Source organism: Rhipicephalus microplus, chromosome X (assembly GCF_043290135.1).
Source record: "Rhipicephalus microplus isolate Deutch F79 chromosome X, USDA_Rmic, whole genome shotgun sequence".
NCBI lineage: Eukaryota > Metazoa > Arthropoda > Arachnida > Ixodida > Ixodidae > Rhipicephalus > Rhipicephalus microplus.
In genome coordinates this window covers 334,935,153-335,057,048 of record NC_134710.1, presented here as the reverse complement: position 1 = coordinate 335,057,048, position 121,896 = coordinate 334,935,153, and the positions used below count along the sequence as shown (strand labels likewise).

General features: G+C 46.5%; 1 protein-coding gene and 1 long non-coding RNA gene across 2 annotated transcripts; one reads left to right on the top strand and one right to left on the bottom strand.

Moving 5' to 3' along the window:
• Nucleotides 1-1,084: 1,084 nt before the first annotated feature.
• On the bottom strand, nucleotides 1,085-6,326 carry LOC142776291 (uncharacterized). The gene is made up of 2 exons (XR_012887424.1): nucleotides 5,710-6,326; nucleotides 1,085-2,367 (listed from the first exon to the last, which is right to left on the bottom strand). It is a non-coding gene; the product is annotated as an uncharacterized LOC142776291 (long non-coding RNA).
• Nucleotides 6,327-34,148: 27,822 nt separating this feature from the next.
• LOC119161223 (uncharacterized) lies at nucleotides 34,149-75,786 on the top strand. The gene is made up of 7 exons (XM_075879683.1): nucleotides 34,149-34,293; nucleotides 35,071-36,876; nucleotides 47,242-47,878; nucleotides 58,241-58,404; nucleotides 63,548-63,664; nucleotides 66,565-66,750; nucleotides 72,212-75,786. Exons 1-7 carry the CDS (start codon nucleotides 34,267-34,269, stop codon nucleotides 72,287-72,289), a joined length of 3,015 nt encoding a protein of 1,004 aa, XP_075735798.1. The 5' UTR covers nucleotides 34,149-34,266; the 3' UTR covers nucleotides 72,290-75,786.
• The last annotated feature ends 46,110 nt before the right edge of the window (nucleotides 75,787-121,896 follow it).

Here is a 121,896-nt window from a genome sequence, read left to right as displayed (position 1 = left end):
AATGTTCCAAATTTTTTTAGGTTTGTCACGGATGATTTTTAGGAGATCTTCATGGCAGTACTTCTTTTTGGCTTTTTTCAGCGCGCTAGTATATTCCCGAAGGCAAGTGAAATATTTGTCCCATTTCGATGGAGAAATGCTACGTTTTGCCTCTTTTTGTAAGAGTTTTTTCATAGAAGTTGTATACCAAGGACTGTCATCGTCACAGCGAACAGACACTAGTGCAACGTATTCTTCGATTAGCGTCAAGACCTTTTGTTTATACAGTAGCCAGTTCTGTTCTACGCTTCTGGAGATGGCCGTTTGAGAGAAGAAACTATAAAAGCTTTCCAATTCGGTAATGATTGCGTGGATGTTGGCTTTGTTGTAGTTGCATATGAGCTTCTTCCGTGAATTATGCCTAGGTACTGGAATAGAGAGGTTGAATAGTATGGTACAGTGATCACTCAGGCCTTCTATACACGTAGGTGAGTGAATAAGGTCGGGGTGGGAAGCGAAGACAAGATCGAGTATGTTGTCACCACGAGTCGGAGTAATAATTGTCTGCGTGAGGTTGAATAAGAGGGACAGTTGAATGAAGTCATTTGATAGCCAGGAAGGGGCCTTAAGGTTGGCCCAGTCTATATCGGGAAGATTAAAGTCCCCTCACAGAAAGAATTTTGCACGAGGAAATCGGGAGTTCAAATCAACTAAATCCGAGTGAAGGTCCTTAATAAAAGCATAGTCACAGTCTGGAGGTCGATAGCAGGTGACCAGTATGTGATTACCCGAGGCAACAGGCAGATTAATGCAGAGGATTTCATAGCTGCTGTTTATATCTACCATATAGGAGTGCAAGTGGGATTTGACTAGAACCAGAATTCCCCCTCCCCTTCTCTCAACCCCATCTCGTCTGTAAATTGTGAAGGACCCAAAATCACGCAGAATCTCGTTGCTCTGTATGTTTTCATTTAGCCACGATTCAGTAAAAATTGCTACTTCGGTGTTGCTGTCAAGAAGGAGTGCCTCCATAGCTTCTTTTTTTGGCAGGTAACTGCGCACATTCGCAAGTAGGACCGACAAAGTATGACGTGAACGGGGCGGAGAAGGCACAGGTGCAGCTTTATTAGATACTGAATTCGTAAGCATGTAGCAATTGCTACTTTACTTCTACAACAGATGCTGTATCAGCAGTGTACGTGAACTGTTTATTTTCCATGAGAAGCTTATCAAACCTAATTTTAAATGGGTGTTTATTTTCTTGAGCAAACAAGTAAAGATTCTTACGGGCTAGACGAACACGAGAAGAATAGTCTTCACGAATTTGGAAATTAGAGCCCTTAAGTTTGGATCCAGCTGCAAGTATTCTAGTTTTATCTTTAAAATGTCCAAGTTTTACGATTATCGAACGGTTCTTAGTGCCTTGAAAATGGCCCAGCCGGTAGGCCCTTTCGATTGCATCTCTGTCAAGCGTTACACTGAGACTTTCCGAGCAAAAAGCCATTACTCACGATTTGGACTCAGCCCATGTTTCACCTTCCGCGTCTGGCATTCCAAAGAAAATTAGATTACAGCGACGCTGGCGATTTTCCGAGTCGTCACACTTTGCAGCTAGTTCCCTTACTTCATAAGCAAGTTTAGTGATTGTGGAGCTAGTGTTAGAGTCCGATACAGCCTCACTGGTCTGAGCCACTCTTTCCAGTGCATCAACTCGAGCAGCGAGGTCGCTAACCATACTTTTTATGTTTGAGTTATCAGCCCGAATAAGGGCTAGCTTCGCCAGTACAGCATTTTGACCTTGTTCAAGGCGGGAAATAGCTCTGGCTGTAGTTTCAAGGGACGTGGAGGAGTTTTTGCTAGTAGGACCAGGGTTGAGTTTGACGTCTCCTGACATCAGAAGCAAAAGACTAGCAAGGTGAAAATCGATACATAACAAGTACAACGACTGGCATAACGATCCACATAGGTAACCACACAGGCCGATTGAAGGGCACGGCACCGCAAGAACATAACGGTCATCAAAATGAACGCTCATGGCGTACGGTAAATAACGAACCTGCGCAGACAGGGGAAGTCTCATGACCGTGATCGTTGCGGTGGCGTGCCCCAGATGATTCCAGAGTGACAAAGGCTTTTGTAGGAGGGGCGTATCACCCGCACGCCTGGTAGCACGATGTCACAGTGCCCGCCGAAATCGCAATCAGTCACCAAACGTGGAGGGTAGCTTTTGGTTCCAGTATTCAGCTGTGATCCGAGGGTCACTGCGTCGAAGGTTTCAGGCATTGGAGTCATCGCAGGAAACCCAAGATCGGGCCAGGATAGATTCCGTGCAGAAGTAGGAACCGTGGTGACGACGAGTGGGCCAGCCATGATCGCAAGGGCGAAAACCTGCGCAAACAGGGGAAGTCTCATGACCGTGATCGTTGCGGTGGCGTGCCCCCTGGTCACATTTACTGGTCCTATTTTCTTAGGCACCGAGGATGATGCAAGGAATGCATCAGAAAAACGACCATCCATTCCGCAGACCCGATTGCGACTCCTCCGATAGCTGCAGTTCAAATGAAGTGGACAATGAGTCGTTTGAAAAGTAAGTTGCAATTGGTCACACTGCAGCTGATATGCTACTTGCAGTGTAAATATTACCGACAGCCAAGTTTGGCTGAGATATGCATATTCAAAGTAGTGGCTATAAGCATACCCTACTTGGTATCACGTGAAGTTAATAGGCAACGAATGTAAATCACACATCCGAACATAATAATGATAACACGGAATTCTCGCATGGCATAATTTACGTCCGCCTCGTAACATTGTTCTGGTTTTAAAGTGACATATCAACCTTTCTCATTCGTGCTTCGCATATCATCGATTCCCACTGTACATGGAATCTGCCAATTTTCTTTTCCTTCTCTTAAATTCTTCATTTCTATTATATGTCTCACTTTCTCCCCACCTTCTTCTCCTCTTCATCAATATCACATCTCTCCTCCTCACCCTCAGCGCTTTTTTTCTCTGCTAGCGTGCCCGGATAATGAAGTTGTTACAATGCTCGCCTTTGGAGTGTGGCTAGGTTGGTTTGAGTCCCACCTCATCAAGACACTTTTATTTGTGTAAAAATAATCTCTCTTTCTTGAATTTTCTACATCTTTTTCTCTGTCACCCATCAGATTTATTTCATCGCACGACGGACATACTAGAGCACGTGCTTTAAGAATGAAACAGAGGACGAGGAAGAGAACGGAGATAACACATGCCGGTTTACGATAACGATAGCTTTCTGTTCACGGATGACGACCGATGGCTACCATAAACATCTCCGCTCTTAAAAGACAACAGCTAATTACGCCGTGCCAAAAAACGGACTTTCATTCTATCGGCGAAGGTAAAATACATCTACGTAAATGGCATAGCGGAAAGCTGATGGGTGAAACAGTCAATAAGGTTTTTGTGCCAATGCCAATAATCCAGCCCAGAAGTGCGTTTAGCTGAGCAAACACACCTGCGGCAGCTGGTATGTATACACGTGCGATCAAGCACGGATACACTACACGACACTGATTGGACGACAAAATGAATGCTTTAGATCGTCTTATTGACAATCCTCAATCCAGCGCGTTGGCGTGTTTTCACTTGGCCACCCTTTATCATTAGTGTAACGGAAAACGCGTTGGTGTCAGGCGCACAGGAAAATGCACTGAATTCCACATTCGTCACGTTTCGCTTCTGCCATTCGCCGCCAGCTTGCCTTTTGTCTACATTTTACTTTTCTTGCTCCATTTTCTCCAGACACGCCGTTAGAGTGCGTGAGAAAGGTATAGCAGTGCCTGCTTACGAGCTAGTCGGCCTAACATGCTGGTTGCTTATAGAGAGAAAACCACGTGAACAATTCGACCCTCGTGCGTCTCATTTGCCGCAGCGAAGGACCCGTGCGCAAATCACTTGCATCTCTGCACCGCAGCAGCGGTGTAACAATTCGTGAGAAAATGTTGGGAATGAGCCTTCAGCAAAACTTTCGCTTAGAGGCAGCGACAGAGATCTGTTCAAAACGCCAACTACGTGACAGTGTCAAGTATTCCGTTCACATGAGTCTTGATTAGTTACACTTCTGACGGGGCCGCGCCATCCGAATCGACCAGCCCGTCAAAGTTTGTTTACACGTTGCTGGCGCCTCGAAAAGTCGCTACTTGGGCCGCAGAAGGCGCGCCCCTATCTCCGCTAGCCCACAGACAAGCCGATGCTAAAAAGCCGACGCGACGCTCGACTCCGCGCCGTTGCCCTCTAGCGGCTGGCCCGCCAGTTCCGCCGCGAAGCGCGGTTCGCTTCTTCGCCGCAGCTCGCTCGGTGCGCCTGCAGTCTTCTTTCGTTTCATTCCGCTCTCATTCTCCTTGACGCTGAGTTAGTCGGCTGTCGGCTGCCGGCTGTGAATACAAGCAAACCGAGGCGGTAGGACCTTCGCTCTTACTGCCAATTGCAGGTAGGTGATTCGGCGCTGTTTTTGCTGCTCTGAACGTCAGCGGTTCTCGTAGACGTGAAGTTCTAGGGCGCGCACAAATGCGCGGGAAGGTGTACGCGTGTGCCAGTTGTATCGACTCTTTCGGGGCACTTTTGCCCTTGGCGCGCTTTTCCTCAGTCTCCTCTTCAGCTCTATCGAGGAGCCGAGAGCGGGCACGCCCCCTTCCTTGTGCCGGTCTCTGCTAAACTGGCGTGCGCGTTGCCCGGAGAGAGTGCTTTTGCGATTGCGCGCGCGTAAATGACTGGCGATTTGAATTCCGATATCAGAAGAATAATACAAAAAGAACAACTCATGGTGAACTAGAAGAGAAAGTTGGGCTAGTCCTTGTCTCTTTTTTGTGCTGTGTTCACAACCCACGAATGGTGGGGTGAATGGGAAAGACGCGCGTTGTGCCAACAGGAAAAGCATGTTTAGCTTCCTTAGCTATTTGCAGTTTACGTTGTCCGGGTCGTCTGGATTCCGCAGAGGTCAGCCGAGAAGTTAACTAGCGCCGGTTATTGCCTAACGTGTAAGGATAAAGAAATACTGTGTGCGCACGCTCTAAGTCGACCGGTGGATACGAGTAGCAGTGCGAATAACCCGCTAGACGACTGTCTTGTGCCGTTGTTCGCGCTGCTACTCATTTTATGTGGACACTAGCCAACCTGCCCATGTAAGCCCTCAGCTGACCTCGCGCTTAAGTACTCTTTGTATTGGTGACTGATCGCAATGTTGTCGTGCATACAATATTAAAACAAACCGTTTGGTTAGTCTTTGCAGTATTTTTCGCAATGATTTCGAAATATTTGCCATGCTTGAGAAAGGTGTGTGTGTGTGTGTGTGTGTGTGTGTGTGTGTGTGTGTGTGTGTGTGTGTGTGTGTGTGTGTGTGTGTGTGTGTGTGTGTGTGTGTGTGTGTGTGTGTGTGTGTGTGTGTGTGTGTGTGTGTGTGTGTGTGTGTGTGTGTGTGTGTGTGTGTGTGTGTGTGTGTGTGAACGAAGCATTGTGGTGAGCAAGGGGGTTTACTCAATGGGCCCAGGTCATCGGACGTACTCGTGACAACCTGATAACACGAAGACGTTCTTTATATCGGACGAGGACAAGAACACACACGAAAAAATCTCGCAATGACAAACAGAAAGCCTACAATAAGGTTTCTTTTGCGCGAGGAGAAAGTCTACGTTGTTACGGTCAGCATGCTTCGCTCCCACGACACCAAGTCTAGAAAACCACACTCACGCGCGCCGTTGTTGCGGTGACCGCAGCACCGGACAGCGTCGCAGTAGCGTCCACGGTGAGACACGCCTTCTCGTGTAGCTCGCTGGCTCGAGCTTAAGTCGTTGTCCCACACCATGACGTCTTGTTGACGTCCAGGTCACGCTCGACTGAAGCGAGCGCCCAGGACACGGGGTCGAAAGCCCCGACAACCATCGAAGCTGGCTGCGTACGTTCGCTCCGAGACCAGAACAGCGGCTGGCCGTGAAGAACGTTGCTTCGGACCAACCCGGGGTTGAGGTGGGGCGATGCCCAGTCCAGAACAGGCCCGGACACCGAGGGTCAGAACGAACAGTCGGGGCGTGGCCCGAACTTGTTCTTGCGCTCTGCTCTCCGAGGTTAGCCGAGCTGTCCCCGTGGCTCGGGAGCTTTTCACGAGGTACGCGCACGAACACGCGCATAGGCTAGCTTCATCATTTCACCGCTATCACCATCATGGTAATTCCCGCGCACCTGAAATGCTAAATCGGCCCCGCACACCGATCACAAATAAATCGGCCCCCTACGGCTCACTCGTCGATGTCATCACAAACATGCATTTTACAATAAGTGGGCGTGCACGTCCGACATCAGAACTTTGCAATATGCGTCTTGCAGCAGTGGCACATTCGAGCACATATTTTCTAATGTTACTTCGTTCTAACCGCGAATGCAATCTATTGCCTAAAACAACGTAACTGCGAATAGTTCACGGCACGTGCGGCATACCAAGTTTACCAGAATCTAAACACCCTTTCAATAGAAATAATACTCACGCAACCAGCATGTAAACTGAGTGATTTGATTGATATGTGGAGTTTAACGTCCCAAAGCCACCATATGATTATGAGAGACGCCGTAGTGGAGGGCTCCGGAAATTTCGACCACCTAAGAACCAACTTGAAAAGTAGTAAAAAAAATACACTCCCAGAGAAAGAGTCGTTCTGATAAAAATCTGAAGTGGATTATGCTTTTATTTCAAAAGTAAAGTATAATTGCGGCCAACAAGATAAATGCCTGCTGGCCACGACCACGGGCGTTCATGTTTGTCATGATATACAGTGGTGCCATGAACAGATACTGACAGCGCATAACGAACTGCTGCACGAAAACATTGACTTAGGCTATTGACTTTATTTACATGCATTATGGGAAAATCGAAAAAAAATGGAGAGAATTTATTACTTTGTGCCCAACAAACAATGCGAATTGAGCACACACGATGGTGTCTGTAACTGTTCTTGCTGCGGCCCGAATATCCGACTCCTACACACGAGGGAGATCGACCGCATTGTAGTTAATAATGCGCATAAAGAAGAGACCAAATGGAAATATCTAAAGTATAAAATTTGGCACTTTATGCTAATGAATCGCAGCCAATTTTGATACGACTTGTTCAAGGAGAATAAATGGAACTTCACCCTGTTTTTTTCACATACACTTAAGAAAATAGCATGCTGTGCTTTGAGGCGCTTGCTAAGTGCGCGATTTTTTTAAAGACACATGTTAATTCTGTTTTGGGCTTAACGACTCTCCGTAGAGAGTATCATAACATTTAAAGTTCACGCGCCTTCTTGATATGAGTAATATAATTGGCAAGCCAGGATTCTATAAAACAGACAGAGGGGGCTCTTTTTTTCTATAGAATGTAGACGTTCCTTCTGGGAATTCGTATTTGTGCTATGTGCCAACCAAGTCAGTGAAGTAAAAATACGTCCCGTTCAGTCTATGGCTCTCTTGTGATGCTAGAACTTCAAAAGAAAGAAAATGAACTTCACGTCGAAGTATATTCAAACGCTGACAGCTATTGTCGAGAACCGTAAAAATAAGTGTTGACATTCGGAAACTTATGTTGCTTTTTTTTCCCTTACTATACTCGTTCTTGACAACGGTAGAGCGAGATGGCGTCAAAATGAGCGACGCAAGCACAAACGCCAGACTGCGACCGAGTGCGCTTGTGTTGGCTTTACTTTAGTGTGTCCGTGATTATGTCCAGTGTGTGCTGCTTCATAAATATCATGGCTCACCAACCAGCCCATCAGTAGCATGCTAAGGTATTTGAGAAGCTCTAATTACAGCGCACAACTTTCGAGAGTTTAGCTAGTTCATTATGCTCAACTGCAATTGACCGGTACAGTGGAGACGCCAGCAAGACGTATGACGGAGCCATTTTTTAAATTTAATATCGTCAAGGTGAATTTAAAGACAAGCTTTTACAACATACAATACCAATACCTTCATGCCCAGTTTTGTACTTGGTGGGGGTAGTAAGTTAGCAACAAGCCATGTATGTTGTCCTTCCTCCCTTCGGCTGTGGCTGGTATCGCTTAATATACCGGGAAAAATGACTTTGAACAAATATGCATACAAAATTGTTTTAATTATTTACAAGAGGTGCTGTAATGAAGGGGTCCACACACATAAAAAAACTGCTCACCTTTCTGCCCCCGAGCCGAAGTACCCAAGCTTATGTCACTTCGCACCACATGAAGAGCTCTTATATGAAGCATTATATGGCTACACACGCCCCCCCCCCCCCCCCCCCCTTTTTTTTTGTTTCCGCCTTACGCGAACTGCGCCACGATGTCCGAGAGCATTGCAGATTATTTTAGGATCATCTGTTAGACTTCATTGCGCACGCAAGCACGAACAGCGAGTTCATTCTCGAACGAACACGACTACCAGTGATAATGTTCGCGTGTTCGCTGCCGCATGTGTAAATGCCGCCGCTTTTTGCCGCATTGATCGAAGGCCCGACACTCTCTTCGCCGTTTTAAGAGCCAGTATGTATTGCTTTGATCAGACTTTCTATTTACCGGTCTCAAGCTCGGCCAAATTAAGTTTATTCTTGGACATACAGACTGCTACTTTCGTCAACGTCACGACCACGTGGCAATATGGAACTCTAGAGCGTTGCAAATGGGCAATTTTCACTAATTAACTCGGGAGAGTTATGGCCTATGTGCGGTATCCGCTTCTTCTTTTCTCTAACATATCTTAGTTTTTCTGACAACGTTTATGAAACGCAACTAATAAAAAAGACGACTTTGCACTGTAAACACGGCGTGACACGGTGTAACATGGTGTAAACACGGTGTAAACACGTTGCTGATATATAACAGCAAGATTGCAACCCCTCCCCCTTCAAGGCGATTAACGGATTTCGCGTAATCGCCTTGAAGGGGAGAGGGTCGCAGTCTTGACGCTCGTTCCATATAAGCAACGAATGGTTCTTTTGCTGGCCGCGAGATGACGCGAAAAGAGACTGTGGTTGCTCTAGCTTCCGCTTGAACGTGCTGCCTGCAGCCGCCGGAGCGCGCAGGCCACGCGCTCCCGTGTTCCCTTTCATAAAAATTGGCACTGTGCATGGCGAGCTCTCCTCGAATGAGCCGGGTAGCTCATAATAAAGGGTACCTTCTCCCCAGATCCGTAGATCGGGGAACGCATACAGATGGCACTGTCCAATCACGTGTCACAGTCACAAACAACCTGCGAGGGTGACACGCATACACTGCCAAGTAAACGTTCACTATTGAGGCGTGGTCACTGCACTGCAATGTGGCACCAACGTGGCTCTTTCTTGTCATGTGCGCGCCACTGGGCGAGGGTTGCCGCAAAAGGGTTGCCGCAACAAATCTCAAAAGTGTCTGCGGAACTGCTCGCTCAATTAGCAGGGTGATTGACATCCGGGCTGACACCACTGTCTCTTCCAAGGAAGATGTTGCTACCGCGTGAACACTTGTGGTCGTCTCGTGAAACGGTTTACGGCAACTCACGGCATGACTCCGCGCTTCCCGGCTGGGAAGCCCAATACATGGCAGATATAGGCCGGGAGCCGATCGACGACTTGTTTGAAAATCAAAAGAACGCCGCTCTCTCATCAGCTCAGGTGCCGACCGCAACAGCATACGTCACACTTGATGACGAGCAGATAGTGGCGGTAAGTACGCGATATGGACCGGCCGGAAGCTGTCGTGTTCATGCATTGTACCGAACGTTTTTATGTACTAAACACGTTGGTTGTACCTGACCTGCAGCTTCTGCTCAAAGGAAGATACTACCAATGACGAAAACAGTGGCCCGCTTTCCAAACGATGCTTTTGATTATAGCTCTATAGAAGCACGCTTTCACTCGGCTGTTGCGAGCAAGTGCGCAGCACAGCACCAGTTCAGCTCGTCCATTGCTGTCAGCGTAGATTAGCAGTGTGTAACATATGTAGTTGAGGGAGTTGGCATAAACAGCCAATCTGATCTGCCAACTCTAGAAGTATGAGTGTAAGTCACCAGGGGGTTTACGTTGCGAGGCCTTTGTGGCGGGGTTACGCTTATCCCATCTGTGACCACACTCTGCAAGGGCGCCGCGGCCTATGTGATGTATCGTGCTGATTTTGTGATGCCCCAATGCGCAATGGGATTGTGACACACTCGCTCTGAACTTGTACAGGCCTGCATGCCGTCTTTGCTAGCTCCTTGCAAGAAGGTATGGAACTTGATCGCTAGAGTGACGGGCCGTTTCACCACTCACTGTTAGACCTTCTATATGATGCTAGTTTGTACATGCACTTACGACACCGTGTAGACTGCATAATGGCAGGCTCTCTAAATAAAAAAAATGTTACACGTGACCCGCGAGACATCTAAAAGGAAGCCGTGGCTGCTAAACAAGTTCATTTTGCTCGTTGGGTTCGCTCCGGTTATGCGTTATTACGTACTCGAGGAACCTGCCTTGGCCCTCTGCGGCTTCCTCCCAGCGCGCCTCTTCGGTCTCGCGACCTGGGGAGGCGGTGAGACGGAGATGTGTGGTTTCTCGAGGGAAGGGGGTGAGACACGTCTCCCTATTGATTCCGCCAGATGCGGACGCTTTCGACAACGGGACTGGCGAAGCAAGAGGTCGTGAACTCGGGATGAATCAGTTTACGCATAGAGAAATATACGAGATGAACAGTGGCCACTCAAGGCATTTTACGACCCAGCAAGTCAAGGTCGGACTAACTACTACATGGCGTACCCGTGCTCGCTTTTATTCCTTTATCAAGACATGTAATAGCCGCCTCAGAAGAACAATGAAAACACAAGTTTGGCATCAAATTCTTGAAAGAAGAAATTTTATTGATTTGTGCAATTTTCGTTATCCGCTCTTCGTCTTGTCTTGCTGATGACGTTTAATGCTTAACCGCAAAAATCAGTAAAGCGTGACTAGAATGTGTTGTCTTTCGGCATTTGTTTTTCACAAAGGGTGCCCATTCATGTGGTTTAGATGTACCGTACATGTATTCCCTTTATGGAAGTATGGGTGTGTAGCCTAGTGATAAAAACTCGCTTTCGGAGCATGAAGGTACGGGTTCAAATGCGAGCGTTGTAAAGAAAATTTTTATTTTATATAAGCTGAAGACATTATCGATTCTGACCAGCCACTTATGGCGCTGAAGGCAGCGCAGGTGCTCGGCCGCAGCGCCATACGGGAGTGTCCGCTCTTTGTTTCCCTATAGCTTACGTAGGGAGCCGACCTGTTATTTCCGTATATCATACTCGGATGGACATCGGATTGAATGACACAATACGCGCAATGGAAGAGGCGTTTTGTGATGGTATATTTTAATTTATCGCACTGCATGCATGGTTTGAGGCAAGCCAGCCACGCCGTTGTTATCACTGTGATTTGCCACTCGTTGCAATTAAGGGCGATAATCAAACCCTGCGTATTTTCTGCGCAAATCACAGCCTTATTGCACGTAACTGTAAGAAAAAGAAACATTCACGGTAGCGTCCCGAGCATCCCTTGATGTATAAATTAGGTGCATTGCGGTGCCTTGATACGTGTTCCATACTCCAGCTTGCAAGCGTCTGTACCATTGCAGAGAATGCTCTTGCACTTTTGATATAGACCGAGTACAATAAGGCAACACAATGTACCGAACAATATACCTCGAGGGACCGGCATCACGAGAAATGAGCAGCAGTCTTGACAAGCGCTTCGGTTTATGGTCTAAAATGCCTCAGCGTGTATATGTACAGAGATACGCATAGTTCGAAATGTGTTATAAAAACGACACGAAAAGAAAGGGTCATTGGTAAATGAACACGAAAATGGAATGTTTCGCAAATTTATAATCCCTAAAGGAGCACTGGCATGAAACTTACTCATGTCAAGATTTTTGCGTCAACGAGTATAGCTATCGCCCCCCTAGTAGCGATTCGCGACCTAAAACGTATCTCAGTGACGAATGAGTATCTGTAATATTCAATAATGTATTCGCTATCGAACGTGGTTCAAAATGGGCGGAAAGCACGCCAAAGTTTAATGCTGGCAGCGCTTCCTCGCGGCCACGTCGAGGCCGCTGCACAGCTGTTGCCGCTTCCAGAAAAATTGGTGACGTCTCACTGGCGTTTCGTCTGCTAGGAGCGCACGTACAGTCAGTTCAGCTGTGTCTCTGAAGGCGTATATATATAGACCTTCCTACAGGTCGCCAACATCACCGTCCTCGCCGTCGCCGCAGTCAACATCGGCAAGTGACGATGACAGCGACATGGAATTGGGTATCGCCGCGATTCGCGACCATCCTTGCTTGACAAGCTCCGCGTTAAGTGCAATGTACTTATCCGTCCCGGCCCTACTGTCGGAGCTCAGGAGCACCAAATACGCACCTCATGTCGCGGACGTTTGGCGAGTGAATCGCTTCTTTCAGCTGCAGCAGGGCACACGGTAGAAATAGCCCCGGCCTCGAGAAGAGGCCTGTGATACCCAACTGGTTCACCAACACATGATTTACCCTGTAAGAGCTCGCCGCAAAGGGAAGGAAGCAAATGTGGCTGTTCTTTATAGGCGTCCAGGCCATCTGTCCAATGGCTCGTCCGAAGTCAACGCACTGGCTGCGTTGAGGTTCGTGGCTTGGAAAGGCATGAAACGTCACGCACTTTCCGCTTTTACGCGCACTACGCGGCGGTTCTCCGATATTCTGGCACGTATTGTCACTCTGAATCACTGTACTCACACGCAGTGGAGCACAACGCAAATCAGTCGATGCGACACGATAAATCGCGCGCACGCTTCAACACAGCAAGGAGAGCCACTAGTGAGAGCATGGCTGGGAGTCGGCTTCAAACACACTCAGAGATCGTCGACGTCATCGTTACTTGCGTATCGTCACTCATTGATTTAATTGATATGTAGAATTTAACGTCCCAAAACCACCATATGATTGAGAGACGACGTAGTGGAGGGCCCCGGAAATTTCGGCCACCTGGGGTTGTTAAACGTGCGCCCAAATCTGAGCACACGGGCCTACAGCTTATCCGCCTCCGTCGGAAATGCAGCCGTCGCATCCGGGGTTTGATCCCGCGACTTGCGGGTCAATAGCCGAGTACCTTAGCCGCTAGACCACCGCGGTGGGGCTATTTGTGGAATGTATCACAGCGAACACGTAGCACTATGTCGATGTTGCAGGGCAGTCTATTTTTTTCGTTTTTTCTCCTTATATTTTCTGCCCTGTTCGACATTGAAATAAAATAACTTCGACGCGACGGACGCCATCGAAATTTGGCCAAGAAGACCTACGCATACCAAGTGATCGAATGATGGCAACATCTCGATCATGAAATTTGATGTCAGTGCTCTTTTTATTGTCCTCCACATAATACGCGCATGTTACACAAAATTACGCAATTAGAATAAGTCGAATACCTTATCAGGGCTTTAAGTGCTTGTCTCAAAGCAAACAAGTGTGGTGGTATTCAAGGGTAATGTATAGCTATGTAGTTTCGAAGCGAGCACAACGCCAAACAGCGAGGTTGCATCGAGCGCGTATCTCTCCACAGAACGTTGACATACAGATAAGAGCTGTTGTCACGGAATAAATGGGGCAGTCCTCTGAGGCTTCTGTCGCGTACTCAGGGTTATCTTGGTGCCACTATCACGACACACCCTTGAAATCTACTTGCACTCTGTTGCCGTAAAACATTGTACCAGGTACAGCTGGTTGTTTGCAGCAATCGAAGTCGCAATTACATCAAATGAAGGAGAGGGCGTACTGCGACTTTTGGGCCTGTAACCGAGCACCGTAAACACTACCACTTTGGCTGCTGTCATGTTGTCGAACCCACTTAGAACATACAGACTTAGTGGCCATTGGAATTAGCCAATTGACACTTTCTAGTGACAGCAGCTACGCGATTCGACAATGTTGTTTGCTGTGGCCGCTGTAGACGTTGTATGCATAGAACGGTCCCAATCAAGTATCTCAAACACGTGGACCTTTCGCTAGCTGTCGATAACGGTTGTGCTCTAGCATTGCCCCGCCGCTGTGGTCTAGTGGCATAGGTACTCGGCTGCTGACCCGCAGGTCGCGGGATCGAATCCCGGCTGCGGCAGCTGTATTTCCGAAGGAGGCGGAAATTCTGTAGGCCCGTGTGCTCAGATTTAGGTGCACGTTAAAGAACACCTGGTGGTCGAAATTCCCGGAGCCCTCCACTATGGCGTCTCATAATCATTGGTGGTTTTGAGGCGTTAAATCCCACATATCAATGAATCAATCATTCCTCTAAGCATCCCTTCCAGTGGCGTTGACACCCCCATTGCGCAAGCGCGTCTTCTGTCCATTTGTTTCCTATGCTCCCCTCCTCTCTCGTCTCGTAAGCCGATGCAGGCAGCGTCTGCTAGCAAGTTTGTTGATTAAAAAAAAAAAAACGGCTGCTTGCGCTGCACAACCGTTCGTAGGCATTGTATTATGACGTTTAAGTTAGTGCCGGTGAGAGATTTCTCCCGTGTGTTGTTAAAGAATAAAAATTCGCAGTGTGCGCGTTAACTAAAAGCGGAATGCTGGTCTCTGTGCTCAATCAGAGTCTTCTGTCTTCTCATTGCCCATTATCCTGCGATTGGCATCTTCCACTTCGTGCTTTGCGCTTCCCCAGGTTCCTCTCCTGTGCAACTTACCACAGAGGTACCATAATGGTACGAGCGTCTGCTTTTGTTGTGGGAGGTACCGAGTTCGATTCCGTCCCGGTGCTGGCGCGCAGGCCACCGGAGTGGCAAATTAAAGGTACGAGCGCGCTTCGCGGTTGTGATACCGCACGGCGATGCTTACGTCGCTCGAAGGGGGGTGGGGGGGGGCGCTTGAGAGACATGGCGGCTTATGGGTACCGCGGGCCTCCTGCGCAACGCGGCGATGAGCGCCATTCTCAACGCCGCCACCAATGTAAGCGTTAGCGCCCGCTGCTTCACATTTACACATGGTCCCCACTAGCGGGGGATGATGTACTTTTTTCATGCTACGTACAAAAAAAAAAAAAACACTTGTGCCACGCCTGACGTCGTGCGTTCCGCTGTTTATACATCGACCTCGAAAGTATGCGCTTCTAAAGACGACGTAGGAAGGACGAACAGTGCGAGACGCGTAGGGTGGTCGACACGGTCACCAGATGCGTATTGTAAAACACGAAAAGCGCTGCACAAATTTGTTTTTGCATGGTGCCTGCATAGTGTATACAGAAAAAAAATTCTGGACGCTTACTTAACGTTGATGTGATACTAAGCCGCGCCTGGCGGCACGCCAACAGGCTATATAGCAGCATGTGCACGGTAATTTTGTTCCAGACAGACTGCAAGCTGCATGGTACCCTGAAAGAAGAGCGGAACGTCAGCGCTCGATGCTTGACAGCAGCTTTATACACCACGACGTCTTGAACGTCGTTATATGCAGTCCACCTTTTTCTTTGATTCTTTTACAATGTTAGCATAATATAAAAAGTGGCATCGGGATCGAGGCGCAGGAACCACGCTGGTTGAATTAACTCTGTAATGTACGGCGTCTCTTGAAAAAAAAAAAACTGCTTAGTTTCCGGACACCACTTATGCATTCAGTTTCTTGCTTTCTCTCTTAGCCGGCAATGTTTGACAGTGGTTGCGATACTCAATTGCTGACCCGAAGGTCACGGTTTGACCCAAGCATGAGGGTGGCACTTCCGATGGAGGTGAAAATGCTAGAGGCTATAGTGCTTTTAGATTCAGGGGCACATTCAAAAACACCTTCATATGAAGTGTTCATAGTTTACGAGAAGACATTTGATTCAGTAGAGATATCAGCAGTCATGCAGACACTTCGGAATCAAGGCGTCCACGAAACATATGTAAGTATCCTGAAAGGAATCTACAGAAGATCAACTGCCACCATAGTGCTCCATAAAGAAAGCGATAGAATACCAATAAAGAAAGGTATGTGACAAGGAGATACGATCTTCCCAATGCTGTTTACCGCGTGCTTACAGGAGGTTTTCAGAGGACTAAAACGGGAAGAGTTAGGGATACGAGTTAATGAAGAGTACCTTAGTAACCTGCGCTTGGCTAATGAAATTGCATTGCTGAGTAGCTCAGGGGGCGAATTGCACTTAATGATTGCTGAATCAGACAAGGAGGGCAGAAAGGTAGGTTTTGAAGTTAATCTGCAAAAAACGAATGTAATCTGAAACAACCCCGGAAGAAAACAGCGCTTCGAGATAGGTAGCAGTGCACTTGAATTTGTAGAAGAGTACGTCCACTATAAGACAGGTAATAACCGTGGAGCCAAACCAGGAGATTGAAGTAACTAGAACAATGAGGATGAGGTGGAGCACGTTCGGAAAGCATTCTCAGATTATGAATGCTTGCCGAATGTGCTTCGAATAACACGTGAACCTTCGAATAACGCGATCAAAGGTCGCAGGTTCGGTTCCTGCCCATGGCAAGTTATCTTTTTATCCACTTTTTTTTCTTCACATTTACTTTGCAATTACCTCATTTAACATTCCCTATACTTTCCTTGGCATGATTTTTTGTTGGACCTCATTAATATCTATGTATAGAGCTTTCATATATCTGTGTGTGTGCGCGTGTTCAGAAATTGGAAGAGTCGCACTTCTTAGTTTCTCTTTTCACCCAGCGTGTGACACTTCCGGTGTCCCCGAATGCGTAATGTTTGTGGATGTGCACTGCGTGGACGTTAATTTCGCTAATGAGTTCCCGCCCGCATTCAAGGCAGTCCGAGTGGCCGACGCCGCTGGCTGCATGCATGCTTAACGCGCTGGGGTGATACGTTTCGCTCAGTACGACGCGCGTTGCCTATGGCGAGTGTATACAGAGAGCATGGTGCACTCCAGCAAATGTGTTTCCAAGAGCAGCGAGCAACCGACATAAATCGCTGTAAGGTCTTTGTTCGCAGACCCCATGCACGTATTCTGGTTAGTTATTCCATTTATTTTTATGCGCCAGATAGCGAGAGGCACGTCATGAGGGGAAGTAGGGGTTTCCTAACTTGCACCTCTCTCTATGCGGCGCATTAGGAAGCTCACCGTGTCTTTAAATGCAAGTGATTCTGACTGCTAATCAACTGAATGTCTTACACTATGGTATACATAACCGAACATTTCAGCATTGTTTGACTTACTATGGTTAATGCGCATGCCGGATACGTGTAATCGCAACTAACACTGGTCCATGTCCCCCAATACTCCCATGGCAATGTTTCTCGCAAAAAAAAAGAGACAGAAATTGCACAAGAAGCTAGTGCGTGCAGATGGAGGCCCAAGGGGAACACACCACATAATCGATGTTTGTGCTGCGTGACGAAAGACCATCTCCCACGAAGAATTTCCACCGAACTCAATTTTTCGGGTTCACGTCGTTCTCAACTTCCCGCCTCGCTCGATGAATTCGGCAAATGTGAGTGTGTTCCAGTGCAGTGCTGGAACTGCGTTCCAAATACTTGAACGCATTTCCTCACTTCTTTTAACAAATGAAAAACTTCCGCGACATTCTTCATCGTTTTCGTCAGTGATTTCATACTCCTCGTTTTCTGACCCTCCGTTTGTTGATATGCACCTTTAAAATGGTTGAAAAAAAAAAACAGTCGCCCAAAAAATGTGTCCTCAAAATTTTACTCGTATTCCGGCTTTGTACAGGAATTAGTACAGGCCTTTCGAGTGCAGAGAACTAAAGCGGCGCCGCTCTACCTTCTCCGTATTTTCCTTATAGACCGTAGCAACTTTAAGGGTGGACTTCATATATATGCGATTTAACCTGTCTGGTTCAATTGAAAGTCAGGATATGCTATAATGCGTGTGGCTGAATGACATAATGCGTGCCGTAACAAAAGTTCACTCTGTGTTGGAGTCCTGCCGCGGCATTGTCGCGAAGGCATATGTCACGCAGAAGGCTTTTCTTTTCCTTTTCTTCAAGTACTGTTGGAGACTCTTTCTTTGTCAACTGCTATTAGATAATTTTTTTTTTTTGCGACTGCTCTTGAAGAGGGACCCTCGAAGGAGAATCGGAGCCGATGGGGGGAAGCTGCATCCGGTCGGTTCTCAAGCGCCCCCTGCCTCCAACGAGCAGGCTCCCGCAGGGGGTCCACGGTATGGGCAGAAATCGAAATTTATGCGCGTGTGCGTGCGTCGTCGCCGTTTTTTGGCATATACTGTTCTCAGAAAATGCACTACTTTTGTTTCGAAGGAGGCTTCATGCGACGATGTAAGCTCGTGTCGGGATTCGTTACTTTCGGCTTACGGATTGGTCCGCGAAAGCAGATTTCCAATTGGCAGAAAACAGCGGCTCTCCCTGCTGTCCGCATACACATGAATGCAGTGCAATTGCATTTGAGTAGCAACTCGGGCCCCTTTTTGGGCTAAGCAGACTCAAGATCCAAAGCGCAACACATCACAAGAAACCAGTCATGTAACCCGTGAAGTATATGCCCTTATTTTTTGTTGGGTATTCGGTGTACAGTGTATTTAGTAAATTCAATAGGTTGTGCCAGATAAACGTCTTAATGAGTGTTCTACGAAATCATTGTGCTGACTACTCATGGCTTGCATGTGCAGAGTTGCTTCCACACTCCTTCGCCTCCCTGGTCTTCCGATGCGCCTATAGCTTAAACAACTCCAATATTTCGCTACGGTATTCCGAAATATTTCTCGCTTTACGCAGTGATCTGTCCTTAGGTTTCTTTTGCGAGTTATGTCTGCAATATTTGGTAGCGCTCTGATTTTTTCTTATAAGATTACGGATATACGGTTGTTGTAAAAAAATTAAAACTCTTGCATACTCAGCAGGTACCACACAACTTTCATAGTTTCTTTCTTTCTTTCTTACTTTCTTTTTTTCTTTCCTTTTCCTTTCGTTCTTTCTTTCCTTTTTCTTTCGTTCTTTTTATCTTTCTTTCCTTTTTCTTTTGTTCTTTCTTCTTTCTTTCTTTCTTTCTTTCTTTTTCTTTCGTTCTTTCTGACTTTCTTTCTTCGTGCAGCCAGTTTCTTTTTTACAAAGTCGTCTGATGCGCTGTTGTTTTCGTTTAGAGTCTGTCAAATAGCGAGTGCGTTGTTCTTTCGTCCGCACACAGATGCTGCGTGAATGCTTCTAAAACAAAAAAAAAATTCTGCCGCATATTGACGGCGCCACGTATGCATATTATAGCCTTATTTATTCTGTGTAGTGACGTGCATTTTTTCAGCACTTGCTCGATAGATAGCTATGCGTCAATAAAAATCTTTAAAATGTAGGGGCGCAGCATGGTTTCTTATAAAAGTGTCTTCAGGTTGAAGATGTTGGCAAATAGCAAGTCGGTGAATCTTTTCTGGCATAATGCTCAGGAAGAGACATCCCGGTGCGGTTTTATCCGATGTCGCTCATGGGTTTCACTTCTACAGCTCCACTTCTGCAGGTTAGCGTAATATTTCCTTCGTCACAGTCGAAAAAAAAAGTGCGCACACAGTAACCTATTGTGCCGATTGTTCAGGAGTGTATCACGTGTATATTCGTGTTTCTTTTTCTTGGCGAGGGACGGGGGGGGGGGCAATCAACTTGCCAGAAAGCGGTTTCCATCGTTGAGGAGGCTGTTGTACGGTCACTGTAATATGAACCGATAGTACAGTAAGAGGCAGTGATAGAATCCATCACGTAATCGATAAGCTAATACTTATACCCAAGAAACAGTAAAAGGGCGAGCTAAGCAGGTCGTATGGTGACAAAAAATATGCAGAGACCGATGCAAGCAGCGACCGTAGAAACGCCACATCAAAAGCTGTTCATCCGTTTTACTGATCATCGTGTTACCTTCATCCTCTTTTGCAGTAAAGTTTGTCTTAGTATATCTCAAACCTTTGACCTTCGCTTACGGAGCTCACTTTACGCGACCAACAGTGGGTTACGCGGACGTGATCAGCGAGGCGTTTGTTCCATTTCACTGCGGTAAACTTGAGGCTACGACGTTCTCCAGTCTGCTGCAGGGAAAATGTACAGGAAACGTGCACAAAAGACGCAGCTGGCGAGAAAAGCGAGCGGCGCGCGTTGTTAGTTCCCGCATGTGAGCCGCGCTGCAGGGCCGCGAAAGCGTCCGCCGCGCCGCGGAGCTTGAAGGCCTCGTCGCCGTCTATTTTCAGAGCGGACGCGTGAACCAAGCACTGCCTGCTGTGCGACTATAATAGGTCGAGGGTTTCATGTGCACAGAGCCTGTTTAAGCTCGCGCGCGCGGGCCGACAGCTTCGAATCACCCCTGGCAATTCTCGTTTGTAACCGGGGTCGCGTTCATGACCACGGGTGGAGTTCTCTGCTGCGGCTTCCTCGCCTGGCTGTGACGGCCGCCCAGGGCCCGTATCGGAGGTGGTTACGAGGGGCTCGTTAAGCACCTGCAGTGTGCGTTCCTGTCGTGTTAGAGCTCCTGCGGTGACCTGCTTAATGACGGATGTTACCTGCTGCGCTGAAAGGCCTGCGCGATGGCGTGACGGTGTTTGGACGACGTCCTGGGTGCGAAGTATACGGCTGTTGCAGCGCAGCGCGTTGAGAATAGACGCCGTGCCCATCTAATGTTCATGGTCCCGAAAAACAAAACAGTACTGTAGCACTAATGACATGAAATCACATCGTCTATTCTTGGTTACAGAGCAAATAACACATGACGCAGGCGAGTGAACGGAACAAGGCACTCCTCAGCGCCATGTGTTCTTTACGCTTGTAACCAAGTATGACTGACCAACACCTCCTCTGCAACACTTTCGGGCCCTACTTGAGACTGGCAGAGTGGCACGTGTTCTCTGGACTAAAATGAAGTTAATTCATCATCATCATCATCATGGTCTGAAAATCTGCCGATTGGTAGTCTAGGCACCCGAGAACAAGTGAGCAATACATTATAGCGTAGCTGAAGGTCGAGAATTTACAAATACTTCTGAAAGTCGGCTAGAGACTGCTCCCTCTATCTCTACAAATGATGCCATATACAAACGGCTTTGTGTTTAGGGATAAATCTGAAAGAAAATGCGTTAAACACTCGCTGGTAAAATTCATGGCTATTCGAATTTATGCATAAGCTCCGGTTCTAAATGAACATTTTCAACGCTCGAAGTGCGTTTTCAACGCTTACAATCATCACACAGTAGTAGCGCACCTCTATTAGTGACCGAAACTTCGTAAAATGATTGGGTCTATTGAAAAAGCTTTAAGGTTGGCACCCGAACAACCAGGTATCAGTGCGTCTATGTGTTTGTGAGTTGAAACCTTCCAGACCGACTGTGTTCGCATGCGTTCTTGTTAAATATATTTTCATCTAAGCTTTTGTAATAATAATAATAATAATAATAATAATAATAATAATAATAATAATAATAATAATAATAATAATAATAATAATAATAATAATAATATGTGTCATTTATTTTTTATTGACTTTTTATTGGGATGAGGAGGATGGCGGGGGGAAAAAGCAGAGAAGCAGCTTGACCATAGGTTCTGCTCCAACTAAAAGTACACTTCGGTGAGGTCACAGCAGGGCACATCAACATCCTTATTAAACGTGGTGAATGAACACGTGATCATCACTACAACGCATCGCCTTTTCGTTAGAAATAAAATTATTAAAAAATTCCGACAACTTATAACCCAAAATTAAACACCCGATTTTCAATAATTCAAGATTAGCGAGAAATAAACTCCGAAAAACACCCTTCGAATTACAAGACAAAATAAACTCCGAAAACACGAACCTCTACACCATTAACCCTTGTCCCCTACATGTACAGAAATTTCTGCACCATTAGCCCACGTCCGATTCATCTTGATGGAACAGTGGTGACGGTGCTCGGCTGCTGACCCAAAGGTCACGGGTTCAATCCTGGACGTGGCGGTCACGTGTTAATGGAGGCGAATTGGAAGAGGCCCGTGTGCTGTGCGATGTCAGCGCACGTTAAAGACCATGCACTCAAGTATGAAATTTGCGGAGCCCTCCAACAGGGCGTCTCTCATAAAAATATATGGTGGTTTTGGGACGGTAAACCACAGATATTAGCCTACGTCTACGGCAGTTCGCTGATTTGAGTGTCGTGAACTTTGTAGTTACCGTGGTCGCCGCGAGATACCACCACGCGCCCGTGCTCAGGATCACGCCTAGTCTATCCAGCATACTTAGAGGACCACTGACACCAAATAGTTGGACAGCAAAATGGTGCGTCGTCTGCTACCTACGGTAGACTCTAAACGAAAATAGCCTGAAATAACCTAATAAACTGGGTAAACCACTTGTCGTCTAGCGCACTACATTTTATGGGGTTTTTTTTTACTACCTACCAGTCGAAGTAAAAATTTACTCTCGTGCTAACCGAGTTTTTGAACGTCGTAATGGTAGTGATTATTTATCCCTGTGAGGTTTTGAGCGAGTATAGAGAGAATAAACTTTTCTTGTTTTCACAAGGTTTTTGAGGGGATTTCTGAGAGTTATTTTAGGTGGTAAAAAAATCAAAGTTGACGGGTGAATTCATCCAGAGTCGACATATTTATTCTCAAATGACGGAAGAATTGATGACACATAGATTAAGATACAGACAAGCACGTACACAACAAACGCAGAATAAAACACTACCTGAACAGACTGAACGTTTTACTCGGCTGTGCTTCGAGAATCGAGAATCCGGCATATATAGGCACGACTTTTTGACCTGTCCTGTAGTGGCAGTAGGTGAGCTGTTTTTTGCATCGATTAACAATAATGGTTAAAATGGCAAGCGTAAACTTAAGGTAGACTGCAGGTCGCCAGGAGTCACACCGACCTTTTATAAAAAACCCACCCGACCTCACCTTTTTGATTAACCAATAATTAGCTGTTACACCGGCCTGTTGGCTCCAATCGTGTTAGCACTGCTGATGCACAAGCCCATAAAATATACCTGTGTACACACAAACCCCGGCAGCTCAATGATTGTCATTGAGCGGTGGTGCACAAACACAGTAGCAGTACGTATTCATGACAAGGGGCGTAGAAGAGCGGTGGCTTGTTCCCAACGGCGCACTAGGCCTTTTCGAGGAGCACGGCTTTGCGACAGCTGGCGATCACACAATGCACCTCCTGTGCGAATTTCGTTGTCATTTCAGACACGAATTAAAAATACGTGTCCACTATCTGCGGCGTCTTAAGGGATGATGTACGCGTATCTACTTCCAACGAAAGAGACGGACCACCATTCCGGTTTTCACCTGTGCTCACCGGAGGGCGCTCGTTATTTCCGTCTGCCTCGTATCGGCTCTCGTCTTTGCGCTACATGTTTGACAACAGTGGACGCATGGGGTGGGCAATTCGAGCTGCGCTTTACTCCAGGAGACAACGTCTTCTGTGGAACAAAATATATGCGATGTTTCTTTCACATGCTCCTGCGATGCACTCACACTGGCCACTGCCCGACTTGGTGCCGACGACATAGCGAAGCGTTTTGCTTACCGCTTCTCCAGGAAGCAACCACGGACAATGACCTCAGCTAGATTTTTTTACCACTGGCAGCTCTTCGCAATTCAGCACGGAAGTGAGGTATCCGCGACGTACACGTTCGGAGGCTCGCACTCGAACGCGCATGGTTACTTGATGCTGTAATAAACGCGGGAGATCCATCAGCTCAACCAGGCACACAGATCCCGAGCTTCTTGCACCGTCTGCCTCCACGGCCGCCGCACAGCAACAGCCAACGATTTGCGAAAATATGCAAGACAACTTTCCAGCAGGTTTTTTGTTTCGTTCACACAATGCTTTCCTCGCACTCGTTGTGCTTGTGCTGCTCCCAATTCCAGCGAAAGTGCGTTGACTCGAGGTCAGTCATGAGACTTTGAAAAAAAAAAGAATAGCATCTGTGGGCCTCGTGTACCTTCACGATTCACTGTGAGCGTCACTCGGGGGGTATGGGGCAAAAGCCACCGAAGCAGCTGCAGCTTGCAGTCACGTGGTAATAAACTCTGAAACGCAGGTTAACAATCACGTAGTAGAAAACTCCTCAAGAGGTAAAACTGGATCTTGACATCGTTTTATTACGTGCCTCTGAGGTGGTGGTAAAACTATGTCATGTACCACCTTTTACTCCAACACGAGGTGCTAATTTAAACGCGAGAGAGTTTTCAGAGGTCATGAGCCGCAAAAATCCCAAACTCGGATAGTCTTTGCATACAGTTTACTTCCGGTTTGAGGCATATCCCTTTGCCGCTTCAACTTGCCTGTTGCTCAGTGCAACAAACGGTAGGAGACATGTGCTATTCTGCGACGCCTTTTAGCCAGTTCTTTAGTGATTGTGTTCTGAAATTCTTTTGCGAATACATGATATTTCGCACATTCAGTGAGCGAAGCGAGAAGTGGGAATGGGTGAACACGAGGAACGATGAGAGGCAGGTTTCTGGCACGTTTATGCTTTGAAACACGCAGTAATCTTTTGCGGAATGGCATCTCGATTTGGTAATTTTTGACCACAAATGGCGGTCACCTCACAATAGCTCACACATATGAACACATGCTGCCGATTGTCAAGGTAGGTTGACAACATAAGCACGCGTACTCTGCCTGATAAAGTACGCCGATACAATATATTTGCATAACATATTCTGCATCCCCTACTGTCTGTGAAATTTGTGGAAACAGCTGAGCGTGTGAAAAGCCATGGCACAAAACAACCGGTCAGTTAAAGCTATCGCAGGACATAAAACGATCTAACTCTCTTTAGAAGCAAAGAGAACAAGATTTTCGAGTGTGTGGAGGAAAGATATCTCACGTAAAGTGAGACTGACAGAAAAAGCCACAAAACTGCGAGAAAATTGTTGACCTTCACTATATAGAACCTAAAATGGTACTTAAGCAAATAATTCTACGAGGGAGCAACATGAAAACAAATGGACGGATGTTTCATGATGATGGGCAAAATATATTTGTATGCGAGCAAACACGTGCGAGAACACCCTTTGCTGTGAAACAACATGCACGTATCCGGAGGTGCATACTAGTTGAATAAGATTATGACCGCTCCTACCGTTATAACTACCTCCTAAAGACTGCATTTGTTATTCATCTAAGCTGCATAACACTCCAACGTATAAAGCAGCAATTTGTGAGGAAAGGCCTCCGCGAGCGCTAAGTAGAACACTCAGAAAGCGACCGCACTGGCAAGAATGCCTGTCGGGCGGCACCGCATCTTGAACCATAAGTCGATGCAGACGAGCGCCGTAGCCCACAATTATTTGCGTGGCCCACGATTTCGCTATCCACCTATGTGGAAACCCAAGATGCTTGTGTTGCGTAATGGTCCTGGATGATGGGCCACCTCTGACCGATTATTAGTGGTGAACGTTGCCTAGAAGATATTTTAATTTGGTTTTAAAGTAAGGTTACGTGATCCTCGAAGTATTCAGGTACAATAGACATTTTCTGTGGATTCGCGTAGACTTGTGATCCCTGTGTGACGTTACAGAGGTCAAGAACATATGCGGGGCGCGCACAAGACGCCAAATAGCACCAGGCAAGAACCGTTGTTTGTCACCCCTCTGGCTCTTTTGTCGGGCTGCTCTGGAGGTGATTTGGGCTTCTTTCGCCAAGATTTTTTTTCAAGACGATAGTCTTCCTCGCAGACCTTAGATGCAAAAATTTTGACCTGTCTGTCAGTCGGTCTGTAAGTCTTTACATTTGTCTGTTTGTACACCCTTAACGATACTTGAAAAGGCACCAAACTGACCAGACGATACCCCAAACGTCCGACCCCATCCGCAGCACCCACCAATATTGCTCAAAATTCAGTGTTCATACTTGTGCGATTGTCAATTAAAAAGCAGTTATTGCGCTTATCTGAGGCACCTTAACAACACGTATATATTCTGTACGTATCGTCTTTTACTAGAAAAGGTATACATAAGTAATTCTAAGGACCGTAGCGTTTATCACGCTGCGCTGACCACGCAACGCTTGCACGAAAAGGCGAGTGTTTCCAACGCTTTGCTAAAACGAGACGGTGGTGGAACCTACCCGTCGCCTTGCGTTCTACACCTTATCACCTCTGAGATGGCTGCGCATGCCAGTCTCGGAGCCACGCGCTTCGTTTTCCGAGAAAACTGCCAGATAGCGCTCATGGCTCACGTGTGACGTGACTTGATGCGCTCGTTCGCCTCCGCTGCACGCTCGAGGCGCTTTAACGCAGCGCCTCCAGAACACAATTTACTGATTTCTTGCGGCAGAACATCAAATAAATGTTTTGTTCACTCTCTCCACAAGCAAGGCTATCGCCTTTCGAAGACAGTTGCAGATTAATAAGCAGATACGGGGCCATTTCTTTTTTTTTTCTGATGGGGACATGCTCAGAGCCTCCACATTGTTTCGTTCGTCACCGCCCGTGGGTCCCCTTATTTGACAAACATAGTGTTTCAGGGTCACCGAAGCTTCAGCACACGTAGTTTTAGGCGCTCATTCATTCTGGGACACCAGTTTCGTATGGTATTGAGGCGGGCGTTTCGAAGTGATGCAAAATTGTTCCTAATTAACGCCACTAGCAATAATTATATGATGCGCTAAAGCAAGAATTTATGATGTAATTTCGGCATTAACTGACGCAAGGCTACAAATTACTGTGAAAAACTCGCTAACAAAACTTTCGCCGTCAGGGGTCCTTTGAAGTGAGTCGCGCGTTCGAAAAAAAAAAAAAAGTTCCTGAGGTCATGACGCGTGCTGACGGAAAGACGTCATCCCCTTTGATTAGCTTTCGACGCGCTCGCTGTCACGAAATGAGAAAAGGCTGATGGTCTGCGACAAATACCTGTAACTCCGCTCGTACCAGACGGATTCTAGAAATCTTCGCGGCGCATGATTCGTGAAGCGTCATGTGCTAATAGTGATGCTACTCCATTATATGTTGGAAAAATGTTACATGGCTGACTCAATATTACCCTATAAAAAGAATAAGCTGTGTGAAGTCATGCTTAGAAATTGGGGCCGATATTCACAAAAGTGCACTTTGGTCAGGATTGTCTATACGGGACGATGTCAGCCATTGGTGTTGTTTGGCCAACCATTTGCGGAGAGTATACTTATGAATACGATGCCTTGGGTGAATTTCGCACCTGACACTTTTGGTCTCATCAATAACCGCTGCATGAAAATGACTTTGTAGTTTAGCTCTGGAAGTTGCGAACGAGTAGGCCTGATCGTACGCCACGCCTCAATAGACCATTTTCAAGCACACCGCCACCAACGCGGTTATGCAAGCGCTCACGGGAAAAGCGTACGGCGCCGTGACGAGCGCGTGAACCTGCCGGTTTACCGTTACACTTGCACCATTCCAGTATTTTTCACACACTGCGGATTCGGTAAGGCGCAACTGCGTAATTAAATCCAGCGTTTAGCTGCGAGGGCCTCTCGACGATTTCCATCGGACGCACAGTAGGATCAGCTGAGCGGCTCAGAAGCGCCATTCTTTTTCAGCAGCTTGCTTGTGATGCTTCTAATATATTCTAGGGGCATGTCCCTTTGCGTGTACGCTAGAGGCACAGCTCGGCAATATACCCACTGCACTCCCACCGTAACTTTCATGAAGTAAGCAAGCCCCGCTACTCCACTATGCCATTCATCATTCTGTTGATAAGCGAAGTATCCACTACATATCTGAAAGGCGCATGGGAACTTTGTGCTGCGAAGAAGGCTCGTCGACAGGCGGACCCCAAAGTGAGAGCCCGCGAAGCTGAAGCGGCACGCAAGCGGCGACAAGAGAACCTCGACTCGGGACCTGCATCGACATTGCCCATCAAATTGAGCGCGTCACTGATCAAAGAAAGAAAGCGACGCCTAGTGCGAAACGCTCCACGTAATCATTTCATCTGATGCAAGCGAGTAAAATTATATGACTGTGATAATGAAAGAAAGCGCATGCGTAATCGCCACGTCAGAGGGCGCGGCAACGCAGCTTTATCAGATAGTGGTCGTCGCTCGCAAGTCCCGACTTATTTTGCAGACGGGTGTACAGTCTGTTTCACACTTAAGGGAAATTTCGTACCGCGTAGCATCGCCATGCGCCCATCTACGAAACAAATGTGACTATTCTTGTTTGTGGCGGCAAGCACAACCCTCACCCTATACGTTGCTTTCCAATATTTTTAGGTCGTGCGACTTACATGTGAAATAACAGCAAGAGTTTTATATTATGGATTATTCACGGGTGAAGGGCGTCTTTAGTTATATTTCCATGCAAACCTATATGCTACCATAAGCAAGATACCCTGCCTCTTTGAGGCGATCAATTAGCAGCTGCATTTCCGATGTAGGCGGAAATGTTGTAGGCCCGTGTGCTCAGATTTGGGTGCACGTTAAAGAACCCCAGGTGGTCGAAATTTCCGGAGCCCTCCACTACGGCGTCTCTCATAATCATATGGTGGTTTTGGGACGTTAAAACCCACATATCAATCAATCAATTAGCAGCTGCAGAAATTACTGCTCATCTTATGTGCTCCAGTGTTCTTCCGATGTCGTGCGTTACAGTTATCCGTTTGACTGCACTCGAGGGCGCCGACACGAAACTAAACATGGTTTAGTTGAACCCGCAGAGAAACTTGAAAGGTTGTACTAAGTCGCTGTAAATTATCATATCAGGAAACCTTGCAAACGAAATCTAGTCCCATCATTATTTTTGCTAAAACACGTTTAGAATGGGCTCATTCTTTTCTACAGCACGCGGCTTGTCAATTAAAATCAAAATCATCAGCGAAACATCCATCTGCAGTTTGGTGAAACCCGATCACGACTGTCGAGGTTGTAAACAAGTAATCTTTGAATAATTAGAATTCTGTGTTCGGTGTTCAGAATTCGGTGAACAGAATTTGGTGTTCCGGATCACATTGCTCACGATAGCAAGTTTTGACTGCATGTATCAGCACGTGATAACCCGCAATCAGCCCAACTGCTACATCCCGTCTACATCCGCTCGGCAGTACTTACACTGTTTGCATCATTTCTTTCGCACTTCATGCGTACAGATACACGCAGGTGCGTTCAGACATGTATATAATATTTTGGATTTATTAAGTCAACAACAGGTGACGCTTTATTTTTATTTTTTATTTTTTGTTTGGTGCTCCCACAGCGCCAGCGAGTAGCTGGAAACGGGAACCAGCTGCAGCCAGTGCGTTCGATTGGTTCAACGTACCCACATTTTCCACAGGGCTTCGAGCGCCCACGTGGGGTTCCAGGATTGCTCGAAAATAGTCTATTCGACGTCATTTTTAGTCCAACAGCATGATGCAAAAGTGGGCTATAGTGCATCGTTGGAAGTTTCGTGCTCTGTGCACTTATTGACGAAATCGTGCAATAGATGGTCTGGAACGAAGAGGTAACTCATGATACTTTCAGATGCGTTAGGGAATCCAGCGTAACTACGAAGCTTTTTTTAAAAATTATTCCCATATTTAAAAATGGTGGCATTGTTTTAATCACAAATAAGTTTGTTACAATGCACACAAATGTAGAGGCTGGTTTTAAGGTGAATCATTTCTTCTCAATTACTTTTCTTTTTTTTTTTGTACAGCGAAAGCTGTTATGAGATCACAACTCGGGTCTCGCACAGCGCCGTAGTTGTCCGCTGCCACCGGTGTCCCACATCACGTGAAATTAGCAAAAAAAAAAAAAAACTTTTGCGCCAATGACACCGTGGGATTCGAACCCCGGTCTGGTAGGTGCCAGCCTAGTACTCTAGCACTGAGTCACGCTCATGCTTGGAAATAGTTTCTAAACTGGCCTTACGCAGGTTTAATGTCGGGAAAGAAATCACGTTAATATAAATAATAAAGCATTTTAAAACATCGAAGGAGCAACCAGGTGCCACACAATGCGAATTGCGTAATGAGTGTGTCTTCTAAAGCTCTAACCCATTTGAAAAATTGTTCTTGATCACCTATTAACTGCGGCGCATGCCCACTTCAGGCGTAATTCCAGCCACGGCATCAAAAAAATTTCACAAAATTCTTAGCAAGTGTGTACCTAATACCACGCTTCTCCGAAGAATGACAAAGGATGTCATATAGTGAACGCTGGCCTAAGACACAAAAGTGACTACTTCTGGCGTACTGAGTACCCAGCAAGTGGGCTTGTATCAGTCTACATACGAGTGTTTAGAAAAAGGCTCTGAAAGGCCGCTCTTCCAGCTTTCACAGTGACTGTGCTACGCTGTCTGCGCGGGCCTGGAAGTTTTCACAAAATATGTGTGCCACGTTGAGCTGTCCTATTTTATGTGTAGTCGTGCGCAGATTAGTGCAGTAGTTGCCAGTGTATTATCACGGTGATTTTTCATATCAAAACTCAGTCGGACATCACGATGGCGCTCAATACCGTGACGGGGCCCGTCACTTTAGAAGCACCTCTATTATGAGAGGCACTTTCGAGCTGCTTCTCATACAGAGTCCACAATAGGTAAGGCACATTCATTGGTAATGGAATAGTAACCCTTTTGTTTTTGTCCTGCAGAACGCGCTTAGCGCGTAGCGGGCGTGTCAGTGGGGGTAATCTAAGGTGACAGTGCACCTTCGACGCTCATTATTTTTCCGACGTCATGGCTGCCATAGCCAAGATTAGTGGCAGTGTTTGAATGTAATGTAAAGAAAAGCACAAAAACAAAAATTCAACAAAATGCGCAAATCGAACCCAAGGCCGCTTGGTCATTACGACAAACCTTTGGCGCAATGCAAGGAAATGCGAACGGTGAGAGTGCTCATTGAGGTACATTTCTATGTCCTTTATGGGCACCTCAATCCCAGCAGTATAGTGCTGCAGTTAAAGTGATTGAACATTTCGCTGTAGTTACTTCCTGCTGGTTCGGGCAGCATATCAGTCTTTCTGAACAGGCTAACAACCCCATTTCAGCTCTCTTCTGTTCCTGTCATCTATTTAGTTAAATATTCGAAATTACCTTAATATTCAGAAGAAGGAGGTGATGATGACGTCTCTTTAAATATGGCTCATACCCACTCGGGGTGATCGGCCAAGTACTGAATGCATGAATTTGATATTTTCAATATTGAATATTCATGAAAAAATTAATGTACTATAAACGAAAAGAGTGCAAGAAGAGCTGTTTTTTCATTCAGACCAGACAGAATAGTCATTATCTTGACTACTACTGAACGTGCTTAAAAATTGTGCATACTAATAACAAACATAGTTTTACTACTTACTGAAGCATTTGTGGATATTATTAGCCGTTTATACGCATGCAAGATGATCTTCCAGTTGGCTGTTTAGGAGCTTGTATGATTGTATTTTGGGCTTGGAGGAAAAATATAGTCGTATTCTTGTTTAATATTATGATTGGAAACCTTTGCAGCAGGAACATCTGGAGTTTTCACATTTATTTCATTCAGTTGTTTCTCCACAGAGATAATCTGACGTGTTCAAAACCGTGGCCAGTGGGCAAGAATAAAGAGTCTGGATCACTTATAAAAGCATATTCAGATCGTCTTAGCGCATAGCTATGAAATTTTAAGAATGTCTGAACGGTCGGAATACGGAAACGAAAAGGCAATGTAGAAAATCGCGCTTCCTTGTACATAACGTTGTTACTTACGAACCTAGGGAGTCGTAGACGCAATCTCAAGGCTTGTCTTTCCAGGATAACTATAGGCTTGAGTTTTTGAGCAGGCCAACCCGAGAACTATGCGCATCGAAATTCAAATACTGGTCACATACACATTTTGTATATCATCGTCAGTGTGGTCCTGCGTAATCTATATCGACAGCTGCTCAGTCTGCGAAGAATGCCTAAGGCCTGTGGCGCTTTAGATGCAATTCTCTCTGAGTGGGGAGTTCATTTCAGTTTGTCATTATAAATTACTCCCAAATGTTTAACCAACTCAACCCGTATGGGCTCTTGTTTATAGCATATTGAAATAGAGACGGGATCAGGTAATAAAAATATCAACAATGCACTTTTATTTACAATTATTGTCATTCAGATTGTCTCTAGCCATATCTCCAGTGTATTTATGTATGCCTGTAGTTCTGGTACAGAGAGTGTATGTCACAATCTGCCGCGAAAAATACACTTGTTATCTGCATATACAAACACCTTCACGTCCTGGCAATTCGAGATGGAACTCATCATTATGTTAAAAAGTGTTGGCGACAAGACAGCGCCCTGAGAGACACCGAGAGTTTGCTTAAACTTCGACGATACGCAACCATCCTTAAAACAATAAAATTATCTTTTCCTCAGAAATTCCTTCGTCCACGCAATTATATATTTTGGAAACTTGTGGGTCTGTAATGTTTCCAACAAAACTGAGTGTTCTACGCTATCATATACTTTGGCTATCTCTAATCTCACAAGAGCAGCATGTTGCCTTCTTTTCCAAGCAAGTTCAATGCGGCTTTTGCAAGTCTGCGTGTGCACACGATATTGGACAATCCACTCTGAAGTCGATTTCGTTTGGACTTAATCGAGAATATCTTGCTGTGTTTTCTTTCATGGTCGTGCATAATCCGTAAGCGCAGCTAGGACGACTGGGTCACCTACGTATCTTAAGTAGAATGTCACCATTATTAGCACCAGAGACAGCTCATGTGGGCGTGGCGTATGAGACCCGTGTTACTGAGCTCACGAGACATTCATTATTCAAATAAATCTGAATTATCGTCATTGTCTTCTACTTCTACATCAGTGTTGTTTTGTACCGTTAATGTTTTCCGTCTGGTTCGCATCTTTTTTGTGCGTTTGAAAGAGAAAAATGTACCTATGTGCCCAATATTTTTTTACTGGATCCAAAGAAGAAGACGATGGTTAAGTCAGACACTCTCATATGAAGATACGGCTGGTATGAAGATACGGCTGGTCCTCTGTTAAATTTTTATCTCAACAAATCAGGATTTTCATTAAATAACCTATGTGTAGTTTGCAATGAACCGGAAACAATAGATCACTTTCTTCTCACATGCCGCCGCTTCGCCTCACTGCGCCGAATAATTCTTGAAAGACCGATTGGTATGCTCGGATTGCCAGTCAATACATCCACCCTATTATCGTTTGGAGCCAGTCAGTTGGGTGTGGGCCGCAGTGCTATTCTGTCAGCGCTACATAAATTCATTCAGGCGACCGGAAGAATACGCTGCTAGTGGTACTGCCAGATATATCCAATTCTTTCTCCCCCTTCCTCATTCTTGTTAATTTGTTTTATATAATCTGGTTTATCGCATTCTTCTGCAATTTTTCACGTTTTTTCAAAGGAACATTATTATTGTTCCCATCTAATTTCTGTATTTTTTTAGCAAGCGTTGTAAAAAATGATCCATTATGAGGTACAGCTTGGCCAATCCCTCATGTGGGTATGAGCCAAGATCTCCTAGGAGACAAGACAAGACAATACGGCTGGTGGATGAAGACGAAGAAACGTAAGTTTCTTCCACTATAACGGCGACAAGATACAGAAAGCTTGCGCTCAGTGCAGACGCTATGGAAGCAATATTGTCAACACCAGAATTTACTCACTTAAGATTTCCATGGAAAAGTCATTGGTGTCCTACAAAACAGTTGGAAACCATAATAACCAGATTTCGATGTCGTGTCCCCCCGTTAAATTTCTATTCACATAGGGCTGGTCTGGCGATATCACCACTATGCAACTTTTGTTCAGAATTGAAAACAATAGAACACTATTTTTTATCATGTCGCCGATACAAATTGCTTAGGAAAACATTCTTAGCCCTCCCATTTGCTAGCCTGGGGTTGAATTTCACTATAGAAAACATACTTTCCTTCGGTGCTTACGATCTGGGCTTCAGCCACGAGAACGTTTTCTACGCAGTTTGCAAGTACCTGAATGAAAGTAAAAGAATTAAGCTTTTAATTGCGTGATTATTAATCATGAAAAAAAAATAGTTCCAACGAACACAAGAGCATTGTTTAACTATCCTGATTCTTATTCAAGGTAATGAATAGTTGTCTTATCTGCACGAGTGACAAGCAACTATTGCACTCCATTCATTCTGACTAGGGTGTCTTTATTTTTTTTATTCTTTTTTTTGGTGGGTGGTTTCGATATTTAAAAAAAAAAACTTACTTAATTAAGTCATCGACTCTTAGCCAATCCCCCTGAGTGGGTACGAGCCATGTCTGTGGATTCATCATCATCATCATCTTCTTGCAGTGGCGCCGAGACGCCGGTAACAAAATTGAGCATTTTAGGCTAGAGACCCTATTTCTTCCCTCACGACCACGGTCGTCTAGTACCAGTGAGCGTACTGCGCCATCGCTGCCGAGGCTACCGCCAGTATGGCGTCGGAGCAGTCGCAGAGACCGGTAATTATCAGTTTTTTTTCTGTTTTGAAAAAGAAAGGCATAGAGCAACTCCTGCCATGGTCACTCCTCTGTGTATTCTGAAAATTTTGCCCTCAAGGTCACAATATATGCATGCGCTGATACAGTACTGTAGCAAAATCAAGTGATATGTAGCACTTACGGCAGATGTCACGTATGCTTCGTGAAGTCAGGGCTAACCATGACCATACTCTCCAGGCTACGTAACCACCCACTTAATGTCCAATCACATCCATTGATTCCTTTGCGTAGGAGCAGTCGCTGAGATAGCTAATTATTAATTTCTTTTTGTGCTGAAAAAAGGCCATAGTGCAATTCTTTGCATGGTCACCCTTCTATCTATTTTCAAATTTTGGCCTGCAAAGTCGCAATATATGCGTTGATGCAGTACTGTTTAGCACTGATGTGAGATGCCATGTTTTATACTCTGTGAAGTCAGGGCTAACCATGGCCATGCTCTGGGCTATGCATTCACCGACTTATTTTTCAATTACAACCGTCAATTCCCTTGCGGAACTGCACGAATTATGTAATACCTTTTGGAAGCACAGATTGCAATTTGTCTATAGAATGAATGGTTTCTGAGCGGTGACTCGTATTGTTATTACAGATAAAATTGTTTGGAAAAAGCACGCACCTAAGTTCGCTTGTTTAGCCTGAGTAACGACTCATCAAACAATTGTGCGAACGTATAGTTGTGAGGGACATTCACATACTCCGTTCACACGTTCACACGTTCACGTTCACATACTCCTGCAGCAAACGCTGCGCTACCAAAGCAACACCACCTTCCTCATCGGTCCAAATGCATCGTCGGTGCCAGGCGGGCCAATGCTGCCGGGGCAACTGCAACGGAGTTCCCAGTCGGCAGTCACGGCGACTCCGAGCGGCCACGCTTGGCCGTCACAGTCACCGCAAGGGTTGGGTGCCGAAACACCCGCCTTAGCGACCATAGAAGCATCTGAGCTACTTGAAGTTGGTTCCAATACCACAATGGCCCCGCCTGCGCAGCCAACTCGGTATGCGCCCACTACGCTTCGGCGCTCTCAGATGACCACTTCGATGACCGAGGTGTCACCAGTAGGAGGAACAGACGTGGTCGCACCAGGTAGTTTCGTCGCTCCTGTCGGAAGCTTGGACTCTGTGCCTCCAGCGCCTTCCACGTATCCAGGGTCTTATGCTCCTATTGTCTCCGGATGGGCGGTACGAGGCCCGCGTGGTTCAATGCTGAGGCGGCCAAATATGCCAGCGTTGGTCATGGATTCGCACGGTTACGGCAGTTCGGCGAGAAGTACCGGCAACATGACGGCAGTGAGCAGGCAGCCCTACTTCGCTACGTCGATGACAGAGGCGCCGGGATCTGTGGCCATCAGCAGCGTGGGAGTGATCGAATGTCCCAGTCCAAGAAATAGCCTCGCTGGCTCACTTCCAGTGTCTCAGCGACCTGCACCGCTCCCGTGCAGGTCGCTTTCTCCCGGTACACTGCCGACGCGTCCGCCGCCGATGGGGCGCCGATTTCCACTATCGTATGACGAAGAAATCCAACGACGGCCTCCTTCCGGCGTCGATTTTCGTGACCAAGATCGCTTCGATGAAGGATATGACTCGGTGGAGACGGTTGGCGGCCAAAGAGATTCAAACCCGCCCCTCTCGCGCCTGCCTGCTTCTAACGCTGATTTTCCTGACCGAGAGCGAACTGACGAAGGCTTCGACTCGACAGAGACTATTGGTAGACAGCCTCCGCCTCGCCATTCGGGATCCACCAGATCCCAATCCAGGCGTAGACAAATAAACGTGCCTTGTGCGCTGCCGGCGGCTGGTTCCAAAAGCGGCAGCGGACTACATGTGACGCGCATCCGAATGTTTCAGGTCGAACGTGATTCTGGGGCAGCGGCTGCAGATGCGGAAACCCGCAAGCTGACCTATGAGACCCATGATGGCATCCACGACGTCACGGCGAAGCCAGCTCAGCCACCGCAGCCACCGCCGCAGCTGTTATATATACCCGATGAGTCCACGTTCGACGACAACGGTCCAAGTCGACCTAGAGTGTGTAACTGTCCCGGTACCGTTATGATCCGTCGCGGACCACCGCGGCGGTCGACTAGCGGCCGCCTTCGCGGAGTCTATCTCAGGAATGACGACGACGACGACACCGACGCAGACGACCTGTACATGATCAAGATGTCCAAAAAGAAAAAGAAGAGGAAGCAGCCTCCTCCTCCCTCTCCACCGGCAGCACCCGCGACTTCGAGGGGAATCTTGGGCTTTCTTTGTGACCTCTTAGGAGGGCGTCAACAACCGCCGCCACCACCGCCACGGCAGGCAGATTCTGACAGTGATGACGAGAGCGATTTCGAGTTGCGCCGGTTCGACCGCCATCAGCTGGAGAACTTAGTGCGCAAGATGGAGATGAAGCAAGCCGCCTCGGACGACGAGTCGAAGGAAGGCCGGAAGGCGAAAAAAAGGGAGAAAATGCCGGAGGAGAAAGAAGCAGAACAAAAGAAGCCAGATGGTAAAGCTTCGGAGCCGGAGAAGACGGAAGAAAAGCCGCCCGAAGTTAAGGTAGGATATGAGTGCCTCTTAAAGCTAGGGTCATTCGGCTGCGGCGGTACAGGTATGCGCCGAAAGCGTCTGGGTCGTGCGGCATTTTCATTGCCGCTTTAACGAAACGTCAAGCTCGATGCGAGCAGAGTTAAGGAGTGTTCGTGCGTGTGCACTCATTTTTGATTTCATTTAGTCGCTTGGTGCTTAAACGAATTGTACCAGCTCTTGCCAGGTATGTCGATCAATCCTCTTAAAGTTGTTGTAAGACGCGCCGATTCTCGCTGCTGACGCACACGCTTCGGCGTTTTATTATAGCAGTACAGAAAGTATCAAAACTAAAGTGATAGAGCTGCATGTTGAACAGTTGGCCGGCTCTGTGTAGAAACATGTCCAACGCCGTTGACTAATGCCCAGCAAATTTTATGCGGCACAGATCAGTCGCACGCTCTCAAATTCATTATTGCGGGGGAAAATCCAGTTATTCATTTCTAGAAGCACGGCGGCTTTTACACTGCGAATGATATTCGTCGTACTTGTTTTGATATATTTTCGCAGCATGCCATATTTGACGTATCCCTTCTTTTTACTGAATTATTTTCACTCATGACCCTCCAATACACCTCGTCGTATCAAATAAAACTCCCTACTTCACGATTAGAAAAAAGCACACAAATATGTGTACACTGAGGTTCCTTTTTACTCACACTCATCATAAGAAAAGCCTTATTCTGTACTTTTACGGAATAGTATAAATTCATTTAACTTTCAAATTTTGTCATTTCTCAGTCATGGGAAGTTTCAGTCGGACATGAGTGAAAAATCGCATTTCTTGAACTTCTGGCGTGCTCAGTTTCAATAGCGTCATTAAATGTCAGTGGTGAATATCTTGAGTTGCGTGCAATTTTTCTTATTTCTAAGAAAGTTAAGTATGTATGCTATGTCCGGCGTGGTCGTCGGCCTGAAGACGTAGGCGCGGGGCGCGGTGTTCTAAAAAGCATAGACAGTCTGGAACGGGTAAAAACGTATTTATTCTTACTCGGAGCCGGCTGCCAAACTGCGGTGGATTGCTTGATCGATTGAGTGATTCTTGAAAGGAGGAAAAGTAAAATTTTTGTCTACCTCTTGGGCGACACGACGCAGTGCTTCGAACTGCCGTGGAAACGAGTGGTGACTTGCTTGTAATGAGCGTGGGAGATGGGAGCAGTCGACAACTGGACGTCTGCAGGTACGGTGAATCGTTCGGGAGCTCGCTCGGGAACAAACCAGCGCTTGGGAGTAGGAAACAAAACAGTATGCCAATATTGAGGACTGCCTAAAACTTTCCGATATAAACACTGCCTTGAAAACCGTATTTAAAGGGTTCACGAGCTCTTTCGCATAGAGGTCTAGTTTTTGTGCAGAAACATGCACCTGACTTTCACCGCATTTTCATAAAAAATATGCATTGCAGAAAAACACTGCGTGCGCTTAGCACCACAGCTTTCCATGAACGTTGCAGTTAGCATGATCTACAATCGTTATTTTTTGTGCATTTGAGCCTAATTATATGTGTAGTTGGTTCCCAGAACTGTATGCTTCCCAGTCAGATCTTTTACAAGGTACGAATGCACAGGGGTATTCAGCCCTCTGACGGTTTGTAACCGAAAAATCTGGATCACTTAATTAGCTGCACCCTACGAATTCACAGCTGGGCTGGATATTGCAGGTGTTTCCTTGCTGGTCGCAATACGTTTCTTTGCGCACCCACACGATTGTATTTGCAGGGCAGGAAATAGCTTTCAAAGGAAACACGAAGACCCAGGATAGGCATTCAGAGACAAATATGGCATTTGGAGTACTTCTGACTTTGCTTTAGGTAAAAGATGTCCGCCGTTTCTGCATCTCGTCTTGGACCGTTTCCACCTGATAGCTAAATTGGTTCTCATCCTTAGTCTGTCTGTTCTTGAGTAGGACATAAGTATCAGATTCTGGGAGTTATACGTCCCAAACCGCTGTAATGAGACGCCATAGTGAAGGGCTCCGTCAATATTAACAGCCTCTGTGTGTGTGCGCGTGTGCGCTTGTGCGTGTGTGTGTGTGTGCGTGTGTGTGTGTGTGCGTGTGTGTGTGTGTGTGTGTGTGCGTGTGCGTGTGCGTGTGTGTGTGTGTGTGTGTGTGTGTGTGTGTGTGTGTGTGTGTGTGCGTGCGTGCGTGCGTGCGTGCGCGCGCGCGCCTAAATATACGCACAAGTGCATCTAGAATGCGGCCGTACTTCAATTCTGATACTTTCGGGTGAGCAGTCGAACACCATAAGCGCTAGGCCACCGTGGCTGGTAGAGAAAGAAAATATGGCATATCCTACTTTTTTACTAATGACACTTTATGGAAGTTAAGGCGGGTCGAGTTGCCCCGCCGCGGTGGTCTAGTGGCTAAGGTACTCGGCTGCTGACCCGCAGGGCGCGGGTTCGCATCCCGGCTGCGGCGGCTGCATTTCCGATGGAGGCGGAAATGTTGTAGGCCCGTGTGCTCAGATTTGGGTGCACGTTAAAGAACCCCAGGTGGTCTAAATTTCCGGAGCCCTCCACTACGGCGTCTCTCATAATCATATAGTGGTTTTGGGACGTTAAACCCCACATATCAATCAAGGCGGGTCGAGTTAAAGGATGGTTGCATCGTTTTGTAAAATTATGCCGGCATATTTAGTGTACACAGTTGGCGGCCTAAGCCCAAGTTGCGCGGTGGTGCACACATGGCCCTTTGCAACAATGGGGAATTAACAGAGATAGGTCTCTCGTGGGCCATTCGGTCTTTATCGCGGCCTTCACATAGCTTGAAAGCACCGGCATTTGAGGTCGAAAGTAGCCTTTGTATTGGAAAGCCTCTGCGTGTCCTAGAAACTTCTCAGAGAAGAACCAATTAACGTATGCTGTCGGGCTAGTTGGTGTATAGTGGTATAAAACATAATTGGCGCAAACTTGAAAGAAGACAAAAGATGAGGCACGAAAAAGAGTGCCCCGTGCCTCTTTTTTGCCTTCTTTCAAGTTTGCTCCAACGATGTTTTACAAAGTACCAAATAAACGCTGCAAAGATGATTGATTGATATGTGGGCTTTAATGTCTCAAATCTACCATATGATTATGAGAGATGCTGTAGTAGAGGGCTCCGGAAATTTCGACCACTTGCGGTTCTTTAACGTGCACCTAAATCTAAGCACACGAACCAACAACACTTTCGCCTCCATCAAAAATGTAGCCTCCGATGCCGGGATTCAATCCCGCGATCTGCGGGTCAGCGCTACAAAGGTACTTTCCACGTATCAATACTCCTGTCGAGATTCTATGCGCATTGATAGCACTTTGAGCGAAGGCTTTAAATTTCAGATGGGAAGTTGCGAGCAAGTTAAACGATTGTGCTATTGCAACCTTCCAAGAACGTTCTAAAATGAAGGCAGCTGCAACGAATCGTCCTGGCACCAAACAGACGAGGTGAAATTATGTGACAGGTGGTGGCTCTTGGTCCTTGCGAGAGGTTATCTTGCTGCACTATTCAAGTGTTGCGTAATGCCTTCGAAATGAGTCCGTGTTAAGTTTTAAGTGGACTAATAATGGTTTAAACACTAGATTGTACCTACTCATTAATGTAAATAGCTTAAAAGACTTCCTTTTGTTTTGCCGCAGCAGTGCGAATATTATACTTCCCGGCTATCGGGACATATCTATGCAGCTCTGTCCCGTTCGCGTTCATGTCCAGCCTTCTGAGTTACCCCTCTTGTTTGGAATGGGTGAGACGCCGTTGCATGCATAATCTCTATTCGAGTTTCCCTTTTAAACAAGCGGGAGAAAAGATAACTTGTCGCCTCGCGTTTCGGCGACTGGCCCCGTCATAGTGATAGCGGGAATCGGAAGTCGGCTGGGTGACTTGGAAACTGTGCTAAAAAGAGGTGCAGGACGAACACATCGGCTACAGTTCAAGATGGTTCATCTTAGCAGGACAAGCAATCTATTCACAGAACGCGGAAGAAAACAAACCACTGCGCACAATTTTTTTTTATGCTCCTTTAAGCGCGAGACAGACGGTGCGATTTTCTCTGCGATTCGGCGCGCGGTGCGACGATGCGACTGCCGGAGTGGTGACGTTTCGTGACGTTTCGTGACGTATCATCGCGTCGCACCGCTGCATAGCCGGTGCGGTGAGCATCAAACTGGCCAGATATTCAGCGTCGCACCACCGCATGTCAGCAGCCAATCACAGTGCGAGCATACGATTGGCGTCACGATGCTAGTGGCGCCATCTCCCAACAACCGTGTTCCAAGGCTCCAGGCGAGTCGATGGAGCGGTGCGAGCGTGGATTTGCTGACATCGCTGATTGCCGCGGCGTCACAAACATCGAGTACACTTCCCTAGTGACGTGATATTATTCCGGATTAAGTAAAGTTATGCTTGAAGTGTGCTTTTTCTGCACGACAACGCCCGTATTGAAACCGCTAGCGAGATCTGAGATCGTGAGCAGCGATGCAAGGTAATTTCGCAGGTAAACACGCCTACCGGCGTCTCTGTGCTGGCTCGCTTCGCTTCCACCTTTGCTCTTCACATCTATGGCATCGATAGTGTAATAATGAATGCTAAAGCATTACATACGAGCGCAATGCTTGATAGTGTTGTCAAAAACAAGCGCTCTATGTCGAGCTCGCGTGTGATCGGCGTAGGCGACGGCCGGCGCCCGCGATGATAAGCCTACCTGTCGGAGTCGTCAATAATCAGCTGTTGCCGCGGTTACGACGTGATTGTCGTTCACGAATGAGATTTATGAATTATTTTTATAGACCGAAGCGTGGCTGTGCAATGTTGTTTGTTTTGAGCATCATTACGGGGATACCAAGTCATATGCGACCCAGCATGCCGAGGCGCCGCATGGGGGCGGAGCCTGCCGCTGATAGCTCCTTTGCCCTCGGCACGCCGCACCATGCGACGCCGCGCGCCAAATCGCGTGGAAAATCGCACGTCTGTCTCGCGCTCTGAAAACAGAATAGGTCGCCAGTGTAGAAGAGAGACCGACAACTGGACGCTTTAGAGGGACCGACAACGGGCCAGAACATGTGATTAAATGATTAATTGATATGTGGAGTTTAACGTCCCAAAACCACCATATGATTATGAGAGACAACGTAGTGGAGGGCTCCGGAAATTTTGACCACCTGGGGTTCTTTAACGTGTACCCAAATTTGAGCACACGGGCCTACAACATTTCCGCCTCCATCGGAAATGCAGCCGCCGCAGCCGGGAACATGTGATAAATCTTGGAAGAAATTGGTGGATGGGGAAATATAGTGAGTGATTCCAGGAAGGATGGTGAAATACAGCGACTTATTTGAGCGTGCTTGTCGCCGTGTGAGTAGGATTTATATTTTTAAATTGCGTGTAAATCCAATAAAAACTGGTGTTCCGCGCAAGCAAGCGGAAGCTGGATTATGGATTCGATCACTTTGTCGCACGTAGTCACAGAGTCTTATGCGGTCATGCGTGCCATAAATAGTCCTGAAATATAGTGCAGGGTGCTATGCAGAATGGCCCGAGCTTCTCGGGCGGCTGAGTTTGCTCTGAGGTCACTTGCGGTGGCCGTGGCATGAAGACATTAGGGAGTTTTAGAATAGCGCACCGCGAGCCCTTGCGGTGCGGTCGCTGCCACTGCGCATGCATCGTCACGCGAGTTGGCGTTCGCGTTCGCGGACCGCACGCAAAAAATCCGAAATTGCGTGAGGTGATGGCGGCCCGCATGTGGCCCGCAAGCGCTGGCTTCGAGGCTACGGTGTCGCTGCGATTGTGCGTTGCGGATCGCAGCAGGGCAAGCGCTATTCTAAAGCTCATATGGCGGCCGCAACGCCCGCAGCGCTTGCAAACGGTATTCTAAAACTCCCTAGTGTGGAGTGCGTGATAGCAGCGTTGATAGAAATGGCTGAATGAACGCGCGTGGCGTTGGAAATGCATGTGGGACATTTTCGGTGGTTATCAAAGAAACACCGCGTGCGAGCACGTCAGCACTACCACTCGCTCAACATTTCAGCAGTGCTGCGACGTAAGCGTGATTCTCGTGCTGTCTTTTTGCCAACTGAACACGCGCCTCCCACAGGCGTGTTCGTGGGCGTCTCTCCTTTTTCACACAGGTTATCTCATTCCATCTGCAGCATGGAAATTTCTACTATCGAATGCAGCAAACGTGCACACGCAGCACTCTCGTGCTGCTCATTTTGTTTCCATCAAGTATTGCAGAAAAATACCCCGCTACCGCTCGCCGCGCGAGCCACGAGAGAACGTAATCTAGCAGCGCTTGTCCAACACCAATGACTCGTTACCTTGCTTGGTCATAGATGACGCCAAAGCGGTGAACGTGCTTTCTTCACTTGCCGGTTTATGGTGCTGTAGGTAGCCGCCACAGAGCGCAGGTTTTTCGTTCGCGTGTTTCCTTTCATAAAGAACGACAGTGTATATGCTGGCCGTGATTATTAACACGTAGCATCAGGTTTAGTTGCAGTTGCGTTGTTGTAAGGCGCTCGGCCGGTACTCATCTCGGAGGCAATCGTGCTGATTAACAGACTTATTGCAGGCATTAAAAGCTTCAAAAATAAATTAAACACCCAGTGCCTCTAAAAGATACTATCACGAAATGTTTCTGACGCTTTTATTTTATGGGTTCACTTTTGCACCCAGAACGACAAACAAAGGAAATACGATGCATCTGATTTAAAAACACGTCGATTTAAAAACTTTTAAAAAAACTTAGTCTACCGTCCTTAACGCGATGAATTCTTCTATCGTAGCCAATGAAACGAAGCGTGCTGAGGGGTGAATTCGATTTTTTCGTACTGTTGGCTCGTTCATAAGGGGGTGTCGCCAGAGCTCGTGAAGATCCCGAGTTTCGCTAACTCGGGCGATACTCGGCCGATCCTGCATAGTGCCCCAGGCATGTTATTATCCACCCAAGCTCTATTCAGTGCTGCTTACGAGTTTAAAGATGTTACACAATAAGAAGACTGCCTTCGCAGCAGTCAGTGAACCATGTCGAGTCGCAGTGTCGAGTGTATAAATGGGCGGTAAACCACTGTGCTCGAACAAAGACTGCTGTCGCGCTCACTGTTTGGAGCAGGTGTTGTGGTCACATGTGTATACGACTTCATATTTGCCACAGATAAAAAAGTTTATTGCAAATGTTTCATTGCGTTTTCCATGCTACTATTCCGTCATTAGACGCTCTGAGCGATAAGCTTTCCGTTCAGCAAACGAGAGCAGGTACCCTATAAAATTGTTGTCGATTGCTTTAACAATTTGTATACTGTCGGGCTGATTCATAGTAATTGTCGGGGTTTAACGTCCGAAAACAACAATAAGATGAGACGTTGCAGTAGAAAGCCTCAAAAATTTGTACCTCCTGGGCGGCTCTGGAATGTGGGCCTAAATTTCAAGCATTTTTGCATCCATCATAAATGCGGCCGCCACGGCCTGGATATCGGGCACAATTTCCCGTACACCACCGCGACGGGTGTAGGGCGAGTTGATGCAAAGCTTAACGAAAAAGTTGCAACGCAAACTGAAAGCGAGGAAACGAGGAGAGAAACGATGATAAGGTGCCAGTGTATATAGGAAGTGTATGAGCCAGACTCGCACGTGTACTGTAGATGGAAATGATAGTAAGACGCACCCACCAGCTTTTGCTCACGCGTGGACGTGGAACACAATTTCTCTAGAAGCTTCAAATACCCGCCACGATGGTCTGGTGGCTAATGCCCCTGCAACACGGCAAATCTATTGTCATTTACAACGAATGATATTAGGTGGACCAAATGCCAATTTACCTGCGTGCTGTCACCACAAGAGGGAAACAAATGTAATTTTCGAAATGATGACCATTACCCTAGCCCTCCTGAACTGTGGCTTTGGGAGAAATAAAAATCTAATAAAACTTGCACATGACATACACTAAAGTATTTTTTGTGGGAACAAGGTGCTCATAAAATGTAAACGTGGTCGTTTTACACAGCGGCACGACACACTCGAGAACCAAAATGGCCGACGATATGAACTGAAGTTGGGTGCATGACGGAGTTCCCGGCTGCAGAAATGAGACGGCGAAGTGATTTCGTGTGGTCCCGTCCAGAAGTGCAATCGGGCAATCGAAATCTACCGTACAGGCAACAAAAACAGCGCACAAATGAATCATGGCCAGCGTTTAGCCACTGTAGTGGATAGTAGCTTCGTTTTTGGAAACTTTCACGTGCGCTATTATACGATCAAACCAATAATAAGTTGATTTATTAAAAATTATATTTACAACCTATAAAAGTTAGGTATACATAAATTAGCAGCCATATTCCAAAAAGTCTCTGGCGTCGAGGCTACTCATTAGGTCCAAAACTGAATCATAATGATCGGGAACTCATTCGACCGAAAATGCCATTTTCGTCAAATGACATTAGTTTCCCGTGTGATAGCAAACAAGGGACATTACAAACGAATGACATTCGCTGTAACTTGCATTGGGTTTGCCGTGTGACAAGAGTATAAGGCGCTGAAGTGCTGACCCGCATGTCTCGAGATCTAATTCCGGCCGTGACAGCCGCATTTTTTTTTTTTGATGGAGACGAAAAAGCTTGAGGCTTGTGTGCTTAGATTGAAGTGCACGTTAGAGATGGTCAAAATATTCGGAGTCCTTAAAGAGCGCGTTTCTCATCATATGGTGGTTTTGGGACGTTATACCAATACAATTTATTTATTGTTAAAAGCCTCAAGTTGAATGACTTCGTGCAAGAAAGAAAAAAAGTTTTAATGAATTGGTACGGGTGTTTACACTGTCTCTAGATCATCAGGCTAGCCCGCTGGTTCGGCTCTCCGTATAAAGGATGATGCCTGACGTCACGTCTGTTCTTCGATTACCTCTGACAGTATACGGCAAGCGCGGTGCGCACGCTTAGGCATTCTGCTGACATTGCTCGTGCAGTTTTCAATTACCATCTAGAGGCGCCTCTAGCCTTTCGCTGGGAATTTTCCCTCAGCGTAAGGCATAGTGCATGTTTGACGAAGAGCAACGTATGTATGTCGGCGTTTTTTGTCTGAACGAGCACTACACTTCCGTTCGAGAGACATGGTGAGCCGGAATTTCGTTGTTACTCCACATTTTTGCAGTAACGGGTTACATGTAATGCCGTTACCGGAACGCCTTGATTGTTTTGGTACTTTAGTGATGTACTCGTTACTAATTCGTGAATGTAACGGCTAATATAGGTTAACACATTACGGTGACGTCAGGATTCACGTTATTCAATACTTTTTTTTCATTATGCCAAGAGCCAACGTCTCGTAGGCGCTGCATTCTCTAGGCTATCCATATGTCGCAGCAGCGAATCGCTATCAGCTTGCCAGATGCCAATAGGAGCACCCTTAAATACGTCCACCAAGCGCATATTTACCGTAAAGCTGCGAACGAATTTACTACAAAGCGAGGAATTAATTTTTGCTGAAATTGTTGGAGTTGTAATGGTCAGAAAACTGTCCCTGCAATACTATAGCGCAGTTTGTCAGTTCTGTGGTGAAAATGAGATTTGCTTCTACCTGATTCAAATGGTGTGTATATGTTTATAGTTGTTGAATTCCTGAACGAGTGAGGCTGACCTTGAGCGCCTTCTCATACGCACTCGCAATTTTCGCGGAAATAATATAGGTTTCAGTGCCAAACATTATTTACGCTGCAAACGCTTTTTCGAAAATATGCATTTTAAGGATTTTTTTATTCCTAGAATACCCGCGAACATTTTTTTAACACTAGTAGACGCACACACATAATTACTCCATATTTGTTGAGTTGTCAGCAGTTTTTTTTCTTTCCGAGTAGCTTTTACGAAACGTCATTTTCTGTTTACTATTATGTCGACAATGTCTTAAATGTGTGACCTGACTTTATAAGCCATCGTACGCAATGCTGCTGTAAACATTAGGCTACTTTATTATTACTAGAGTCCCACACATCTGCGCAAAAGTCTTTAATTATATTTGTAATTCAGTTGAAATTAGTGTTTTCGCCAGACTATTTTTGTGAAATATAAATATTAAATTTATTCACATGTTCTTATTTCTAGAACGACGGCGCAAAGTAGATGGAAAGATGTGACCGTGGAGTAATGGCAAAAGTAACATCTGTTAATTTTTTCGGTAGCGCTAACGCATTACTTCTTTTGCCGGCTATGTAGGGCGGTAATGCGTTCTTTTTGTTAGTGTAATGAGTAACGTATTCAGCTATTCTTTTGGGGTAGTGCATGTGACACTGGTTACTTCCAACCAGTTCGTCATTTTCATGCCCACTGCATCTGGCACCCAGTAAGAAGTTTGTTTCGTGATCTCTTGCATTTCGCCTCCCAGGCCCAACCTGTTGCTGTCGCAGCACCAGGAGCCGCCGAATCTGCAAAACCTGCAGTATTAGGAGCACCTGCAACAGGCGAAAAACCTGCCACACCAGGTGCACCTGCAGGGCCAGGAGCACCAGTCACACCAACAAGACCAACAGCTCCTGGTGCAACGCCAATAAGACCAGCAGCACCCGGTGCAACACCAACAAGACCAATAGCACGTGTTGCAACACCAACAAGACTAGTAGCACCTGGTGCAACACCAACAAGACCAGTAGCACCTGGTGCAACACCAACAAGACCAGTAGTGCGTGGTGCAACACCAACAAGACCAGTAGTGCGTGGTGCAACACCAACAAGACCAGTAGCGCGTGGTGCAACACCAACAAGACCAGTAGCACGTGTTGCAACACCAACACGACCAGTAGCACCTGGTGCAAGACCAACAAGACCAACAGCACCTGGTGCGACACCAACAAGACCAGCAGCACCAGGGACTACCCCAACAAGACCAGCAGCACTGGGGACAACACCAACAAGACCGCCAGCTCCGGGTACAACACCAACAAGGCTGCCAGCAACAACAGCAGCAGCAGCTGCTCCAATGGAAGGGCCACTGGACGTCAAAGTGCCAGTCGTGTTCGTCTTTGGTAAGATGCGAAAATTGGTAGTTTGCTTCAGTGACACGTTGTTGCAGTTTAGTGTCCATTACATACAGCTAATGCGCAAGAAAGCAGTGTTTTAACGCCTTTGTATTGGAGAGTCCATGTCACAGAATTTTCTGTAATGGCGTTGTTGGTTGTGAGCAAAAAATCAAGATATACGAAAATAAAGAGTTACAATCTTTAGTACAAGTAAAAATAGAACCCATGCAATCTGTGTGGTAGAGTCAAGTGTTGTCACATATCAACATCAGTGCTTGAAATCGCTTCTAAAAACGCTAGGCATAAGTCATATAGAGGAATCGGTCTTGTTAAAAAGAGTAGCATTCCGTGGCAGATAGTGTTGCGACACGGGTCCAGTGGGTTTCGTCGTTGGTAGCTGGCCACACCATCGAACTTGTCCCTTACAACGAGGACCAATGTTTGTATGGGAAAACAGAGAACAGACGTTTATTTACATTAGAGAGAGGTCAATAAGAAAGTTTAGTTACATAATGGCGTTCTTCGTACATGGCGAGCTCTCCATTCGAAAAAGCACCCCGAATGAGCCGGGGGGGGGGGGGGGGCTCATTATAAAGGATATGTTCTCCTCAGATCCCTAGATCAGGGAATGCGTACAGATGGCACTGTCCAATCACGGGTCACACATAACCAGCGAGGGTGACGGGCATGTACGGCCCACGTGAACGTCAAATATTGAAGCGTGGTCTCTGCATGGCAATGTGGCACACACGTGGCTCTTCCTCGTCTATGTGTGCCGCTGAGCGAGGGGCCTGAAGCTCATGACAGCATCCATCAAAAGGGCTGCCGTAAACAAGCTTAAAATGGTCTGCCGAACCGCCCGCTTAATTAGCGGGGCGATTTGCGGCCGCTGCCACCGTCATATTCTAAGCAAGATGCTGTACTTGTGATCGTCTCCCGAACTGCTTATGGCGCCGTAGCGGCAAGACGCCTCGCCCTAAGGCAAGGAGGAACTATGAATACATGGTGGACACAAGCCGCTGACTGCTCGGCGACTTGTTTGAACATCAAAAGGAACGCCGATCCCTTGTCAGCTCCGGCGCCAGTCATAGCAGCTTTTCCGCTGGGGAAAGAAGGTCCCGAGGGGCAGTGGCCAGCAAGTGCAGTGCAGCGGGATCTGTATTGCAGCTTGCCGGCTCTTCCTCTATTACTCTTGTCCCGAACACTGGATCCGATGATCATGGACTGATAGAGCGTTGCTCGCTGGGATGAGGTGACCCACTCCATCATAGTTTCTGCACACCCCATATGAGGCTGTTGAAACTGCGCCGAAAGCCACCGACAAACAAGAGAACACACGGCAATTCCCTACCAAGAATCACGAGACTTAGCTCCACCTGTAAAAGTCATTTCCCTCTACCTTAACTTTAATCCTGTGGCCCCCGCCATGTAGCAACACCAAATCACACTCTTGAAGCTTTAACAAAACACTTGAAAGAATATTAGATAAATATAAAAAAGTTAGTAGGCCTTAAATCGAAAAGAAAAAGCAGAAAATCGTTTTGAAGCCTTCGGGGCACTAGGGGCAACGACTCGGACCATCTGCGTTGCCGTTGAGCTTACCCTTCTTGTAATGAATATCAGAAGTGTAGTGTTGAAGAGCTTAGCCCTATAGCGCAGGAGACAGCTATTTTCATGACATGAACTGTAGCCATGTGAGGGGACAGTGGTCAGTCTCTATTGTGAACCTGGGACTGGCGATGAAGCAGGCTAGCTTCTGCACAGCCCAAATAACGCAGACACATTCCTTTTCGGACGCACTGTAGGCTTCAAGAACCGAAAGCTTTCTACTGGCATACAGTACAAGGTGTTCCTAGTCGTTCTCTCCCCTTTGACAAAGCACGACACCCATACCCCGGTCAATTGTGTTACACTGAATGAATGGCGTAGAGTAGTCAGGTGTCCTCAACACTGGCTTACTCGTCAGTGCCTTCTTAGCGTAAAAAATGCATGTTCCTTGGCCCCATCCCATTGTACGATCTGGGGTTCAGTCTTTCTAAGAGCGTCAGTCAAGGAACTTGCAATGTCAGAGTAACGCGGGATATACCTTTGGTAATAGCCGGCCAAACCAAGAAACGACCGAATGTCCTTCTTGGTTCGTGATTGGGGTAAGTTATCTACTGCAGCCAGCTTCACTTCTGACAGCCGGCGGTAGACTTGAACTATTAGATGTACTAGATAAGCTACCTCAGTGCGCCCCAATTGGCATTTCGCAACCTTTACAGTTAGGCCGGCCTCACGCAGATGACATAGCACAGCTCACAAGTCTTTCATGTGGGCTACCCAAGATGAAGAAAAACAGCAATATCACCTAGGTACGGGAGGACAATGTCCTCTATACCCTGTAGCACTTTGTCCATTAGGCCAGAAAAACAATAGGGGCCATTCTTTAATCCAAAACTGAAGACCTTCGGCCGGAAGGTTCTCATCGGGGAATAGACACCGCAAGCCTCCCAGCCCTCCCAGTTAGAAGCACCTGCCTGTACCCCTGTATAAATCCGAGGTCGAGACAAAATTGGTACTGCTGACTTGCTCAGGGCTTTGCTCGATATGAGGTGTTGGATAGGTTTGGTCCTTTGTAATTGAGTTGAGCCTCCGGTAGTCAATACACGGCCGGGGCTCCTTCCCTGAAACCTCAACCAAGATCAGAGGCGAGGTATGATCACTCTCCCTGGCTCAATCACTTCTAGCTCGAACATTCGGGTTATCTCCGCGGCCATTATTTCCCGTTGCCTAAGTGCAACACGGTCAGCTTTCAGACGTATTGGATCTAACGATGTCAGCTCAATATCATGAACTAGGGCTGTGGTTCTGCCGGGTGTGTCAGAAAATGTTTCTTTAAAGTCAAACAATAGTTTTTTCAGTTCCGCTTTCTGATTCGGCTTCAACTCCGCCTGCTACACCAGGTTGCTAATAGTACTGCCAAAGTCTTTGTTCTCTGTCGTTAACTCCGGGAAATCAATAGGCATTTCTTCCGGTTGATTGAGCCACATGTTTACAGCAGCTTGCCTCTGCTGGTACGGTTTGAGCAAATTAGTGTGGTACACCTGTTGCGTTTTATGCTTTCCCGGCCCAGTAACTAAGTAATTGGTGTTTGACAATTTCTGAACAATTTCAACAGGGATCTCCCACTTGGCATGTAGTTAGTTTTCAGTGAGGACTTCAGTATCATTATTTTTTACCGTACCCGAAATCTTCGCGTCCGGGCTGTTTTGTCATAATGGCGCTCAGCGTTGCTTTGAGCTCTGCGCATTTCCTGCTCCGCTAGTTCTTTAGGTGCGTGAAGTCGGTCCAACAGCTCAAGCACGTATGCTACAACCGAAGGGTCGTCCGCCCGGCCCTCCCAAGATTCTTCTATAATGCGAAGTGGGGACCGAAAAGTACGTCCGTAAACAAGCTCCGCAGGTGAAGGCCCTGTTGATTCGTAAGGAGCAATCCGAACCGCGATTGTAGCTGCGGGCAAGCAAGCCTCCCAATCCTCTTTGTACTCATGACAAAGGGCTCACTGCAGCCGTTTCATGACTGAATGTACCTTCTCTACGGCATTTCACTGAGGGTGGTACACTGAAGTTTGGATGATTTTAACGCCACATTTTTTAGAAATGTCGAGGTCAGTGAACTTGTAAAGAGATATCCCTGGTTTGACTGAATTTCTGCGGGGAAGCCTACACGCGCAAAGATAGATAAAAGCGCTTTACCTCTCTCCTCCGAGCTGAGCTCCTTTAATGGTACCGCTTCCGGCAATTTCGTGGCTGGGCAGAGCTTTGTGAGTATATGCCGATACCCGAACTGCGTTGGAGGAAGCGGACTCACTGTATCTATATCTAGCCTGCGAAACGGTTCTGTTATAATGGGGACCAGCTTCATAGGAGCTTTTGCCTTATCCCCTGGCTTGCCAACGCGTTGGCACGTGCCGCAGCTTCTTACGAATGCCTCCCCCCACCAGCCAAAAGCATCCGGGCCAGTAAAACAACTCTCGTAACAAACATTATTTTTTTTTGGTGCCGAGGTGCCCTGACGACAAACCTCCGTGGACCAGGTGCAACAGCTCCTAGCGGAAAGGATACGGTATGACTAGTTCATTAAACCGTACTCCTTTTCGACTCGTGTACTTTCTGTACAGGGCGCCTCCCTTCTTGGTGAACTGAATATTCTGCTTAGCCACCCCTTCCTTCGCGTCTGGCGTTAGGTTACGGAGAGTGGAGTCATTTTCCTGTTCCGCTATCAGTTCTGTATGACTTACGTTTAACAACTTTATGATGGATTCTGCTTCTCGAGATGCTTCAGGTTCATCCGGTTTCCTACATCTTTCTTTAGATAGTGCATTTTCAGATTCCCTTATTGAGCTGTCGGGTTTGGTGCCAGGTAAAGAAGGCTCCGCTAAAGCTGTTTTCTCTGACACCAGATTTTTACAAACTGCCTCAGCTGCAAAGCTCCCTTGCTTTGGAGCGAGTTAGGGCCTGTACGATGCTCTCACTGAAGCCAATTATTATTTTTCGCCGCAATTACTCTGACTTATTAGAAACCAAATACGGGTACTGCACTGGAAGATGTGCCGCAACGGCAGCTTCAGTGTCTAGAACTCCGAAAGGGCATTCGATGCGGACTCTTGCTACTGGGAGACATGAACTGTTAGTCTCTACTGCTTGTCTTATCCACGCACATTCTTCTGTAAACTGACTTTCCTCAACATAAGATGGGTGTACTGCATCCACGCGGCATAGTTGGCCATTCACGACTAGGTCTTGGATGTATGGTTCTAGAAATTTTTTGCTTTCGTCGTCACTACAGAGCGACATTAACACAACTTTCGGGTTCTTACAACCTAGATAAATGTCTGTTGGCAGTTGTAGCAAACTATCGGTTTCTTGGCCTCGAACGCCTTTTTTTGCTGCCCCTCCACCCTTTTCTCTGGTGCTTCTTCGTTTCGCTTGTTGTTCTCGGCACCACTTCCTTTGGAGTCTAACCCCTCCTTCGGCATATACCGACTCGACTTTGCCCATCGCGGAGGCTTGTCGGCACGATATTTACTCATCTCCCTCCTAGGGACATCCTTGCCTTCGAGAGCACGGCGATTTATGTACTCCTCTGCGAGCTCTGCCACTCTCGTGATAGTATCTACTCCTTGCCTATCCTGAACCCAGTATTTAATGTTTTCGGGTAGACGCCGAAAACATTAAATTTGACTCTGTCGTAGTCGTCTACGTCTTCTTTCCCCATGCGGGCTATAATGTCATCTACTTCACACGGCAGCAGCGTAAGCAAGCGCTGTGGCCATGTGTCTTTAGCAAAATTTTCCCTCTCGCACGCGTGCTCAAAGTGCACCAGAAAAAGACCAATGTCCCCTCCTACCGCGTAGGATGTCATCAAATCTGTCATTCGGCGCTCTCTTTCTCGTGCCACTGGGCTAGCTCCGTTCGTTGATTGAGCCTTTGCTAGTTCAACCTCTAGGCATTTCATTTCCATACCATCGATACGTTCTTTCTTTTTCCTCTTTTTGCTCACGAAGTCTCTGCTCCTCTTTCCTTTGCTTAATATCCTCTGAGCATTTGCTGAGCTCCTCGTCATCTGCCCTGGTCCACTCGATAGCGTCTATAATCTCGGGCTTTCTTTTTGTCTCGGCAATTTGCAGTCCCAGCTCTCGGGCCAACTCGAACAACTCTGGCTTTTTAGTACCTTCAAATTCATGGCTGTCCTTGGTGCTGCTAACTCTTAACTAAAGAACTTTGACGTACTATTAATACTATCAAAGCACCAAATCAGTGCTTTGTTTACAAATCCTACGCAAAGCCTGGTGATATCTCAGCAAAGAAAAGCAGTGCCCTCACCCTATGCAGTCGTGAATTCGGGCGCGTTCTTTCCAGTATTGTCAGTAATGCCACAAAGAACTTTCGTGTGACGCTAGGTTCTCCAGGCCGCAAGTCTCAGCATTGTCTTCTGTTCGATGAGCTCGATCCCATGCTGTCAACCAGTTCTTGCGACTCGGGTCCAGTGGGTCTCGTCATTAGTAGCTGGCCACCCCATCGGACTCGTCCATTACGACAAGGAGCAATGCTTGTATGGGAAAATAGAGAACAGACGTTTGTTTGCATTAGAGAGATGTCAATAAGAAAGTTTAGTTACATAGTTGCATTCTTCGTACATGGCGAGCTCTCCACTCGAAAAAGCACTCCAAATGAGCCTGGGGGGGGGGGGGCTCATTATAAGGGGTACACTCTTAGAAAAAAGTTAGTAGTAATTGCTAACTTTGGGGTAGTAATGGTTTGTCACATATGTTACAACCCTGGTAGTAAGAGCAGTTAGTAACGACGAGGATGTTAACAGTTTCCACCTTTGCTGTTGCTACCAGCATTTAGAAATTGTCACTACCCTAGCCGTTACCACCCATGGGTAGTAACTTTTAAAGGTTTGAAAAAAAGTAGCGACCGATACTACCCTGTTCATTTATTTTGGCATAGTTTTTCTTCATTGCTAATGTTGGTCATATAATGTCTAATTACTACACTACTTTGGGTAATCTTGCGCGGTGTGCAATGAACGCGATGAATACATAAACCAAAGAAGTTTGCTATCTTTTTACGCTACAGTATGAAGTACCTGTGGGGTATATATAGCCCCTACTTTGCACATGCATATCTGGCAAGGGGAAGCACTTGTCTTTCTGGATGAATTATGGCAAATGTGAATCTGGAGCACTATATCATACTACCTGACTACGTGTGCTTGGGGACGTAGCACAAGACTTTCAATCAGCTTTACTCCTAAAGGAAAAAAATTATATGTCATATCTATTTATTATAGAAGAGCCACAAAAAAGGCATTATTCACAGTGGCCGAAGCAAGGTACCGTTCTTATTAACATAGTATTAGTGCATATGAATGCTTCACACACCTAATATATCAGCGGTTAAAAGGTAATAATCGTTTTGGGGGTTTGACGTACCAAAACCACGATAATATTTGGAGACACGCCGCAGGGAAATAATTGTGACTATCCTCCGGAACAATTGTGACCGTCTTGTTATTTTGATCCGCCGGTCTTGTTAATTTTCTGTAATTTACTGTTTGCTGTAATTGTCTATTACAACGCGTGTAGCACTTGGTTATGGTTTGTTAACTTGTACTTCTTCGTTTCGACTATATCAGAATGACGTTTACATATCTCGGTTGCGTAATATAAAACGAATTTTTTTCTTTATCTATGGGTCTCTCCCGCGTCATCTTTTCGTTTAATGATCATACGTCGAGACGATTCCTCTCATAAATTATAAGAATCAGAATCACACAATGTTTTAAACTAAATAGTCAGCAGCCAGATAGCAAAAAAGTAGTAAAGGAGCAAAACAGGTAGTAACGGATGCAGTTACATCTTTCATTGCAGTTACTAACTATTTACTAACAGAGATAGTAACCAGGTCGTAAAAAGTTAGTAATGGCTTCATCTAGTAACTGTTTACTAACGTAGGTAGTAAACAGGTTGAAAAAAGGTAGTAAGCGCTGCAGTTACTCCCTGTTTGCTTGCAGTTGCTACCTTTTTACTATCTTTTTTAAGAGTGTGTGTTCTCCCCAGATCCCTAGATCGGGGAATGCGTACAGATGGAACTGTGCAATCACGGGTCACACATAACCGGCGAGTGTGATGGGCATGCACGGCCCTCGTGAACGTCTAATATTGAAGCGTGGTCTCTGCATGGCCATGTGGCACAAACGTGGCTCTTCCTCGTCGATGTGGGCCACTGAACGAGGGCTCTGAAGCTCATGACAGCATCTATCAAAAGGGCTCCCGTAAACAAGCTTAAAATGGTCTGCCAAACTGCCCACTTAATTAGCTGGGCGACTTGCGGTCGCTGCCGCCGTCATCTTCTAAGGAAGATGCTGCACTTGTAGTCGTCTCCCGAACTGCTTAAGGCGTCGTGCTGGCAAGACGCCTCATCCTCCGGCCAGGGGGGGGGGGGGGGACAATACATGGCGAACATAGGCCGCCGGCTGGTGGGCGACTTCTTTGAACATCAAAAAGAACGCCGACCCCTTGTCAGCCCCAGCGTTAGTCATAAAAATGGGTAAAATTGCACGAGGTGCTATGCCATGTGAAATCCGCTAAAATAAAAAGTCCCCCCCATTGCAATGTGTTCACGTGTAATTATTCGGGAACGTCATCAGCAAGGTGTGCGCCTGCGTTTATATTGTCTCGTTGACGCGTAGTGGTTACTACTTCGCTGATTCACAATATGATGACTCGTGGTGTAGTGCGCACTCGAATGCTCCGGTAGTATGCATCCATTGAAAGAGAGTCCACAATAGGCAGTGTTACGCGGACAGGCATTCGTTTACTTGCGGTATGATTGAAATGTTCACTGAGAAATGAAGCCTGGCCTGTAAACGAGAAGACGACGTGAACAGGGTTAGATTACGCTATAGCGTTCTACTCTTGAAGACGACGCTCAGGCATCCTCATGTTTCAGATCAACCTTTGTGTAGCGATGTCTTCGTTCTGGTGAACGAGGAACGCGGAAGTGTATGTGTAGTTTGAAACCATAACAATTAGTCCAAAGTTTCTAATGGAGATCGTTTATGCGTGTATTATAAATCTGCACGTAAGTCGCGAAGAGTAGGCGAAGAATAGGCGGCGTTTGTGGACGTTACTGTACCATAAGTTTATCAAATTTTTAGGTAATGTGCATCAAAATCAGAATATCGTTGAGGCATAGCAGGGTTGGGTTTCTGGATACGTTTTTACTGCAGGGAATCTCTTAGCATTCCACTGCATCCAATTTCGTTTAATAATACCCTGAGCCCCAAAAGGTTGTCACAGTGATGAAGCCTATATACACAAAGCAATATATTTGGGGAAAAAATTCGCTGTGATTCATCAGAGCCACAAAGACATTTGAAGGGGAAATAGCTAGAATAAAAATATAACAAACCTTGCCGAATTTGATAACAATGCTAATGTAGAGAAAAAATTATCACAAGGCAATTCAGTAATTTTAGAAATGCGCTGGCCGAATCTCACTTGACTACTGAGTTGACGCATTTCATTGCCTGAAGACTCTGCAGGAAAGAGACTGTATACCTAAAGGTTTGACTTCGCTAGTGGAGTTGAACATCCCAAAGCAACTCAGGCTATGAAAGACGGTGAAATGAAGGGTTACACATACTTAAACCATCTGGTGTATATTAATGTGCACTTTCATCTCACGGTACACGGACCTTTAACCTTTCATTTCCATCAAAATGTGACCGCCGTTGCTGGTTACGGAGCCGCTCCTTGCGGGTCTGCTGCCACGCAAACGCTACAAGTGTACCTGTAGCTTTCATTACGCGTTATGAGAGGTGATATGCATGAACCCTTTCGGTGTCCTGACTCTCGGGTGAGTAGTAATTTTAAACTTGCACCGAAATCAATGTAAGGGAGCATTTTCGCATTGTTGCCTTAATCAAAAACGATAGGAAGACAGCAGAGGAGATGTTACTTCCGCGGTGGCTGACTGCCCGGTTACAATATTCGACTTTTATACCGAAAGCCGCGTGCTTGGCCTCGGCCACTGGGATGGCATTTGGATGATGTCAAAGTGATAGACTGTTGCGCGGTGTCATTTCTGTGAAAGAGCCTGAGGGAGTCAAGATTATCCGGAGTCTTCCACTAAGACGTGTCGCGCAAAGCCTTAACCACTTTAGGACTAAACTGTCCAATACCAGAGCGAATCAAAGAACTAACATGGACAGCCGATACCATAGTTGACGTGACGTTAGGAAAAAGAAAATTGGAGTACGCTTGAGGTTCACTTTCAAGTGCAGATGTCGATCGCATAAACAAGCCCCGTACGCATCACCTTCTCAATTGCTAGTGTACCTTCAATCTTTGATACACAGCACTACCGTGTCATAAAGAAACGAGTAAATGACCATTTAGAACTATCACAGAGTGTCTACTGCAAGTGTATTTGAGAAATTTGTAAACAGAGAATGGTTGCAGAAGCGGACATTTTGAGATGTGGACTAGTCTTTTTCAAGACTGATTTCCTTTGAATTTGTGTATATATGCTTCGTACCCTCTCCACCAATCCCAACAAAGGAGAAGGAGAGCATACAAAACCTTGTTTTGTGTCTTCATTGAATCAACCGACAGTGGCACACTTTGTGCTATGGTAGACGCATACGTATAAAATGATTGCGTTGGCACACTCGATGTGTCATGATCATTTTAACTTGTGCCGCAATATTCAAAAATAACAAAACATTTGCTTAACCGGCCATGGGAGCGGCAACCGTGCGTTTTACGTAAAATTGTCTACACTAGTGTCGCTAAATGCGTACCGGGGTGCGCAGGGGGACCCGGATCCGGCAAGGGCACACAGTGCGACAAGATAGTGGCGAAGTACGGCTTCACACACATCTCGTCGGGTGACCTCCTGCGGGCTGAAGTGGCGTCTGGCAGTGACCGGGGCAAGCAAATCAACGACATTATGAAGCAGGGACAGCTTGCACCGCTGGTAAGTGACTCATCCTTTAAGCGACTGTCTACCGTCCTTCACTGCTTTTCTGTTTTGTGTCGCAATAAAAAGCCTATCATCTGAACTGTCTAACCATGCAGCAGTTTGTCTAGAAAGTGTGTAGAAACTTTCAAAGTAAATTTTTTCTCTCTGCGTTTGGTCTCCTTCAATCGGTCGGGTAAATGATCACAAGTCTGGTCGGTGACGGCGACGGCAATTGTACTGCCGGTGAAAGTGGAAAACTGAAACCGCGTGCAGTTTTTGCAGGCGTCATAATAAAACTAATACTTTGGTGGTCGTTTAAACCGTTCACACACATTTTTGTTGTTCTTATGAGCGGCGGTGCGCGCCGTGCTCACGTTTCTTCGCCGTTTGCAGGCAGGCATGCAGGCAGGCATGCAGACAAGTGAACAAACCGCTTCGCTGGCAGCGCCACCTGGCGCCATTTGAATGCGTGAGAAAAAAAACACAAAAGTTAGTATTTAGCGTAACCTAAAGCTACCTCAAGTGCATAAAATACAATTTCAAGCTATGCATGTTTTTTAAGCAAAATGAGTCTACTTGCGAGGATTTGTTCTCCTACCAGTAGATTGATCGTATTGCTGTTGGGTATCGCAAGCGGTCATTTCAACATCAACATTGTCAACTTTGAACATCAAGTTAAAATTATAATTCTTTTTTATGAGTCATATGCATGTTCGTTACCGCCAATGTGATGAAGATTTTATCATTCACGCCACAATCACAAAAAGTTTTCTGAGCGGCAGACAGTTTCTTTAAATAGGCCCTGCATTACATTTCCGAGTAACCGGTGTACTGTCACGCACGTAGCGGCCTCCAGCAGCGTTAGGAGTAATTGTGCAGCTCACGATACTAAATTCAGCCAATGCCCGTGAATGCAGGTATACGGTGCGGCCATTTGTGTACATGTCAATATTTCAATATAGAAAAGGGAATGATTTCCAGAGGACTCCGAGAAAAAAATTGAGGGATCCTTAAGCTTCGCCTTTAAGAGTTGGAACGCAAGAGGGATATCTTTTTCCTAGTGCGTAATTCAAGCATTTATTGCATGAAAAGGTAATAGGCGCAGTAGCGTGTGTGCCTTCTCTATTGCATGGGTGACCGGCTTTTCAGCAAAGAAATCGTTATGTTATTCCCATGCACGGACGCCCAATGGCAGTGTACGCTTGTACCACACATTATTATTGCAATATTTTTTGTTGTATTGTGAAGCATGTGTATAGGACGCGTGTGTTTGTAAGGCATGAAACTTACTTTCTCTGTATTTCCAAGCAGATGAGATTTTCCAGTATATTCACAAGGAGGGGCGTGGCTGTGCCGTAGAACACCCGCTTGCGACGCAAACGACCAGTATTCGATCTCCAGTCAGAGCCAGAACTTTTGTATATTTATTTAATTCGCATCTTTCTTCATTTTTGGTCACACAGAAGATTTTCTACTCATAACCAACAACGCTGACGCCGGAAGTTCTGTAAAACGCGTCAATAATTGCGAAATACAGGCCACGTGCTGTGCTATAATGTTGGGCTGTCGTGTTATCAGGGCCTTCTACTACCGATCGGCAGAGTTTTCTGACCATGCTAAAAAGTGTTGCAGGGCCACTTGAAGTTACCGGCAATGGAGGGCATTAAAACGCTTTTAAAGGGCCATTCTCCACTGTGCAATGACGAGGGGGTGGTTTTCTAATCTCTTTTGCTACCCTTTCCACACGCGGTGCATTCTTCTTGGACCTTAGTTTTAAAGCACGTGAACAATGTCAGCATTTAGCGCTAGAGCCTATCAGTATTTCGGGCGTATAGGCTACTCGCTGTTATCACCTCTTGCACATTTCTAAACATACAAAATGAAGTGTGATCGCTTGGTCCCGCAGGATATACCTGCAAGACTGGGGCAGCTGCATGGCAGAGCAGTGCAAGAGACAAATCACATTTGATATATAGACCAGTCGAGAGCACGTATACTATAGACGTCACAGGAACTGTGCGTCACAAAAGTGAGCAACAAGGACAAGACATATGAGGACAAAATATTGCACTCGTTTTTTTTTTATTCTGAGAGCCTGGTGAGCAGCCATTCAATGATTTTTTCTATGGCTGGAAACTTCAGCAATAAAACGCAGGTGACTGAACGTTCTTACATTGATATTTTTTTTAATGCGAATGCATTTTTAGTCGGGATATGTCAGACGTACGTCGGGATCTGTCCACCGCCCTCTTCCATGGCAATAGCTGCGGGCGCGTGCGTCCCTAGCAACCGGAGTCCCCCCCCCCCCCCATGTCTCGCTTCGGCGTCGGCAGCTGTCAGCAACAGCTGCGGGCACGCGCGCTTATTCTCGCCCCTAGCAACCAGAGCCCCCACCTCGTTGACTTGAACGTGACTTGCCACTGCCTCAATGCAGTGCGTTTGAAACGCGCTTGTGGCATTTGTGTTGCCAGCATTTGCGTAGCGTTTCTGTTGATAAGACGCTGATATTACGGCCGTCAGGTACTAAGACAGGTGAAGTGCTTCGCCGCACCTCTCGCCGTTAGCTCTCTCTCCTCCCTGCGCCTCACTTTCTTCTCCGCTCGCGCCTCACTCTCACCGTTCGCTGGCTGGGTGCCTATCAACAACATACAAAAATGTGAAGACCCGGAAAATGTGGAGATGCGGAAATGTGAACATCCGAAATTGTGTACCAACCTCGAGCCGAGAACGCTGTTTCGTTTATTTCAAGGTATTCTTTCACTGAGCACACTAGCTACAAGAGCTGGACAAGCACGCCCCGCCGCTGTGGTCTAGTGGCTAAGGTACTCGGCTGCTGACCCGCAGGTCGCGGGATTGAATCCCGGCTGCGGCGGCTGCATTTCCGATGGAGGTGGAATGTTTGTAGCCCCGTGTGCTCAGATTTGCGTGCACGTTAAAGAATCCCAGGTGGTCAAAATTTCCGGAGCCCTCCACTACGGCGTCTCTCATAATAATATGGTGGTTTTGGGACGTTAAACACCACATATCAATCAATCAAGCTGGACAAGCACGCTGCGTTTTTCGCGACGGAAAAACGCCACCTGCGGCGAATGGCGCTATTGGCTGCACAGTTAAAAAAAACCAATATTCTTATAACTCCGGAATCTCACGTACGAAACGCCGTTATCAACTCGACGCAATGCATTCACATGTCTTCACAATTTCCTTCGAGGAAAGGGGGGGGGGGGGGTAGTTTTTTGTCAAAGCGACGGGTACGGCGCTCTTAGGACGTCCGTGCAATACTCGGCTGTTTCCAACGCACATTGTAAACCGGGAGTATATGATAGGTCACTTCTGCGGAAGCACTTTAGGTGTAGAACGTCTCAAAACTTCAGAAAAGGGAAAAGCCGTCAACACCTCTGTTGTGGGAATAACAGATGTATACAGCCCATACAGCTTTCTAGGTATAAGAAACTTCGCTTTCAAAGAGCGTGGCCCTGCTGTAGCGCTGGCGTCCAGAAGCAGCATCTGCACTGGACACGCGTTTTTCTTTTTTCTTTTTCGTTTTCATAAGCTGAGAGAGAAAAAAAGTAAATTTCACAGGTTTTCTTTCACATAACGCTCAAAAATTTTGCTCTAAAATTGTTTAATTTCAACAGACAATATACATGGTACGCTATATCTACGCAGAAGGTTAGACATCCATGGTTCTGTGTAGGCATAGCACAGAAAATGCATTTACAGCTAAAGATTCATTAACTTCGGTGTTGTGGCTTAGCTGGCGTTGGATGAAGCAGGCATAGCAGTTCATATGAGTTACGAGTGGACGCAGGAATATCGGTCACCTGACTTTGTTGGCATTTAGTGGTTAGCGTTCACTAAAAGACACGTGCAACTCGATATTGTCATGGGGTATAATGCGTTGACGAAGGCAGCAGTCGGTGTGTCCAAGATGAAACTTTGTTTTACCGTCGATAATCTGTCAAGCGGCCAAGCGCGTCGGCATTTATACGTGTGCCATCGAAGATTCTAACGTTATCGCTAGCGGCCGCCCGAGTTCCAGAACAAACTATTATGTTTGTGTTTTGCGCGTAATCTTATAGCAAGGTTCTAGTATTATCTAGATAGTTTCCAGTCAATCGGGCGCAGTTTGCGTCAGTCCGAAGTTACACATGTTACAAAAAAATCGAGCAAAAGGAGCACATGTGGAAATATAATTGGCAAAGTAGAACCACGAGCTTGCGTTCGAGGGGCATGTACCCATGCTCGGACCCCTGCTGTACAGAGACAGCCAAAAGCACTCGAAATTCGTGCGTCAGATATAGTTAGTTTATCCGTATAAGTTATGTTTTTGAGAGAGACCAAGACCAACAGTTTTACGTGCAGCATTATACAGTATATGGCTATTCTTACACGCCTGTAACATTCGCCGCATCAGCGTGTGTGGGCGATACAGTCCTTTCCATCGGAAACATTCTTGAGCAGATTCTCAATGGGCTAAGTTCGTGGACGACAGATGCAAGTAAAGGACACAATCCGACCATACGCGTGGGTGCGCGACATGCGACCACCACCTCCTGCCTAAACTGGTAGGGGGGGGGGGGGTTACCCCTTCGTAAGGGCCGTGTTACATGGTGAGAGAGTTGTGTTAGACGCTATGAAATATGTGCTCAAGATAAAAAAAAATACAACTAACCCTAATTAAGCAGCCGCGTGGGGCAACTTTTCTCGCTATGATGATTTTTAGAGTTGGTCTGTACTAGCATTCGCATGCCATTATGGATTTGTAAAAGAGAGCGCAAAGCTGAAATGATATCTTTGTCGTTCTATGCTTTGTTGTGCTCTTTAGTTATTAGCTGAGTTGTAAAGGTAGTTAATAAACATTTTGGTTATTTCTGGAATTCTCCACATACGTTGTTGAGCGCGTCTACCACATGCAGATTGAGAACGATATTCATTATTAGGCAGATTCGCTTCATTTTGTTGGCACAAATTATACCGGGTATGCAGTGAGACCCCACTTCTTTAACATGCAGAAACCGTCGGCATGTATGTATCTTCATATAAACAATTTTTGCAACTTCCTTTGCCCTGTTATTTATTTAGATGTTTAGGAATTACGGGTGCCAGAAATTCGAGTGCTTATATATGTGATGAGCACCTCTTTTTCGTATTGCAGGATATGATCCTTCAACTGATAAAGGAAACAATCAAGAAAGGCTTACTGACAGCCAAGGGATTCCTCATTGATGGTTATCCCAGGAATGTCGAGCAAGGGGAACGCTTCGAGTCTGACGTAAGCTTTTTGTCTACGTGCAGCGGGGTGCTGTTAATGTATTTTACATATAAGGTAGCCTGTCCACGTCAAAGCACGTACGCCATTTGTGTTCACCCGTTCATATTCCTGATCGCCATACAAGAAGATCGAAATGAATCATGACAACTCACTATGCTGCCTAAACAATTTGGCGACTATATTTTGAAAACGTCCTTGCGTGTGGCTCCTGCAGCATGTCAACCGTTGGTAATGCAAGTAGTCGAGTTATATTGCTTGCTTTTATTTTTTCAGGATATATGTATATTCTTTATGTTGCTGCGCACATGGCTAGAGAAAATAGGGCCAGGAGAAAGCGTAGCTTCCAACAGGATTTTTTTTTCGTGAACACGCGCTACTCATTTGTGCCGCTGTGATGACACACATGGAATTGCTTTGGAAAGCGGTGTATATAAACAGTGATGAATTCTCTTGGACAGTCCTTTCTTCTTAGGCGACTATAAGGCGAACGCCTTCTTTTTTCTTTTCCGTACATGAATTGATCCTTGCAGGAAGCTCGCTACCTCTCTCCGCGAGCTTCCTGCAATTAACCTGGCTCTGCGCTGTCTCTAGGATAGGAGTCGTTGCGAACTTTGGGCAGCTCACTGCCTTTTCAATGCCTCCATCATCAGCGCCACCGAGTGACGATGTCTCGTGGTGACGTCGTCTTACGACGCCATGATGACGTCATCAATTTATGACAAATTTTGGTGATCTACGACTGTCATGGCATCAGGTGATGGTTTTTGTCTTCACTCGTAAAAACGCTGACAGTAATCTTTTGCATTTAATGGGGAATTGAAGGTCATCGCCCTTAATATATTACCAGATTAGACAGAGCCATAAATGCATGGCAATGAAAAAAGAAAATACGTCTAAACTACACGTCCATAGGGGAAAGCCATGAAAAGAGCTGCGAAAGCTGGCGAGAACACATGTTGCACTACAACATCGTTTAATGCCATTGATATTTTCTAAAGATGCCAATTTCTCTGCTCACCGCACTTGCACATTTTTCACCCTAAGCGTCCAGTCAAGGTGCTTCCTCGCGTTTCGTCAGGTTGGGATATTTTGCGATAAATTGCGTAGTTTTTCGTCCCATTGGCACAGCGTCCCACGGTAGAGTTGATCCATGGATGCTGATGTTGTTTCCAAGAACGCTCTAGGTAGACAAGTGGGAATAATAATAAATTGGTGTTACCTCTTCTTAAATTCTTGTATATTTGTGGCTCCAATAGCGCTGTCGCATAAAGAGGGCATACATATTTTACAAGTGGGTGACATTGAATTGTCGTGAACCCTGGTTTTTTTGGGTGGCTTCAATGGGGCCTCTTTTTACAATTTTTAGAGTGCCCTCAACTTTTTCCAGTAGCAGGTCCTTAAATTTTTTGTCACATATATTGCCGTTTACAATGGTCAGCATATGCCTAAACCGGTGGCTTATAATGTATTTGTATCGAATGACCCTCACTCGAGTATGGCAGCTTGGGCTAGTTGGTATGACATGACGATAGTTATAACACGAGAACAGAACGACGACACATAGAGTCGTGTCTTTCTTGTCTCTGTCCCGTCGTTCTGTTCTCGCGCTATAGCTATGGTCCTCAGTCGAGATCTCGCGCTTTTGTATACGCTGCCATAGATTGGATATTTTGCCACTAGATGTTTGAAGCGTGGGATGGAGTTTCCTTCAAGATGGCGGAGTAAAAGTTCTAGGATCTCGAATGATGTCTGTAGAACAGAAGACAACCGCATCTGGGACAGAGGTGAGCTTAAGATGATGAGTAGGAGGGAGGAGGACGTGGTAAAATGAACGTTCTTCGAACCGCGTGAAACTTGCTAAGGTTCATTATCGGTTTTCCCTGCAAACGCTAGTACCGCAGTTCAAGAAGGGCAAGTAGCCCTGAATACATATACCAAAAGAGTCTTCATCTCGGCACAATGGCGAGCAGCACCAGCGATTTTCACCCTAATTTTCGAAAAAAAAAACAACTTTGGTCATTATACGAATACAGCAGTTTTCGATGTTGGGTGAATATGGCATACAAAGTCTTGTATACGTAATAAATAATTCTTCAATGCCTGACCTGTACCAGCAAAACCACTCTGAAACGCAAAGCGCGCCAAGGGAGCGCCATTGAGCACATAACTTTTTACCAAGGTTACTACTCTGTAAGAAGTTTTTTCGTAGTTCAGAGACATGTGCTTTTAGAAGTATGACTATATAGAGCAGGGCTAATTTGGTGCGTGCCAGGAAGAGGCAAAATAATCGTATATCTGACAGAAAAAAGATAGGTACCAAAAAGTAATCCCGGTTCTACAATGCACTGACTTACTTAAAGCTTTGCTAAAAGAACTGTCCCACTACAAAGTGTGTGACTTCCCAGCATGGTTGAATACACTCATTAGAAATACGTGGGCTGTATTGTAAAGGAAAAAACTCTCAGGGGAAGCCATGCAATTTGTATTTCGACTCTGCAGTGTTACCAAAATTTTCTTGTGAGTCCCTGCTGTACAACCTGCAGTTCTTCTTGGTGACTGGCTTTTTTGTCGGGTATGATTTTCTTTTCGCCTATCTGCCCTTCAGTTACGGCTGACTACCGCTGCCACAGGTGATGGATGGCGCTACATGCACATGTCTGATAAATTCTAGTCACGACGCCAATTTCACCGCCTTCACGGGAAACAGGAAAATCACATGTCGAAGAAGGACGTCTTGTATAAGCAAGTTCTGTGATCTTTAGACAGATAGTAGCAATATATCAGTCTTCACCAGATATTTTTAAGAAAAACAAACAAAAAACGAAAGATTTATATTATGAGTATCTTGCTGAATAATAAATATGAGTAATCACATATTCATTGCACATGAAACTGTGCAGGTGTGCAAGTGCACGAACCTGATCTACTTCGAGGTGTCAGACGATACGATGAAGGCCCGGCTTCTTAAGCGTGGCCAGACGAGTGGCCGCGTGGATGACAATGAGGACACCATCGTCAAGCGCATCAAGACCTTCCACGACGAGTCGGAGCCCGTGCTTCAGAAGTACAAATCTATTGTTCACAAGGTGGGCTTATGGCTTTCTTTCGAAAAAGGACTGTTTCCTTGCTTGCTGCGACGGTTAATTACGCAAGGCCCACAATCGAGGCCCACATTTTGTTACGCTGAAGTTTTTCATCAAAAGTTTGGCAGCTTACCGGAGTTCCGAACGAGCGAAGGCGATTCAATCAAGAAGGTCTGAAACACTCTTTCAAGTAATCATTTAATAGCTCCGTTAAAAGAGCTTATTGCGTCAAGAATCCACTACTGCTTCTAGAATCTGTCAAGTACGAGCATACAGGAATTCAGCGCTTATGGTGCTTTCACTCTGCTTTCGTACTTGGGAGCATGCTAAAAGCTACGCAGAGAAAGGGATGACAAGGGGGCAAAAATACGATGCCTTCGTCAGTGCGGGTCACGAGCTTGTTTACTTTCTTCGAACACCTGGTTTTCTTTCAGTGTGGTCGCGAGCTTGCGAGCAGACTTATGGGGGCATCCTGTGGCGGCCACCGTAGCTAGGGTGCTCACGATGCTAAATTAGCCAATGGGTTTATCCATGATTGGTCGGATGAATAGGGAATGCTTTTTCTAGTTGACATAGAATGACTTCTAAATTGTAGGCTTGTGCCGAACTAAAAATATCGGCTTGAGTGTTCTCAGGAGGTAATAATACCGATCTGCAGCGTTTTCTCGCCATGCTCAAAAAGAGATGCAGGGCCATTTGAATGGACCTACAAAAGCAAAAACACCATAAATCGCGGATGGGCTTTATGGTTTCTTAAGCGACAGCATGGTTTCAACCGATGACATACGTGGATGCTACACTGCTCTGAGGCCATTCAACTCTGATTTGAGCCCGGCGAACTTAACGCATAGCCTGAAGTGGCGTTATTACGCTTTCAATTTGGTTTCTCATCAAATGATTCACGTCCCGAAATTGTTGAGAACTTTAAAGGAGTAACAAAATTATGTCCCCCGATGTTGTTTAAAACAGTTCAAATATTTGTGCTTGTTCATGCTGCTTTTTTACTATTGACGTTTGCTAACCCGGTATGTGCTATGTTAGTAAACGTCACTACTTCTATCGGCTGCGTTAGGTGGTGCTGTTATTCTGACTGTGTTAAGAAATATGCAGCTGAATTGTCATTTTTCTGAATTTGGTTCGAATAACTGCTTTATAATACGTCCTGACTAAAGATTGAATTTTAGACAAATGTCTATCTTGTTGCTTGCGTTCCTATTGTGCTACTTTGTTATAGCAGCATGAGTTAGGGGTTATTAAGGCCTTTTATATTGTTTTTATTGTGTCTCTAATTACTTATTTTCAAAATTAGTGTCATATAAACACTGTTTGACCAGATATTTTGATTCAGAGTACAGTTTCATACATTTATTCATGTTACCGGGCAATGCAGACTATTCAAAACTCTCTGGGGTGCAAGCTAATTCTCAAGTTCGACAAACTTTCACAAAGAAACCACTGTGAAAGGGCACTCGCCAGCCTGCTTACGCCACCGCAACTAACATGGCGCGAGCGGTTGGAGGAGGACAGGAGAAGACGGCATTACTCCAAACCTAATAGCGAACATGTCTAAGCGTACACAGTAGGATGAGGAGAGGAAAAATAGAGGTAAGGAGAGTGGCATCTATTGCCGAATACTCGCACGTCGCGGGTTCGAATCCCGGCTGCGGCGGCTGCATTTCCGATGGAGGCGGAAACGTTGTAGGCCCGTGTACTCAGATTTGGGTGCACGTTGAAGAACCCCAGGTGGTCGAAATTTCCGGAGCCCTCCACTACGGCGTCTCTCATAATCATATGGTGGTTTTGGGACGTTAAACCCCACATATCAATCAATCAATTGCCGAATACTAGGCGGGTGGCTTTTACATATGTTTTTAAAATCCTTGAAGAACTGGGTGTGGTGGAAAGCAGAAAAAAGGAGGTGCCTGTGCGCAGCCACAGGAAGATGGGGAGTGAATGCAAACCAGGGAGTGCTGCCAGAACATAGTAGAGTGCAAGAAAAATATTTTGAGAAATTCTACTTGGTTTTGGTTTGTAATTTACTTAAAGGCCGCTTCAGCAGGTCACTTTAGATATCTTAGGCACCGTAAGTTGTTGCGTGTTCATCGAAGAGCTTTTTCCCAAAAAAATAATCAGTTCATTGCGAGAGAAAGCGTGATACGAAGAGGTGAGATTTAAACATTTTCCAATCGAAACGTGTGAACTTCACAAGCCGAATGCCTACCCTGCCCTCTTCGGTATACCACCGAAACTTGTAGCCGGAAAATGACGCGATGCAGACGTATGAACACGTCGTGTGCACAAATCGTTGCATGCGCATGGCTTGCCCAAACTAGGTCATGAAGGCAAGCCTGGGCGTGTCGTTTCGGCGTTCTTTGTAGTGTACTGCCTGTTTCTGTGGAATGAATTACTCTATGCAAACATTTGGGGAGGCCGGCGTGGATCGTGTATCCTTACATACCCAGCGTCACCGCACTGAAACTGCTCTAAGAGACGACGCACTGAAGTGTTGTCAGGCTGGCACCGCCACGACGCGGGAACGGTAAAAACACGAACGCAAACGTATGGAGGCCACTTAGCTTCGCCTCTCACTCAGTTCGAAGTAAAAAAATATATGGATTACAAAAACAGGCAAAGATTCTGTTTGTTCTGTTTGTTTTAATATTTCTGTCAACTTTCATTCTTATATACCAATAACAGATCACGCAAACTACACATGTCCTCTCGAATAATTTTGACAGTGTCATGTGGTACTGTGGCGTAGGAAGACCTTTCCTCTCTGTATGTTACCTCTTCCATGTTGGGGCAAGTGCTGGTCAGTCAGACAATTCACCTCTTTCTGGGAAGCTTTCTGGTAAGAATGGCAAGAGTTCGAATTCACCTAGATTAAAAAGAAATGAAAGGCATAACCTGATACGCAAGAAGCCAATAATTAGGATTGTGTTGAGAAGTAAAGTACAGGAATTGATAGTTTTGCTTCAGATTAGATTCCCGGCTGTAAATGAGATCCCCGACGTGAGCGTTGGCAAAGTGAACGATAATCTTACTGGTATTATCAAAGAGGGAGCAATGAAAGTTGGAGGTACAGTCACTGGACGGAACACTGGCAAACCACCCCAGGAAACGAAAAATGTAATTGACCATGAAAGCCTCAAATGCAACTGACAAAATAGAGCTAGTGGAGCTTTCGAAGCTAATCAATCGGAGTAAGGTAGGCGACATCAGTAGGTATAACATCGGGAGAATCAAGCAGGCTATAAAGAACGGCGAAATTCTAAGAGCTGCGAAGGCAAATGAACGAAAAACCTGATGTATGCATTAAAGGACAAGGAAGATAATTTCATAACCATTATAGATAGGGTGGTTGAGGTAGCGGAGGAGTTAGTTCTAGAGGAAGTTGTACAGAAGCCGAAACAACCAGGATTATATCGTAAGCAGCATTAATAGCCCAGAGGAATTCGACATTCTACTAATAATCAAAACGGAAGTAATGAATGCCCTAGACGGAATGCAAAGAGGCAAAGCCGCTGGTGAGTATAAGGTAACTATGGACCTGCTGAAACATAGCGAGAAAATTGTGTTGGAAAAACAGGCCACCTTATATACGAAGTGTCTCTGGACGGGAAGGGTACCAAAATCTTCGAAGAACGCGAACATCATCATACTCCATAAAAAACAGATGTCAAAGACTTTACAAATTACACTGATCAGCTTATTGTCCATTCTCTCTAAACCATTAACAATCATAACAGCTAGTAGAACTAGGGTCACATTAGAGTTCAATCAACCAAAGAGGATTTCGTACACGCTGCTCCAAAATAGACCATATTCATACTTATGATTGATATTCAGGGTTTAACGTCCGAAAACCACCATATGATTATGAGAAACGCCATAGTGGGGGCTCCGAAAATTTCGGCCACCTGGGCTTCTTTAACGTGCATCCGAATCTGTACACATGGGCATACATCATTTTCCCCTCCATCAAAAATGCAGGTGCCGCCACAGCCGGGATTTAATCCCGTGACCTGCGGGTCAGCATACGAGTACCTTAGCCATTAGAACACCGCGGCGGGGCCACATTCATACTATCCATCAGGTGATAGAGAAATGCTCTAAATATAACCAAGCTCTATACATTGCCTTCATAGATTTTGAGAAGGCGTTTTATTCAGTCGAGACATCAGCAGCAATGCAGGCACTACAAAATTAGGGCGTCGATGCACCCTACATAATCCATCTGGAAGAAATCTACAGAAGATCCACGGCCATTATAGTTCTCCCTAAAGAAAGCGACATGACCTCAATAAGGAAGGGTGTAAGGCAGAGAGACGCAATCCTTCTAATGCTCTTCACCGCGTGTTTACAGGAGGTTTTCAGGGCCCCAGATTACGAAGAGTTAGGGATCGAGCTAATGGAAAGTACCTTAGTAGCTTGCGATTCACTGATGACATTGCCTTGATGAGCAGCTTAGAGAACGAAATACAGCTCTTGAATACTGAACTGGACACGCAAAACAAAATAGTAGGTCTGAAAAATGGTTATGCATATATCTAATGAGTAAAGCTTTTGGCAGAAAACATTGCTTCATGATAGGTGGAGAGACTTCTGTAAGTTGTAAAGGAATATATCTATTTAGGACAGTTATTGACCGCCGAGCCCAACCGTGAGAGCGAAATAACTAGAACGATAGGGATAGGGCAGATCACATTCGGCAAGCATTCTTGAATAATAAATGGTAATCTACCACTAAACCGTAAGCAGTATAACTGCTGGTCATGCAAATCAACTGCCTGGATTTGCCCAGAAGGAAAACACACGAGGGGGAAACAGAAAGTTACGTAGGCCGATGAGATTAAGAAGTTCCCAGTTATGTGTTAGCAGAAAGCACGACTGGTATGATTGGCGGATCATGGGAGAGGCCTTTGTCCTGCTGTGGGCGTAGTTAAGCTGCTTATGATGCTCCGCAAGCCACGCAGAAAAAATTACAATTGATTGGCTTCATGTGAAGAACTGGTGCCTTTGTGCCATCACAAACTATAAGGTTTCATTATTTACGGTCGCAGAAAGGTTGCGCACCTGTTTCTACGAAAATTTTAGTTTTTATAAAAATTAATTATGCTGATATTTATGTTTTTCGGAGCCTAAAACTGTTTGGTCTACCTAGTTTTTGTGCCTGAAACACTGTTTTTAGTTTCTAAAAATCCGGACTCAAGTCATAAAACACATACATGCAAAAAATGAGCTGTTAAAATGCGAGTCCAAAAGATCAAATGCAAGACTGAGTTCATGGTCAGCTCACCTGAGGAACCCCTAAGTAGGGCTATATGTATATTCTGTCTGCTGTTAGTGTGTGTGTGTGTGTGTGTTTAAAATACATGGTGTGCCATTATACTTAAAGCTTTCCTAGTCACCCCTCAAGGCTCGCGGCAAAGTTTTGATAAGGAATGTTGTGTTTGTCTTTCAGATCTCAGCTGAGGACGACCCGGACAAAGTGTTCGCATCGGTCACGGCTGTCATGGACGGCATTATTAAACCTAAATAGTCAAGAAATTGAAGGTTATGTGTCTGCAGCATGTTGGCCTTTACTTGCAGTGCTTTCGATCTGTAAGATTCAGATGACTTGTTTTACCATTGGGCTAGTCTGTGGCGCATTCTCTCCGCTCTTTCATGTAGATGATCAACTCGGCTTTTATTTCTAGTAATCGATCATTGTTAGGGACATCGTTGTGCGTCAGTGACTGTGACATTACTGGTTGCATGCCGAGTGCTTGAAATAGTAGGCCCGCAAGTATACTAAAAGGGGCCCGGCAACACTTTTCGAGTATGATCAGAAAACGCTGCCGATCGGTGGAGGCTCCAGACAACGCCCGAGCCAAATATTACAGCGCAGCACGCGGCCTTGAATTCACAATAAATTACCAAAGCCAGCTAAAAATTCCTTTCTCTTCTCTCAACCAATGACTGAAGACGCCCAAAAATCATTCGTAGAAAGTCCATCTATCAGCCATTGGCTGATTTGAACATGGCGCGCTTACGTTGCAGAAATCGCCATGGGAGGCCACGACTTGTCCACGTGTGCGCGCGCAATCACACTGAAATTGCTGCGCATTCGAAAAATAAAAAAAAAGTGTTCAAGGTCACGAGGCGCGGGTGGCGTGTTTTCTTGCCCCTGCCATCCCTCCCGGCTTAGTTTCCAGCGCTTTAGTGGGGACGATAGATTGCAATTGCAGCGTGCGACAAATCTTTGTAACTCCACTCGCACTTGACAGAGTCCTAAAAATTTTGCGACGTTGAGATCGCAAGGCAATAAGCTCTTCTAGTAAATTCATTCAATGGTTACTTGAAAAAGCGTTTCAGAGCCCCTTCAATGCTTTATTTCTTTGTAGAGTTGATAACAGTATGGCGACTGTTGACTTTACTTGAAGGTTGTAGCAGAGGATAGAGGAAATCTGTATGAGTGTGCGAGCAGCTCTGGAAAACCTACGCAATGATTACACACTCCTATAGCTTTAGACTGAACAATATAGATATTTTTTAACGTGGCAAGCGCCATATTACCTAGCGGGTGACGCCGTCTTTGGTCTGGCAACCCACTGGAGCGTGCGAAGCTCCGCGTTTTTAAGGAAGGTATTCGTAGGGTTGCAGTTCCAGTCGGTTTTTTTTTTTTTGCTTTATGGCATGCTGAATCTCGTCTTGCATGGGGCAGTATGGATGATTTTCTGCAGCTAGCTTTTCTAAGCAAAGCTAGGTGGCTCCACCGCACCAAAGCACCACGGCCTTGTCCTCGGTGGCGCGACCGCGATGTGGCGTGTGGCGGACGTTGCCCTGCAGCCTGCGGCGGAAAACGGGTGGCATGGACGAGCGTAGAAAGAAAATATGTCTCGTTAGTAGTTTGTCCAGCCCGGTAAGCTGCCAGGCGACAATGTGAGAGTATTCGAAACACCGGTGCTCACAACACTGCCATGTCAACAGCGAACCCTAACCGCTGTGCCCGCTTCTCTGACTAGGGAGTGGTGGCGGCGAATCGGCCGGCCGTCGGCGACGGTGAAGTGAAAAGAAGGCCATTAAATCACGTGTTCAAACGTGGTAGCACCCGTTCACCGCTGCGGAAAATCGTCTTAGGTAGAAAATCAGTGTGTTAGGCAACCTAAAAAGTGTTCATCCGTTCGGGGTCAAATATAATAATATGCGACAGCGCGAATGTGTCGCAAGTGGTCGGTGTCGTATGTTTTCGGCACTTTTTTTGTTAGAAAAACGCAAGCTTATTTCGACCCATTCAGGCAAGGTAAATGTTGACATCCTCTGAAGATACAATAATTTTTTTTACTGGGCTGTATTATGTAAATTTCATTTTTTCATTGCAGCCCTGTTCGGGCTGCCGCAGCGTCTACCCCCTGTAGTGCATGCGATCGTCTGTGAGCACGCCGTTGCGATTTCTTAGTGATGATAGCATTCGTTTGTTGCTCACAAACTGTTGTCTATCTTTTTCTCGACGTTTGATGAACCTTTATTACTGGCTCGTTTATTGCTCACTTGTGTGGATGAAATTAGAACTGGCGGTGCTTCTTTGCTTACTTTCTTGTCCCTATATGCTTTGGCTCGTACACACAACGGGGGACTGGCTATTAAACCAGAGGTTTAATGTAATGGGGACAAGTTATTTCACATTTTTATGAAGAAAACTTATGTATTCAGTCATTTAGGAAATATAAGAGAGGATATTCATAAGGTATTTACGAATAAAGTAACTAACGATTGAAACAAATAAATGGATGGTCATTCCAAAGAACCAGATCTACTACATTAGTTAAAAAAAGAAAATTTAACAAGCAAAGCGTCTTGTGGAGAAATTCACAAACTGCTGTGCAGATGCTCCTAATGCTGTGGCCCAGAGAAGAAGCCCCAAGGGAAAGGATATTTTTAGAAATAAGAGTATTGTTTACTTTCTGAATATAGTTTCATAATGTTTCTTCTTGTGGCTTGTGAAACCTCGGCAAATATGTAAAAAAAAATGATTGATGTTTGCTGGCTCTTGGCAGTAAAAGCAAATGGGAGATAGCACCTGACCAGGCCTGTATGAATAGAAATTGAGAGGCGGAATCAGGCATCGAAATTTTGTGATGGACACTTCTGATTTGCGAGAGCGGCATCATTTATTGTTTCAAGCAAAATAAAAAGAAAGATGATCGTATTCTTGAATTGGTAAACTAAAAGTGATGGAATCATGAAGTAAAAAGTATTTACGAAATAAAGATTCAGTGACAAAACTGGTATAAGATACAATAACATTGGAGGACTATCTCAGGATCACTGCACGAGAGTGCCAGCCATTTCATTTATAAATATGTCTCGGTGACATGGCGCCAACACCAACCGCACTGTACTCAAGTGTTTTGGAAATAAAGAAGAGAAAGCATTCCAAGGAGAATATTCGAACGAAGGAGCTGAGGCTATGGACGTGCGCCAAAAGCGATGTGGAAGTTCATATGCCAGCAAGCTGCTGCTTCTTTTTTTATAGTCGTGGATTTTGATTAAATTTCGGCGGCAATAAAGTAAAGATAGTTAAAGGTTCCTCTGCGGATGAGGCACCAAGCGAACTCGGCAGCCTCAAGCCTATGATCAGCATAAGAGCAATTTTGCGCGTATTTTTTTGAAATCTTGGTGGTCATACTTCGCAAAGGTAATCAACGAAATTGGCAGTTATAGAAACAAAATAGAACCACAACAAAGTGGTTTATATTTTGTTTTTCTTTTAGAATAGAATTAGCCATGTCGTATATCATCGTGCGACCTGTCAGGCATGGTTCTTGACCACGCGAAGAATGTTCTTCTTGGGGTAGTTATTTCGAACACAGTGACACTTTTTTTTTCCAAAAGTTGGTTTTCATATTACACAGTATGTACGATAGATCCCGCCGTCTTACGTTAGCAGTACACTCACGACAAGTATTGTACCGCGTGATTTTCATGCAAAATTCAGTGAATGTTTAGGTTGCACAAGAACGGTGCACAAAACAAATAAAGGTCTCATGGTGGTTACCCCGCTGCAAAGTGAGTGGTTTCTCGTCCTTGGTAATACGGCCATACTAACTACATTGATCACAGTGTTGAACCGAGCTACGAGGCTAATTCTTATGACCAAACGCATGATAATTGAATAAAAAAAAGAAAGAAAACCACACACGTGGCTACCCGAGCGGTGCTTAGATGTTTTGTAAGGGACAAGGCTGTAGATTGCACTGCTTATGTTTGGGCGTCAGTGTAACCATATCCGATTGTCATTTGGCTAAGTGGAACACGGGCGACTCCGCGTGTACTGCGGCACCTGCTGATAGAGAACTTATCAGGTAACACGAACCATCTGTATCATGTAACAACCGCAAACACTGCGCGTTTGGTGATGCGTGCTGCATACTATTCAGGCGGCAGTTTCTTTTTTTTTCTTCTGTATTTCTTCGAACAACCAAAAAGCCAGTGTGGCTTCTCGTTGACCTTTCGCTAGCCGACATCGCCATCAAAGAGAAAAACATTCACTCTTAGACCTTCAACATGGTAAATTGTTCGACAACGTCACTCATCCAAGAACCAGCCAGTACACTTTCTGAAAGTGGTAATGTAAAGGAAAAGAAAAGAAAACTGTAAAGGAAAGAAAAGAAAACCGCCCGTAACTGTCTGTCCTTAAGATGACACCTCAACAGGTAGTCACTGGGATAGGATAATGGGAATAAAAGGGATAGGTAAAAAATGCAAGAGAAGATAGGGGAAAAAAGAAAAACGGGACTCATTCGACTCGCTTCACACAGCACGCGCCCGAACCAGCGCAACGTGCCGCCAACAGGGAAAGCTGACGAGAAAGTCAAATCACAAGTAATGCGCACAATTTAACGTGGGCAAAAAGAAGAGTGGGGTCTTCCAAACTCACACAGTAAGTCCAGTCGACCTCGATGGATGCGCCACTTCAGAAGGCCAATCCTAAGGTATCATGGCGAGCAGTGCCGCCGCACAAAATCGTCGTACCGAACAGTCGACTGCGAGCATCGGGATCACAGCACGTATGACCACCAGTAGTGTTTTGATCTTTGCGTCCGTCGAGAGGCCGGCAGAGGCCGCCCGCTTCCTCGTCGTCGTAAAGTACGCCGTCGAACTCTTGGAGACGGCGGCAGCAGCTTGCGAATGCGAGGTATCACGAGGTGTTTGCATCGCCATCGAGCGCGTGGTGGTGGCGACGGCAGAGGATGGCTGAGTAAACGATGAGGGTGAGGAGGAGGAATAAATGAGGAAGGACAGGGACGGCGGGGCACTCGTTGCAGGTTGAAGGGTGACTTCCGATGTCGTGTCGCTGGTACCGGTGAGCGCATCCCGGAAAGAGCGGCCCTTGATCGTCGCGCTGCTCCAAGGGGTCCTGACGAGGCTTGGCAGCGAGTCACGGTGCCGCCATATGAGGCCATGATGACCACGGCTTTACACTGGAGCTGCCACGAGGGGCAGCGCAGCTCGGTTGCGGAATTTTTTCCGCGACAGCTTATGCTGCGTGGATGTTCTGCTGCACGCGGTCCTAGGGCGTGCTTGACGCTGCAGCGCAGGCACCGTTCGTCTTGCGAGCAAGTGGCGTTTGTGTGCCCGAAGCGGCCGCAACGAAAGCACTGCCGGGGCGTTGCTGGCGAGGACGGACAGGACGTCTTTGCGTTTAATGCTGGATGCCAGGGGGGTCCATCGTCCCCGCAAATGTCAGGGTGAGGCAGTTGCCTCTGCGAACTCTGGTCAAGAGCGGCACTGATGAGACGATGTTGTCAGTGAGGTACTCAAAGGGGATCGTCTGGTACACTACAAAAACCATGCCAGCACAGGTGTTTGGGTCCAGTTGCTTGGCCCGAGCCTGAGTCTCGCGAATCGTCCCAACCTGAAGCAAGGTGGTCAGATCGATGGTGGGATACATGTCAACCGCAACCAAGTTGCGCTTGAAATCCACCGGTACACGTTGAGTGGCCGGGAACCCCGAGAAATAGCGGTGATTTCATCCCTCGACGAAGCCAGACATTTCGTACACTGCGCCGTCGGCACGCTCCAAAAAGGAAAGAGTTGGTCGCCAGTCCAATCCTCCTCACCCAATGGAATGGTCTATACGCAGTGACCTGCTGGCTTGGCCAACGTTTATAGATACGTTTTCAGTTTCTGAACTCTTCCTTTCGAGGTGGGCGCGATTTGTTCCTGGAGAGTGTGGGGGCGCTGCAGTCTATCTTTGCGTTACTAACTTTGTTATAGGCTGTATTCACGTTAATAACTCTGTTATTCATGCTGTATCTCCAGGAACTAGACGTTAAATTATAGGGGAGTCGACTCGGCTTCGGCCTCTCTTTTCACAAGCAAGGAAAGCACACTGAACAGATATTACCTGCGGCGATGTATGCAGATGATAAAGTATTAATAGCCGACAACAAGGAAGATCTGAAGTGATTGATAGACATCTGTGACAATGAGAAAGATAAGTTAAATTTGAAGTTCAGCAGGGAAAAATTGGCGATCATCATTTTAATGATAACAAAGACAGTGAGCATAAGATGCAGGAAGTCACGCTAGAAATAGTTGATAAATAGAAATATTTGGGCGTATGGCTAAAAAAAGGAGCTGAGTATCTAAGGGATCATGAAAGCTACGCAATGACTAAGAACACCAGGAATGCAGCTGTAATAAAAAATAGGGCACTGTAGAACTACAATAGGTATGACGTTGTGAGCGCGATTTGGAAAGGTGTCGTGGTCGCGGGTTTGACGTTCGGCAATGCGGTCTTGTGCATGAAATCAGAAGTTCAAGCAAGATTGGAAACTAAACAACGTGGCATAGGTAGACTTGCTTTGGGAGCACACGGGAACACCCCGAACCAGAGTGCACAGGTTGACATGGGATGGACATCGTTTGAGTGCAGGGAAGCTAGCAGCAAGGTAGAATTTGAGGAGCGATATAGAAAAATGGGAGTGGGGCATTGGGCTAGGAAAGTCTTCAGCTACTTGTGCATGAAGAATGTTGATACTTAATGGAGGAAGTGAACTCGAAAACTGCCAAGCAAGTATTAAAAAAACAGCAAAATATAAATCAAAAGGAAACCTCGGTTAAGAAGAAGGTGAAGGAAACAAAGGGGACATGAGGAAGATGGGAATGCTTACGAAATCATCATTGGAGACCTACCGATCTTTTAAGCAGGAAAGTGCAAGGGAAAAGATGCACGATAATTCTCGGGGTAGTTCTCTGCTCTTCGAGGCTAGAACAGGAGTATTGTGGACCAAGACGTACCGAGCAAAATACGAAGGCGCAGACCCGGTATGTAGTGCGTGTAGAGAGGAGGAGGAAACGGCTGAACATTTGATGATGTTCTATAAATAACTCGGCCCTGTAGTGGAAAATAATGGCGCTGATTGTTTCAAAGCATTGGAGCTTTGGGACCGTGAAGGCAAAATAACTTTAAACAGGTAGAAATAACCAAGAGGAGGCTAACTGATTAGTGACTACAATCGAAGCTCGAGTGAAATTCTATCCTTGAACGCACAGTAATAGTACTTAACTTTATGGCTTGGTGGCGTGAGCCAGCACCCTATCTAAAGGGCACAGCCGGATGCATCCATTCATCCATCCAGCGACAAGTAACCGGCTGCTCTACATGCCTAGGCTTCACTGCCAGTGCAGTTGCGTGCGTTTCATGCTGGTGTTCGCTTGTTTCGGCGGCAATTTTTTTTTCCTGTGTAAATGTCTCGTCGCTTTCTGTACACGTGGCATGTTTCCCCGGTATTCTCAAGACAATTCGATGCCTAAAGTCATGAAAACACTGCGACATGTATGACGTAGGAAACTCCCATTGTTAACAATGCGAGCATGATCTAAGCATTGACCACGTGTGAATACATCGAGCACGTGTGTATGCCTCCCGAGGTTGACTCTACTGTATCTGCACTTGCATCGTATCTCAGACCTTCCGAGCATTATAAAGATGTGTTTTGTGCCTGGGCGCACTAGCGGGTACAGGAATTTCCCGAAAAAAAAAGCCACTTTTCTCCACCGTCCGACCCGCTGCTACTGTAAAAGTGGGAAGATTCGGGAAAGTTCGGGAAAGGTGCTCAAGGTGAATGATGTTCAGTTTCAAGAAAGCGGCATAGTGAAGACATATAGGCATATCATAAAAGAACAAGTCGAAATCGACCATGGTGCATACAGTTCCTGATTATTTCCAAACCTCCCGGTGTACTTTTCCTGGAACCGCAAAAGAAAGGGTACCTGTACAACAACTACCTGCTGCTGCCTTGCGATCTGCCAGAGGATTCCCGGCAACAGGTACTCTCTCCTTCGGGGGACTCCAGTTTTTATGAGCGATTGGCAAAAAGTGTGATTACTTCCCGGTAACTAGATGTTCAATGGTCCTTGAGGAGGTGGAAAAACTTCCGGTAACAATCTTGAATAATGCAGAATTCAAAGTATACATCTACTGGCACAGCGAAAGTAGAAAGTGCGTCGCGAAGAAATATTCATCACAAGGACTGTGTGCGCATGACTGGTGCTAATAGTGATATATGTGTCATGTGTCGTTTTAGCGATAACATTGGGGGAAAAAAAAGACTGGCAGAAACAACCGAGAAAAAGGCGCAGATTCAAAAAAGCGAATTAAAGAAGCACTTGGTCTGTAACACCGCCGCCGGAGACCGGAGAAAACTTGAGATACTCCGGCTGAGTGAGAAAAAATATATTGAAAAGTGCATCCCCAGCGGCTCTCAACGATTTTGTTGAATATTTATCTGAAGTGCAGAAAGTGTCTATTCATTGTACATACATCATTGAATAAGAAGCAAAATCAGCAAACGTGTAAATGAACACAACAGATTGGCTCATGCTTTTGCAGCTCACAAGCCTGAATTGTTACAGGAATTCAGCTATGTGCTTGATTGAAATTCCAATGCTCGTTTCCAGTGTGTGATGGTGGCGAGTGTTGCTGTGTCAATGCGCTGATGTTTTCCTATTTTCACAAAATTTTCATTTTTTAAATGATCCCAAGTATTACGCACTGATGTGCACCCATAAGTATGAATACATTAGAAGAAGAAAGTGCACTGGTTTATACCACCTGAACAGATAAATAGTGTCGTTTTAATGGGATTTCAAACGTGGCTGGTACCTTACAGCAACGGCTCGGTTGCAATTTCCTTTAGGGTACCACCCACCGAGGGGCTTACCGCTGGGCATAGTTAATGTGCACAGTGTCGAAGATCCATATGATAAGAATCACGAAGTTGCTTATAAACAACTAAGCTGGAACCAGATGAACCACAGCTTTTACCGAGGCTTTGTTAAGACCTGAATAATACAATTGAGCTCCAAATTTTGTTTGTACTACCTGAAGGAACAAGAAGTTACGGAGCGACAAAACAGCTCTTCAATCGACAAAGGCTCACCTAGTCGACCAATGGTCGCCTTTTCAGGAGAGTAAAATGATAACTCGCTTACGCGAGCTATCAATTTTACCAAGGACCAGGAAAGACTCCGCACACGCATGTAGGCCTTCTCGTTCCAAATGAGGAAGTGGAGGTGTAGTGCTTTTAACATGAAATGGTTCTGTACACGATGCTCAGCGGCTACACTGCGCGTGGCTGAAGCAGAATACCCTGGTGTGCTTGGGGCAAAGTTTGACTGCAGCGCCGCAGTGGCAGCAACTGCAACCGGCCGCCTACTCCCCGTAGGCAAAGCAGGAAATTCACAGACTGAAAAAATATCTACAAACGTTAGGCCGGGTTTACCCAGCTTAAGATGCTTTCTATTGTGCTAGTGGTCTGAAATTTTATCTTGTTGACGTGGTGGTTCACGGGCATCTTGCTGCACTTGCGGCTGCAGGAACGGGGCCGGCAAATGGAACCGAGGATCCGCCATTACGCTTAGCGGTGAGGTTAATGGGATGGACGAACTCGCTGAAGGGCATGTCCAGTATTGATGACAGTTAGTAGAACTATGAGTAAGAGTTGTTTGAAAAACATTGCTGTGAAGAATCCTCGCAGTGCTTGACGTTCAACGTGAATGTGGCCGTCAAACTCTTTCAGTGTGCCTGTAGGAATAGCGTTTTATCATTCGCGCATACATGTTATTAACGTGATAGTGTTAAAGAGCTCGTTTCCGAGAGGTTCCGATGTAGGAATGAGTGTCGTTGTTTAGGAGCGAAAAATTGTCTTGTCTGTGTCCAAGAAACTACGACAGATGCCAATAAAATAAATAAAAATTGTCTGGTTCTAGTGAAGATTGAACCGAGGCTGCGTGTCAAACAGGTGGTCTTCTTCAGAGCCACAATATTTGTTAAAACTGCTCTTTAAAAAGTGTATGAATATTATAAAGGCAAATATAGTCTCCTTAACGCATCATATATTTCGCGGCAGAAGTGCGCACTCGTGCCCGGCGTCAAAAGATGTGAATTAAGCAACTAGTGGGTGTTTTGAAGGCCCACCCGTTACAGAGAAGGGATAAGATATAATTAATCGTCATAAGCAGCAGATAAAACAAGAAAGGCCAAAGCTGTGGAGGTTCACGTCTTGCCCTACGAGCACATAGCGAGCCCTTCGCTGATTATAAACGGAATAACTATGGCTTATAATAGTGGGTACTTGACACGTATGCTTGCAATATAGGCATTTGATTTTACTTTGAAATGGCTAATGTTTCACGCACAGTCGTTAGTTTCCCAACAGTGCGTTTGAGGCACGCACCGACAAACCAAGCAGGCTAGCAGTCAGAAAGCAAAGCGCATGAATACTGATTATGCTATTGCAGTCTGGTCATGAAGGGGTGTTCAAGCGTCCCCCAACTTTTGGCATTGTTTCATGAACAAGTGGTGTTGAATATCTAACGTCCTACACAACCGCCTGTCGAGCAGTATAAGGCTGGAGTTATGTGATCTGTACAACTAGAATTATCTCGGTATCACATCTCGAAATCGCTGGCAAAGCTAATGCTTAACTGTGTTTTCAACTGTATGAATAAATGTTGCACTACGTAATTACCGCCAACGTGTCTGAGATCCGGACAGACAGGGCAGATTCTCACAGCTTGCCGGTTTTGATAACATGAGCTGACCAGATCGCAGAACATGAAGTTGAGAGAGAGAGAGAGATAGGTTTATTTACAGAAAGGCAGACAGGTCGGCCTGAGCGATAGCTTGCTCTAGCCTGCTCCTCTACACTGGGGCAGGGGAAAGGGTAAAGAAAGAATAATGGAAGACGATGGTGAGATAGAGAGGTGAGTATGTAGTATTCTTCCTAGCTGAGACAAATTTTATAGCCGCGCATATAGTCCAGTTGCTTCCAAAAAGGTTATAACCGCTCTTATGACCACAATCGCACTGTTGGTGTGTGGCCAAGGGCCCAGCACAGTCTCATCAGTTAATGAGCTACTGCGATATCGTTCAGTGGAAGAAACTAGCGTTTGTCCTTCACGTGCTGTCCTTCGCGTTTGTCCTTCACGTGTATGCTGGGCAGACACAAAATATGTGCTCAAGTGTTTCTGGCACATCTCAGTGTACACAATTAGGACCGGTGTCACTGCGACCGATGATATGTGCGTAACGTCTGGTGTACGCCACACCAAGACGAATGCGGTGGATCATACTTGTGAGTTGCCGTTTCAATTTAGGGGCATGCGGAACCTCATTTTTCCGGGTCCCATTTGTGAGGTCGCTGGTGTCGCCATTCCGGTTTGGTCCAGTGCTGAAGTGTGTAGCTGCGCACCACGCAGTGAAGCAGGGCGTTCATGTCAGCTCGTGAAAACGCAATGCGTACTTGAGGGGCACTGCTTAAGGCATTTTTAGCTTCTGCGTCTGCCTCTTCGTTTCCCATCACGCCGCATGCGCGGGAATCCACTGGAAAGTGATAAGATGGCCATTTGTTGAAGCAACCTGAATAAGTTTTGCGATTTCTATTGCCAAGCTGTAGCACGGACCTTGCTTCATGATGCAATTATTGGCTTGCAAAGCGGGTTTGGCATCACAGAAAATCGTCTAGGCTCGAGGTCGCTCTCCGGAAATAAATATTATTGCCTCCGGGATAGCGACATGCTCTGCGGCAGTTGATGTGGTTTTATGGTCCACTTTGAATCATCGAGCGATATCCATGTCTGGGATGACAAAGGCTGCGGCGGAGGTGTTTAGTGTAGTGGACCCGTCGGTATACACGTGCAGAGAATCACCGTACGTTGTATAAATGAGATATAGGGTCAGTTGTCTGAGGCCATCAGAAGAGACGAGCGACTTCTTCGCAATTCGAGGTATCGTAAAACGAACAGGTGGTTTAGGCAGGACTCATGGAGGCACTGCAGGCACATTTGGTGGGGAAAACCTTGATGGTATATTATTCTCATGCCGTGATATTACTCTTGAGAAACTGCACTCAGGGTGAGTGGCGGGTAGTACTGATAGTGGGTGCTGTCTGTGTCGGCTCAGCAATCGAAGGTGAACTCTAAGTGGCTCGCAGAACATGTATACTCTGATGGGACAAGCCCGAGCCTCTGCGATTGTCCCATTTGTTGAAGTACAGCGTGGTAGACCCAAGCATCTTCGTAAGCATTGAGCTTGAACACTCTCTAGCGTCTTCACACAACTAGGTCTCATCTTGGAGGGCACTGGCATGCTGTATCGAATGTATCCCACAAATAGAGCATTGTACAATTGAAGTCGCGATGATTCTGATGGGCCCCATCTTGCTCCTGCCACGTGGCGAAAAACAAGAGCAAAGCTCTTCAATTTATATTTAAGTACTGCGACATGTCTCATCCGCGATAGATCTCTGTTTAGAACTCCAAAAAACTTGTGGTGCGTTACAGTAGGTATCGCTGTCCCAATAATAAATATCGGGCATTGCGACATATGCTTGCGCCTGAACGCAAGCACTGTGATTGAAAGGGTGAGCCCTTGACGTCGTAGATATTTGTATGTGATCAACACTGCACGCTGTAGTCGAGCCCGCAATTGCGGACGAGTAGTTCCGGATGCCCATATGCATATGTCTTCAGCGTATGTACTGATCTTCACCGTGCTGGGAAGTTCTGCTGCTAGGCCGATCTTTGTGACAATGAATAGAATCGGGCTGAGAACTCCTCCTTGGGGAACACCACGATGAACTTTATATCGATCGATGGTGTCTCCGTTATTTGTCGTCGTGTAAATGGTGCGGTCCCTAAGGTAGCTAAAAATACAAGCATACAGTCGTCCACCGATGTCGAAATATTCCATCAAGGATCCCATAATGCAGAACATCAACGTAGGCACCCTTAATGTCTAGGAAGACCGCCGCCACTTGTCTGCGTCGGCTTCTTTCCTCTTCGACGCTGGAGATCAAGTCGACCACACCGTCAATGGCAGATCGGCCTCTTCTGAAGCCGTTCATAAATGCGGGAAAGGAGCTGTTGCTGTCTAGAAGCCACTCTAAACAGTACCATTCTTTCCATTACTTTCCCGACGCTGCTAGCTAAGGCGATTGGTTTGTAGGAGGAAAGTGCATAAAGACACTTCCCTGGCTTAAGCAATGCAATAATGCGACTGCATTTCCAATTAGCTGGGACTTCTCTCGACTCCCATGAGGAGTTATAATGAGATAACAGGATATGTCGTGCTTCTGTACCAAGATGGTTGAGTGCAGCATACATGATTCCGTCAGGTCCTGGTGCGGATAAGCGTTGGGAGGCAGAAATCGCAGCATCAAGCTCATTCATTGTAGAACGCGCATCAAGGCGCTCGTCAGACGATGGAGGCGCAATGGTAGTAAGAGGCTCATTAGTGGCAAGACCATCCGTGATGTCCACGATGAGGCTACACCAGTCACTGGCTATCTCAACTTTTGTCCGCCCTTGATGTAGATGAATAGCTTGAAATGGGTGACGTTGTTGAAAGTTGTGTGCAAACTTCGTATCACCCGCCGGATCTTAGATAGAGGTTGCCTAGGGCCCAGATATCCACAGAATTTTCTCCAACGCTGTCTGTCAATCTTGTCAAGATGCCGAAGAACATGTCGTTGAGATCACGACAGGTGGAAAGGTCTGAAGGCGACTTCATTCGTCTGTATCGGTGTTCTGCACGGCGACGGATTGCACGAAGGGCCTCGTATTGGGAATCAACTGCTGATCTCTGCATCGGTAGGTTAAGCTGTTTGGTTGTGTCACGCAGTGAAGAAGCAATGATATTCTCTATCTCGTATGGATCAGTCGTGTGCTCATAGCCTCACTTGTGACAGATGCCTTTAACAGTGTCCGTTTGACAGTCGGTTTGACAGATGTAGCGTGTGTGTGTACGGCGAAACCACCTGAACTGAACATAGGTTGGAACGAGGTCACAGCCGCGAGTGACCAAATGTGTGCACCAACATGTGGAATACAAATACCTTCTGGAAACGAAACTGAGGTCGAGGCAGCTGCTGTAGGACGTGCCACAAATAAATGTAGGTGATCCGTCGTTGAGTACGCTTAGTCCATAGTTGCATATAAAATAGGCCAAATCCCTTCTGCGATAATTCATTCTAGTGCTACCCCAGAGAGAATGGTTTGCATTAAAATCACCAATCACAATTTGTGGACTTTGGGCTGCTTGAAGAATGGTCCCCAGGTGGAAGCAGTCTATCTGTGCACTTGGGTGTATGTATCCTCCAATTATTGAGAATGTCCGCTTTTTATGTGTTATTGTCAGGCTCACGTAATCATTGCTGGTATGCGACGTGACTTCATGTCTCAAGAAGGCAAATCACGGCGTATACAAACGAGAACTTTGCTCATACGTTGATCACTGCGGGACCAAATCTGGATATATCCAGATATACGAAAAGTGGAAACCATATTAGGTTGACATATAACGATAACAGGAAACTGATATTTAAAAACCCATTGTCTGAAATCTGATAGACCACCACGTAGACCACGAGCATTCCATTGAATAACAAGCGACTGGCGCATGCGTTCTTCAAACATCAATGCCATATTCACTTATTGAAGAACCACGAGAAGAGGCTTTAAAACCTTAAGTAGCTGCACAGCCGCCTTAGCAGCGGGAGTGTTTAGGCTGCTGAGGATCTTACGCATCGAGCCCATCAAATTTGAGCATAGCCTTCACATCTGCGTTGTACATCTTCTTGTTTTCTTTATGGGGGGTAGGGGCACTATGTGATGATGGCGCTATAGTGGCTTTTGACGGTAGTGAAGGCCACTGAGTCTCCGACGTGGTGAGAACCAATGACTGGTTGCCTTGTCCTTGCGTGGACTGTATTGACACTTGAGCATTTGTATCCTCCTTTCTGGCCGACAAAAGTAGGCTATAGGAGGTGATGAGAGAACAGTTTTGTGTGTCGAATTTGATAAGCTATGAGCACTGCTGCTTCGTTTGCGTCGGTGTCGCGAACGATGTTTACGGTGCCGTACAGCCCTTGCAGCTTCTCTGTGAGAGGAGTGGTCTCGAACCATCTTCTTCGGGATACTAATTTCATTCCTCATTTTGGGACATTCCTTTGATGTTGCGTCGTGGACGCCTGAGCAGTTCGGGCATTTGGCTGCAGCATTGAAGTTATCACCATCATGAAGGCCATCGCAATGCTTGCAGGTTACAGCATCCTTACAAACTGCACTAACATGCCCAAATTTCATGCATTTATGACATTGCAGAGGTTTTGGTACGTAAGGACGTACGGAGTGCCTGTCGTAGCTAACTTTTACATGTGCGGGTAACGTCTTCGACTGAAACACTACTTTAACACATCGCGTGCGTCCAAAGCGGTAAAAACCAAGCACGGGAGCCGACGATGACAGCAGTTTCTCGAAACTTGAGTCTGTTATCTTCTCATCCACATCGTATGTAACTCCTGTTGTCGTTTCTTCGTCGTATGCGGAGAATGCGCGAACCGGAATATTTTCTAATTGAACAATCACGTTCGGCGTGTCCAATAAGGCCTTCGTAGTGACCTCCACGCACAAGATGTTCTTTCGAGTATTTATGCGTATTTCTATGACTTTCCCTGGGGCGATGAGCTCAAAGTACTCGGACAGGCTCTGCCTATTCAGGAGTTCAAGATGCCTGTCTTCGATGTCAACACATACGAAATGTTCTACGACAGCATGCTACTCACCTATGTTTGTGCTTGCCGGCCAGTCGGCGATGTCCGGCTTATTTTCCTCTTCAGGCGTCGGCTTGGTACGACCACGTAGTTGCTGTCTGAAGCCATATTTTCAACTGAGGTGTCATCAGAATTTTCAACGTGGACCACCCTTGGGCCGGGGTGAGAACTTGCGTCGGACGCACTATGATGTGGTCGGCCCGGTCCCGGTTGATGGATGGTGTTTTGGTCCCCCATTATAAGAGAGAGCGTCCCTCCGCGGCGTGTCAATTATTGAAAAATCTTGGCAAAACAATTAGGAAACTCACAGAGCTCGAAACAGAGGCTGTTCTCCGTGTTCACGTCTTCTTCCTCCTCAACATGAAGTTAAGCATTACGTTATACAACAGTTTCACAAAACGCGGAACAGTAAGTTTTGTTAGAACTGGGTAGTATTTTGCACCTCATGAATAAATAAATGCAAGTATTGTATTTGGAAACATAACCAAAATAGAAAAAGTGACCTTCAAATACTGGAGATGAGATTTTAGTGCACGTCGAAGAAATACATGTGCTCGAAATTACCCGAAGCCCGAGGGCTACGTCATCTGTGATAGCCGGAGTCACTTTGGAAGGTTTAGCTTAATAATCTTGCTAACCGATCAGATGACGCGAAGAATGCAGAAAATTAATCTATAAGAACGGAAAGTGTCAATTTGCATGGAGCCTGTTCGAGAAAAATTGTTGATTTAAAATAATGATAGTCACTAGCGGTAATATAATATTGTAAAACCTATTTACGTGATGTTGTATTTGCCATGATAATGTCAGCGATGAAACAAATTTTATATATGCAAGCAAGCAACCTTTTAGTAGGCTTCTGAAAGGCAGACTATTCAAAGCGAAACACTCAAACTTTAACAAAAGGTATCTAGCCCACGCTCCTGCTAAGGAAGTCTCTATGCAGTCATAGCCATCCGTCAGCAAGAGTAACATTGCAATTTTTCAAGCTTTTACTTGCATTTACCTTCCGAGAATGAATTGATTTTTTGCCAAACGTTTAATGACTAAAAATGTTTTGTCTGAGGAGAAGGAAGCCCGGAGGAGTGAGGGGGAATGGGTGTTTTAAACTTGTTGTAATCGAACACCCGTGTTCTATAACATCCTTCCATTCAAGGTTCCATTCAAGTTATGGGTAGCATCTCCGTTCATAAGCAGAAATGGTCCCTGTGCATCACTGATATTATGTAAGAAGTGTTCAAAATAGGCGAGTTTTCGAGGGTTCATCATTAGAGACCAGAATATAGGTAAATGCCTATTTTGTTTCTTGAAAAAGGGAGTGAAATAGACGCTATTTCTGCAGCCCTAAGTGGAAGCACGTCTCAGTGTCTCCAGGGGTAAGAGGAGGGAGAATGAAAGATGTGGTAAGAAAATAAAAGTGACGTCTATTACCGAGGTTGCGGTGACAGCCTTCTACAGACAGCTGTCCAGTGCCGTGAAGAAACTTATTAAGAACCACTGTTACGCCTGGGAGTCCACACCGAACGTCAATGCCTCTGCAAAGGCAATCTGTATCAAGGCCCAACGGTCGAGCACGCCTGACATGATCAACTCAACGACGCCACCACGCGGCGGCGCCGGTCAGTCTTACGCAACGCACAGCGAGCTCCCTCAGCCCACGAGCCCGTTGAAGCAATCGGTGCCTTACAGTCTGGCGAGTCTTACACAATGCGTGGCAACATCCTTCGTCATTGGGTGCAACCGCAACCACGCTCAGCAGTGGTCCCCATTGGAGGATTCTGACATCATGGCCAGCGGCGCTTCTGGTTGGATGTTGTTGACTAAAAAGATCCACCCGGTGCCTCGCATTCGTAAACTCGCGTTCGAAAATGAATGTACCTAAACAGTTCTCTTCGCGCAATGGTAATAAGATTTTAGAATGTCGTATCAGATATATTATTTTTATTATTCCGATATATATATATATATATATATATATATATATATATATATATATATATGTGTGTGTGTGTGTGTGTGTGTGTGTGTGTGTGTGTGTGTGTGTGTGTGCGTGTGTGTAAGGGAGTATATACGGATCAGGCTTCAACGCCTCCTGCCTTTTGGTGATTACGATTACGGCGCACTATAGTGCACCATAGTAGGTAGAAGCCAATCATACAAACCAAACAAACAAACAACGACAATGTGGGTCAGCATTCCGGTGAATCATCTTGGTCTGTGGTAAGTATTTCGACGATTTTCCCGTGTCTCTTTTCAATGTCCATGTGGCTGTGGCGCAGATAGTAATGTTTCACGGGCTGTGTTTCTCGATTGAACGTGCAAACCGTTTAGCTGCGGACTGTGTGTGTTCCCTAGTCAGCCTTTGTCGCTTGGTCGATGCACTTAATCAGTGAATCGGGACGAGCATGCAAATTCAGGAAACTTAATTTCCAGCACAGGTTCTATATACATATACGCCCGCAACTTCTTGAAAATTCTTAAAATGTACTTTAGTTAGACTGTCATGAACCTCAAGTGCTAAATTTACATACAGAAAGCCTGAAGCTACTACAACTACTACTACTACTGTGTGATTATGTAAATGAAAACAAAAAGTGCCGCCCGTAACTGCCCATCATTATGATGACACCTCAACAGGTCGGCACGGGGGATGGGTAATGGGAATAAAAGAGAAAAGTAAGAATAAGAAAGAAAAAAAGTATGGGAAGTAGAAAAAAAATCGCATTCAATACGCCCCACGTATTTGCGCAAGAAAAGACGCACGAAACAAGCAGCCGACCAAGAAGACCGCTGAGAAAGCCGGGGGCACAGTAATGCGCCCAGTTTAACTAGGGCAGGAAGAAGAGTGGGGACGCCAAACTCACATGGGAAGTCCGGTTATCTCCACTGCTTGGAGCTCAATTTAGGCGTAATCCGCGGCAGAAGCAGCAAATTTCCGTTGCTCACAGTCCAATGGGCGGAGCGGGAGCACGGAAAGTATTGATTGCACCAGCAAGTTAATTGTGGTGGTCGAGAAGGGGCTGGAAGGGGCCGGCAGCTTGGGGGCAGCTGGTGGTGTCGTAGCGGCATTCTTGGGGGCAGTGGCAAGAACCGGCGGTTGCGCAAAGGTGCGGTTCTGCGTCGCCGTCGAACGCTTGGTGACGGCTGCAGGGGCTGGCTGCGATGTGGATGAGGGCGAGGCTGTCGTCGTTGATGTGAGGACGACGGGCGCACCCGTTGTGGGAACAGGGGCAGCCTCCGAGGCTGTGCCGCCGGTACCGGTGAGCGCTTCTACGAAGGAGCGTCCCTGGATGATGATAGCGCAGCGGCCGGGAATCCTAGCGTGTTCCAGGGCTTGGCGGCGAGTCACGGTGCCATCAGTTACGGCAATGATGACCACGGCCATACGCTGGAGTCACCAAGACGCGCAGTGCGGCTTGGTTGCGGGATGCTTCTCACAACAGTTCATGCAGTGAGGGCGTGCTGCACAAAATCCTAGGGCGTGCTTGAACCCGCAAGCAGGCACCGTTCGCCTCGCGAGCAGGTGGTGGTTGCGTGCCCGAGGCGGCCGCAACGGGAGCACTGTAGGGGCCAGGGCTGGCGGGGTCGATCAGGGTGCCTTCTTGTAGAACAAAATATCCGAGGGTACGGTGTTCCCCACGAAGGTGAGAATGAGGCAGTTGCCTTTGCGAACACTGGACACTAGTGACACAGGTGTCGCAATGTTGTCGCCAAGGTCCTCGAAGGGGATCGTCGAGTCCACTCCGAAAACCACGCCGACGGAGGTGTTCAGGTCCAGTTGTTTGGCCTGAACCTGGGTCTCGCAAATCGTCCCGACCTGAAGTAGGGTGGTCAGATCGGCAGTAGGGTGGGTTTCGACCACAACAAGGTTGCGCTGGAAATTCACCCACACTCGGTGGGTGGCTGGGAACCCCGAAAGAAAGGCGGCAATTGCATCCCTCGACGCAGCCAGGTGGTTGGCCTTCTTCCCGATCGGCCGAAAAATGATGGTGGCCTCACGGTCAGAAGGATGAGGGTCGCCAAGGAAGGGGGGACAATCGGGGCGCGGTGATGTGTTTGAAGGCACGGACGGCTCACTGGGGGTAGGCGCCGATTGCTCGGCAACCGCGGTGTTGGAGAGGCGAGAGGAGGAGTTGCTGCTGGGAGGATAACCCGTGCAGGAAGCCACGGCAATGACACGAGACGAGGAAGCACCGGTTTTCACTTTTGCTTCACTCGAAGCCGGAGAGTGGGTGGGATTGTGGTGGCTGCTGTCCTCTTGAGGCTACGTTTTCTTTTTGGAGCGTTCAGGCTTGGATTGTGCCTTTTTCTGCGGAGTTGGCACCAATGTTGATGCCGGGGAAGCCGTGAGAGCATCCTGCTGCGGCGATCGATTGATCTATTTGTGGGGTTTAACGTCCTAAAACCACCATATGATTATGAGAGACGCCGTATAGTGAAGGGCTCCGGAAATTTCGACCACCAGGGGTTCTGTATTGTGCACCCAACTCTGAGCACACGGGCCTACAACATTCCCGCCACCATCAGAAATGCAGCCACCGCAGCCGGGACTCGATCCCGTGACCTGCGGGTCAGCAGCCGAGTACCTCAGCCACTAGACCACCACGGCAGGGCATCCTGCGGCGGCGGTTTTTCTCGGTTGCCTCTACGAGGTGCCATTTGTGGCCCTTAATGTGTTGCGAACCAAAAGCGCAGAGCGAGGAACGGGGTAAAATCGGGAGCGCAGAAAGACGCTTCCTACTTCTGTCAAATTTCGCGCGAAACTCTCTGAAGCTGCGTATTTGTCTATAAACCTAATGCACGTCTGGTGCTTACTCATATGCACTTATTTGCAAGAATGCTGCTAAACAATCACTGAGTGTGGTATTTTACTTCAGAAACATACTTGTATTTTTGTTTTTGCTCAATTGCGCTTTTGTAACTATTGTATTAATGGTAATAACTCTCACGGGCATACCCCTTTGCTTCTAATCTAATGTGCCCGTTATGTTGATGTTTTTATTTTTGTCTAATCAATTCTTTTATGCAATACTGAGTTTAGAACAAATGTTAAACATTTTGCAGTACTTTGTTCTTTACTCTGAGCCTTCCCGCTAGTGAAAAAGTAGAATTAAGAGTAGTTGAAAGCGACTACAAGTTTACAACCACGTAACGCGTTTCGTTTGTTTTGCTGTTTGCCAGGCTCTACCATTAAAGCCAGGGGTGTATCCTGACATTTTTTTTTGGGGGGGGGGGACACCTTGTAGATGATTTGTTGCGCTCTAATTGTCGTCGGCTGACTCTGATTACAAAGCGAATTCCTCGCTGCAGGGTAACTATTCGCCCCGAAGTTTAGCGGAGTCGCCGCCTCACCCGTGTTCTTAGATTTGAGTTTGCTTAAAAAAAGCCAGATTGTATAAATAAATCCAGATGGCGTTCCTCACATATGTCATATAACTTCAAGGAGAATGTCATTTTTTTCACATTAGTTTGAGCGCTATTGTGGAGTTGTGCTAGATGACGGAAAGAGCAGGCACAAGTTTGCTTGAAAAAAAAAACATTTGTCCCATTGAATAATCGAACCTTTGCATCACTGTTATGCAGCATCATTGTTGTGCAGATAATAAGGAGTGGGCTCGGTGGCACGTCAACGATGGTTCGTGCTTACCAACCACTACTTTTCGCCATGCAGTTTCTTGGCCTGGCGTCCTTCAGTCTACCGGAGCTGGCCCTCGGGGGCCCTGCTGGATCCACCCCGCTTCTCGGGTACCGTGGTGGCCACGCATACTCCCTTGGGACTGCGCCCTGCTCCGAGCCTTGTATTCCCCGGCACGCGAGGCTGCGTGTACCATGTGCATCATCATCATCATCATCATCATCATCATCATCATCATCATCATCATCAGCCTGACTACGTCCATTGCAGGACAAAGGCCTCTCCCATGTTCCGCCAGTTAACCCGGTCCTGTGCTTGCTGCTGCCAATTTATACCCGCAAACTTCTTAATCTCATCTGCCCACCTAACCTTCTGTCTCCCCCTAACCCGCTTCCCTTCTCTGGGAATCCAGTCAGTTACCCTTAATGACGAGCGGTTATCCTGTCTACGCGCTACATGCCCTGCCCATGTCCATTTCTTCTTCTTGATTTCAGCTATGATATCCTTAACCCCCGTTTGTTCCCTAATCCACTCTGCTCTCTTCTTGTCTCTTAAGGTTACACCTACCATTTTTCTTTCCATTGCTCGCTGCACCGTCCTCAATTTAAGCTGAACCCTCTTTGTAAGTCTCCTGGTTTCCGCTCCGTAGCTAAGTACCGGCAAGATACAGCTGTTATATACCTTCCTCTTGAGGGATAGTGGCAATCTACCTGTCATAATTTGAGAGTGCTTGCCGAATGTGCTCCACCACATTCTTATTCTTCTAGTTACTTCAGTCTCGTGGTTCGGCTCTGCGGTTATTACCTGCCCTAAGTAGACATAGTCTTTTACATCTTCAAGTGCACTATTACCTATCTCGAAGCGCTGCTCCTTGCCGAGGTTGTTGTACATTACTTTCGTTTTCTGCAGATTAATTTTAAGACCCACCTTTCTGCTCTCCTTGTCTAACTCCGTAATCATGAGTTGCAATTCGTCCCCCGAGTTACTCAGCAATGCAATGTCATCGGCAAAGCGCAGGTTACTAAGGTATTCTCCATTGACTCTTATCCCTAACTGTTCCCATTCTAGGCTTCTGAAAACCTCCTGTAAGCACGCGGTAAATAGCATTGGGGAGATTGTGTCCCCCTGCCTTACACCCTTCTTGATTGGTACTCTGTTGCTTTCTTTATGAAGCACTATGGTAGCAGTTGATCCCCTGTAGATTTCTTCCAGAATGTTTATATATACTTCATCTACGCCCAGATTCCACAGTGTTTGCATGACGGATGATATTTCTACTGAATCAAATGCCTTTTCGTAATCTATGAAGGCTATGTATAGTGGTTGGTTATACTCTGAGCATTTCTCTATTACCTGATTGATAGTATGAATGTGGACAATTGTTGAGTAGCCTGTTCAAAATCCTGCTTGTTTCTTTGGTTGATTGAATTCTAGTATTTTCTTTACTCTGTTAGCAATTACCTTTGTAAATAGCTTGTATACTACAGAGAGCAAGCTGATCGGCCTGTAATTCTTCAAGTCCTTGTCATCTCCTTTCTTATGTGTTAAGATGATGTTAGCGTTCTTCCAAGACTCTGGTACTCTTCCCGTCAGGAGACACCTCGTAAACAGGGTGGCTAGTTTTTCTAACACAATCTGTCCTCCATCTTTCAGCAGATCTGATGTTACCTGATCCTCACCAGCAGCTTTGCCCCTTTGCACGCTCTCCAAAGCTTTTCTGACTTCTTCTATCATTACTGGTGGGGTGTAATCTGGGTTACTGCTAGTTCTTATAGTATTAAGGTCGTGGTTGTCTCGGCTACTGTACAGATCTCTGTAAGACTCCACCGCTATTTTAACTATCCTATCCATATTTGTAGTTATTTTGCCTTCTTTGTCCCTTAGTGCATACATCCGACTTTTGCCTATCCCAAGTTTCCTCTTCAATGCTTTGACACTTCCTCCGTTTTTCAGAGCGTATTCAATTCTCTCTATGTTATACCTTCTTACATCGCATACCTTACGTCTATTAATCAACTTCGAAAGCTCTGCCAGTTCTATTTTGTCTGTTGTACTTGACACTTTCATGATTTGACGCTTCTTAATTAGGTTCTTCGTTTCCTGGGAAAGCTTGCCAGTGTCCTGTCTAAGTACCCTGCCTCCAACTTCCACTGCACACTCCGTAATGATACTCGTCAGATTATCATTCATTGTATCTACGCTAAGGTTGGTTTCCTCACTAAGAGCCAAGTACCTATTCTGCAGCGACACTCTGAAGTCCTGTACTTTCCCTCTCAGTGCTAGCTGATTGATTAGCTTCTTGCGTATCAGTTTCTGTCGTTCCTTCTTCAAGTCTAGGCGAATTCGAGACCGTACCATTCTATGGTCACTGCATCGTATCTTGCCAATCACTTCCACATCCTGCACGATTCCAGGGTGTGCACTCATTATAAAGTCTATTTCGTTCTTATTTTCGCCATTAGGGCTCCTCCATGTCCACTTGCGGTTTTCTCGTTTTCGGTAGAAGGTATTCAAAATCCGCAAATTATTGCGTTCTGCGAATTGCGTTCTGCGAATTCTACTGCTCTCCTCTGGCGTTTCTAGTACCGATGCCATTATCTCCTACTGCCTGGTCTCCAGCCTGCTTCTTGCCTACTTTTGCATTAAAGTCGCCCATCACTATAGTATACTGTGTTTTTACCTTACTCATTGCCGATTCCACGTCTTCATAGAAGCTTTCAACTGAAGCGTCATCATGGCTGGATGTAGGCGCGTAAGCCTGTACCACCTTCATCTTGCATCTCTTATTCAGTTTAATTACGATACCTACCACCCTTTCATTAATGCTATAGTATTCCTCTATGTCGCCAGCTATGTTTCTGTGAATTAGGAACCCCACTCCCAGTTCTATTCTATCAGCCAAGCCCCAATAGCAAAGGACGTGCCCATTCTGTAGCACCGTATAGGCCTCATCTGTCCTCCTAACCTCACTGAGCCCTATTATATCCCATTTAACACCCTCTAGCTCCTCGAATAGTACAGCTAGACTTCCCTCATAAGATAAGGCTCATCAGCTCATCTTCGTGTAATGTTGTTTTGCTTACTGAGACGTGGCTTAACACATCCATTCGCGATTCCGAGATCCTGCCCCTCTTTCCAAACTTCAATATATTTCACAAAGATGGAGTCGACAATACCCGCGGTGGTGGTGTCCTTATCGCCACAAGCCATGAAATACGATGCATCCCGATATTAATTCAATCACCTCTTGGAATTATATGGCTATGTTGCACTGCATGCTTCCCGCGCATCCTTCTTGGCATTTGCTATCGCCCTCCTTCTGCCGATGCCACATTCTTGCCTGCCTTCCACGATGCGTTGGACCAAATAACTAAGTCGTATCCTAACATGCCTGTCTTGCTTTCTGGTGATTTTACGTTCCCATCTATCGCTTCGTAAAATCTCGCTTCCACATTATCGAAAAGTAACATGGCCAGTGAATTAGTCAACACGTGTCTTACATTTGGGTTATCGCAAGTTGCCAACAATCCCACTCGCACTACTGACCATTCGGATAACATTTTAGACTTAATATTAACTTCACACCCTGAAATCCTTTACGATATCACGTACCTGAATGGTCTTAGTGATCATAATGCATGCATGCTACTTTTTCCTATCAAATGTCCAATCCAGCAAAAATAAAAAACACTCACGCTTTATGACAGGGGCGACTACAGCAGCATGTCCCAAAATTCAACAACCTTTTATGATAACTTTGAAGAGGACTTTCACCACCGTTCACTTGAAACTAACTAGTTGCTGTTTAAATCTGAATTTCTGCGCCTAGTTAAAAGATACGTTCCCACCATAACAATCAGTGAACGGAAACAATCTCCGTGGTTTAACACAACACTAAAACGTCTGAACAATAAAAATAAACGTCTCTTTCGTTCTGCTACTCTCAATTTGACTCTCAGTGGCAGAAATACCACGCTGCGGTCAAGCAGTATGAGAAGCACGTCACTGACGCCAAACGTGGCTTTTTTCAACCACGCTGCCATCCATGTTGCACACTAACTCGAAACGCTTCTGGCAGTGCGTTAATCCCCAGGTGTCTAGCAGTGTTTTTCTCCGTGACAGTGCTGGCTGCCCTGTTCCGGAATCTGAGACTGCTGATACTCTAAGCACTGCTTTCTGTTCTGTGTTCACTAATGCATGCCCGGAAATTATTCCTCGTTTGCCACCGTCTAATTACCCCCCCCCACATGTAAAACATCACTTTTGATGCGAACAGCATTGTTACAATTATTTAGTCCTTAAAAAATCAAATCATCTTCATGTGGCATTGATGGCATAAACGTTAAGGTATTAAAAAACACCAAGTACATCACCAGTCTCTTCCTAAGGTTAATTTTCTAGCAATCCCTCTGCACTGGATCTATCCCCTCTGACTAGAAAGTTGGTAGGATAATTCCCATTTTTAAAAAGGGCAACTGACCAAATCCTAGCACTACCGTCCCATTTCCCTTACCAGCGTTCGTTCTAAACTAACGGAGCACATTCTACATTCACACATTGCCAATTTTCTGTCATCTGTCAACTTCTTTCATCCTAACCAGCACGGTTTTCGCAAAGCTGACTCTTGCAATACTGAGCTCGTATTATTTCTGCATGATGTACATTCTAACGTAGATCTGAACATCGCCACCAACGCTCTTTGTTTTTGGACTTCGAAAAAGCTTTCGATGAAGTATCGCACATTCTTCTCATGCATAAAGTTTCGCACCTAAACCTACACCCCGACACAGTTAATTGGATACGTGAATTCTTGACCGATCGTCTTCAATTTATTTCCACCAACTCATTTTCCTCGTCTCTATCCCCTGTTTTATCTGGTATGCCGCAAGGCTCCGTACTTGGACCGCTACTCTTTCTCATATATATAATGACCTTCCTGTTAATGTATCATCTATTATACGCCTTTTTCGCAAATGACTGTGTTCTGTATCGTCTAATAACAAATTCCATAGACACTTCCTCTCTCCAGGATGACCTCCTTAAAATCCAGGCGTGATGCAACCAATGGTACATGTCCCTCAACTTCAGTAAGTGCTCCCTCATGTCCTTTCATAGTCGCCGTAACTATGTAGCTCCTTCTTACTCTCTTAAAAACAACACATTAACCCAATGCAAGACATTTAAATACCTAGGAGTACATATATCTAGTGATCTGTCCAGGGCCCATCATATTCTCTAACTAATTCCTGCAATCGTCTATTCGGTTATCTACGCCGTTACCTATCATCAGCATCTGCTGCAGTCAAACTTCTTGCATATAAAACGTTGATTTGATCCAAACTAGAATATGCCTCTGCTATTTATGACAATCACCAAGTTCATATAAATGATTTCCTCGAATCAGTCCAGAACCACGCCGCCAGGTTCATTTTTTCCGATCATTCTTACAGGTCAATTGTATCCGCCCTAAAATCCCAGCTCTGCCTCCCCTCACTTTCTTCTCGCCGCAAGACTGCTTGCCTAATATTATTTTTTTAAGTTTTTCCATTCGCTGCCTCCAGGAAACCAAATCATCATTCCTGCACATCGTTTCTATCGCCACTCGCACCAAAATGCTGTGTATCTACCACGTGCACATACGGCCACCTACCGACGTTCATTTTTCCTGCATACTACCGGAGAATGGAATGCCCTTCCATCCGATATCGCCCTCATCACCGATATTGCTAAATTCAAAGCTGCCATTGAAGACCATCTTTGAAGTCATGAAACTTAACCTGACCCGCCAGTTTTTTTTTTTTTCGTTCGCCCACCCCTTATGTAATGTCTCATGTGGGACCTTTGATGTATTATGAATAAATGAATAAATTGATCTAAAGAAGCTTTGGGCTCAACTATTACCCTTTTATGCAGTTATAGGAGTAAAAACAAGCACGCTTACGCGCTGTAAGTCACTTAGCTTTCCTGAATAAACTTACCGACTGTCCTACGTTTATTCCATGAAGAAATGATTAAGACAAAAATTCGGACGAGTACTCGTTGTATTTTGGGGTTCATCGCCCAAAAATATCCAATTTCTTCCTAATTTGGGGTAGGTGAAGGGGTAGGTATTCAAGACCAGCGTGCATGAAGAAAAAATTCAGTCATGCTCCAGCAGCGCCCAGTAGACGGGACACAAGCTCAACACATAAAATAAAATTACAAGAAACGTGACACACTGCAGTGCGAAAGTGCAGACAGTCGCCAAACCCGAACATCCCTTTTAATGGGAGACTGCGTTTCCGTCACAAGTAATAGTAACGTTCGGTGAGATTTGTGCATTCATTAAGCAATGAACGTCATCTATATTACAATTTTGCAGCAGTCAACACATTTTATTTGCCGACAATCGGCTCACAGCACTCGGAAAACGCACCGCTGCGTGCATTGGCATGCGCGCCGCCGGCCGCCTATCCACGCTAGCAAGGTGATGGTGCTTCCCCCTATAGCACGATCTCGGGGCGATATCTGGTCCGTGCACGCGGGAGCCTTACAACGAAGCGACTCGACTCATTGGTGACAAGAAAAGGGAGGGGGGTGATTCTTCAGGGGGAAAAGGCGGAAAGGTGAAGAAATGGAGTGGGGGGTGTACGATAACTGTCTCTCATGTGAGGACACCTCAACTGACTAGAACGTTGAAAAGGAAAGAGATAGGTAGAATAGAGAGGAGGAAAGATCGGAGCTGGTCCCAGGAAGGCTACCATGGGAACGGTGCGGGCTAAACCCCCTTCGCTCCCGTAGGCTTTGTGTTGGTGGCCCTCCTTTTGACCCATGAAATTGGGCGGCGAAGATGAGAGTCTTGGACGGCGTCTCTACCATGTCTGTACGGCGGGAAGGCAGGCCGAACCTTTAACACATGTTTTCAAAATGGTTATTTTTCACTCTGTACGTCATGACAAAAAATTCGGGGAGAAGGGGAGAAAGGGTATAGGTCTGATGTTCTAGCCCCTGACTCACTCAAGACAATTGGCTTCGGCAAGCCTAGCCATGTGTACAGCTGTATTTCATGAAATAAAAGACACAATAATAATAATAATAATAATAATAATAATAATAATAATAATAATAATAATAATAATAATAATAATAATATTATTATTATTATTATTATTACTATTATTATTATTATTATTATACTAATATTTTTGGATAGGGTGTTCGGTGGCACCATTTGAAGTGACATATTTCTAGCAGCTTTCGGCAGACAAGTGAAGTGAGTCGACCGTAAGTGCTTCTCCATGTCACCTCTGATGTTCCTTTTCGTTGAAGCTTAATTCCTTCCAGACATCAATTGGACCAGCAAAACGTTTGCTTCAATACGTTTTTCATATCATCATCATCATCATCATCATCATCATCATCATCATCATCATCCTGACTAGGTCCACTGCAGGATTGATTGATATGTGGGGTTTAACATCCCAAAACCACCATATGGTTGTGAGAGTGGCCGTAGTGGAGGGCTCCGAAAATTTAGATCACCAGGGGTCCTTTAACGCGCAGCCAAATATGAACACACGGGCCTACAACACTTCCGCCTCCATCTGAAATGCAGCCGCCGCAGCCAGGATTCGATCTCGTGGCCTGCACATCAGCAGCAACGTACCTTAGCCACTAGACCACCACGGCGGGGCGACCACTGCAGGATAAAGGCCTCTCCCATGTTCCGCCAGTCATCTCGATCCTGTTCTTGCTGCTGCCAATTTATACCAGCAAACTTCTTAATCTCATCTGCCCACCTAACCTTCTGTCTCCCCCTAACCTGCTTGCCTTTTCTAGGAATCCAGTTAGTTACCATTAATGACCAGTGGCTATCCTGTCTACGCGCTACATGTCCGGTACATGTCCATTTCCTCTTCTTGATTTCAACTATGATATCCTTAACCCCAGTTTGTTCCCTAATTCACTCTGCTCTCTTTTTGTCTCTCAAGGTTACACCTACCATGTTCCTTTCAATCGCTCACTGCATCGTCCTCAATTTAAGCTGAACCCTCTTTGTAAGTCTCCAGGCTTCTGCTCCATAGCTAAGTACCGGCAACATGCAGCTGTTACACACTGTTACGAAGGCGCGACTCCAATACTGTCCCGAAGGCCCAACTGCTCCGAAGTCCGCCGCCAAGGTCACAAGCCGTTTGGTAGCGTGTGTTACTCAGCTCGCAACTGCTTCTGCGCAGAGCTGATAGACGAGCGGACGATACGACGGTGAGTTAAGGCAAGGTTTATGTACAGCATAGAAATAGAGGAGTTACATATTAGGCACTGGGGCCAACAACTTAGGGATTTGAAGAGCCGAGATGCCTTCTCTCACACGCATACGTCCGCTTCTCTCGCACGCGCAGGTTAACTGCTGGCAACGCGCCGCTTGGCTTTTTCATAGGCACTGGGTAGATCTTTGCGTCACCAACGTCCAACCAGAAGCGCCGCTGGCCGTGATGTCAGGATCCTCCAACGGAGACCCGCCGTCTCCCGCTGCGCGTGGTTGCACCCAAAGAATAGGGATGTTGCCACACATTGCGTAAGACTCGCCAGACTGGAAGGCGCCGATTGCTTCATCGGGCTCTTGGGCTGAGGGAGCTCGCTGTGCGTTATGTGACAGGCCGGCGCTGCCGCTTGATGACGTCGTTGAGTTGATCGCGTCAAGTGGGCTCGATGGCTGGTCTTGACACAGATTGCCTTTGTAGGGGCTTTGACGTTCGGTGTGGACTCCCAGGCGTAACAAAAACTTTCTCTCGAGGGATAGTGGCAATCTAACTGTCATGATTTGAGAGTGATTGCCAAATGTACTCCTTCCCATTCTTAATCTTCTAGTTACTTCAATATCGTGGTTTGGTTCCGCGGTTATTGCCTGCCCTAAGTAAACATAGTCTTTTGCAACTTAAAGTGCACTATTACTTATCTCGAAGCACTGCTCTCTTCCGAGGTTGTTGCACATTACTTTCATTTTCTGCAGACCTACTTCGGTTCTCCTTCTCTAACTCCATAATCATGAGTTGTAATTCGTCCCCTGAGTTACTCAGCAATGCAATATCATCGATGAAGCGCAGCTTACTAAGATGCTCTCAATTAACTCTTATACCTAACAGTTCCCATTCTAGGCCTCTGAAGACCTCCTCTAAACACGCAGTAAATAGCATTGGGGAGATTGTATCCCCCATCCTTGCACCCTTCTTTACTGGTATTCTGTTGCTTTCTTGATGAAGGACTATGGTAGCAGTTGATCCCCTGTAGCTTTCTTCCAGAATGTTTATATACACTTCGTCGACGCCCCGATTCCGCGGTGTCTGCATTACTGCTGCTATTTATACTGAATCAAACGCCTTCTCGTAATCTATGAAGGCTATGTATAGTGGTTGGCTATATTCTGAGCGTTTCTCTATTACATGATTGCTAGTATGTATGTGGTCGATTGTTGAGTAGCCTGTGCGAAATCCTGCTTGTTTGTTTGATTGAATTCTAATGATGTCTTCATTTTGTTAGCAATTACCTTTGTAGATAGCTTGTATACTACGGAGAGCAAGCTAATCAGCCTGTGATTCTTCAAGTCCTTGTCATTTCCTTTCTTATGAATTAAGAGGATGTTAGCAATCTTCCAAGATTCTACTACTCTTTCCGTCAGGAGACAACTTGTAAACACGATCGCTAGTTTTTTTAACACAGGCTGTCTTCCATCTTTCAGCAGATCTGATGTTACCTGATCTTCACCAGCAGCTTAGCCTCTTTGCATGCTCTCCAAGGCTTTTCTGACTTCTATCGATACTGGCGAGGTGTCATCTGGTTTACTGCTACTTCTTATATTAAGGTCGTGGTTGTGCCAGCTGCTGTACAGTACCTCTGTAAAACCCCTCCACAAATTTAACTATCCTATCCATATTGGTAGTTACTCTGCCTTCCTTGTCCCTTAGTGCATACATCTGGTTTTTGCCTATCCCAAGTTTTCTCTTCACTGCTTTGACGCTTCCTGTATTCTTCAGAGCAAGCTCAATTCTCTCCATCTTATACCTTCTTACATTGGATACATTACGCTTAATAATCAACTTTGAAAACTCTACCGACTCTATTTTGTTTGTGGTACTTCAGGCTTTCATGCTCTGATGCTTCTTAAAGAGATTCTTCGTTTCCTGGGACAGCTTGCCAGTGCCCTGGTTAACTACAGTACCTCCAACATTCACTGCACACCCCGTAATGATACTCGTCAGATTATCATTTCTTGCGTCAACGCTAAGGCTGGTTTCCTCGATAAGAGTCGAGTTCTTGTTCTGAAGCGAGACTCTGAAATTCTGTACCGGCCCTCTCAGTGCTAGCTCATTGATTGGCTTTTTTCGTATCAGTTTCTGTCATTTATTTTTCAAGTCTAGACGAATTAGAGACCGTACCATTCTATGGTCACTGCATCGCACCTTTCCAAGCACTCACACATCCTGCACGATGCTTGGGTGTGCACTCAGTGTAAAGTAAATTTCGTTCTTATTTTCGCCATTAGGGCTCCTCCATGTCCACTAACGGTTCTCTCGCTTTCAGTAGAAGATATTCAAAATCCATAAATAATTGCGTTCTGCGAATTCTACTAGAATCTCCCCTCTGGCATTTCTAGTTCCCATGCCATAATCTTCTACTGCCTAGTCTCCAGCCTGCTTCTTCCCTACTTTTGCATCGAAGTCTCACATGAGTATACTACACTGTGTTTTTACTATACTCATTGCCGATTCCACGTCTTCATAGAAGCTTTCATAGAAGCTTTCACGACGCGTCGTCATGGCCGGATGTAGGCGCGTAAGCCTGTACCACCTTCATCTTGTAGCTCTTTTTAAGCTTAATTACGATGCCTACCACTCTTTCATTATTGCTATAGTATTCCTCTATGTTGCCAGCTATGTTATGTGGATAAGGAGCCCAGCTCACAGTTCTCTCTTGTCCGCCAAGCCACGATAGCAAAGGACGTGCTAATTTTATAGAACTGTATTGGCCTTATCTGTCTTCCTAACCTCACTGAGCCCTATTGCATCTTACCCAACACCCTCTAGCTCCTCGAATAACGCAGCTAGAGTTGCCTCACTAGGTAAGGTTCTAGCATTGAACATTGCCAAGCTGAGGTTCTAATGGTGGCCTATTTGGATCCAGAGATTCTTGGCACCCTTTGTTGCGTTAAAGATCTGACCGCCGCGGTGGTCAGTTGCTTCGCAGTCGCTAAGGACTAAGGACCATGAGTTTTAATGCATGCATGTGGGAGTTAGTGATACTCCACCAGGGTGGCCAGATACTCCACCAGGGTGGCCAACCCTTCTCTGGTGAGGGAGTGTGTTAGCGGTGGTGATCACCGGTGAGGCCACACCCCAGGCCTCGTAATGCAGTTCCATCACCACGCGGACATTTTTTATTCGGTTGGGAACTACGCGGCACCGGGATTTGGACCACAGATCTCTTGCATGCAAGGCTGATGTTCTAATCACTACGCCATCGCCACCGCTTCAGTGTGAGCTAGACAAGTCGAACGTCTGAGTTCTTTCTCTTCGTGTCCATTCTTGATTGCGACAGCAATTACATGAAAACTTTCGGTGGATTTTTGTCGTCGCCATCACGCTCTGTAAAAATTCCAAAAGAAATACATCGCCTCACTTGTCGTATAATCTACGTGCTAGTAAAAACAAGTGTGTGCTGTGAACGACGAGCCCAACTGAAGCAGAGATGAAAATGCCACCCGTCTTCGTAGCATGAAGTGCACATGCGATAACATCGCCCCACGTGCGTGGCCTGGCATCGATTAGAGAAGAAACGCTCCACGCAGGGGCGTCACTTAGGAAGGGCCATGTGCGTCGCTCGTGCAGCAACTACGAATTCGGCATTGCTCACAAGGTTGTCGGCGCGCGCGCTTTCACTACAGATATCAATGAATGGCTCTTAAAACTCGATGTGTTCTGAACGCTTCCTTCGCGTTCAGAGAATAATGAGTCATTATTGGTTAAGGTTTAACGTCCCCAAACCATGGCGTGATCATGAAAGACTCCGTAGTGGAGGACTCCGGAAGTCTTGACCACCATGGGGCTCCTTGACGTGCACCTAAATCAAGGTAGACAGGCGTCCACCACTTCACGTCCATCGAACATGCCACCGCCGCAGCTGGGATTCGATCCCGTGAACTGTGGTTCAGCAGTCGCGCATTGTAATTATGTTTACAGCACTGACAGTACGGAAACCACATCAGTCCCTACAGATGCCATATCCCCTTCAACCAGTGTTTTGTTCGGTTACGAAAGATCAGGCTCAAAAGAGTTACCTGCCAACCTTACTTTGTAAAACTTCAGTTTAGGCCTGGTTGGTACTTAGCACTTAAGGTGAAAACTTTAGATTAGACTAAGACGGACCGCGATGGATGGGTGAGATGAGCACTGGTTAGTTTTCGTCTCTTCTATCCTTTGTGGTCCGCCTTAGTTTGAGCTAAAGTTCCCGCCCTACTTCGAATAACATTCCTATTTGTTGCTGTCCCATTCGGTGTTTCGTGGTTGGTGGGAAGCTGACCTTTTTTCGCAACCTTAATGGCAGAGCTGTTATGGGCAGTATGTCGCATTAGATACACTATTATCGTCCCCATGAACCAGCAGGCGCTCCATTGCCTATACCCACGATCTTAAGGTGAGCTTTGTAACCACTCGGCTACCTAGGCGTGCTAGCAGAGTGTGGCGTAGTTTTGTATAAAATAGTATAGCAAGGGGTTGCTAAAGATATGTAGGGGTGAAGCAAATGAAAGGGGAAAACACTTATGCACTCAGAGGTGGAAAGGGAGATAAAATATAACATATCAAAATGAGAACAAGACAAAACGTAGACAGCATCTAGAAAGAAAATCAAGCAATGGATACGAATACTGAGCAAGAAAACTATAAAAAACAGGCAGAAAGACAGAAAAGAAGACAGCAAACATTGTCATGTATAGTATATAGCAAGGGATGAAAAAAATGAAAGACAAGAGAGTAAACAGCAAACCAGTTTGCACCCTTAAGGGTGCTTCACGTGTCTATAACACCCATGACACGGGTGTTTGTTTGTGGAAAATCCCTTATCATAGGGTGTTATGGGCACACAAAGCACCCTTAGGGGTACAAACTGATTTGCAGTATATAAGAGCCATAGCCAAGAAAGGACCAGCTGGGTGCCCACCAGCTTTGTTGTGACCCAGCTTTGCGTCACTTAGTGCAGACTTAGTTCAGGTCGTTGTTAGGTCCAGTACATTTAGAAAGTGCAGGATAAACTAACTAGTCATCAACAAAATACTTTTTGGTCAATGGAGGTCACGGGCGTGGGTAATTCAACTGAATCCACACGTTCGTTCAGCAAGGTATGTTGGTTTCGGTCTCTCTCGGCATTAAGCTTGATCCAGCTGAGCCTGATTAATCTAAATGAGATTTGCCCTGCTCTTTTTTTGCGCAAATACGACTACCACTAGCAGACAGGAATTTAATCACAGGTCCCATTTTCTTTGCCATGTGCGGTGTTACATTGCTAGACGAAAACACATTCACGCAATCAGTACTGCACCTCAGTTTTTCCTCGTCCTTCACACGACTTGCCACGGACCTGGCCACTTCCACCTTCTCGGCACGGGAGAGAACTGGTTCCACACAGAACTTGGGTCCGTGTTGAAGAAGCCTTTTATGATGGTCGGGCAAAGCCAGATCTCCTAGGACCATGACCTTTCCTTCCGTACTTGTGCGTCTTTCCTTCTTGGGTAAACTTCTTCGTGCCTGGTTCCACAAAGCCTCTGGGACACTTTCTGTCAGCGTACGTCCAGAAGAATGGGGTTTGCATTGGGTCGAGTATCACCCCGATCTTATGCAATGTTTTTTTGAGCAAACTTGACACAGCAGTAGGTAAAGAGCTAGATGGTATGGATCTGAAGCTGTTTAGTTTTGTAGATGACTACCTTGTTTTGGTAAAAACGATCCGGGTATGAGCACGTTAGTGACTGTTTTAAAAGCTTTTAGAAAAAACGGGTGTGGCTTACAGTTTACCTTTGAAGTGCCAAAGGAACGACGCACTCAGTTTCTGGATCTAGAAATAAAAATTAATTTGTCTCCTTTCCACACATGTTGGATGTATCACCCTAGATCGGAAAAACCATTGCTGGGTTATCATTCGGCACATTCGAAGATAGTAAAGAATGGTATTGCAACTTCTTGCATCAAAGCTGCCCTCATAAAATCGTGCGTACACTCATTGAATGAAAGTGTTTCCGCGCAGATCAAGCGCTTGAGGGGAGCCGCTTACTAAGATGATTGTATCCTTTTGGCCTGTGAAAAGAATCGTCGGGAAGTGAAAAATGCAATCATTGGCGACAATCAAGAGAGGAGACAATCAAGAGAGGAGACAAGTTGCAATCAAGAGAGGAGACAAGTTGAGGGTGAAAGAGAGCGGACAGTGGTGATCCCGTATCTGCTCAATATTTCACATAGATTGAAAAAAGTTGCATTAAGGTATGGCGTGCGGGTTGTTTTTTCAGCTGAAAACAAGTTATCAAAGATTTGTCCAGCAGTGGAAAGGCTAGCTAAGAAGAAAGGAACTGGGGAATCAAAAAAATGCAGCATAAAGCATGGCAGGAGGTACGTTGAGTGCAAAAAAGATGTTGTATACGGAACTCCTTTCACATGTGGAAAGGAATACGTTGGTCAGATGGGTCGGTGCATGCATGTGCGCCTTCGTGAACATGAGAGTTCACTAAAGGGGGCCCCTTACTCACACTTAGCGATGCACTGCAAGGAATGCACATGCCAACCGAAATTTTACGACACATGAATAATTGACAGGCACAACAAGCAGACGACGAGAGAAATAATGGAAGCGTATAGAATGAGGAAAGGAGGGGACAGTTGCGTCAGCCAAACGTCAGTTCTACTAACAGATGCGGAATTCGCTTTTTTGGACGTCACATAACCCAGTGTTTGTCTCTGTGTTACGTTTTTATTTATGTTTCTTTGTTTTTACTTTTTTTTCTTAGTTCTTAGTACGTGTTTGTTTCCGGTTGTGGGCGCGTGCATATTTTGTATTATCACGTTTTTGATGATGACAGGGGAAGTTGGGAGTGACGTTCATGCGTGTGATGTATTTATTAGTGTTCGCTTCGAAATAAAAATTTCAGTTGCTAGTAAGCGCTTGTCTGTGTCCTCTCTGTGTGTATTTTTGGCGCTTGTCTCATCGTGTTTATTATATTTCACTCTCAACTACCTTTTTCGAGCAAATCACATTTAAGGATATTGTTTAGATAATTTATTACTGTGCATAAAATGAAAAAGTTTGCAAAATCAAAATGGCGTTTTGATATGGCGGCTGGCACTCCGCATAGCAGCCGACACCATCGTCGTCTGCTTCTACGTCATGGCTGGCCCCGCACGTTGCAGCAGCCCCCTTTCTCAATTTTTCTCGTTTCTATATTGTACATTGCAGTAAACTACTTACAGCAAGCTCATAAGTACATTTGCATACTTACTTTAGTAAGTTGTGATGCCGCATACAGGCCGAGCGAAATGACAACCCTGATCACACAAGCTTGCAGCAACAAATAACTTTATTGCGAGTGAATCAATCGATCTTTACATAAAATAAAGGGCACGTAAGGAACGTTTTAGCATGTACAGCAGTGAACATTATGCATGTATCAGTGTTCATGTGCAAACAAGTTATGTACTACGCATGGCCTTAACGCAGATGTCCGGAGCAAGAAATCTGTCCAGCGCTGGCTGATATTCACAATGAGCTGCACGAAACCTTCGCTAGTGTAAGTAAAGGTATACCGTTTACGTTCCTGCACTTGTGTAGCTCAAGATTTCACATCGCCTCGTTGACTGTATTCGGTAAACTTTCTGTAATTGGTATCAACATATCCGCATGCCTCTCACGAGCAGTACAGCGCTACTGTTTGGTTTATGGCCCAGGCTGCGATCTGAATTGTGTCACTATGCATGCTTCTCAATGCCTAAAATCAAATGAGAAATAGTTTATATGCTTACCATTCTCAAGTTTTACAAATAAAATTGTTGATAAAAAGATTGCCAGATGACACGTACAGTGGGAATTGATGATATGCAAAGCATGAAGAAGGAAGGTTGATATGTCACTTTAAAATCAGCACAACGTTACGAGGTGGGAGTAAATTATGCCGCAACTGACGTCCATGTCATGGTGATCATGTTCGGACGTGTCATGTACCTTCGTCATATATTCCCATCACGTGACACCAAATTTGGTATATGCGGAACTAGCGAAACGGCCGCGAGTCCACCATGAGCATGGTATCTTGTCATGTTCTTACGTGACAGGCGTGTCATCTTTGCACCAGCTATATACCTTCATCATCCGTTGATGTAACGTAACACCAAAAATGGTATATGTGAAGCTACCGAAACAAGAGCAAACGCACTGTGAACGTAGCATGTAGTCATGTTGTACATGACATGTGTGTCATGATTATCATGTTTGAACGTGTCATTTAGCTTCGTCGCCTTTCGCGTGATACAATACTAAATTTGGTGCATTTGAAGTTAGCGAAAAGGCCACGAGCGCATCATGAGTGTGGGATGAAGTCATGTTGGAACATGACACGCATGTCAATATTATCATGTTTGAACCAGTCACACAACTTCGTCATCGGTTCACGTCCCGTGATACCGAATTTGGTATAGATGAAGCAAGTGAAACGGCCGCGAATGCATCAATAGCGGGGAATGTAGTCATGTTGTTCCATGACATGCATCTCATGATTATCATGTTTGCACCAGTCACATATGTTTCATCCATTCACATCCCATAATATCAAATTTGGTATATATGAAGCTAGTGAAACGGTCGCGAGCGCACCATGAGCGTGGCGTGTAGTCATGTTCCATGACACGCATTTCATGATTATCATGTTTGCACCAGTAAAATCATGACACACATGTCATGATTTTATTGTCAGGGGCTGTCGCTTGTGTTCGCTATGCAGTCATGTCCTACCATACCAGTTTTGCAACATGAAATGTTGCAAAACACCGCAAGAGCAGCAAGACCATGAAATTCGTTTACCTCCTCCCGCGGTGCGCTGTCGTTGAATCGATGGGGGCGACACCTGAAGGCCCGGACACGAAGCTCGCAACATGCCACTAGCTTGCGAACGCTTCTCCCCACTTATCATCACCATTCACTCCGTGGATATGCTGCGATCCTTTTGGCTCCTGTGTGATTCATTCATTCATTGTTCCTGCATTTCTTCTGGCTTAACCATCGCTGTAAGTGGAGAGGAAATCATAGCAGACGTTCAAACAGCATACAGGGCATCTTCATTGGTGGCATTTGTTTGGTTAGAAGTTGAAACGAAATTTATTTTCTTTTTGAAACATATTTTGCTTGCGCAGCTTTTAAATGAAGCGTTTAGATATGCAGCAGACGTTTGCAATATAACCAGATTGAACTCGGAAGCTTTTCACGATGACTTGACCTAAGTGTCCTCCTGCCTAACTGGTTTTACCGGTACCTCTAATATATTGCCGCGAACCATGCATTGGGTTTGTTTATTTGTGTTTTGTTTTTTAAGCCTGGCTGCGCCGGCCTGTGCTATTGCTGTTTTCACAGCGTTTTGAACAAACGCTATCACGGCGTTCTCGATACAATTCGACTATTCGAGAAACCCTCGCGCCGAGGGATATAAATTCCCGCACAGCCGATGCCGCGTCATTCGATCGCCGACGCTCACTAGCATGCCCGTCGCTTTGCCGGCCGCTGCTTCGCCGCCTGTGTATTCTTTCAGTTGTTAGGGGAGCACAGGTTCGCTCCAATAAACTTGTTTTCCTTATAGACAACTGCGTCATACTTTGCTGCGTGACATCTGCACAGGTTCGCTCCAATAAACTTGTTTTCCTTATAGACAACTGCGTCATCCTTTGCTGCGTGACATCTGGTGGAAGTGCGGGGTACATGAACCCTAAGCCATTGCCAAGCCGACAAGCAAGCCCAACACGACAAGCACGCCCAACTCGTGTCAGCCGCCGACAGCAAGGCCTTCAGCCAGAGTTTGGACTGCTCCCGGATAAAAAAAGGAAAGAAAACGTAAAAACCACGATGATCAACGCAGGCATCATGACCAGCGCTACCAACCCTCCCGTCGTTCTGCAACAACCTCGTGAGCCCCCATCATTCCGAGGATCTCCTGGTGAAGACCCGGAAGAGTGGCTGGAGAAGCTGGAGCGCATCCGCATCTTTAACAGGTGGGATGACGAAGAAACGTTTCGTCATGTCTTTTTCTATTTGGAGGATGCAACTCGAACGTGGTTTGAGAACCATGAAGGCTCCCAACCGACTGGACTGTCTTTAAGAGCGAATTCCTCAAAAAATTCGCTACGGTTGTGCGGAAAGAACGAGCCGCCCTTTTGTAGAAGACGCGAATGCAACACCCTAACGAAGGTGTTGTACTGTTCGCTGAGGAGATGAAGATGCTGTTCCGGAGAGCTGACCCTGAAATGGCAGAAGAGAAGAAGGTGCGCTTTCTGATGCGGGGAGTTAAACAAGAGCTCTTCGCTGGACTCATCCGCAACCCCCCTAAGACCGTCGCTGAGTTCGTCACTGAGGCTTCGATGATTGAGAGAACCTTGGATATGCGTTCGCGGCAATACGATAGACCACTCAACACCCTTTCGGTGAACCCGGTAAACGCCCCTGGATTGGCAACGGAAGACTTGCGGGAGACCATCCGCGCCGTTGTTCGCGAGGAACTGAGAAAATTGTTCCCAGCAACGCCGCAGCCCCAAGTCGCCTCCCTCACTGACGTCGTCCGCGAGGAGGTTCAGCTAGCACTGAGGAATTCCACGCCGTCGGAAGCATCTTGCGAACCACAAGCGATGACCTACTCCGCTGCTGCTCGTCGACCCCGACCCGTCCCAGCCCGTTATCAAGAGGCCCCGCCGTACCGCCGCCCAATGTCGCCCGCCCGGCCCCCTGTAACCCGAAACCAGGCGCCCAGGAAGACCGAGGTGTGGCGAACGCCAGATAATCGTCCGCTGTGCTACCACTGCGGAGAGGCCGACCACGTCTACCGCCGCTGCCCGTACAAGAGGCTCGGTTTGCGTGGGTTCTCCGTCGACGCACCCCGCCCGCGAACCGGCCAGCGCCCATTTGAGATCGAAGAATACCTGTCGAACACCAGCCGTGGACCATCCCGTTTCAACCGTTCGCCGTCGCCCTACCCGTACCAATCCCCCAACCGTCGCAGCAATGCTGACTTCGCCCGTGGAAGGTTCCCAGCCCAGGAGGGGGAAACTAAAAGCAGCAACTTCTGGAGGTGAAGTTGCACAACGGCGAGAAAATGAAAACCCTCCAACGACGCAAGACCATGATTCACGACATGCCCTCATCCCGACGACCCGACGACTCCCTGACGAGACCCCCGAAAACGACGACAGCTACGCTGCGCGACGCGTACCCGAAATGACGAAACTTGCCGCTGAGAAGACGACGATGATGACGCATAGTGCCCGACCATCAACACGTGCAAGCCGCGATACGACGCCCCGACGCACCCGAAATTCGAGGAAAGCGGCATCCGATGTCCAGTTGTCCATCGACGGCCTTGACGTAGTCGCTCTCATCGACACGGAAGCCGACTACTCGGTCATGAGTGGGTCATTTGCGTCCAAGCTAAAGAAAGTTACGACCAGATGGGACGGTCCGCACATACGCACAGCAGGAGGCCACCTCGTGACCCCAAGTGGAATGTGCACATCGCGCGTCACCATAAACGGCACTACGTACCCTTCGGAGTTCGTCATTTTGCCTAACTGCTCTCGCGACGTAATTCTCGGAATGGACTTTTTGAAGGACAATGGCGCAATAATTGATCTGCAGACCAGGTCAATAACGTTTTGTTTCGATCACTCCACCACGCCGCAGCCGAACCTCGGACACCGTGCTGCTGTAAGGATCGCCGACGATCACGTCACCCTGCCACCCCGCGCAAGCTTGATAATCGCCGTCTATTGTGAAGGTGCTGCTCCTGACGTCGACGCTATCGTGGAGACTGACCAAAGGTTGCTTCTAGACCGCGGTGTGTCTGTCGCAAGAGGCATTGCGTGGTTTAAGCAACGCAGATCCAACGTTTTGGTCACCAATTTCACCGAGGAGTACCAGCATCTAAACAAGGGCGCCGCAATTGCGTTCCTCGAAGAAACGCAAGAAGCGAGTCAAGTGATCGCGGTCGCCACCTTTGAACGCGCACGCGCAGATGCTTCCAGGCTGCCACATCCTTTTGACGTGAACCCGGCGCTGTCGCAAGAAAATCGGGACAGATTACTGGAGTTGCTCCGTCGCTACAGCGAGTGTTTTTCCTCGAACTCGAAGTTACGTCAGACACCTTTGGCGGAGCACCGGATAAAAACCGAAGATGGAGCCCGACCTACCAGACAGTCACCGTACCGCGTTTCTTCACACGAGCGCGAAGCCATCCAGACTCAAGTTGATGACATGCTCAGCGACGACATAATACAGCTATCAAAAAGTCCGTGGGCTGCGCCGGTTGTACTCGTGAAGAAAAAAGATGGCACTTCAAGATTCTGCGTTGACTACCGGAGACTAAACAAAATCAACAAAAAGGACGTGTACCCCCTGCCACGAATCGACGACGCCCTCGACCACCTCTGCCACGCCAAGTACTTCTCATCCATGGATCTGAAGACTGGCTACTGGCAAATTGAAGTGGACGAGAGAGACCGAGAGAAGACTGCATTTATAACCCCGGACATTCTATACGAGTTCAACGTGATGCCGTTTGGGCTGTGCACGGCGCCCGCAACGTTTCAGAGAGTCATGGACACTGTGCTAGCAGGCCTGAAGTGGCACACTTGCCTCGTATACCTCGACGACGTTGTCGTATTCGCCCGGACTTTCGACGAACACCTCACAAGGTTGGAATCTGCACTCGAGGCCATTCGTACGTCGGGGTTAACGCTGAAGCCTGAGAAGTGCCGTTTCGCGTACGAGGAACTCAAGTTCTTGGGTCACGTCGTGAACGCCGCGGGAGTCCTACCTGACCCGGCAAAAACATCAGCCATTGCGAACTTCCCAAGGCCGAAAGATAACAAGGGTGTGCGAAGGTTTCTCGGACTGTGCGCATACTACCGGCGCTTCGTCGCAAACTTCGCACGCATTGCAGAGCCACTCACGCGCCTGACGAAAGAAAGCACCCCTTTCAGCTGGGAAAACGACCAAGAAAAGGCATTCTGCGAGCTGCAACAACGCCTGCAAAACCCGCCCGTGCTCGCTCATTTCGACGAAAACGCCAAAACGGAAATGCACACGGACGCCAGTGATATCGGTTTGGGTGCCGTCCTCGTCCAAAAGCAAAGCGGTTAAGAAAAGGTAATCGCCTATGCAAGCCGTGGTCTGTCGAAAGAGGAGAGAAACTACTCTGCCTCCGAGAAAGAGTACCTGGCTATCATATGGGCCATTTCAAAACTTCGCCCATACGTCTATAGTAGGCCGTTTAAGGTTGTGACAGAGCATCATGCGCTGTGTTGGCTCGCCAATTTGAAGGACCCCTCTGGCCGTCTTGGGCGGTGGAGCTTGCGCCTGCAAGAGTTTGACGTTACAATATTCTACAAATCCGGCAGGAAACACTCCGACGACGACTGCCTGTCCCGCGCCCCCGTCGACCCACCACCACAGGACTCCGATGAAGACAGCGCGTTCTTCGGAGTCGTGACAGAGAGTGACCTAGCCGCCCAGCAGCGTGCCGACCCTGACCTGCACGCCATGATCGACTACCTCGAAGGACGCAACGTAGCCGTGCCTAGGGCGTTCAAGCGCAACTTACCAGCATTCAGCCTCAAAAACTCCGTCCTAGGGAAGAATTTCAACCCCGGAACGAGAACGAATTATCTACTTGTCATCCCCGCAGACCTTCGTGACGAAAGTTTGGAAGCGTGCCACGACGACCTGTCTTCCGGACATCTCGGAACAGCTCGCACGATTACAAAAATCAAGGCGAAATACTTCTGGCCCCGCCTTACATCCAATGTCACCCACTACGTCCGGAGCTGCCGTGACTGCCAGCGACGAAAAACACCACCGACGAGACCAGCCGGACTTCTGTAGCCGATCGCCGTCCCAACGAGGCCCTTCCAACAGATCGGAATGGACCTTCTGGGCCCGTTCCTTACATCCCGATCCGCGAACAAATAGATTGTCGTAGTGGCAGACTACATGACGCGCTACGCAGAGACCACCGCTCTTCCTAGGGGAACTGCACAAGAAGTTGCAAAGTTCTTTATTAACCAAATTGCACTGCGACATGGAGCCCCTGAGGTCCTAATCATGGACCGCGGAACGACCTTCACTGCGGAGCTCATGCAAGGAATCTTACGCTACAGCAACACAGATTACCGAAGAACGACGGCGTACCACCCCCAAACGAACGGACTAACGGAACGGCTGAATAAGACAATCGCGGATATGCTGTCTATGTACGTCGACGTTGAACATAAGACGTGGGACGAAGTCCTCCCGTACGTCACGTTTGCGTACAACACGCGGCTATCCAAGAAACCACGCAGATGACACCGTTCGAGCTCGTCCACGGAAGACGGCTGACTACGATGCTCGACGCCATGCTTCCGCACGTAGAAGACGACGACCTCAACGCCGACGTCCAAGCATACCTCCAACGTGCGGAGGAGGCCCGCCAGCTCGCTCGAGCTCGTATAACGGACCAGCAACTGGTGGATGCCGGACGCTACAATCTCGGACGCCAAGACGCCGAGTACCATCCTGGAGATCGTGTGTGGGTTTGGACTCCCATTCCACGACGTGGACTCAGTGAGAAACTTCTACGACGCTATTTCGGACCCTACCAGATTCTACGACGTGTTGGCGAACTAACGTACGAAGTGATCCCCGATGGTGACTTCCGTACATCACGACGACGCACGCGGCCGGAAGTCGTCCATGTGGTTCGCTTAAAACCTTTCTACGGACGATGACGAAATTTTAATATGTGTGGACTGTCCCTTACGTTAGCATCGGGTCGATGCACTTTTAGGGGGGGGGGGGTAATGCCGCGAACCATGCATTGGGTTTGTTTATTTGTGTTTTGTTTTTTAGGCCTGGCTGCGCCGGCCTGTGCTATCGCTGTTTTCACAGCGTTTCGAACAAACGCTATCACGGCGTTCTCGATACAATTCGACTATTGGAGAAACCCTCGCGCCGAGGGATATAAATTCCCACACAGCCGATGCCGCGTCATTCAATCGCCGACGCTCACTAGCGTGCCCGTCGCTTTGCCGGCCGCTGCTTCGCCGCCTGTGTATTCTTTCAGTTGTTAGGGGAGCACAGGTTCGCTCCAATAAACTTGTTTTCCTTATAGACAGCTGCGTCGTCCTTTGCTGCGTGACAATATCATTAAACCAACGCCTCAAGAATGTGACGCGCACGGGACGGCTTTTTGCTCTCGCATAGTAGAATACCAAGTACTCTAAATGGTTAATAACTCCTTGTCAACACACAGGTCGTTGCGCGTGCGAGAGCAATGTTCTGTTTTCACATGCAGTAATTTTTAAATTGAAAGCAGTTATGAGCTCACAACTCGGGTCACGAGCGGTGCCGTAGTTGTCCGCCACCGGTATACAACACCAAAGGCATGTGGTGCCATATTGGCGTTTAATTCCGTTAGAATCCGTGTCCACTGCTTGCCAGCCCAGAACTCTACTGCTGATCCACGACAGTGCTTCGAACTTGTTCACCAAATTACCTTAGGCAGGCTTGATGTCGGGAATGAAGTCACGTTAATATGAGTAATAAAGCGTTGTAAAACATAAAGGACCAACCAGGCGTCACAAAATGTGAATAGCGTAACGAATTGGTCGTCGAATGCTCCAACACATTGCAAAAGCTTGTTCGTGTTCTTGTCGCCTAGAAGATCTTGGCTCATACCCTTGTTCTTCGTCACCTATTAACTGGGACACATACCAGCTTCAGGCGTATTTGTTCGTCGTCGTCAACCACTGAATGGAACACAAAATTTGCACAATGTTCCCTGCAAGTGTTCAACGGATACCACGCTTCTCCGACGAATGACGAAGGATAGCACAGTAAATACTGGCCTACTACACAAAAATTATGATTATTTATGGCATAGTGGGTAACCAGCAAGTGGGCTTCTAGTATTTACCCAAAGAGTGTTTATAAAAGGCTCTGAAAGGCTGCTCTTCGTGCTTTTGCTGCGACTGTGCTGCACGTTCCGCGCAGGCCTGGTGATTTTTGTCGATGAGGCCTCATCACGTGAGCCCCAAAAAAACACAGTATATCCACGAAGTGAATGATGATAAGGGGGGCGAAGCGTCTGTCCATTTGTTCTTGCTTCCGTCCATCTATGCGTCTATCCGTCCATACATATCTCTGTCTGTCCACCTGCCTCTTGATCCGTTCATCCGTCCGTCTGTCTGTCATTCACACTATAGCCAACTGCTCAGTCATACAACTAGGTTACGAACCAGTCACAGAATTGCATGGACAAACGCATGGCTTTTGATGCTTTGCCCCTAAAAGATATAAACTGTATCATGATATTTTACGGCTACTACATTGCGTGGAGCAGCTGAATTTTCGTCGCCACGGCCTCATCAAGTGTAAGGCCCCGGGATGGTTTTACGCTCTCCCATAGTAAGGTACCCCGTACTCTGAATCATTAACACTTCATTGCGATAGCAATTCTATGAACGATCTCGGTTGGAGTTTGTTGCCGTCGGCGGCGTTGACGACCACCGTTAATCACCGTATATGTATACCTATCTAATCATGAAAAAGCAAGAAAGGAAAATAATCCAGAAAAAACTCCTGCTCACGCAATCGAACGTCCAACCTCTCGCTTGTGAGTACGTGGCGTTAGCCACGATGTAACACCTCGTTCAAGGTTGAAACAGCAAGCTACTTATATTTTCTACTTTAGGCTGGCGATGCTCTTCTCGGGAAAGCTACCGTGCTTTCGGCCGTACCAGCGAGATGGCGCAGTGAGCGCGCGTCGTCAGATAGTCACGACGCGGTGACGCGAGCTGTTGCATTAATCTCGCACGTGGAGGGAGGGGGTGGTGAATGCTCACGTATACGCGCGCTCATCTCGTGGTGGGCAAAATCGTATGCCTTGGGCTTTCACCAGAACGATTCTGTTGTAGTTACCGGGTACACAAAGGTCACTCCACTCGCTGCACAGTCTCCGTTTGTGAAAAGGGTGTGCTTATCCGACATAACGAATTAACAACTGAGAACTTATTCGCGTTCATCTGTACCTGGCAGTAATTTTCGAGCGTCATTTGTGCGTTGGCAACGTGGAGCATGTTTTCATATGCTTGCCATTCTTCGCGGGACATTCCAATTTGTTGCTATGGCATTCAATGCTTCGTCTTTGTGACAAAGCTGTGACTTTTTCCTAAACACAGCGCAGGGCAAGTCTTTCAGTAACGGCTTTCTGCTCTCCCATTGTAGAGTACCAAATACTCTTATTCATTAAACAATTTTTCTAAACACACTTGACAAATAGTCTGTTTTGTCATCACCGTTAATTTGTGTATGTCTAACAAGAAAATGTTCTGTTGAAAAGTTAATGACGTCTGTGATAATAAATGTTTCTCAACACAGGCTGATCCTGTAACTTACATCCCTAATGTAGCTGTGAACTCGTTCACGGACTAAGTTTTGTCGACGTGGCCTCCTCAGGTGTGAGGTTCACGGGATGGTTTTATGCTCTCCAATAGTAGAGTACCAAGTATTCTAAAGCGTTATCCACTTTATCGAAACACACTTTCAAATGCGCAGCATTTCTTATATGCACGATGTGGTGGTAGTGAATATAAGAGAAAGAAGATGGCTAATTCTTGCAGCCCGGTTAGATGCATGGCGCAGCGCCTACGCAGGCGCTGCGCCATGCTTTCAACCGGACTGTTGTCACACTGATGTCGTGCTTCTGCCTCGGAGGTGGTGCCGTCCACACAACCCCTGCCCACGCTCGCGTCTCGCGTCACGTGCCGGCACAGGAACACACCCACATTACTGTCACTCCCTCCCCCTTTCTCGCCTTGCAAGGCTGACGCAGGCAGCGTCTGGTAGTGGAAAAATTGCAGCATACCCACGGAGTGAATGATATTGAGTGGGGTGAAGCGTCCGTGCTTCTGACCTTCCATCCGGGCATCCCCCTGTCCGTTCATCCGTTCAATCTTGCTTGCTTTCGTCCATCCGTCCGTCCATGCATCCGTTCATGCGTCCGTCAGTCTATCCGTGATTCCCTCCGTTCGTGCGTCCGTGCCTCTGTCCATTTGTCCATTTTCCGTGTGTCCGGACTGATGGACGCACAGACGGAGGCACGGACGCAAGCACGGCCAGAAGCACGGATGGACCGACGGACCCACAAACGAATGGTAGCACGGATGGACAAACAGACGGGCGCATAGATGGACGGACAGAAGCACAGACGAACATACAGCCGGACGGACATAAGCACGAACGCATGGATGGATGAACGGAAGCACGGACGGATGAGCGCACAGAAGGGCGGATGGACAAGCAGCCGGACAGAAGCATGCACGGACAGACAGGTGGACGGATGGAAGCATGGATGGACGGATGGAGAGAAGCACGGAGGAATGGATGGACTGGTGAACAGACGGACGCATGAACGGTTGGACAAGTGGATGGAAGAACGAACGCTTCGCCCCACTCATCATCAAACGCTGTGAAAACCACTAACGCCATCTATACTTTGTTTCGCCACTTTGGTTCAGCCCTACCGAAGCCACGGGGTGTAAGAAAGCCACACGCTTACGCAGTGAAACGCAGTCTCACACACAAGTGAGTGCGTTAAAATTGGCAGGGTTGACCAGAATTGGCAGGGTTGGCCATATTCTGCGCGAGCTCGGCTTCTTCTCCTCGTGGGCCACGGACCCCCCAGAGTTGACTCTAATTCCCCAAGAAATCAGCGACCTTATCACAATCGAACCCATTCCACGAAATGTACACCCCGAATACAACAGAGGCAGGTGCCTTGCGCAGGCGACCACCATTCTCAAGCGCATAAACATAGAAGCGGACGACGTCTCGTTCATTGATGCCACTGCCTATCACAACAACCGAGCCTTCGCCGCGGTCGTGGTATCATCCGCGCAGTAGACTCTTAATTCTGCCACAATCCTCACCCGAAACCCCGAAGTAGCGGAGCAAGTAGCTATAGCTATAGCTATGCTCGACAGAAAACGGAAATTCATCTACAGCGACTCCAGGCCGGCCATCAAAGCCTTCGAACGCGGAGTCATCTCCGATCAGGCGTTACGTATCCTGCGCAATGCGGACCCGAGTGCCCTGAAGCACCACACTGTCCTCTGGTTCCCTGCCCATCTCGGCCAGGTGCCGGGTGCCCTATCCAACGTCAACGAGATCACCCATGATGCAGCGCGCGCACTTACCGACCGCACCGCCATAGGGAAACCCCATCTTGCTGAGCTAGATATTAATCGGGATGTACCCATTACGTACAATGACATAACAAAGCACTTTTACCTGGTACGCCGCATTTTTCCGGCCCCACATCCGAAACTTAACAGACCAGAGACATTAACCCTACGCCTATTACAGACGCACACGTACACAAACCTTGCCACACTTCACGTTTATTATCCTCATGCATACCCCAGCGACACATGCCCATCGTGTGGACGCACAGCGACACTCGCACACATGCTCTGGGAGTGTAACAACTACTCCCGACTCTACCTCAAGCTTGTGGGAGAGGTCCCTCAGGAGCTCACTTCTCGCCGACCAGCAATGCGCCATCCAGCAGGCCCACGAAGCGGCCGCCAGGTACTCCCTGTCGGTCCCTACGTGGGAGACGCCCGCTACGCGCTAAGCGCGTCCTGCAGGACTGAAAGAAAGTTTTTTCATTCATTCCATTGGCCAGAATTGGCTTTTATTTGATGTGTTTTATGCCACATTGATACATAATTTGTTTATTCTTCTTCGCATTTATTTCTTACGCATTTAATTAATTGAGCTGGTTACCACCGCTAACTGTGTTTACAAATCAACATGGCAACACTCATGCAGAAGTGACTCCTCGCTTCGATCTGGACTAGCTTTTGCTACACACCCACTGCGTTGACAGCAGTTAACAAACGGTGAAAACAGCCAACAATTTCTTCATTTCATTTTATTTATTTACTTATTTCTAAAGTACTACAGGCTATAAAAATGACCCAAACAGGAGTGGGAGGTGGAAGAATGATGATGATATGACCAGTTAATAGATGTACAGGTGTAGAGAAAGAAGAAAAAACAAAAAACAACAACAACAACGAAAGAAAAAAATCAGACAGTTGTACAATA

What these genes read in the sequence shown, in the direction of transcription:
- LOC119161223 (XM_075879683.1), top strand. Translation starts at nt 34,267, where the DNA reads ATGGCGTCGGAGCAGTCGCAGAGACCG. An exon ending in CGGAGCAGTCGCAGAGACCG is followed by an intron (nt 34,294 to 35,070) that starts GTAATTATCAGT and finishes ATACTCCTGCAG; the next exon opens with CAAACGCTGCGCTACCAAAG. An exon ending in AAAAGCCGCCCGAAGTTAAG is followed by an intron (nt 36,877 to 47,241) that starts GTAGGATATGAG and finishes TTCGCCTCCCAG; the next exon opens with GCCCAACCTGTTGCTGTCGC.